This window comes from Agelaius tricolor, unplaced genomic scaffold, assembly GCF_023055355.1.
Source record: "Agelaius tricolor isolate 1412-34295 unplaced genomic scaffold, bAgeTri1.0.p SCAF_5, whole genome shotgun sequence".
Lineage (NCBI taxonomy): Eukaryota > Metazoa > Chordata > Aves > Passeriformes > Icteridae > Agelaius > Agelaius tricolor.
In genome coordinates, this window is record NW_027269265.1 from 10,512,907 (window position 1) to 10,634,802 (window position 121,896).

The following is a 121,896-nucleotide window of genomic DNA, read 5'->3' on the forward strand; positions in this document are numbered from 1 at the left end:
TGCAGCTGTCGTGCTTTGCCAACACCTCCAGAGATTAATCCCCTCCATCCTTTTTCTTTGGCTTCTGGTGGTCTGGCAACCAGTACTGTGATTATCACTATAGATTTTTCCAGTAGATTTAAAATTTTAAGTAGTAAAAACAAATCATGAGTACTTAGAGTTACCTTTTGGCTTTCTACTTTTCCTTAGGGAAATGTGGTAGCCCCTGGTATTGAGAGCCTATCTCCAAACCTCCTCCCAGTCTGGGGACACCCTGGAGAACTTGGGTGCTCTCACAGCCCTTCTTTTATGGGCCAAAATGTGACTGCTGATCTTGTTTCTAGGGGTCTGCACTGCTGGGTGCAGCAAGCTTTGCTCATTTCTTCTGCCCATTTGAGCATGGAGGAGTTTCTTTACTGTAGAACAATACAAGGCATTGCTGGGAGAGCTGAGCTTTGGAGGCAGTACTGAGGTCCATGTAGGAATTAAGTTTGTGCTTCTGCTGGCAGAAGAGGAAGAGGATAAGGCATCCCAGATGCTTGGGCTGAAAAGAAAGGAAAAACCAGTTTTGAAGGAAAAGGAAAATTTTATGTTCTCCAAAACAAACCTTTGAAGGTGCTGCTTGGCTGGTGCTGTGCATTTGGAAACTGACAGACACATCACAGAAAATATTTTTTTCTCCTAAATCTGATTTTAAATTCCTAAGAGTTGCCTCTCTTACAACGTTGAAGGTATTTTTCAGGGAACTACAGGTCCTAGAGGATAATGTTGAATTTGTACATCATGGCTGAGAATTTGCTGCTTGTTTGGTATGTTTAACCAGCAGCTTGATTACAGCTGGTGCCAGCTTCTTCATAGAAACACAGGGATTACCTTTTGTAATGAAGCAAATAATACATGACTGCCATGCAGTGCCAAAGGCTTTGAATGCTTTGGTGGTTCGCAGCTCAAATATTTATATTACTAAAATAAATTGTTTGCCAAACTACAAAACAAAGCAGGAGAGTGGTACTTAAATAGGAAAATAGAGGCAAAATCTTTGTCCTATGGTTTGCATATGCCAAGTGTTATGTATGCTTAGGGCATTACACAGGCTAGTAGCAATACTAAAACAGCTAATAACACACATGGTTTCCAAGAGTGCTGTAATAAATTAAGTCTGGTTTTGGCCAGTGGGGATTCTTTGACACCTAATAAAAGCTGACTTGAAGCACTAATAATGTCCCTACCTGTGAATGTCAGTGTGTTAGGAATTATGCAAGGGGTTCAGGAACAGGTAAATGGTGCTGAGGACACAGGCAGGTGCATACTCACACACAAACACACTCACCACCATTGCATAAATCTTGGTTGTTTAAGAAACGAGGCTAAAAATACCCTTGAATATGAATCCAGGTCAAACATGGTGTTGACTAAAAAGTCTAGCATGAATTTATTGACCTAATGTAGACTTCTGTTTTTGAGAATGACCCAGGGGACACTGAAGGGAAAACATTTTTACAAGGATTTTACTGCATTAAGTTGTTTCCAAAATCAGTTTTTCAAAAGTCTTAAGACACAGAGTTGGGCCAGTGGAGTCTCAAAGGAATAATGTAGGGTGAATTTTCCCTTGAAGCTCAAGGGCGTTATTTGAAGAAAAATCTTAGAAATCTTAAGAATCTTAGTGGTTGTTTTTGAACTTTTTACTTGGGATAGTCTTAGGATACAAGCTTTCCTGAAACAGGGCTTTTCATAGAGTTGAAGTGATCTAAAATAAATGCTAATGGTAACATGATTTGTGGCTACCACACTCATTTGGGAAACTGTGGCACCAACAACCGAATTACATTATGTGGTAGCTGTGAACATTTTGACACTGTAATTCTTTCAGAACTTGATTTTAGGATTCCAAAATCATCGTGTGCATGTAAGTGAGATCACATGTATAAAACATTATTTGGCACTTAGTCCAATTTATACTTATTTCACCAGTGTCCTTAAGATGCCTTTTTCTTAAGCCTTAGTTGCACAAGTAATTTCAAGTCCAGTAGCATTTTTGCTTCAGTGCCTGATGTAGACATGCAACATCTGAATAAGCTGCAACTTGTTGCACAGTTCTCCATGGATTTTGTATCTGCTACGTCTTCTTTGCAATAAAGGACACAAAGTAGGACTTCCTCACAACCACTCCAACCTCTAAAAGATGAGATACTCAAAAAATACTCTGGCTGTTTTCCATGTTGTTTGCTGCATCTCACCCACAGTTAGTTTGTAATCATTCTCATGAATGATTTACTGTTCCCTTTCTATCATGTTACTTTTTCATTGTTGCCTCCAACAGACAAATAGCTTTCAAAGGGTTCTTTAGGGCTTAATGTATTGTTTGTCCTAGATATTTGGCATTACTTATTCAGGAATGTGTAATAAATACATAGCTCTTCTCATTTCTGATTGTTTGCACATCTAAAACATATCCTTGTACTAGCCCTTATGAAGAAAATTAACTCTGCCCCAGCTGAAACCAGCAGAGATGTTTGACAGATTAATGCATGACCAGATGATGGATGAGTAGCCTCTCCTAGAAGAAGTTAGGAAGGATGTGTGGGTGCAGGTGGGATCTTGAGGGTCATGTGTAAATACATGTGAGCTCATTCAAGTCTCTGGGCATGCAGCATTTTATACCAGTGGATAATGTGCTGGTTTAACTCAGACTTTACTTCTGAGGCATCTTTCCTGGTGCCACCTTTGTGCACTTACCCCTGATTATGGATATAATGCTTCTGTCTTCAAAGACATATGCTTATAAAAGGTTACTTTTTGTAATTGGATATCCAGTTCTTTTGATTGGTTGAACCTAATGTGTCTAAAGAAAGCCTTTACTTTCCCTGCTTGTTTGTTTTGGTTTTTTTTCCCTGATGCACTGAGACAAGAAGTACTGGTACAAGGGGTTTTGATAGTTTAGTTTATCTGCTCTGACAGTAAGTCTCTGTGTGGGTCTGTGTGCTCTGAAGAATGTTTACTAGTAGACAGTTGCTGAAACTTCTTTTTATTTTATAGATAATGAATTGTGAATCTCAGTGCCACTGCTGCTCCTGCAGAGATTTGCAGTAAACAGCTGAGTCATACAGATGAAGCCTGAAATTTCTTCTCTCACAGCTGTGATGGAGTCCCACTGAGTTCCTTTGCAAAGAGTCCTGAGCTAGTGAGTTCTGCACCCTGAAAACCATTTGGGTGGGCAGGAGGGTGAGCAGCTTGTGCCCTGCACCTCGTGCAGCTCTGTGCTAGCTCTGGTGCTCAGGGGGCATATGCTGGGATGTGTGCAGGCAGATTGCTCACAGCTCACTCACATCCTGAAGCAGCAGGGAATCAGGAAAAGTAGTGGTGGGCTGCCAAGTCTCAGCCTGCTGGCCAGGTTGCTGGAGAGTCAGCACAGACCTGCTATAGAGTAAGCCACTCTGGACTTCTTTTACCCTAGCAGAGGTCTTAAAGGCAGCTCTGTAACTGACTTTGGGTTGTGGCAGATTCACCTGATTTTTGCCGGTTTACCTATTGTGCCACAGACCTGCAAACAGTGTTGTGTTTCCCATTTACTGATTCTAACATATCTCACAATACCTCCTGAAAGGTCTTTGGGAGACATTATGAGTGTTGGGGAGGTCTGTCAGTCCACATCTGTGGACTCTGTACAGGGCTGTTGCACAAAAGACTGTGCAATACATTCTTCCAAAGACCTGCTAATGACAACACACACATGAATCAAAGGAGAGTCAGCAGTCATGGGTTTCCCACAGTGGTCTCTTTCATAACTGATAACTGATGACTGCTTCTCAAGAAGTATATAAAAATGTCAGATAAAACAAATAGTCTTAAGCCTGTACTCAGGACCAGCTAAGCTTCAGCCATTTGCTCCGACCACTTTTGAAAGCTCATGCATTGCTTGCATGGGAGAGCTGTGCCAGAGCTGAGAAAAGCTGTATATGTCTTAACTTGTGTTCTGTGCCTTGTATCTTGCCCATTTCCCACTGGCACTGACTGCATTTAAACCTTTTTAGAGGGCCTGTCATTGTGCTGTCCATGCTGCTAAGGCATGGACGGACAGTATTCTGTTCTTAAATCCTGCTTTGAAAATCTCTTCATAATATGTCCCTAGAAGAAATTTCTGGTTTGTTTATTTTGATTTGTCCTTTGGCTGTGGCTGGATGCCCAGCCATCAGCCAGAATCAAACTGGCTGAGTACCAACACAGGGTAATTTGCAGCTCCTTGTAAGCGACTTCAGTTCATTTTGGCCGTGCCTCTGCAGCATTTCCCAGAGCCAGTCATCTGTGCTTCAGCTGATCGGGGTGCAAGCTGAACTCTGACTTGCCTGGCTGAGCCTGCCAAGAAAAGCATTAGCTAAGCAGAAACAGTGTGTGGCTAGGGGCAAAGGTGAGCATGCATTAAGTATCCACATCTTGATACTAAAAGGATGCAGCTACAATCTAAACAGGGTAAAGGGCACCCGGCAGACAGACAGCCGCCCGGGGTTACCCAGGAGTGCTGGCCACGTTGCTTGCTGAGAAAGGCCTCTTTGTCTCCCTGCATTAAGCCTGCCCATTCTGAGTGAGATGCAAAACAAATGCAAGAAACCAAACTACATGGCCTTGATGACATTCTTCTGTTTCTTGGCATTGGTTTGTTGTGCTTAGAAAGGCCTTGAATGTGTGTATCTCATCCCTGGGCAAAACAGAGATATTTGTGCAGCTGGATTGAAGTTCCCCTCTCCCTTATATACAGTCTGGGGGATGGAGAGGGTGTCTGAATGCTGGGCCACCAGGTGAGAAACAGGATTCATCTGTGTTTAGGAAGGAGTGAGGAGCAAAGGTGGGGAGGAGACCTTTAACCATCACCTACCCCTTTGTCACCAGCTGTTGTCTGCCAGTATTTGTATTGCTTCCCTCTTCCCATTTAGATTACAGTTTGACCAGTGTGACCTGGATTTTCAGACCTTATTTTAAACACAGCTAACACAAGTCTTGCTTTGGTTGAAGCTCTGCTGTGTCCATGAGTATCTCTCAAAGAGACAGGAGAGTGTTTCTTATCAGTTTTAGAGAGATAGTCTTACCAAAGTTCTTGTACTTCACCTGGATATGTGCAGTTCCTTTTTGTTGTGACAAGGCTTTACCACTTTGATAAAGTACTCCTGCCATAGGCTATAGATAACAAGATAAAATAGACTTCGAGTTACAACTGGTTTTCTTTTCAGACTGTCTTTCGTATCTATTTCTGCTCTGACAAAATGGTCAGACTGTGGACCTTGAAGTTGTAAGACTGAATGTGAAAGATACCAGTTCTGTGCTTCCCTGAGCTTTGACAGCCTTCAAAAGTTTGGATGTCCATCTTGACTTCCATAACTACCAAATGCCTGTTTGGCAAAATATTTTTCTTGAATAGCACGTGCCATTTCTGTATGCAGCTTGGCACTGTTTGATGGGGCTGTTTTGCAGGAACAAATAGCTTCCTGCTCCTGCAGTGGGTTCAGATCCAGCCAAGAGACATGTTGGGTGAGATAGCAAAGTCCTATAGCAGTCCTGGCTGCTGTTAGTGAAAGGCAATTCTAGCAAAGTAAATGTTTATTTCTTTTAGCTGCACCCTACTTTAGTGCCTGGTAGTGACAACCTCTGAGCCTGTTGGCATGACAGTAGCTTTGGTCACTTTTGGAAATTTGGGACTGTGCAGGCTCAAAACCTCTGCCTTTTCATGAGAAGGCTGAGATAAGCCCCACATCTGAATTTCCTGTGTCTTACACAGGAAAACTCCCATTTCCCATTAACTAAGGAGCTTTATAAGTTAAACAGCAAGCAGACTCTCTTCTTTCTCTGTACCTCTCATGTTCGTTCCCATTTCAGCTCCCTAAGGCAAAAACTAAATGTCATTTGCAGTTCACTGCTGTGTATTACGTTTATTGCTCCTGTCTTGCTCTCTTTCAGAGCATGAACCCAACCAACCAACTTCTTATCAGTTTGACAGGCTGTGACTGTTGTCCTGGTGACCAGAGTAGTTGCACTATCATCATGTACAGAAGGCAGAGAAAGAGATGCCTCAATGTGTGGGAGTAGCTGTGCCTGCACATGACATGCCAGGAAGTCACTGGGATACGTGAAGATAAGATCCAAGTCTTGGGCTGTGTATGTGAAAGATGAAGCAAAAACAAAACGGAGAAGCCTGAGAAGTTAATAGCTGTGAGAGAAGAAATGGGGCTGTGTGTAGGAGTAGCAAATGCTCTGCTCTTCTCAGCATCTGATCTAAGTGCCCGTAACTCAGTGCAGTTGTATTTCAGAGATACTTGCCCGCCAGCCTGCTGTCTTTTTCTACCCACTCCATTTCCCCCATTTCTTACTTAGGTTTCTGGACATGAGAAAGAAATAATGTTAGTAACACTTATGAGTCACGTTTTCCATCCAGACACACCATGCTTAACCCATTCATACACATGTCCTTGTACAGTGCTGACTCCAGTTCACTAATTACTCACATGAATCAATCAGACTGATTTTTGCAGTGCCCTGTCACAGATTATCTCCTAGGTGACAGAAAGCCCTGCTTTGAGCAGCATATGATCCAAATGGATGCCAAGGAAAAACAGATGGAAAGAGATGGGTAAGGGAGCACAAAGAAATAGTGGGACATCATTACTCAGCACATAGGCAATGGTGTCAGCACACCAGCTGCCTAATGCTTGGGACAGCTTTTGCAGGCTACATGGTGTGTTCTTGTTTTAATGTTGGCTGGTTCATGTAAATGTCATCAGCTTTCGGCCATTGAAGAAAATGTGGGATGGAGTAGCCTAGATAAAACCTAGATGAAACAGATCCTGGCTTGTACAGGCTATATGGTATTTAGAGGATAAGATTTGATTCAGGTCTTATCTTTCACCTACAGGTGAAAGGATTGTAGGAAACCTGGCAGTTTCTGTCCTGAGTAGGAACAGCTTTAAGCTACTGGGGTGAAAGTGGGGCTTGAGTTCCATATGTGGTGCTGTAGCTGTGGTTGCTATGGGGAAGGAGTGTCTGGTTAATCCTCAACCCAGCTAATCTTCCATAGCTAATTGAGAATTGAATACATTTAGTTTACTGTAAAATCTGGGCTTTCTGGACACTCGTTACCAAGCATAACCCTAGAGCCATCAACTGAGTTCTGCACTAGAAGCAAAATCATCTAGAATGAAAGGACATGTGTGATGTTCTGCCTGTCTTGTTTTGCTTGTATATCTATGCCCCCAGCATTGCCCTTGCCTGGGTTTGCTTATCTGTGACCTCCAGAGGCCTTGCAGCAGATAGGATGCTCTGCTAGACCTGCCAAATCTCTGCTCACATCTGTGTATTCCAAACAGCCTGCTTGGGGTGTGTTTCAGTGGCACACATTGCGGGCAGGAGCTGATGCAGCAGATCTGTCTCCTCCAAGGCAAGGCCTCAGGGCAGGCTGTGTTTCAGGGGTGGTCAGCAGGGAGAAGGAATAGGCCTGTGAATAACACTAGTCAGTCCCTGTGCCAGGACTCCTGGTGGGATGTGCCACATCTTCTGGCTGAAGGATCAGAGTTCCGATGACTAACGAGGAGAGGTTTAAATATACTGTAGGATGGACCTTCTGTCATGTTAAATTCATGGTGCTGGCAGGCCATTCTTAATAAATAATTACCCTCTCTGAGAAAGACATGTCTTCATTTCATGCTTGTAAAAAAGGGAAAGGAAAAAGGGCTATTTAAAGAATGAGTCTGATGTGATTTTGAACTTGCTCTCCCAGCAGCTTTTTACTGGAATGACACATGAACATTCCCATGAGGAAAAGTAGAGTGAGGGGAACATTATTTTGGTGAGAGGAGGAGACAACTGGTGTTTTCTGTTTAGCAGGAATAGAGGAGTTGCATTTCTCACCTCTGCAACACCTTCAGCTTCTGGGGTGGCTCTGTGATCTTCAGAGACATCATTCACAGTGCTGGTGGGACACAGAGCAGGTCTGCACCAGCTCTCCTGTTACAGCACAGCTGATAACCCAGCTCCCATTGCACCTTTCCTTCTGCTTTTTGTTGGCCTGTGACTATTGTCCTGCACTCATTGGTACTTCTTCTGTTACCAAGATCAGACTGTTTTCCTTTGGGCTACTCATAACTTTCATGGGTGTTTTGAATACTGAAATGTCTAAGATACTCATGAAAGTCTTGTGTACCTTGAGCTAGTAAAACACGATTATGTAGCCCTTCCTTTGTAACATGAGTTCTTCCTCTTAAGGGAAGCCAGCTAAATGAAGAAGAAGCTATTGTTTGTTTTTGTTACAAAGGGCTCTTGAGCTAAATGGGACCCTGGCACCAACCACCAACTGCGTAATTTCAGGAGTGTGACTGAAATGTCTGGAAATCTGGTTTTGCTGCTAATGAGTGCAGTGAATAATTGCTGCTTTCAGTTCTTTTTCAAGGCAAGATAATAAGACAGAGAATGCATGTGTCAGTGACTGATTAAGTATATGTGGATTAACTGATTCCCCCCAAAATATGGTTAGAGAAAATTCAGTGCAACATCACATGTGAGCTATTGCAGGTTATAGGCAGCTGAAGTCATCTGTATGTGAGTATTATATGAGGGATGGAACAAAAATTGGGAAAATTTGGGGTGTAAGAAGCTGTCATCATAATGTTTGCCCTAAACCAGTGATTTTCCTGGGAGAAACATGTGGCATATCAATGTTAGTTGATGGGGTAGTGAAGCATGGCTAAGCCTCCAGCCAGCTTGTATCACCCAGGCCATCCCATCTTTCAGAATATGCCCCATGTTCTTAAAACACCCCTGAGCATCCCTGAGTGTCATTATTCCTCTCTATGTCTTAGACTCAGAGTTGAGTTCCCATACTATGCCATGTGTAACAGGCCTGTCCTTTCCCTGTTCATTTGAGCTGCTTCTCTTTGCAGGAGAACCTGCTGGTGTCTGCCCTGCATGGAAGATGTAGTTTGTGGAACTCCATCTGCAGGCTGTACCTGGTGCACTGTGGCAGCATGGTCTTGCTGGAGGAAGAAATGTTATTTAGGGTTTGGAAGGTGAATTGGGTCTGTTCCAGTTGTCTTTGCCTGTGTTGCTTCTTTCGAAGTTCTTGTTTCCTTTTGCAGGTACCTGGATGGTGCCAGCTGTTACCTGAAGGAGGCAGGATGCTTGGGCAGGGAGCTTCAGGCTTTAGATCAATTTCCAAGGACAGACAAAAGTAACTTTAATGAATTTTAGTGTCTGCAATGTGTTGGTGGATTGCCAAAGAGGCACTTGAGACCCCCTTATTCTGGGGTAGCAGCTCTTGGGCAAGAGACAGAGACAGAAAAGGTGTCAGCAAACACCAGACTCTCCCAGCCAGCTCAACCTCTTCCCTGTTTCTGTGGCAGGAGAAGATCATCCCCATGCTTTCATCCTTTCAGCAGCACATTCTGATGTTCCTTGTGCAGCTTTGAAACCAAGAAGCAGAGGTGTTTCCCAGCTGTGCAGAAGTTCTGGGCTGGTGGTGGTGTTCTGGGGAGGTCGGCAAAGAGGATTCTATGTGGAACTTCCCTCCTGCTGAGGTGACTCACCCTAGCAAGCAACAATCTGCAGCCCATCATGGCCATGAGCCATCAGCCCTACAGCTGACCCCATGCCCTCACAGATCATATACATCTGGTTTTTTCATAAGAGTGGAAAGTCAGAAGACCCTTGGGCCTGGAGATGGGTTCCTGACATTCTTTGTTGTGGTTAATTTCTGGAAATTCAGGTAGTGGTTCATCAGTTCTGACACACGCATATCAGTGCCTGAGCTACTCATTCTGAATTCCTTCTGCTGCTGAGGAAGACAATGAGGCAGTACTGGTGTGCTGCTTGACTGGCCTATTTTAGAAATCTGCATTCATTTGAGAGGAAGGACTCTGCCTACTCCTGTGTATTTTTCTGCTTATAGAAGCAATTTGGAATATCCACAGAGGTGTACACTTCACACTGGCCATGCATTTAGTGGAAGGACTCACCTCCTCATAACTTGAACAGTCTGATGACTTAAGCATTGGGCAAAACCTCTGGCTTCCCCAGACAAGCCGAGTGAAAGCCAGGCAAGTAGAGATCTGGACACAGAAGGACCTGGCTGTAGGGGCCCTCTCCCCTGGTTTGCTTGTCTGATGGATATCTGTCAGGGTTGTGACCACTAACCTGCCAAATGAAAAGCTGGTGCAGGATTTTGCTTGTCCCAAGGAGGTAAGAAGAGTTCTCAGAAAATAAACTTGAATCTCTGGACAGGTTTTCTGTTCACTGAACTGGGCTCTCCTGCTGACTTTTGTCTGATTGCTGAGATCTTGGGTATACCCTTTCAGGAGTTGTGAAGATATGGATTTCCTATTATCCATCCAACTCTGCCTGATTCGCCATCTCCCATAACCCTCGGCATCTTTTCTGCTCCATATCCTCATCCCTTGTTACCTGTGTCACTATCTTGCTTTTTCATATTCTCTCTGTGCTCTTGTCTGGTTTCATTTGCTCATTTGTGCTTGTGCTTTGTTTCACTGATGGCCAAGGCATGCAGCCTGCAAGGTCTCTCAGAAGTCTGAATCTGCCTTTTAAAAAGAGGCCCAAGATCTCAGCAACCTACCCAAAGAACTAAAAAAACAAACCACCCCAAACAAGACAGACAGGAAAATATACAGTGGATCTTTCAGTGTGCTCATAAATAAAAGTCAGACAATCACATGCTTTTCTAAAAATAACACCCTTAGCAAGTGTTTTGGTAGGAATAATACTGACCTAGTTTGCAGGTTGCCCACGTGCAAAAGAAAAAAAAAAAAAGTTGGTGAGGAAAACCCATGCCTGACAGAGTATTTGCATTTCCTGAACCAGATCTGAATTGAGAGGTTGTCAAACAGCTCTTATAGTCTCTTCTTTGGGCAATACTCTTAGGCACATGGTGTGATTTTTGAGGATTTCCTGTGCAGGGCCAGAAGCTGGCTCCTTGGAGGATGATCCTTGTGGGTCCCTTCCAAAATTCCACGGTTCTGTGATTCTTGGTGGCCCCTCTGGAGGTTTCAGAGGAGAGGGGCTCAGGAAATGCTCACTGGCAGCATGGCCAACAGCAGCCACTTGCCTTCTGGGTGGGCTGGATGTGTAAGCTGCACCTGTGTGGTACAGTCAGCAAGGGTACACATAAGCAGAAATTCTCTTCTGCAGCCTCAGTCTGGGATGTTCATGTCTGGAGAATGGATATTCTGTAATGTGTGGACCTGAATTTGTATATGTCAGTTTAGATTTCTGTCTTTGTCTGTGGCACAGATTGAAACATTTTGGTGTTGAAAGAAATGACCCTTGACTGCCCAGCTCCTGCCTGCCCCACAGACTCAGTGTGTGCCCCTGTCCTTGTCCTTGGGGCCAGGACTGCAGCATAACCCTGGGGCAGGAACTGTACCTTGGGGCATATGAGAGAGTCATCCCTGTCTGCCAGCTCCTTCTTGTCCCTTCTGAGTGGATATTGTTCAAGTCCTGGCCTGGACCTGGAACTGCTCTCTGTGGGCAGCTCAGCAGCAGTGACAACAGTGACAGCTGCCATCAAGGGCTGGTATCAAGATAGCATCCCTCACAGTGATGGACACCCTTGGATTTCCTGGAAATCACCCTAGGAGATCACTGGTCTTTTGAGTATTATTGGTTAATAGGCAAGAATACTGAGATGGGCATGTGCAGAGGCCTGATAGGATCTCAGGGAGATGAGGACAAAGTGAATCAGCAGCAAAGGCTGGATGAAAAGGTCCTTTCCCCAGGGCTGACCCATCATTCTGCCCCCCTGAGCCTACCATTATCTTCACATTATTGAGTGCCACAGGATGTGCCTCCCCTGTGTTGGAGAACTGGCAGAAGGAGAAGTGTCCTGCATGGCTCACCAGCAGGACAGGGCATTGCCTTATTGGGGCCTCCCTGGGCTCCCAGGGGTGATGATGTGCTGAGTCTGCAGCTGGATCCCAGCACCCCCTGGCAGTGCAGGCTCAGCAGCCCTCTCTGGCCCATTTCCTCCTGCCTGGTGGGGTGTGAACCAGCAGCCCCTGATCCAGCACAGCCTCGCTGCTGGCAGGAGCTGCTCCGAGCGGCTGGGAAGCTGCAGGTGCCTCGGGAGCAGCGAGCTGGCCATGCTGCTGTGTGCTCCTTGTTACCCTGCTGTGTGCTCCTGGCCACCCTGCTGTGTGCTCCTGGCCACACTGCTGTGTTCTCCTGGTAACCCTGCTGTGTGCCTGGCCAGCCTGCTGTGTGCTCCTGTCCACCCTGCTGTGTGCTCCTGGCCACACTGCTGTGTGCTCCTGGCCACCCTGCTGTGTGCTCCTGGCCACCCTGCTGTGTGCTCCTGGCCACACTGCTGTGTGCTCCTGGCCACCCTGCTGTGTGCTCCTTGTCACCCTGCTGTGTGCTCCTTGTCACCCTGCTGTGTGCTCCTGGTCACCCTGCTGTGTGCTCCTTGTCACCCTGCTATGTGCTCCTTGTCACCCTGCTGTGTGCTCCTGGTCACCCTGCTGTGTGCTCCTGGCCACCCTGCTGTGTGCTCCTTGTCACCCTGCTGTGTGCTCCTGGTAACCCTGCTGTGTGCTCCTGTCACCCTGCTGTGTGCTCCTGGTAACCCTGCTGTGTGCTCCTGTCACCCTGCTGTGTTCTCCTGGCCACCCTGCTGTGTGCTCCTTGTCACCCTGCTGTGTGCTCCTGGTAACCCTGCTGTGTGCTCCTGGTCACCCTGCTGTGTTCTCCTGGCCACACTGCTGTGTGCTCCTGTCACCCTGCTGTGTGCTCCTGTCACCCTGCTGTGTGCTCCTGGCCACCCTGCTGTGTGCTCCTGGTAACCCTGCTGTGTGCTCCTGGCCACCCTGCTGTGTGCTCCTGGTAACCCTGCTGTGTGCTCCTGGTAACCCTGCTGTGTGCTCCTGGTCACCCTGCTGTGTGCTCCTGGCCACCCTGCTGTGTGCCTGGCCACCCTGCTGTGTGCTCCTGGCCACCCTGCTGTGTGCTCCTGGCCACCCTGCTGTGTGCTCCTTGTCACCCTGCTGTGTGCTCCTGGTCACCCGGCTGTGTGCTCCTGTCCTCCACAGCCTTGGCACATCACAACCTCTCCACGAGCCTGGCTGCCTGGCCTGTCACCTGTGCTGTCAGAAGGGCTGTAGCCCTTTCCAGACTCTGAAATGAGAGCAGAAGTGTGTCAGGGAGTGTTCAGTGGGGACATTAATAAAGTTTTTAAGGCAAACGGATGCCATCGCTGTCCCTTAAGATCATATCCTCTTCCTTATTTTTCCCATCTCTCATGATAAGTGATACATGAATTTCTGACTCTGAGCAGCCTTGATTCTGGGAAATGCTCTCATTCAAGCAGAGAATCTAGGTCAGCTGCTCATAAGAATAGATCAAGCCTTCATTGAATGCAGTGGACAGGCCTCCAGTTGGATGGGTTTTTCCCTGGCTTGTTTTGTTCACAGTGAGCTCCAGAAGTTGACAGGCATTTTGTGGACAGCAGCTGTAGCATCCTGCCAGCAGGCTCAATGCAAGCATTACTGAATCAATGCATCACAGGGGAAAATTAATAATGTGAGGTATTAATTGTGATTTTTGATTTTTTTTAAACCTAAGATAGGGCCCTCAGTAATGAAGATCTGTATCTGTGGTCAAGAGGATCTGATTTGTAAGAACATATATTATAAAATCAATATTAGAAACATATTATAAAATGAAGTTTGAACTTTTTCTCTGATTTCACACCTATAAAAAACTGCTCTTACATATGGCATCTAATTATTTAATTGTATATGCAGATTAGACAGTCGTTTACATGCTGTCATCAATGACAGTAGCACTGGCAGTTATTTCCAGGAGCATATGGTAATGCCAAAGGTCTTAAATATTAGTCAGTACCTGCCATATACATCAATATCTCTCCCCATCTCTTCCTTTCAAAAATGTTAGAATAAATTAATAATTACAAGGTGCATCTGCTTCTTCTTGGAACTAGTTGCAGAAGATCTGTTGTATTATATGTTTTAGATAAAATTGCAGTCCATCTTGGAGTTCCTGATTTATCTGGCTGTGATGGCTCCTTGAGACTGGGAAGGAAGAGGAAAGAAAATGTTAATATGTCTTTTCTCCATTGTATTTACATATGCAGAAGGAGGAGGAAGGCAGTTGCAGACATGAAGGATTGAGGTCCCACTAGTATGAAATGTGATCCATAGACATTTTTATCCAGAAGACATTTAGCAGCTATTTGGCCTTGCTTTTGTGTAGACAAAATTGTTACCCACGGTAAGGTTAATAGGAACCAGGAATAGGGAGTGCCCCGTTCATCTTCTTGTCCTCATCAACAGAATCAGTGCAGTCATCTTTTTCCTGATGTAAAACAGGTTTTGAGCATGACAGCTTATGTTTTTGTTGCCATGTTACATGTTTTGCCCACATGTGTAAGGTATGCTGAACTGTGAAGAGTGGGGTAGCAGCCAAGGAGACCTCAGTGAACATACACCCACTGCTGGGCTTGGAAACTCCACATTAAAACCTTTTGCAGAAAATACCATTTTTGACCCATTTATTCAACCAGACAAGCTCCAAGGCAGCTGCCTGAAAGTCCAGTGATTCTGTGCTGTGTCAAGATCAGCTGTGCTAACTTGGTTTGCAGTTTGTGTGATGTTCAGAGGTTATTGACCCCAAGGCATTTGTTGTCGTGTAGTCATGGAGCATACAAACACCACGCTGCACCACTCCTTCCTGCTCACTAAACAGATGTGTACACTTAAGAGGCTGAATTTGAAACAAAAGAAATTTGTCAGTTACTTATATCCTTTGTTGCAATGTGGCCTTAATGATCTTTTTTCATTCATTTTCAGGAATGGCTCTTGGCTCTTGACCACCAGTAAATAACACGTGCAGGAGATCTAAGGTCCTAACAGTGCAGATAATGTGCTTGTCCATGATGGGGAAAAAATAGCCATTCCTTTTTTAATGTGCTCAATATTTAGAAACATCCTTCCAAGTCACCTAATTTTGGTTCCTCGAGGACCACATCTTCCTCCTTTGCAGGGAGAATCTTTCTGTGAGCGATGAAGGCAGCAGAGTGGCTGTGAAGGAGGCGGCAGGGGAGCAGTGCCAGAGTGCTGGCAGTTGATGCTGTGCTGCTCTCAGGAGCTGGGAGGTGTCTCTGGATCTTTACATAGCACTGCCTCTACTCTGCTGAGACGTGGGAGGCATTGGAAAGATGGGATACATCCTGATACTGACAGCAGATGCATGCATTACAAATACTCTTCCCTTTCCTTTACCTTGTCTGTTTCTGATGCTTCCCTCCCCAGGTTTTGCCCACCTCTTGTTTTCTTGGTATTTTTTTCATTCCTGTAAGACAGGAATGGGTCTGAAAATGTTGAAAACCCTCAGGCAGCTTCCACATCATGAAACAGTGCTGAATTTTCTAGTGCCATTTCTCTTCTAAATGCTTTTCTGGTTTTGGAAGAAAACCCAGTGATGTAGTGTAAATGTTTTATCACCATGTGTTTGGGAAGCCTACTTTATTCAGCCTGAACTGATGCTAATAAAAATTTAATGCTTCTCTTTGTGCTCATGAAGAGTTCCTCCCCAGGGTATTTTTCTTCAGTAGTTTCAGAGGATGATTGGCTCTCTCCTAGGACCCTTTTGGGTGCCTCTTGCTGCAGCAAGTCCCTCACTGTAGCTAGCAAGCTCCTGTGCTAATATTGCAAAAGTCTTTCACAATAGACATTTTAACAGTGTGATTTGGCATATTGGATACACTGAGCTTTACCAGGGCTAGTGGCTAAACCAGATTGCTGCTAAGTGTGGGGTGGGAATGGAGATCTTGCTCAGGTTGTCCAGAAGTGACAATAGGAAACACTTTGTGCCAGGCATTTCTGAAGATTCAGTGTCTATACAAAAGCTGATGTCTTTTCTTCTACCTCCTCTCCTAAATAACCTCTTCAGCCATGAGGATGAGGGCCCTGAGTAGTGTTGTTAATATACTCCACTCCATACTAATAAATGTATTAATATATTGATATATGACTACATTACATATTTATATGTCAATGTGGTAATATTAGAATATATATTTATTCAAATATGTTAATATATCAATATGTCCCATACAATAGCTCCTGTGTCAGTCCAAGTGCATGGGGAATTCCTGCCTTAGTTTAGCCAGACACATTTGCAGTTGATGTTGAGGGGAGAACCAGTGGAGTTTTGATATTTTGTCAGTATTGAAATGTGCCTGGCCCCTGTCAGAGGACTCAGGGTGTCCTGGCAGCTGATCTGTAGATATGATTTTTAGCCTCCAGATGGTGTCTGGCAGATGTGCCTGTAGAGCCATGTCAGTGCACTGGGAGTGAAACACTGAAGACTGGAATTTACACAATCACTGGCCTCTTGTGGCAGCAGAAGAAGCATGTGAATGATGTAATGTGGATTTTCAGTCCCAAATCTCTGCATATGCTGCTCTGTGTAGGGCTGTGGGTACAGATGTGTGTAGGAAGTTTCCTCTGAAATTGAATTTAAAGTTTTTATTGCTGGAAAGAATTGATGTAAAAATGCATAGAGGAATCCTGTTGATCTAAGGCAGGTGAAGAGACTCAAAATTTTAGGCTTGTCTGTCCAAATGTAGATGGAATATTCATAATACAAACTTTGCAAAAAAAAAAAAAAACCTCTGGAAAAAATAATGGATCATCCTGAAATGAGACATGGTAGTGGTTGAGGTAATCACACTAGCAAACAATATCCATGATAAATTTTTTTAAAAGCTCTTTCCATTCCTAGGAGGCCAAGGAGTGTCTAAGCTGTAGATTTCCTCTGGCAAAGCTGCCCTTGGAGTTTTCCTTGGATAACTTCAGATAACTCATAAGATTAGAAACCAAGCTGTTGGCTGACAGCTCTTCAATGTGACCAGACTGGCAGACTGCAGGGCTGTGGTGTTTTATGTGGCAGAAAACTTTGCTGAGGACTAAGCTGCTACTCTGAAAAGCACTGTTTCAGTCTTCTCTTGCTATGTGGATTAAGATATTCCCAATGCAAGGATTTTTTAGGGCCACATCAAACACTTCTATTGTTTGGATCTCTACAGTTCATCTTTAAAATTTTGGGGATTGTGTGTTTTATTTATTATTACTACTATTGCCATTTTTGTCAAAAGAGGAAGCATCTTCTCTAAAGAAATGCTTGTTTCATTCTGAAAAGAAAAAACAGAATTAGGCAAAATCCCCAGGAATTAGCTAAAAATGTTCTAAAAGAACAGCAAAGTAGGTTACTAATTAAGTTAAAATTGAGGTCAGTTCATAATGGGGTCCTCACAATCAGAGGGAAAACAGAGGCAGTGCAAAATTTTATTATAACACATTCAATGAATGTTATGTTTCAGTGCTCAGAGCAGGGGAAGGAGCAGCATCCAATTCTTTGGGGAATTTATTCTTTGGACTTTAGTGTGGTTGCTGAAAGTGCTGGGACCATGCAGTGTCTCTGTCAACCCATCTGCCCGTCCTCTCCTCATAAACCAAATTCCTCCAGTTTCAGACAAATCCAGAGAAGGACAGAAGTTTCAGATTAACTCTTCCAAAATGGGATAAAAATCCGTGGCTGAGCAGAGAAAAGCTGCTCAAGCAAACACACTCAGGAAGAGAAAGGAAGAAGCTTTCTTCTTTTCCTTTTGCTCCAAAACTGGTGACATATTCGGGGTAGCACAGATCTCAGGCAGGGAGAGGTTGCAGCTTGGGGCTGGGAATGACTCTAGGGAAGGAACTCTGTTCCATCTGTTGCTACAGGAGAGGCTGCCTGTATTAAATATTTGTGCTGCTTTATTTGCACATGCACACAGGTTATCTGGAGGGTACAGGGGATTTGGTGAGCACCAGAGGCAAGGAAAGAGTGTTTGTGTACCTTCAGACTGTGCTGCCGGGTGGAGCCTCTGATATCAAATAAAGGCTGAGTTCATGCTGTGTTCCCTTCCTTAGAGGGGCACTGAAGGTCTATCCTCTCCTCAGATGTGTATGTTTATGAAGTCTGTAAGGATGAACTATTTTGTTTGAGCCACCTCCTCTCAGTTTGGTTAAAACTGGCTTTAATACTGGTTAAAACTGATTTAAAATCCACTCTTGTGCCTTAGGGCAGGGGATCACATGAATACAGAGATACATGCAACCTCTGGCTGTGTTGTCTTGTTTCCTTAGGAAGTGGAGTTATCCTTAGGAAATAAGAATTAATGTATGTTTTTCACAGATGATAAACATCTGACTGTGCACAGTAGGCAAAGTCACCTCTTGCACACAACTGTGGTGGCAACACCAGCTGCAATGTCAAATGTGAGGAGAAGGCACTTTTGTTTCTTTGTTGGTTTGTTTGTTTTGTATCTCTCCAAAAAAAACCTATCTTGCTTGGAATATAGACTTGCTCTTCTTTGATTGCTAATGAAATCAAAGGTGCTGTGTGTGAGTGGAGGTGAGTGGAGGAACGCCTTGTCTGACTGCAATACAGCTTCACAGAGTGGTTTTGCATCCTGGGAATCCAACATCTTTCTGTGCCATATTCTGCAATTTTATCATCATAATTAATATTCCTTTCTGCCATGTTTCATGCCTTTGGTTCAAAGCAGTGGAAAGTAGCATGCTCTGGAAACAAAAGAGGGAAGTGAAAAACCTCTCCAGATACTGCAATCCACCTGCCTCTTAGGACCAAGTGTATTTCATATAACAGATGCTACTGAACACAAAGTTTCCATTGTCTATGCATGACTGTGCTCATGTAATGTCCCTGCAAAGCAAGCAGGGGCATCACTGCATTGCTGGAGTTGGAATATTAATGTAATTGGACTCTTGCAAAGTCATTTAATTTGTAGTGCTAATAGTCTGACTTCATCTGATTAGCATGAAGACCAAACACCGATTGTTCAAGTCAGGCACACAATCCACTTGTTATGAAGAGATTTTATCTCTGTAGGCAGAAGAATTGGGAAATAGCAAGATAAAGAGTAAAGTCAACAGGGAAACAATATAAAAATTTCTCCAAGATATTCACTTGTTTAATGTAAAATCCCAAAGACAAAGGAGTTACAGTTTTTCTGAGATAGGAAGACAGACTCTCAGTGATGTGGGGAGGCTGTGGACTTTTCTAGGAGATCCAGGAAATGAGGGAAACTCCTGAATGCTGGGGATGTTCCTAGGAGACAAATGGCTTCTCTTTCACAGTAAGCATAGTAAAGGTCATGGCAGGGAAAATGACCCTGCTAGGAAAATCCCACTGTGGATAAATGGAGGCATTGAAACACCAGGAAGAAGGAGAGGGCTGGCTTCCAAGAAGTGGCTTTGGAGGGAGAAGAAAGTCATTTTGTACACCTGACAAAGGAGTTTGTTCAGAAGAGAACTGTCCTTGTTCTTGGCCCTGTGTTCTTCTGGTTTCCTATTGCCCTTCTTTCCTTGGTATGGCTCCCCTTGGGTGGGCAGCTCAGGAGCCCATGGAAGGAGCAGATAAAATGTGGCTGTGCACCAGTTCCTTTGCCCAAACCAATGGGTTTGGACAGCAAACAATCCCCTTTGCAATATGTAAACTCTTCGTGAAAAACCTCTGTTCTAGTTTGATCTCAACATTTTAATGTGAAGGTGCAGCTTCCCTGTGAGCTTTGCCTGTCTCAGCATAACAGCATCCATGGGAGCCCTGTGGTAGATGATTCCTAGAGACTCAAATCATCCCCATCTTCTAACTGCAGAATTTCAGCCTGAGCAGTAACACAGCATTAGAGACAGAGGGGAGAGACCTGTACACGCTGTGTGTGCTGTTAAGGCACAGAAAAGCAGGCTGCTGGTGGCCTCTGGGCAGCTCCCTTGTGCCATGTCCCCTCCTGCAGGAGTGCATTCCCCTCAGAGACAACATCCCTCAACCCAAAGCTGTGACGGTGTTCGCAGGGGTCTTTGGATGAGGGAAGAGACAAGAATGTTGACTCTATGCTTCAGAAGGCTTTAGTATTTTATGATATATATTATATTAAAACTATACTAAAAGAATAGAAGAAGGATTTCATCAGAAGGCTAGCTAAGGATAGAAAAGAAATTATAAAAAAGGCTTGTGACTGACCGAGACGGTCCAGACAGCTGGACTGTGATTGGCCATTAATTAGAAACAACCACATGAGACCAATCACAGATCCACCTGTTGCATTCCACAGCAGCAGATAATCATTGTTTACATTTTGTTCCTGAGGCCTCTCAGCTTCTCAGGAGAAAAAATCCTAAGGAAAGGATTTTTCAGACAATATCATGGCTACACAAAGCCATTGTGGGCAGGGGTGCAGAGTGGGTGACAATGGATTCTTGGGGCATCACTTCCTGCTGCTGCTTTGCTCAGCACCTCGGTCAGAGTGGCCCTCCCCACCCTGCTGTCCCTGCACAGCCCTCCTGGCTGCCTGCTGCTGGAGGCCATGGCCTGCTCTGCCTCTGCTTGCCCTGGGTTGCGGGTGAGGGAAGGCAGGACACAGAGCCATGGGGGTTGTTGGTGCTGCAGTGCTTGGGTGGACCGTGCCCTGGGGCACTCTCATCCTGGAGAGTGCCTGACATTCCCTTGATTGAGTGGGTCAAGTGGTGCATGGAATAAGAGTTGGTCCTAGCCTCAGGATGTCAGTCCATCCCTGCAGTCACTCCCTGCTTTCCACAGGCTTGTATTGTATTCCCTTGAAAGAGGCTTTCTGGGAAAACACAGCAATTCCCACACATCATGCTGCCACAGTTTAGGGCACGATCTGCAATTGTAAGTGTGTTCAAAATCTGTGTACTGCAGGGAGTCTTGCCTTCAGGACTGGCACTTTGACATCTAATTTCCTTCCACAGAGAAGTCTAGGGAAATGGTTTTTGTTAGAGATAGGCTTGGAAAAATGCTGATGAAGTGAAACATAAACATATTGTGTTGGAATTTTCATGGGAAAATATTGCTGAAGGGTTTCAGCATGCCTGGAATTCTTCTCTCAGTACTGACCCTCTTACTCCATTTTGTATTCATATACTGTGCAGCTATAACATTCCAAATGAAACATTTTAACTTCAGCCAATTAAAAATTAAGGTCAAAATGGAATGTGTATAAAGCCTCTCAGATTTCAACTTTGTTCACGAGCTGGGAAAACACTGTATTTTGCAACCTCAGTATTTCCTACTGGCAGCAGCTCAAATGTGTGACCACTGCTGGAATTTCTGTTTCTCTTTCCAAATGAAATGTATTTATTTCCTCCTCCCTATTGTTACTAATGAATCAAACAGCTTTGTGATAACATGCTGGTGGAATTCAGCACTGATAAAAGAGCCAGAACAACATAACATTCACGTGGTTTCCAAGAAGGAAACTAGTGGAATTTTACTATCATGAAAATGTAGAAAATCTTGGAAGAAACTGCAGGCATTAAACCCAGAAATATAAATTAACATATTTGAAACAGTCTAGATGACATGTGGAAAAATCACCCCTTAAATTCATACCCCTGAAATCATTGTGGCACAGTGCATGGTTTTGAATCAGTGCAGCTTGTAATGATTAATACAAACTGTCTTCAGCTGATGAAAATCCTCAAGTTTTTGATTTAATCTTTATAGTAATGGAATGGAGAATTGAGTCCAGTTTGCAATTCTCTTGCAAGAAAGGTGTGGTAAGGACAGCATTTCAACTCCTCTCCAAGCTCTCACAGCAGTGTAGGGACTTAAAAAATCTATTTTAAATGCAAGCTCCTGGATTTAAAGGATACTTTCTGTGGAGGAATTTTTTCTGTGGTTTATGGTCAGAACCTTAAGCAGCCTAATATGGACTTCATGCTAAGCAGAAAATCTCCTCCTTTTTCTTCACTTGTGGATATTGGCTGGTGAACAAATCCATATGTGTGCATACATGTATGGACACACACACACACACATATTCTGGATCACTGCAATGTTATGCCATTTATATCCATGTGTGTGTTTATAAATTTAAAATAATACATAATAGTGTACATAGTTGCTGGCATATTGCACATTCCAGAAGGCTGAGGTTGCTCTTATCTCCTCTAAATGGTGTTATTAGAACATGGAAACCAACACCCATTCTCTGGGCCTTTACATCCCTGGTGGCTCACACTAGGCTTACTGGGAGGTGAGGGAAAACTTGGCTCCAAACCCAGATGTGATCTCCCTGCCAAAGGAAAACTCAGGTGCAGCCTGGGCATGCAGGGTGGGTGGAAAAGGATGTGTGCTTCATAAAAGTTGTTACTAATCAACTCCCTTAAACTGATAGGATTGTCACCAAGATAACTGGCAGTGCAGGGATATTTTAATCGATTAGAAAATGCCAAAAATCCCCCTGGCTTTCCCCCAGTGGTTGTGGTTAGATTATGTATGAGGTTTTTGACATTATTTACCCAGAAGAGGGAAGGATTACATAAGAGGCTGGAAGCCTATAAAAGTGTCCTCACTTGGCACAGACAGGAACCAGGTTAGACTTTTTCAAAGGCAGCTGAAGCCTGTAGCGGTGCAGAAAAAAAGAAGAAGAAGAAGAGAGAACTTCTCTGGGAGATAGACACTAAGATTACTTTGCATAGAACTATTTCTCATGTTTTCTTCTGGTAGTATTCCCAGCTGGACAGAGAGCACCTGAGTCTGCTTGGATCATGCAGAAGAGAAAGCATTCCTGGGCAGCCTTTGTGGGAGGAGGCAACAAGAAGGGAGAGAAAATGGCTGGGGAAAATGCAAGAATACTGCCCAAGGCCACACATGAGGAGAGAAAGAAGCAGGAGGCAAAAAGGAAAGGGAAATTGAAAACCTTGGCAGGCAAATTGCTGAAGACTGTGGTTGGTGGGAAGGAAACAGTGGAGAAGGCTGGTGCTGAGGATGTGGCAGGGAATTTGCTGAAGAGGCCAAGCAGTAGGAAAGGAGAGGAGAGAGGGACGCCTGCAGGTAACCTTGAAGTTATCTCTGGGTCCAGGCCTGGATCTTCTCTGCCCCTCCCATCCCACAGGCTCTTGTTTTTCATCAGCTTCTGGATTAGGTGCTTTCCACTCTCCTCCTCTCCATCCTTCACCTGAATTCTTGTCCCTTCTGACACTTGCTACTCTGGGCAGTTCTGTACTTCACTTTTTATTTGCTTCACAAATGTTTCTCTTTACTGTTCTTATTTTTATCTCTGCAAATACTCCTGATGTGTCTTGTGAGAAAGATGATGTATGTGTGACTGACACCCCAGCCATGTGACTGTGCTGTTCCTCCACAGATGGGAGGGGGAGGTGGGCTGCACACAGGCTGGTTGTGCCAATTAAATATTTCCCTTGTGTTGTATCTATCGAGGCAGGATGGGTGCAGCTTGTAGGCCCCTCCTGAATAACTTGCCAATTGCTTTGCTGAACATTCTTGCATCAACCCTTCTCCATTTCATGTCATGTTCCTCCCTCCAGTCCTGTTTGATTTAATTCTTACTTCACATTTGAGACATTTCCATAGAGGAAAGCAAGGAAGGATATAGGCAAAACATAGTGGAAGCTCATACTCCTTTCATTCTTCACTCTACATCCAAAGTTGTATCCTGAATTATTTAAGTCCCGCTGCTTCTGCTTTACTTAACTTTCCCTACATTCTCATCAAGTTCGATTTGTCCTCTGGGCTCTGCTCCAGATACCTTTGGCAAACCTTAACCCTTCATTGCTCAACCTTGTAATCTGTAAAACACACAGAAAAAGCCCTGCAGCTCTGTGCATCTGTTGTGACAGTACATTTAACTCTTGTTGGTTGACTGGATGTGCTAGGTAAGATATATTGGAAACAAGCAGCACTGAAATCTTCCTTCCAGGGGAGCTTTCAGCACTTTGGTCCTGCCAGGGTTTCTGTGGAGGAGGCAGAGAATTCCTTCCAGGCTTGGCTTTCAGCTGTTGGCTTGTTCAGATGTCCTTTCTTTAATGTTTTTCTTCTGGACAGAAGGTACATTTCTTATGGAAAGATTGTATTTAATGAACCTTCATTGCTCACATGAGGAGGTCTCTGGAATGATGGCAGAAAGCTGCAGACTTCTTCAGGCTTGGTTAACCTGGAGGAGAAAGGATGAAAGAAATTTAGAAACAAAAGGTGCTTGGCCTGAGGAAACTGAGAGGTGATAGTGCTAGACCTTAAGTGGGCTGATCTTGAGTAGATCCTGAGGAATTCTGGAATCTAGATATAAACTAGATACTTCATAACTTGGATATTCAAGTGATGGTCCTATAGACCTATAGCAAGTTGTGTTCTTATTCTGTTGCAGAGGAAACCATCTGCAGATTCATTGAGCAAGGAAAATTTTTGGAAGCTTGTGATCAAATTTATAATCTGGAGCATTCTGGAAATGATGGTATGGGAAAGTCTGAATCACTTTATGCACTGCTGGCTGAACGAATGTGGACTGTGGTGGGAGAAGCACTCAGTGGAAGTGACAGGATGCTCCTGGAGCCGTTGCAGTCAGTGGGGGAATCACTGAAATGGGAGAAGCAGAAGGAAGCAGAGCAGCTTGGCAATGGCCTAGAGACAGATTCTGTTTCCACCTGGAGCCCAAACTTCTGGAGAAAAGATCTGGAGGAAAAGCTAATGCAGTACATGACAGCCCAGATTGCCCCGTTTGCTTCCTCTACTAACACAGATGAGGCTGCACTAAAGCAGCACCTGAGTCACCTGGAAGGGACGTTTCTCCCCAGCCTGGAGCACAGCAGTGATGTCTTCAGGGAAGCAGGACTGCTCGTCACCTATGCCCGCTGCTGTCATGCCTCCTTGTGTTCTCACCTTGCCACACTTACTGACAGCAACAGCTTCAGCTTCAGCCAGAGCCTTCTAATTTATGGATGGATCATTAAAATGTACAACAGGTATGTCTGAAGGGCTTTTTTTCCTGCATTTTTTTATAGCTCGATTTTTGTTTCTGAGAACAGTCACTGCTTCCTGATAACACAGTGATGATCAGGACTCTTGCTGAGTTTAGGTTTGTCCACTGTCTCTTTTATCTTCTGTGCTCTCAGAACCAGAGCCTTTTTTCATTGCAGTACTGCCTCTTTCTAAATCCTTAATACCAGATTCAGGGGTTTACCAGAGGTGGGCAGGTATTTTTCTGCTGGACTGCTGTTGGAAATGCACAGTTTTCTGCTTTATTAAACAATTTCTTTCCTCGCATCAAGCCTTTTTTAACAAGGTCCCTAATACTCTAATTACCCCAGAGTAATTTTCCCTGGCCTTTATGTCAGCATGGTGCTCTATGGATTTCTCTTGTTCTGCCCTTGGTTCTCCCACTGCTTTATCTGGCTTGTAGTTTTCCCAGTTGTTTCTGTATTTCCTTCATTAGTGCTCAGATCACAGGAAAAACGCATAACAGATCATTAAATTCCTGCCCAAGTCTGGGGAAACAGATATGGCTTTCCCTCTGAAGAGTGGCACATCTGGGGCCCTTTGGCCCAATGTGAATTCAAAGCCTATGGGTGTCATCAAAGCCTGAAATTTTCTTGTGATTTCTTTTTTCATGGTGGATGAGGTGTTTGATTCCCTGTGTCTGTGTTTAATTGCTACTCAGCAGCTCCAATCTTCTTATGCCTAATAGTTCTCAGCTTTTTGGATTATTTGATTGCTTTCATCCAAGCCCACAGCTTCTCTGGTCCTTGTATTAATTACACTTATAAACTCTTGATTAGCTCATTAGCAGTTCATCAGGTGGTCTCTTCCCCCAGCCAGCTCCTGAAGGAGGGAAGCTGTGTGGTGGGTACACACTGGCTATCATCAAGTACATGTTGGATGTGGGCAGGAGGCATCTCTTTTACTGCTTTTTTTAAAAATGGTAAAACTTTGGAGTAATGGATTTATTAAATACTGAAAAATTTATTAAAGTGGAGGTGAAAAATAATGTAATTTAATTATATAAAGAAAAGTTGAATATAGGAAAAAATGTGTTATATAAATGCAGAATCCCTTCAAGAAAAAAACCCCAAACAAATAAGACAGTGACTCAATTAGTCAGGTGGTAGTAAAAAAAAATAGAAATGAGAAGAACAGAGATGCCAGATTTCAGCATTTGATTTTTCCTCTCTCTAAATACAATTACAACCTCTGTGAAAGCTCATGCATAGATGCAGTTGTCTTGGTATATAGTTGCTTCTTATTCCATTCAGAAAGAGTAGGTGACACTTGCAAAGTGAGCATCCATGCAAGTGTGCTTGGGAGACTCTCCCAAGCTTAAGAAGGAATTGAGCAGCAGCAGTGAGGGAAGGGGAGAGGGGAACAACAAGCAAAACCCTTAACTTGGGCAGCAAATGTAGGAAGAAGGAAAAGAAACAGCACAAAAGAAAAGCTGGCAAAATACCATTGTGAAGATCATCTACTGTGCTGTGGCTGCCCAAGCTTGGCAAACGCTGCTGGGTTCTTGCAGGGCAGCCTGTTAGCTTGGTGAGAGGCTGTGGTGCCAGGCAGGCGATGCCGTGCGCCCGCGGGAAGCTCGGGGAGCTGCCCCTCTGGCTGAGCTCTTGTTTCTGTACACAGAGGCAGCCAGGCCTGTGAGAGACCCGGGCACAGCCTTTCCCTTGGTGCACAGTGCCTCGTGTGGATCCTTTTGAAGACTGAGGAAAAGTTACTTGCAATTGCAAGGGTAAGAACTCCGTTTTACCCCCATCTGCCGGTTTTATGCCCGTGGTGATAAATTAAGGGGTGCCCATGTTAAACAGCCAGCCCTGCTCAGGCATGTGTGGGTCCCAAGGTCTCCATCTTGACCGAGTTTCATTGCAGAGCCCAGGTGTGAAGATCCATGATTGCCTGCTGCCAAAGGGAGGCTGCCTTGTCCTTGTTCCTTAGCAAGGAAATGCTTGGGACATTTGCAAATCTCTCTTCATCCCATTTCTGTATATTCTGAGAGCTGCAATCTGCTCTGCTCAGAAGCCCTTTTATCTGGAAGAAAGGGAGACCAGGGGTGAAACCCACTTCCTTATTGAAGGCCATTTCAAAATGTTATTCATCTTCTCTCCAGCTGTTAATGATCCCATCGTGTGCAAAGCTGGGGTTTTTTTACAGCCCCTTTGCCTCAGCTGTGCAGGATATTGAGGCTGCTCAGTTTGCCTCTGTGTGGACCCCTCACAGTCCTCTCCAGCCTGTTGGACTGACACTGCTGGTGTTAGAGCAAAGATTATTTCCAGAGCTCAGCGCAAGAAAATGTGCAGCTGGTGCCCACCCAGCAGCCCTCCACAGAGAATCCTGTCTTGTGATCCCACAGGTGACCCCAGCCCTGAGGCTGCAGCATCCCTTTCTTTTCTCAGCAAAGTTCCCTCTTTGAAGAATTCTGTTGAGACATGTGGAATACAAATGAAGCAGGGAAGATGTGTTGTGGCAATGGGGAGTTCCAGAGGAAACCACGTTATTTGGAAAACTCAGCAGGGCCTCTTTTATTCAGCTAAAGCTGAAACGCAACAGCAGGAGTTACCACACTCAGCTCTCCTGCTTTCCATTTCCACCAGCCCCTGGGGAGCAGAGGAGGGGAAATTCCACAGCAAACTGCTGAATCATCCCTGGGAAAGTACTCTAAATTGCACAGATTTTCCTCAAGAATTATTCCCTGAAGAACAAGAAGGTAGTCACAAACATGCAAGTAGAAGTGCCAGCTGGTGACAATATGCTTAAAGCCTACTGCTTTCAGTGTTTAAGTATCTTTATGGGCTGTTTTTAATCATTACATTACCCTGGGGAAGACCATGTGTTCTCAAGCTCTCTTTTAGCATTTGTTTCAATGAAGGAAGTGACTTAACTCAGGGTAGTGCCACTGAGGTTATCCTAGAGCAAGTCCCTGAGTCATTGACAAGCCCTCAAAGATGCTGAGTAACAGTGATGGGAAATTTAACTTTTTTTTTTTAGTTCCCTCTAATGAAATAGCTGAAGAATGCTTTTGCTTAAATGTGGGCTTTCTGTTTTCCTGATACACCATGTGCTAAGCAGGCTCACCTCAATCTGGTTATGAGCTTTTGTGCCATGCTGCCCTGAGTTTTCATGCCACCTTGGATCCTGAAGCATCCCAGCTCTATGTGGTGCTGAGTTGTACAGAAAGACAGAGCTGGAAGTGCTGGACAGTGCAGCACAGCATTGCCCCAGCTCACTTCAAACCTGGCCAGCTTGGGAACAGCTCCAGATTCAAGCTAATGAGCTTAAGTGGTCATAAGCTGACTCCATATGGAAAAATTATGGATGTCTCTTCAGCTCAGTGGCACAGCTTATAAAACCTGCTTTATCCCTCTATTTCTGCTTTTAGGGTAATTCAGCCCTTCATTATGCTAATATACAGGCAGTTGTTATTGAACAAATATCCTGCTGTTATCTCTTAACAATTGTCATATGTTATTGTGCCTAAATCACATGGTGTGTACTTTGCCACTTCAATGGATGACTAAAATTTCAGAATGAGAAATCCTGACCAGAATAAGCTGTGGTCTGCTTTGCTTGGGAATACCTGGCTTATCATTGGGTGTGGCAGCCTGATACCTGTGCAAACTAAAAGCACTTTAAACAGAAATGAGTGCTGAGAACTGGGAGCACATCTGAAGGTGCTGAACCCCAGAGGCCATGTGGGGTTCAGAATCACTTTGAAACTCTAGTGTGGGGAACTTGGTCAGCTCTGCATGCAGGCAGCACTCCTGTCAATCTGGACACACCTGGGGCAGGGGAGCTTTGTGCCTTTGAGGTTACAAAGCTGGTGAACTGAAAATGCTGTTGCCATCAATTGGGTTGCCAGTCTGTCACCTCTGCCCTTGCTGTACTGGGGAATTTGACAAGGGTGCAAGGCAGACCTTCAAGCATGGGGCCAGGGCTCATTCTCATGCTCATTCACACTGACCTGCAAAGGATCACTTGGCTCTGTGTCTACTCCCCACCATCCCTCTATTTTTTCAAATGGACAGAAGGAGGACTGAGAAGTTCGTGTTCTGCAGTCAGCACAGGTGTACTGACCATCCATGGATATGAAGCCTTGTAAGATTTTGGTCAGACAGGAGGAAACAAGAGGTAAACAGGGCCTGTTTATTACAGTAGGAGTTTTGATCCCCTCCACACTGGAGCTTTGGTGCCTGATGTGCTGGTATCACTACAAGAGCTACAGACAAGCAGGCTGTTTCTAATGCAGACACATAATCTGATCCAAAACAACTAAGTGCTGTCCTCAACAAGTTATTAACTGCCTTGCAGTTCCTCACTAAGCCATGCTTTGTCCCATTGTGGGGGGCAGGCTTGAAGTGTTTGTGCAGCTCAGCAGGGATGTGCTATCTCAGCACATAGTGTTCACACATTTGCTCACAGTCAGGTGATGGCACTTGTGAGGAAAGAAATTTTTCTGGGTTGTTTACAACTGCTTGTTTGTCTTTGATTAACACTTTTCAGTGAATATGGGAGAGCAGTTGTTTGGAATATACTTTCGATGAAATTCTTCAGCTGACAGCCACAAATTTCCTAATTCATCAGGCAGAAAAGAACAAAGACCAAAATGGGAGACCAGACTTTATATTCCTTGGAGGAAGATTCAGAAATGAAAGAATAAATAAGCAAGCCAAACTTTTGAGTTTAAAGCTTCTATAAAGGTCAGATCATGTTTTAAGCAACAAGCCCTTTCTCTGCAGTGCTAGTTTTGTTTTTACAGCCATTCAAACTAGCACAAGCCAGCCAAGTCTTGGGAAATTTCCCATCGTGCAGCCTCATGGGGCCCATCTCACCATGACAGTAGCTCTAAACACTAAGCCTGCTCCTCTTTGCACTCACAAGTCCCTGGCTCAAGGAAGGGAATGGTTTTAATTAATGCTGGCTGGTTTCTCTGGATGCTGGTTGGAGAGAGGAAGGGTGGAAAATCTCAGCTACAGTAGCTGGCAGCATGGAGATGTCTCTAAGCGTTGTTTTGCTGTGTGGGCGCCTTCATTTGAGCTAAGCTAACTAGGGAAGACTGTAGATAACCCAAGCTGACACTGGGATGAAAGAAAGCTGCAAATCGTTTAAACTCAAACAAACAATGTAGAACAAAACAGAAAAATGTTATTAGGTCAGCTGGAAAATAGCCAGGCTTTGGGTTAAAAGAGACAGCCAAAAAAAATGGAGGCAGAAATTCATCTACTCCAAATGGATAATGAGAGGCTGGGAAACCTAACACAGTATGAATGCCATTGTATCTTAACTGAACTTTTTAATTTCCTTTTATCATTTAGAAGGAAGTGAGGAAAGCACTGAAAGAAGCCTTTGATATTGGGAAACCCCCTTGGGCAGATGCTGCAGTCATTGAGGTAAACTGGGGGGAACTGAAAAGCTCCCAGTCTTTGGGGCAGCCTTGTTTTTGCACACAAGCATGTGGGTATTTGGCAAGACCCAGTTTTGCATGTCTCAGTCTAAGCTCAGTGTGTTAAAAGCCTGCAAGCTGGCTGCCATACTTAAGCTGTGTCTGTTTGCTCCCAAACCTGTTTTTGCCCTGGACATACATAAAGAAAAAATACCTCCTTACTAAACTAAGGATCAGCCTGAGCTGATTCAAGCTGAAGCTGCATTTTCATACATGCTCCTGGATCTTTATGTAACCTTTGAAAGTGGTGGTGTGTGTTACCCAGCCTGCACAGTGTGAGCTCTGCAGAGCACTTTTATAAAAGCAGGGAGAGCTGCTGAGCCATGGCAGGGCCCCTTGGCTGGCAGTGCAAACTGCAGGCAGGCTGCTCCTGCTCATCCCTGCTGGGACTGCTGCCCTGGCAGGTCAGGCAGTGCAGGGGGGCTGCAGAGCACAGCACAGGGCTCCAAGGGCACTGCAGGAGCACACCTGAGGAGCACACATAAAATAAGCCACCCCAAAGTGTCAGAAAACCTGCTGACACACTGCAGGAGCACACCCTGCTGACTTGTGAGCAGCAGTACTGTGGGCAGAGGGGGTGTGGATCACGACCTGCAGAAGGATTAAGTAAATCCTGGAGTTTATATGTGGGTTTAAGTGATGCTGGAGATCAGGGGCATGGCTGTGGGTTCTCATGACTGTATCTTTATTCTCTGCTTCCACCACCCCAGTGGCAGCCCTGTTTCAGGCCATGAGAGAGGGAAGTAGCTCCATGGTCCTTTGGGGTGGCAGACAACCTCAAGCACTGGAAACACTGCAGATCAGCAGCAGCTGGTTTTTGTTTCAGCTGGCAAGCACTGGCTTTTCTGGCCCATCTCAGACCCAGGCACCAAATGCAGAGCTCATATCAGGGGCTGTTTCCTCCTTGCCTTGCCCTGTACCTGCTGGAGCCATGGAGCAGTGATGTGCCCAGTGATGTACCTGTGCTAGGGGGATGTTTAGCTATCAAGATGTTTTTTTTCCTGCTCCTGGCTCACAGTGGAAAGTTTTCTAACAAGAACTAGGACAAAGCATGGTTTGAATCCCGTAGTCCTCATATTTGTAACATCTGGCCATGCTTCAGCATGACTGGATTCACTCTGTTGTGTATGCAACTGACAGGTTTGAATGCTCTGGGGTGGGTGATGGAAAAGCCTGGATTAATAGGAAAGCCTTATGAAATTACCACCTCCTCAATTTTCTCAGGCTGACACTTAAACTTCAGATAGAAAATGATCAAGGTGTCATGGAAACTTATCATCTGTGGTTTTCTGACACTTTGGGGTGGCTTATTTTATCCAGCCCCTTTGGGTGAGCTTTTGCATCTGTTATGAGCAGTGGAAAAACCCATTCATGATGTGAGTCACCCTTTGTCTCTGGCTGACGAGCACTGTGAGGGCACAGCATATGGGTCCATCTGTCTCCTTTTATCCATCTGGCTCTCCTCCCCTTGCAAGCTTTTGTTCCCACAGAACAACTAATGGGCAGCATTAAGTTGCCACCTGCTCAAGCCTGCCCGATGTGGGGTGAATTTTGAGCTGCCTGGCACAGCCCACCTCCTGCAGACACCTGGGCCACCCAGCTGGGCTCAGTGGGGTGTGCTGTGGGGTTTAACACACAGAGCGGGGTCAGGTGGGAGGGGTGGTGGCTGGGAAGGTGACACCTGCCCTCTGCAGGCATGCCATGCAGAGACCATGGCAGAGGTGCAGGGCACACAGACACATCTGCATAACCTTCTTTTTAGTGGCTGCATCCAAATTTATCTGTGAGGGTGAGTCAGGTAGAAGCACAGATGCTCCTGCAGATGGCAGGTGTGTGTATGAGCTGAGCTGCCAGGCTGGATGTGGCCAGCAAAGAACATCTGCAGGGACAGGCTTTTACCCAAGCTGACCACAACAAAACCAGTGGTAGCAAAGGTGTAGGGTTAGGCATTACAATAAGGCTGATAAAAAATGCATTTATTTCCATGAGGACTCTCAAAACTGAGGCAGAAGTTGGTTCCTAGGGCAGAGGGATTTGCTGCAGGGTGAGCAGTGGGATGTTTTCCTGTTCACTGCATAGGGAACAAATGACTTTGGCCAGTTCTCCTCTCACACATTGAAATCCACAGATAATAACAGAGAAGACAGAGGCTGCCAGGCGAGTCAGCGAGAGCCTGGGTGAGAAGGTGGAAGCTGAGTGCCTGGAGGAGTGCCTGAGGTTCCTGGAGAGGTAGGAAGGATGCTGTTTTCCTCCTTGGTATCATTCTTATGCTCAAAAGAAAGAGATCTTGATGAAGCAGCTGGTGATGCTGTGTTCAGCTGGATCTTGATGGCTGTTTCCCATGAAGCTGTTACTGGAGAGACAGCACTTCACTGCTGTTTGTGTGCTCAGTATTTGTTGTTGGACTAAAGCTGAGGGAACAAAGTGCATCTGGAGTAGCTGGGACAGGACAAAGCCTTTGGGGGAGATCTGGAGAGGCTCAGACCTTAAACACACCTGGGAAGAGGGGCAGCCAAGTGTCCAGTGCTCAGGCCTGGCCCTTCCTGACCTGGCTGTGCATCCCAGGCACAGTGCTTTCTGCTGGCTCTGTGGCAGGGTGGGGAGCTCTGCTCTGTCCTAGTTCTCATAGCAGAATGAATGTCTTCTCATCTGGCCTCTCACCACTTCCTCTGGCTCCCTTCATCTGCTTTCTGTTCTTGGGTATTTCTCTCCCCCTGTATCCCCTGCAGCAGAAAATGCCAGGACTCCTGGTTTAGGTAGTATTTCAGATGGAGATTTGATTTAAGATCCTTGGCCCTCCCCATGACGAGAGGAGAGAAATTCCTATAAAATGGGGTTGTGCAGAAGCCCTTTGTGAGACTGACAAAGCAGTTCAGAGACCTTGTGGGTTATTCATACACACTGAGACTTTGTTCTGCAGCTTTATCAGCAAAGCCTGAGCTGCTTCCCAGAAGGAAATGTTGCAAATCAACCTCTCAACCTCCTGGTCCCTGGCAAAGGTACCCAGGCAGCTCCAGGGCTCTCCCTTCTGTTTTTGTGTTTGTCTTCCCCATCAGCTGGGTAGGACAGAGACTTTGTCTCTGTTGTAGATCCCACTTGGGGGACTGAAAATGTGAGATGAAAAGACAAATAATCACACAGTATTTCCTCAGTGTGCTGTTGATGTTAGATGTGTTGTGGAGCACAACAGATTAAAGGTACTTCTTCCTGTTTTAATTTAGCTATGAAGATGAAGTAAGAAGTTTTATCCAGCTTGACGGCTGCTCACAGATCTACAGCAGCTTACGAATCCTGGAGAGTTGCTGCCTTCTCAGGTTAGAGAACAGGGCCTCATGACATGGGGAGCAAAACGAGTTTTCTGCTGGTCTGATCTCCTTCTGACTCTGGTATGAGGCTAACCTTGCCTCCAGCTGGGTATGGACATCCAACCCTGTGCACACCAGCCTTTAAACATGAAGGAAGCCAGCTGCTGTCAGCAACACTCCTGCAGAGCTGCCCTGGCTGCCCAGCAAGAGGGAGGCTGAGATGGGGGCTGTGGCTGTGGCCAGGGTTACAGGGCTGTACTGCCACTTTCTGCCTGCTCCCAGGCCCTGCAGGTGCAGGGGTTGCAGCCATCTCCCCCTTCCTGCACTGAGCAGGAGGCAGCAGTGCTGTGTCATGTGTGGGGACACTATCCTGGCTAACCCCACGGTGGGTTGTGATATCCTTCCTTTCCCTGGCCTGATTGTCCTCCAGGAGGAAAGCTGCATAAAGGTTATGCTGAGATGTGTGTGCTACTGCACTTGGTAGGTGCAATCCTAAGTGCCTTGCTGAATGAAACCCCAAGGAACATGCCAGGCTCTCCCTGGGGTTGCTAGGAAGGAGGGAAGCAGTAAAGCACAGAAGGGTGGGGGAGGATGTTTGCACCTACAAGCTAATTTCAGAAGCACTTGCAGCAGCGGAGAAAACAAGGTTGCTTCTCTTCTTCCTGTGTAAAGTTATCCAGGGATCTCTGGAGTCAGCAAAATGCCAAAATCCAACATATGCACAGTGATTACTTGACATCAGAGCCTTGTGTTGAGCCTAGGTAACTGCTTTGTTTGTTGTATTTGCATGTTGCTGATGCTGGATCCTAGACTGAATACTTATGAGTCTCTTTTATGTAATCCTTCACAGCTTTACTGAGAATGAAGTTGTGCACTGAGCCTTTCCAGAACGTAGGATGTCTGGTTTCAAGCTGGTGATAATTTTAACCAGGATTTGCTGACTGGAAGACTGTTCTGATGGAAGATAATTGTTTGTCTTGTATTTGTAGATTGTCAAAGGCACATGGGATGCTCACCCAGACTCTGTTTGTCAAGGATGTTTCATGCTTGCTCATTTTTGAAAATACTAGAATTTTTATTGACCTGATCTCACTAGTGATGGGTACAAGTGGCATTTGCACGTTGCGCCCTTGTGTCAGTGTCTTAATGAGCACACAAATTCAGATCACTGAGCTAGCTTTGGACCTGAGCATGTGTCCATTCAATGACCCAGGCAGCTGTGTTGGTTACAGTAGAAAGAGCTTTGATCTGAGAGAATAGCATGATTTGATCTGATCAATACTTTCCATATTTATTTTTTTAAACAGAACTGTCTGGCATAAGCTAACGTACATTTGCAGTGTCAGCACTGAGCAGAATGGTAAGGTGAATGGATTCCTACACAGGATGGAAGATGACATTATGGAGCATTTTCTGCAGACCATCACTTCTAAAGTCAAGGTATGGAAGACCCATTTTAATTCTGACTATTTACAGACCATATGGCTGGCGTGCACTTCCCTCTCATGTCCTGATTTGGAAAAGGTGAAGCCATAGTTTGGCCTTCAAGCCTGGTATTCTCCTCTGCCTTGTCAGAATCTGTATGTGGACAGCTTCACATTTTCCAGTTTTGGGACCCCAGTTTCACTGTTTGTAGTGTTTGCTGTTGTGCTGCCCAGAGCCCAAAAAGCTGAATTTCATCTGGTAACCATTAATTCCCAGCAGCTGGGCATCTTCCCAGGACAGTGATAACTCACAGAGCCCAGGGCTTTGTTGGGCAATCAGGATGTAGAGAAGGCTGACCAGAAATGTGTCCCTCCCTTGAGATAAAGTCCCCTCCCTTCACACTTTCTATTATCAGTCTGTTAGCTCAGGCACTGTTCAGCCTTGTGTCTGGAAAACACAGAATTCCAGGCTCCTGACAGTGTGTGATCCTGTGCATTTCCCTGGGAAGCTCCCCTGAGCATCTCCAGCCTCATTGCACAGGCTCCCTCGGGCACGCTGGAGGCAGCAAAAGGAAAATGACAGGAGAGACTCTGGCTACACCGCACAGTTTTGGTCTCAGAGCTCATTGCCAGCCTGTCCCATGGGCCCACACATCTGTGTGGGAACTGGGGATGATCCTGACAGAGCACCAGCAACCCTGGGTGGGGGACAGGAGGCCAAGGGCCCAGGTTTTCAGTCTTCCAGGTTTGGGCTTAAGAACTTAGTACATCCTTCCTGAGTTGGAATTGTTTCTTTCTTTCATGTTTTGATTTTCTTTGAAATAAAAACACAGGATGCTGCAGTTGGTGGGGAAGTCTGTTTCCAAGAGCAGAAAGAGCAAAGACACAATAATCTGTGTCTGTTGTTTGTTTGGTGTCTCTACATGTTCACCCTTTGACTCTGTCTCTTTCTTTTCCTCAGGGAACACTGAAGGACCACTTCAAAAAGTGTGACAGTGGTTTTGACCACATCCTTGAATCCTTAAAGCAAAACTTTTTGACCTTTGGGAAGAAAAAAACAGATATATATGAGGTAAGAAATAAGTAAGAAAGTGAGAACAATATGTTACTCAGGAAATCATCCTACAAGAAAGATGGAGAGGGATTTTTTCCAAGGGCATGTAGTAAAAGGACAAGGGGGAATGGAACTAAAAGAGAATAGGTTTAGATTAGATTTTAGGAGGAAGTTCTTTGCTGTGGGAGTGTGGAGGTGCTGGCAGAAGTTGCCCAGAGAAGCTGAGGATGCCCCATTTCTGGAAGTGTTGAAGGCCGTGTTGGATGGAGTCCTGAACAACCTGTTCTGGTGGAAGGTGTCCCTGCCCATGGCAGGGGATTTTGAACTAGATTATCTTTAAGGTATCTTCCAACCCAAACCATTCTGCTTTGTGAAATCACTAAAACTAGTAATTGAACCTTTGGATGGCATAGTACTAGAAAATTAATCTAAACTGCAGTTTTCTCTGTTGTCAAATGGGCTTTTAAGTATCTGGTGGTCTCAGTCCAGTACCTCTATCCACCAGGGTTGGGTAGTGACAGCTGGAACCTTCCTGTAATTTCAGCAGAAAAACCAACAAGTGAAGAAATGTGGAAACTGAATGTACCTCCCAAATACAGAGGGGAATCTTGGGTTCCCTCCTCTCCTACCATTGCCCCAGTATCATAATATTGGAAATTTTCTCAGCTTCTAATGTGTTTCAACCTTATTTGTAAGGACTATTGATCCCTTTGATGTAGAGTGGCTACAGAGGGGTGAAAAGTCCAAATTCTTAAAGGGCACAGTGTCTCATGCAGAGTAATTGGCAAACAACCTCACAAAGTACCCAAGTTTTTTCACCTTTACAGTGGCCTAAACAACTTTTATAGGATCTTACAGCACCCTTGAGTCTATCTCTTCAGCAATGAGGTTGGTACCTGGGGAATCCTCTCTTTTGTGCAGGCTGGATTTGCTGCTGCTACATGTGCCATGTGTCCTCCTAAGCATGGGACTCCCAGGTCTGCAGTCTCTTTGTCAGTGATGATTTTAATTAACATTTTGCAATATGGAAAAAGTAATGGAAGAGAAAAAAGTAGGATCTATTCTGCTGTTGTTCAAAGCCTGTCACTGGACATTATGTCACATTAGTGCTGGGGCAAGCAGCAGCTCAGTGGTGAAACTCTGTGCCAGAGCTCTCTGTCTCTTGCTTTGTCTGTTTTGGACAGAGCTGGGGATTTCCTGTACCTTTGGACTGCAGCCTAACCCTGCTCTGATTTCAATTGCTAACAAAATGTGGTTTCTGTGCAGCAACCCCCAGCAGAAACACTCCCTGTCCCTGTCAGGCACTGCATGGCCTCTGCTCTGGGGTTCCTCAGCTGGTACTGGGAGCTAAGAAGGGGTTGCCCAGGTGACTTCTCTGTGCCCAGCCACAACTGTGTGCCCAAGGGCCCTGTGTCAGGTGTAGATGCTCGAGGGAGGCTGCATCTGGCTTTGTCTGCAGCCCAAGCTCTCCCCAGGTGATAATTTGTTAGCCAAGCCAAGTGTTGCTGCAGCTCTGGAGTGTGAGTGACCTCTGGCTCAGCTAACTGGTCCCATTGCTTTTGATTTGATGTCTCCACACTTGCCATCAAGCTTTGTGATCCACATGCAGCTTGGAGATAGTTCAAGTGTTGGATCAAGCATTTTAAATGAATATTTAAGCAAAGAAATGGGCCAGCCATCTGCATGGGCAGAATATCTGCCTTCTACCCTGGTACAGGTGTGGCTGAGCCTTGCTCAGTGCAGGGAAGTTAATCTGGGTATCTTTGCTCTGGAACAGGCCCTGGTCAAGGCTGTCATTGCCATCATTATTACAGAATACATGCAGGCCCTCCTGACCACTCCCAGGAAAACATCTGCTATGCAGAGGAGGAGGATTGTCAACAAGATAGAAGAAGATCATAGGATGATGCAAACCATCTTTAAAGAGTGCTTAGTAAGTCTTTGATATGGTTACAGTTTTGCTCTTTGTCATCAAGAACAATACCAGCAGAGGAAGAGACTCTGAAGACTGCAAAAAAGCTTAAGAATTTTTACCACAGGGGTATCAAGCTTCACTGAAATGACATTCAGATATGCTGACAGCTCTTCTGATCTGTCAGAAGCTGTTAGCTCATGGTTTTGAAATGTATGACTGGAAGATGCAAGTTTTGCACTGCTGCCACTGACACAAGAATGAGGTGTGCTTCTCTGAGCTGCTGAGACAGCTCCAAAGCTGCCAGCTCCCCCCATCAGGCCTCTGGTACCTGGCATGGGGTGGCAGTGCTTACCCTGGAGCCTCTGGAGTGATGAAGCAAACAGGCTGCTCCACACCTCCACCTGCTCTGTGCATTGCCCTGTAAGGCTGCTCCTCCCTGGGCATGGGGTGTGCACTGCCACCCCTCCATCCAGCCTCCTCCCTCCCCACAGGCCCTTCCCAGCCCCTCAGAGCTGGGATGATGGCTGCCTCAGCCTTTTCCCTGTGCTCTGGCATTTCCTCATGGCAAAAACATGCTGATGCTGTTGTGGTTGCTGATGGCTGTGGGAAGGAACGAGTCTTCCTGCAGGGCTAAACACCTCACACCATTAGGAGGTGAAGGCACATTGCAGAATATTGGGTGTAAAAACAGAGCCACACCTCTGAAGAAAACTTGTGCAGAAGTGCTGGTTCTGATTTGCAGAAACAGCTTCAGAAGCTTTAGAAAGTCTCACCTCATAATCTGGTGTAATTGGCAGTGCTGCACACAGCATCTGTGGGTGCCACCAGGCTGTCACATGAGTCCCTGGGTTACCCAAGGGCCAGGACTGCCCTGGCAGCAGTGTCCCCTCCTTCAGCTGGTGCAGTTGGAGAATCACTGCCATGCAATGTCCCTGGCATGGCTCATTAGCAGATGCAGGCTGAGAGTGCCCAGGCATGGTGCTCCACAAGGGGCTGGGCTGAGCAGCACAGCAGTGGTTGCAAAGTCAGTCTGGTAACAGGACTCAGATGTGACAGCATATAAACCCCCTTGGCTGCACTGGTTTTAATGATTTCACAAATGCTGAGTCATTCTCACAACTTGTCTATTTAAGTGCTAGGGACTGAAAATCTATTTTCTCACAGATGAGTCCCTGCAAGCCATATGTCAGCAATCCTTACCTTGTCCAATGAATAAAATTAAATAGAAATGATCGTCTGTAGGCTTCTCTAAAATCCTCTCAGACCCATTATAATTAATGCATTAGATTCATGGCAGAAAGCTGGGAGCTGCCAGTGCTTTTAGCTGAAGACCCACCTCTCTTGGAGTGATCGATCACAGATGAATAAATGCTTTCAGCAGTTGAGACATGGGGAATAGCAGGAAGGATCTCTAATCTTAACTTTGAAGTTTACCAGAATTGCTGTGCTCAGCATCAGCTTTGGATGTAACGTGCATGGAACAGTGCAAAGGAAATAGAGTAAATCTAATTATCTGTTAAAACCCTACAGCTTGGGTGAAAAAGAGCTGCATCTGGTTAGAACGTTTTTCCCAGTGTCCTCAGTGTGTGCACTTTCTGACTTGATGTGAGAGCACTGAAAGCCTTGGAGGTGAAATGCACAGGAGATTTGCAGGGGACAGCCTGCTCCTCAGTCATGAGGCTCACGGTTCTGCATGCCAAATATCAACTCTGCTGCAGACTGAATTTATCATGCAGTTGTTGCACAGGCTGCACCTGCTCCCTGCCCTGCTCTGCCCTCTCTCTGGGCTCTTCCTTTCCCTCTGCTCTCAAAACACATTAGGAAATACCTTGCTTCTCTCCTAAGAGCAGTACGTGTCAAAGGCACTTAAACACTGCTGACAAAGCACCTCTTTTTTTTTCCTTTAGACTGCAGGCTGTTTACCTCTGACCTTGCCTGCCTATGCAGTGCTTAACTAAATCTGACGCCTTCAAATTAATTAGCATTTTGTAATAGTGAGCTTGCCAAGTATGAAGCTGTACAGTACCAGTGCCTCAGGAGCTGAGTACAGCTTGTGCACTGAGCAGAGCTAGACATGCTGTGTGCCTGCACTGCAGGGAGAGAGGGGGAAGGCTGTCTTCAAATATTATTATTATTTTTAATTTATGTTCATTGCAGAGGAGCTGCATGGAGAATGTGACCAGCTGTTTCTAATGCCCCCTGCAGATCAGGGGAACCTGGGCTTCTCCTGCCCCAGTTTGGCAGCCTGTTCTCCAGGTTTGCTTTGTCACAGTCTCTGTTGACGTGGTGGCATCAATAATTCAGGGAAGCAATTAAATTGCATTACTGCACTGATGAAAAATGTGAGCAAGACCTGAAGCTCTCTTCCTGGTGGTTCATCTGCATTCTGTTTCTCCAGCTCTGCTAAAAATGCTGTATGTTTTTTGATGAGACTTTTTTCTCCTGCATGCTCCAGATTAGAGGGAGATCATTGTGTGCAACACCTACCAACCATGTCATGTTTTCTACACTGTCCAGCCCTGTTTCCCACTTTTTTCTATTAGAGGATCTGTGTTCTCTCATCCTCTCCCTAAGGTTGCTTTTCTGTCCCTGGGCTTGCTTTATGGGGGCAGAAATGCCAGCAGGTTTGGCCAACAAGGCTTGTTTTCACACAGATCAAGCACAGGGCTGTGCTTACCTCCAGAGGCAAACCACATCCCACGAGGTGAAATGGCCCTGAAAGGAAAGGCAGTTTAGGGACAAATGAGATACATTTGCCAGCTTTGCCAAAGGAAGTGCAGGAGGGGGTTCTGCACTGCTGAAGAAGCCACCCTGGAAGCAGTCTGTGGCTACTCCCCAGGTCCTTTTCTGTTATCCTGGGGTAAAATCAGATTTCTATACATGCACAGACACTCCTGCAAAGCTCCTAACCCACACAGAGAGATCCCCAGTCTGACATGAGTCCAGCTCTTAATGTGCTGTGCTGTTTCTCCTGCCCTGAACACAACATTGCTTTTCTCCCCAGGGTCCTGCAGCTGGTTCTCTGAAGGATCCCATAAAAGCAATTTTAGAGCTTGTTCAAACTTCTGATCCTGAAGGGATGAAGATAGCACTTCTGCCCATTCTAAAAGAATTTCCTGACCTCAGGTAATGTCTTTGATTGCTTTGACTTGTGTATTTTCTTACATGGTTACTTGAAACCAGAAGACCTACAGCAATATTAGTCCTGTGATACTTTTGCAGTGTGTTGGGCCAGGCACAGTGACCCTTTGAATGTACTCAGTGGTGTCTGGTTTATATCCTTGTCAGACATGAACTGCTGAAGTTGAGATGTCCTCCTGTAAAGGTGGAGGATGGATGAAATTGCTGTCAACAAAGCAGAAATGCTGTGGAAAAGTACTACCTTAATGCAGAATTTACAGGAACATATGTGTCAAATGTAGGTTTCAAGAACATCCTTAATTTGGGCATTTCATAACTTCCAAACACTTGGCTTTTGGCTTCAACACTTCACCACACCTTATATAACTATTTTCAGAAGTTTCTAGGTGTATTCAGCAGGAATATACACTTGTATTTCTTACAGAAAATTTAACAGAATTGAAACACAGGTTTTACTAGGAAGGAGAGATCTTGGATAACTGCATTTTTCCCAAAGGCTGTGGTTTACTGCATCTATGTTTGGTTCTGATGTGCTGTGCCTGTGTTTTTCCTACTAAACATGATTGCAGTGTAAAACTCTCTGTCACAGGATGCTCTGAAGGCCAAAAGTGTGAATACCTTCAAATGTGGGGCAGACAATTTGTGGCAGATAATTACTTCAGTGCTTATTCAACATGACAATCATCATATAAACCTGCAGCAAGGGAAGTCTCTAGACTTTTCTAGGAAGGACTGCTATAGGCAAAGAAAAAAAAAATAAAAAGAAAGACAAAGAGATTATGTTATGCTTCATCTGGTTTCTTACTTCTTTTTTACTTTACTACTTTTGAAGATGCTGTTGAGCTAAAAAGCTGCTTATCTGATACAGCATAGCAATGATATATATATATATGTATATACATAGTATAGGAAGTGGGCATAGAAAGTTCTGAGAGGACCCAGATCTCAGAGGAGGTCATCCTGGCGTGAGTGGATGCACTGTTGCTGACTAAAACAGATTTCTCTGTTTCAAACTGTTTGGCTCGCATAAGTTTGCCTTATATCCAATACAGTATTTCCCTGCTGAGGGGAACAGTGCTCTGTAGAACACAAATCCTGTAACCTTCCAGATGAACAAGAATTGGCTCCATTTGAAGGGAGAAAAGATATAAAAAATGCCTCCAAATGGTCAAATGTAGAGTTATCTGAATCCTATTATGATAGATACAGGTCTTTTTCTAGGAATAACCTAAACTGAACATTTTCAATACTTCAAAGGGATGCTGTGGGCTCTGGGCTTGGGACCCATGAGCTAAGCCCTGTCCCACACAGCTCTTGGGATACGGCCTCCCTGTTAGATAGCCAGAGGGTGTCAAAAAGCAGCTTCCAATCTTTGGTCTGGTCCAGCAAAACTCAGGGATAGGAAACAAATGTTTGGGTTTTTTTTTCTTGGTTCATTCACTTACTGTCCTCTTGTCCTTTTGGAAAGGAAGGAACATCTGAGTGCAGTGCTGGACATCAAAGATTCGCTCAGCCGAGAAGACAGAGCTGCTCTCTTGAAGGCATTTCATGATAATTGCAGGGAATCGGAAACAGAAGCAAATTTGCTTTTTGCAGATATAGAAGTAAAACCTAGAAAATGTGGACTCTGTGGCTGCCTCTGCTGTTAGCAAAGGTGGGTGTGTGTGAGTGTGTTTGTGTGTAAGGTGTACCTGCCCAGGCACACTTCTTACAGGGAGGTGGAGCTGTAGCCTCACCTCCCCAGGGCCCTCATTGCTCCATGCACTGGCTCTACTTCCCTTTCTCTCCTGCAGGCTTCCACACCCTGCAGGATCGTGTTGGAGGCAGTGCAGGGTGCTGAATTCTTAGATGAGTGATTCAGGTTACAGCAGGGACAAAGGAGAAGACAGGGCTGGCTCTTCCTCCCCATCTTTCACTCCTGTCTGTGTGTCCCTGCAGCAAGGTCTCTCTGCAGCATCCCCTCCCTCCCAGCTCTTACCCTCAGCCTGGGCACAGTCTCCCTGGCAGGTGCTGTTGCCTCCTAGCAGGACAAGCCAAGGAGGAGCCTCTCTGTGATCCTCCTGCTTCTCTGGTGCCAAGGGGAGGGATATGTGAGCCCCACCACTGCCCCCTCCATGACAGCTACATTAATTAAACCAGGCTTGGCCCCATTTAGCTGAGTGTGCTGTGCTGTGAGAGCCAGAGGCAAGTGTACCCACTGTGTACTGGCAGAAGCAGCAGCTGATGGCAGAAGGGAGGAGGGTTAAAAACAGAGGGATGACTGGCACTGCAAAGAGTTAAATCCAATGGTGAGAATTGCCAAGACTCATTTGGGGTACTTGCAGTCACCTTTCAGTCTCCCAAGAGAATCCTTCATAATCACAAATGGGTGGGGTTTTTTTTTTTTTTTTCTTTTTTTGTTTGTTTTTTTTTTTTTTTTTTTTTTTTGTGAGGGGAAGGGGGCCAAGTTGCAGCAGATTTCAAAGTTAAGCAGTTCCTCATGGATTTAAAATACTGCTTAGTGGAGAACATGCAGCTATTTTCTTTACTTTAAATAATTGATAACTTCTTGCTAGTCCAAAGTTATCCAGCTCCAGCTCAGAGGTAGAGAATTTTGCTTTATGTTGGCCAGGTCAGAGCCCTCAGCTATCAGAAATTATCCTGCTCAGTCAATAACTACAGATTGTCAGCAGTTACCTTCTGTTGCATAAGCTGACTAGACTGAGGTTGAGAAGCACAGTCCCTTTCCTCCTCCCCTCTCAGGTGTCACTATTTATTTATAGTTACCCATGTTAGCAGATCAGGGATGAGGTATGCAGGACTCTGCCCTCCAGGCACAGGCAGACAGCAGGCTGCCCTGGTAACAGGGAGAGAAAGCAATTAGAGAAACAATTAATAAGCAAAAAAGCTTCCCCTCCTAATGAAAACTGATTCTGATATAATAAACTGGCTGTCAGGCACCCATGTTTATACTCTGCTTTAAAGAAATTACCCATAGTGTCACTTTTGCTTTAGTAAAGGTATCAAGGAACAAGTTTTTAAAGCCTTGTAAGTCCCTGAATCTCCTGTTTGCTGAAAGTCCTTGGGTAAATAGGCTCCCAAATCCCAGCTGACCCAGCTGACTCTGCAGTGTGGTGGACACACATGCCTAGCACAGTTTGGTGGCCTCACCCCAGTCCAGGGATATCAGTAAAGGTGAAATCAGTTATGGGATGTGCCTCTCCTTCTTCCTTCCATGCCAGCCCTGTGATTTTGCTGCTATGCTCTGGGGTGTGACCTGTAGGCTCTTTGAGAACCAGCTGCTTCCTCCTAGCCAGAAACACATTTCTCCCTCCTGTATATGGAGGTGGCAGGACTTTGGAAAAGCACCGGTTTTGGTTGTTTCATGTTAGCACGAAATGTCCTTCCAGAAGAGGAGTGAGAAGGTTTGGCTGGGGAAAGCAGGCAGCAGTGGGGGTGCTGCCCATGGATTGCTTAGCCCAGGAAGTGAGGATTTCAGCAGATAAGTGTGGATACAGCTTCATGCAAGAGTGTGCACAGGAGGGATGGTTCTGCTGTTTGACTCGTGCACATGTTCTGACGAGTGCTATTTAATTACCCAGCTTTTTTCTTGCCTTCCCTCAGGCCTGCTGGGAGAAACATGAGGCCTTGCTCTGCTGTGCCGGTGTCTGCAAACACAGCTCCTTGAAAGCTTCACATGCAGCTGGATGCATGGAGAAGCCTGTCAGCCATGGAAGACAAAATTTCTGCACTTTTGCAGGAAAACCATGAGGTTCAAATCCCAATCTTATATGTAAAGTCCAGGAGGAAGAGGAATGGGATATGGTTGAAAGACATTTCTTCAAGATTTCCTAGAGACTGCCATTCAGCTGAGTCCTGGTGGTTATTCCCAGGATGTGGCAAGTGTGGAGGAGGGTTTCCCCTCACTGAATTCCTCTCTGTTTCCACCCCTTGTTCCATGAAATCTCCAATGGAACCAGGGACTGCTGCACCACATGCTGTCCCAGCATTGCAACCTCCTGATGGATCCAAGGCCTCTGTTAGGGAATATTGCCTGGCTGATTGTGCTGGCAATGCCTGCAGGTCTGGGCACCTCAGTTTACCCCCCAAAGCCTGACCTGCACCAGGAGGGTGCAGAGAGAGCTGCCTCTTCCCTCCCTCATGAAGGCTGTGACCTGCTTTGGGGGCAGCCTGCCATGGTGAGGTGTGGGATGGGGAGCTCTTCCTGTGTGAGTTTTACAGCTGGCTCAGGAGCATAGTCTTGCATTAATTTTTATACTTCCGTTACTGGAAATTTCCTCTTGGAGACAGAGGAGAAAAGCTCATGGGAAGCAGGCTGTTTGTCCCAGCCTCTGGGCAAGGTCTCTGCTAGTTTTCAGATGTAAATAGGCAGTTCTGAAGGAAAAACACTGATTTTTCTTCCTGGTTATCTATGGACTGGTCACAGACCCCAAGTGGGATGTGCTTCAAGGCCCTCCTTTGCCACTGTGTGAATATAGGCCATTACTGCTCCTCTTTGAGACCATAACCAAGCAAAAAACTCTACCTCAGATGTGCCAGTGCTTTTCTGAGCAGCCATCCCCCCTCGAGTCTGCCACCCTTGCAAGGAGAAGGAAAATTTGAGCATAACCTGTCATTGTGTGTAGCAGGGGACATGTCATGCCCTGGTACCCTGAGAAGTGCAGACCCAGCTGGGTGCTGCCATATTCTGCAGTGCTGTGCCATCACCCCAGGGACACAGGTGCCCCATCCCAGAGCCCTCAGTGCAGATGGGGTCCTGGAAATGAACCAGGGCAGGTTTGTAATTGTCATTAGCTTTGTTCCTGGTGCAGTGCTGAGTGTGGGGTGAGTGTCAGAGGAGAAGGAAGAAACAGGTTACTCCATCTCCAGGGAGTACTCTGTGTGCTTTCAGGGCACCAGGAGACCTTGGCTCTGTTACACTTCATCCCTCATGTCACTGAAGGGCAGTGAGAGCATCCCATGGCCTGCCTGCCCTTCCTGACTGCCTGGCTGCTCAAAAGGCCAGTGCTGGTGTCTCTAACATTTCATAGCTGTCCATTGTGGCTGCAGTGAGAGCTCCCCTTGGGATGTGGGAAGGCTGGGGAATCTGGGGGAGCTGCAGCCTGGCTGGGTGGGCATGGGTTGGGCTGCAGGGCTGGATAAGCACCTGCCTTCTGAAGGCTGTCAGCCCTGCCAGGCACTGTGGGCCAGTCACCCTCCCCTCCTGCTGAACTGCACATTTTTTCAGGGAAGGGATGTCAGACCTGGATGACAGACCCTATTGTGATGGCAGGGTCAGGGTCAGCCTCTGCCAATGGGAATTTCAACCAACAAGCCTTCCAGAGAAAATAAATAAAACTCTCTCTGACATTTCCATCACTGTTGGGCTAAAAATAATCCTTCAGCATGTGGACAGCTCTGGCCATGCACATGTCGATGTCGATGTGTGTCTGTGCTGTTTGACATCTGCAGCCACACAAGGGTGTGTTCTGCTTGGAATCAGCAGCTGGGAGCCCTGAGGGGCACCAGGCTTGCCATTGCTGTGTGCAGATCAATGAGGTTTTGTGGCAGCAAGTTTTTGCACCATGTGTGAAAACATCCACTCATTGAGAGACCAAATAAAGACTTGAGTTTGTCCATGAGGTTTAATGAAGTTTTTCAGAGCCAGAGGGCCCAGGGGTGTTGGCTGGGGATGATGGGGAAAGGCAGGCTGGTGTGGAGGAAGATGGTGTGGGAGGGATGTCCTTGGGTACCCACAAGTCACCTGTGGAGAGCAGATGGTGTGTGGGGAGGCTCCCTGGAGGGGAGGTGGTGGCAAGGGGATGCTGGGTCACTCCCTAGGACTGTCTGAGGTGATCAGGGAGGGGAGGAGAGGCTGCAGGGAAGGAGGATGAGAGATTTGCCTTGTTTGATGGAATGGATGAGGGATTTTAACCCACTTGATTGTGTGACCTGAACTTCCCAAGTGATCCAGCCTCCTCCTTTCTAGCTTTCACCCTAAGCTGGGGTTAAAGCGCTTGTGTGGGATTTGTGCCACTCTCTGAAGAGGGCTGGGAAGCAGGGTCACACTCAGGATTCTCCTGTAGGATTATCTTGTGGCCTTGGGATGTGGGCAGGGACAGCCCTGCCATTGCTGCCTGCCTGCCAGCACCACCATGGAGCTGTGCTATGCATCTCCCACTTGGCCTTTCTTCCAGTGACTCCACCTCTGTGAGCAGGGTAGTATCACTCAGAGGCTCCCTGCACAAAGTCTCTCTCCCACTCCCTTTTCATTTAAGGTTTCACTGGGATCCCCTTGGCACAAGGGCTGTACCACTGCCATGCTCACCCATCACCCAGACACAGCAAGCTTGGGATGTGGGCAGGAAGGAGTGACAAGCTGCTCTGGCTCTTTTGGAAGCTGTGCTCCATCACCTCTCCAGCCCTGCTCTGGGCAGAAGGGCTCTGTGATGAGCAATGATTTGTCACCTGAGTGCCCCAAGCTGCTGGGGGCCAGGGCTTGCCTGGCTGCTTTGAAGTGTTGCTACAGAGCCTCACCAGTATTCCCCTCATTTGAGCTGCCATTTCTGAGGGTCACCTTCAGGCTTGATGCTGAGGACAGTGGAAAGCAGATGCTAATTATGCTGCAAGGTCTGAGGAAAGACCTGACATTTGCTGAGGTGCTGCCTGTTCTTCCCTGGTTTGTTTAGTGGCTTTGCCAAGGATGTGACAGGGAATGGAGGGCTTGATAGCGAAAACCACAGGTAACACTCTGGGGCATGCTGAGCTCTGTTGGATATCAAATGTGCATGAGGAGAATCAATCTCTAAAACTGTGAGGCCTTAGAGAAGGCAAACCTTCTGATTGCAAAATTATATAGTAAATTGTGTTTTATTCCTGTTCCTCCCAAAAGGAGCCTGTCAATGATGGGAAACTCATACACTAATCCCAATATTAATCAAAATAACTTGCACCCACCTTTGAGGCTTTCCTCTCCAGTGCCCAGCTGGGAGTGATGCCTGGTCCACAGGTGGGGAAAGGGGTGTGTGTGTGACAGGCAACATGGCAAAAGCCACCACAGGCTATTCCCCCCAGCACATCACTAAAGGTTGATTTTAAGGCTGAAATGCCTGCCTTTACTGTAGCACCCCACGGTCCCTGGAGAAAAGACGAGCAGGAGGCGAGTGCTGAGGTCTCTGACTCTGTAGAATGGAAGGGCTGGGCTGGATTCCCCAGTTTCCCCCGGCGGCTCTGGGAACACCCGGGCTGGGAAGGGTACACTCCTGGTGCCATCTAGTGGCACTGGGACACGGAAAGGGGCCGTGGCTCTCATGTTTATTTGCCTTATTATTATGGGGCATTACAGGGAAATATTCCTACATGATGTATCATTTGTGTGGGCTGTGAGGGGCCCCTTAGCAGAGTGTGAGACTTGCAGGACAACAAAACACTGGGAGCTCAACTCTGCTGTAAAGTAGGATGCACAGAGCACTTAGATGTGTCTGCCCGCCAGATAACCAGCAGGTTTATGGGAAGATTGTGAAAGACAGTGATGAGCAGGATAGGTGGGATGTGTCCTGTGCTTTACAGAAAGAGCTGGAGCTTGTGAGTGTGGAGAGGAGAGGTTGAGAGGCAGTGCTGCAGAGCCAGGACCCAAGAACCTGATTTCTTCTCACTCCACAGCAGCTGGGCTTCCTGCTGCAGTAAAGGGCTTTAGGATAAGGTTTAACTGGCTTAATCTGACCTAAGGCCATATGGGCACCTGAAGATGGGTTTCTGCCCTCACCCCTGGGTGACTCCCCACCACCTCATCATATGGCTCCACTGACAGCAAATTAGCAGCCAAAAGAAATAATCTTGCATGGGTTTGCCTTTCCTGTTTGCTTTTCAGGAGCCCTGGTTCCATCTCTCTGAGCTCCAGCTGCCAGCTTCACACCTTCTAACTCTCCTGTCTCCTGCTGCTATCCTGGTTTTCAGCCTGGTCCCAGCTGCCATCCCCGAGCTGCCCCTTTCTCCAGGGGCTGTGGTTGCCTGTGCTGTCCAGCTTGGCTCACACAGCCTGTGTGGGACCATTGCCTATTGCCCCAATGGGCTGTTCTAAAAGTGGTGCCAGTCTGCCAGCAGTTTAAAAAAATGGACTGAGTTTAAAGCAGCTGTTGGGAAAACCCCTGTGTTTCAGGGCTGGGACAAAGTACTTGCAACAGCAGACTGTCTGGAGCTGTTTGTTATATTGTATACCCTTGCAGGGTTTTGGAAAAATTATAAAGCCTATCTTGGTTCACACATGAGTATTAGTTTTTGGTTTTTTTTTTTTTTCTTCACTGTATTCTACCCTCTGAACTTCTCCACACTGGTCTTTTGTGCCCAACAAAATGGGCTTGTGCTATGAGGAATGATGTAATTTTATTTCCTTCCAGGCTGCTCAGTGCTGAGAAAGATCCAGATTTTCATTCCCAGACACTTGCTGCGGCTCCTGCTGATGGTGCCACATGGTCCACGGCCCATTGTGCCCATGTCTGCTGGGGTCTCATCCAGCATGGTCCAAACTTTGGAGGGAGAGGAGGGTCCGGGAAAGGGGAGGAGGATAAGCCCAGGTGTTGCAGCTCGGGCAGAACCTGGGGTAGATGTTAAAGATGAGTTTCCACTGTGGGAGAGGGGGGAGAACCCTTCAGGGCGCAGGCTGAGGGATGACCCCGTAGCCGTGCGGGTCCCCTGGCACAGGGCCCACGCTCAGGGCAGCCCCAGCCCCGGCCCTGCCTGTGCCCGCTCGGCACCGAGGGGCTCTGACTGCCGCGGCCCGAGCCGAGCTGCGGACCCCGGGCTGCCTCCTCCGGGCTCCGAGCGCCGTGTGGAGCCGGAATCCGCCGCTAGATGGGAGCAAAACCTGCGGGAACGGCCGAGCCCACGCGTGGGGCCGCGGAGCGGGGCACGGCCCTCAGGGCTGGCACGGCAGCGTTTCTCCTTCCGAACGCGGCCCTGCGCCAGGGCCGACCAGCGCCCTTTGGCAGCTGGTAGCTGATGTTCCTGAGCCCTGTCCCACCGACTTTCAGCTTAAAAACTCAGCACAGCGGAGCTGGACTCCTTGTGGAGAGAAATTTGCCTCCTCTTCGGACCATCGTGAGTCCTGTCCTAACAACCAGCTGGGCCCTGGGGTGGCTCCCTGGTCCCTCAGCCAGGGAGGAGCTTCCTTCTCCTGTCGTGTTTACACTTCGGTCTTCCACAAATTCCCGCCCATTCACTTGTCTTTCTTCCCTGAGATGTCAGCCCTGCCAAAAGTGCTGTGCCCATCCTTGCTTTGCCTCCATCCCTGCCATGGGGAAAGCCCTGCAGCCAAGGTCCCCTGCCTCGATGGGCTCTGGTCATGCCAGGGCTGCTGCAGCTGTCCTGGCTGTCCCTGGCTGTCCCTGGCTCAGCCTGTGCCCAGAGCACAGCAGGTGTCCCAGAGAGTCCTGGGGCAGGAGTTTGTGCTGCAAGGGGAGAATGCCATGAGGAACAGGGTGTACTGTGTCATAGCTCAGACCTGTGGTGGTTTCTTTATAGAGGTTGTCCTGGGCTAGTGGAGATGAGCCTTCTGCTGTTTCATGTCCTGCATGGTGGTTGGTAACTGCCCTGTCAGCAGCACTTTCTTGGCTCCTTCTTAAACCAAACAAGCCCAGGCTGGGGGAGCTCAGGCCACAGGATCATAATCAAAAATAGTCATGCCTGAAATGTTTTCCCCAAGAGTGCCTGATAGCCACATGGACTGGGATTACTGTGGGCACAGTGGGAAATGTCTCTGCATACCCAACACTTGGTTCAGGGAGGGATGAGAAGTGGCAGTCACTGCCAAGTGCCCATGCCCTCTGAGGCAGACCGAGGCTCAAGGAGCAGAGCTCTGGCACCATCTTCCCTACAGCTTACCTAAAAAACAGGACCCTGGAGGAATGTGGAGTTGCCAGCAAACCTTGGGCATTCCTAACATATGAGGAAGAGTTGAGTGAGTGGTTTCTGAGACTGATCAGGAAAAACTGCAATCACAGGACAGGGCCTGGTATCAAAGCCATTGTGGAGCTGAATTTTCCTGAAGACTGCTTTGCCTGCCCTGCTTTGCCTGCCCTGCTTTGCCTGCCCTGCTTTGCCTTGCCTTCCCTTCCCTTCCTTTCCCACTTCCCATTTCTTTCTGGAAGCAATTTTTAGTTCTTTGAAGGCCAACATTGTAGTAGTCTAGGCTAAAGTAGTCTAGGCCTACTTTCTTTTCTAAATTGATGTGGTTCTAAATTTTCTGTGTTGGTTCCTTCAGTGCTTTCTTAGACATCACATTTCTGGTCTGTCAATCATTCTGCCTTTTGCCTTTTGGACTCGAAAGCCAAGAGTAGACATTGCACAGTAGCCAAGCTCTGGCAATAACAGCTGAAGCAGGGGAGTTTCTTTCTGTGTTGTCCTGGTGTCCCTCCTTTTTGCATTTCCCAGTTGGAGGCTTCCTTTTTCACAGCAGTGTGCTGACACAGCCCGTTCATGACCTGTCATTACTGCAGAATGTGTTTGAATTTTTGCAGAGTTATTACTGAATGGGCAATTTCCTCCCTGTGTTTGTACAGTTGTTTACTTCTGTTGCATTGCCATATGCTGTTCTTGTTGTGTTTGAGCTGCATCCTATTGGTTTTTTAATTTTCCTGGATAATTCTGAGATCAGATTTTGTCTCCTATTCCTGGTCACCATGCTTGCAGTTCCTGGATCTCTCGTAAGCATTCTCTGCATTTCAGCATTCAAATCATTAATGAGTCTGGCTCAGACAAGGCTTCTGTGGACCTGCACTCAATACCCCCTGCAGTTTTGCTCTGATCATGGATCTCTATCCAGTTTTGTGTCTGCTCCCCAGGAGCTTTGCAAGAGCAGACCCCCAGCCCAAGGTCTCTATGCCCAGAGGTGTGGTGCTTCCCAGACCTGTGCCAAGCCACAGTCAGCCCTCACATTTTGACATGAATCGTACTTGTGACAGTGTAAAAAACCTTGTTAAAGTCAACAGTCCCAACCATCCCACCTGACCATGAACAAGAACTTCCTTACTGTGAGGGTGACTAAGCACTGGTTTTTAAAAGGAGCCTGGACCCAATCCAGGTACCATGAGTGACGTGGTCCAGGTCCTGCTTGAGCAGGCAGATTGGACTGGATGACCCTCATGGTGCCTTCCAACATTACCCATTCCATGATTCTGCAATCCACAGCTGCTCTGCTTTCAGGGAAGTGAAACTTCTGCCCTGGAGGGAAAGCAAATAGATTTAGGCAGAACAAATTTAATTTAAAACAGTCTTGGTGTATTGTCTTGGTATCATTCTCGTGCTGAAAACTCTATAATTCTACTGGTATTTTTCTAGGAAACATCTTTGAACATCAGCACTGCTTGCTCTTGCCTAGGGGAGCTGCCTCCCTCTTGGCCATTGAGGTGGATGGCTGCAGGAGGGCTTTTCCAAATACACTGTGCTGGGACAAGTTGGGTAGATGAAATCCACCTCTGGAAGCCTCTGGTTTATTTAGGCTGCAATGGGGACACAATTTGTTAGTATTATCCTATTTAATTTACTTTTTGGCAGCATCATTGGCATAAGCAGCCCCCTTTGCATGTGTGACCTCCCCTGGGCTAGTGCAGCTTCTGGGGGCTGGGCAAGTGCTGAGGGGGATGGCAGAGGTTGCTTAAGCCAAGGCTGCTGCTGGAGCAGATGCACCTCTGAGCACTTAAAATTGTGTTCCCATGGTGTTGCTCATGCCTCAGTACCAACATCTGTGCTTCAGCTTTCCAGTTGCTCCCCAGATGCCTGTGCCACGGTTTTACATTCATCTGCTGGAATCTGAATAGCTTGTTTTTCTTCATGTAATTCCTTCTTGAACTTCAAGGGATTAAGGAATTTATGATTCAGCTGAATTCCCAACATGCTGCACATCCTCCTCCCGCACTGGGAGGTTTCTTCATGCCTTTAATATTATGTTCTGAGGAGCTGCCTGCTCATCTAAATTCCTCTTTCCTCTTAGACCAACGTGCCCCAGGGTCTTCCCTGTTTTATCTGTGTCTGTAATCTGCCCTCACTTCATTTTTCCTGTTCCTTCTGTCCTGAGAATTGACATTTCTCTGGTCTTCCTGTACCTGGTCCTGTTCTCCTCTGCCCAGAGCTGGATCCTTTCTCCCACCCTTGAGGAGGGGGGATCAGAAAACCAGCACTGAGCCCTGTGTACTCAGTGCAGGGGTGAGGAGTACTTCCCAGGGTAACTGTGGAGGCTCAGGCTCAGAAGGGGCATCCTTAGAGCTGAAGCAGGGCAGCCCCAATGTACACCTAAATTGAGCTTCTCTGGAAGGAGTGAGGGGGACAACAGCAGAGCAGAGGACACTGGAAGGAAAGTGTGGTCTCTCCAAAATGTCACCCTGGGGGATATAAGAGATCTGAGGAGGAGGGTAGCACAGAGGCTGAGGGCAGCCATGCCTCACCCATATGGGTACCTCCAATGCTGACAGGTTCTGCCCAGCACAGGGCTCTTTTGGGAATGGGAACTATCCTGAATGGGTGAACTCCAGATAAACCACTCCTGCAGCTGAGCTTCAGGCTGAAAAGTCTGCAGGATCCCTGGGGACAGTAAGGCACATGGCCCTGGGCATAGCTGTGACACACCAATGCTGTGCCTCAGTTTCCATTCTAAAGCTGCAGTGCTGGTGCTGCATGTCCTGCCGTGTTCTGTCAGGTGTGTCCCGGCTGTGGGAAGGTGCAGGGGTTTGTCTGTCCTGTCTCACTGCAAGGCCCTGCAGGCAAACCTAAGCTGGTTTCTGGCTCATTTGTGTCCTGGTCTTCAGCAGGCTCTGAGCTGCCAAACCCCTGGGGTTAAGCTGTTTGTTTCGGGCTGTCCTTCTCCAATGCCAGCAGAATTCTGGGGCTTTATTGAAGGGCTGTGAGGATGCAGGAAAAGAAGCGATTCTGGTAAATCATGTGTCTCAAGGATTTTGAAACTGTCCAGGCTGCCAGACATGACACAAGCTCAGATTTCAGCATGCTTTAAGCACCGTGTCAAAAGCAAGGCTGCAGCTACCAACAAAGGCAGAGCGTGGCCTGAGTCATATGCTTGGAAAATCCAGATCCCAGTTCTTCCATTGGTGGACAAATGACAGAACACTGCCCTGGAGAAACAGCACCAGTGTTTATGACACTGTTCTGGAGGAACAGCACTCTGGGTTTATTTAGATGCCATCTGATTTATATTTTCATAAAAGCAGAGATGTTTATGTTAGCCTCAAATGATTTGCACAATGCTGGGCTGCTATGTTTTCAGCACTGATGAAACTTCCCTTTCACCTCAGAGAGGATGCAGATGGGTGCCTCTCTCCTGGCCATAAGTAAGGGCTGGGGACAATTCCTGTGCTGGCCAGGTTCTCCTGGGACTGCCAGGCTGTGCCAGCACAGGCAGGGCAGCATTGCTGTGCCTCTGATGTGTTGAGGCTTCAATACCAAGAGCAAAGGCTGTTCTCAGCCTGGGCTGGCACCTCCAGCATCTCCCCCGGGGCTGTGCTTGGAGATGATGCCAGGGGGCTTGGACACAAGGCCAGTAGCCTGTCCTCTCACAGCCACTGGCCTGGGGAAGGCACTGTTGTTGGGCAGAAGGATCTCCACTGAAGCCTCCACTCCATGCCTGTGTGCAGGAGAGACATGTCCCAGTAATGTCCCAGTAATGAATGTGTGGTCAGTAAAGGGTGCAGGATGGGTCTAGACCCTGAACAGAGGTTGCAGAAGTTGGGCTTACTTAACTTGGCAAAAGGGAAGATAAAGGCCAATTTGACAGCAACCCACATGAAAGGTGGTTATGATGGTGACAGTCAAAGTTTTCTCAGTATCAGCAGGTGACACACCAGGGCAAAATGGGCACAGGCAGTTCAGAAAGTTCAGGTTAAACATCAAGGAAAAACTTCTTCCCAAGGAGAAGATTCAGCCCAGAGAGGTGGCAGACTTGCTGTCGAAAGGTTGTTCAAGCCTTGTCTAGGCAAAGACACAGGATGACCTGAGCTAGGGTTGGCAGTGGTCCTGTTTTGAATGAGAAGGTGGAGTGGAGCCTGCAGAGCCCCCTTCCAGCAGTGGTGTCATCCTGTGAGCCCCCCAGCCAGGCCAGACTGACTTACAGCTTGTGTGAGTATTTATGTGGAATGGAGCATCACTTCACTGACTGGAAATAAACACGAGGTGAGGGCTCTGTGGGCTTTTTGGCAAGTTTCTTCCCAAGCACGGTGCAACAGGGAGGTGGATGGAGCAGAGGGCTGGGGTGAAGGACACATCTGTAATTTTGTAACATTGACCTGTTGTACTAAGAGAAAGGGCAAACAAAGAGAAGGAAAACATAATAGACTAGAGGGGTTTGCATCTCCTCAAAGGCAGGAGTCTTTTTCCTCATGCCACACCATGTGGGACAGATAAAGTTCCTACCAGGGACCAGATAAGAGCAGAATAGAAGGACAGGAATTTCCTTGTGTCACTGAATGGTCCTTCCCAGTCTGAGACATGCTGGCATCAAGGACCTACATTTTTGTATTGCTTCCTGGGAAGCAAGGCCTCCCAAGAGGCTGTGGCAAGGCTGGAATTTCCCACAAGGCCCTGCTTTCTAAGTCATTGAACCAAGAAGTGGTGCTTGCTTGGAATGTTTGTTCTTGTTGACATGACTGAGGAATAAACACATGTCCCAGCTGCACACAAGGACATGAGGCAGAGCTCCAGGCTCCCATTAAGTCCAGAGCAAAAGATTTGGGAATTTTTTATGAGGTAAAGTTGACTGGAATTCATAAATGCAATTTATGGGATTTATAAAGGGTCTCTTGTAAAGACATTTTCTATATTTAACATAGCATCATCTTTGTTTTGTTTTTCTACTGGGTGACAAAAAGAAAGAGAACAGAAGACAATTTTTGTGAAGAAATATGGCAAGACCGATTTACCAATGTGACTTACACTGCTTTTGGAATTGAAAATGAGGTTTGGCAATGTCTGAGGGTGACCTTTCACAGCGTCACTCCCTGCTTCTCTTGAATCTCTGGGCACTACACCAAAATTATTAAAATAAACACAAATTTCAGATAGCATGGAGCCAAATGACCTAATCTGCAAATCTGAAACATTTTGGGCATCTGGGAGCGGGTGCAGGATGGCAGTGTGGCTCAAGCCAGGGAGCCCAGCATCCTCTCCATGCCAGTGTCAAGAATGGGTGCCCAGAGATAGCTGGAGTGGTGGGAGAGGCACAATCCACCCTCTTACACTCTCCCATACCCCAACACTTTTCAGCTTACACATTTCCTGAGCCAGAGCAGTGTCTGTATTTGAGAACCCTCAATGTTGTTTTGTTCCTTCTGTCCCTTCTCCATCCCTGTTTGTTTCCTGCTTTCAGCTGAGCTTTTAGTAACCACAGCATCCTGCAGCAGGAGATGCTGCAGCCTAATTACACCTTGTGCAAAAAAAGCTTCAGTTTTCTGGTTTTGGGTTATGCACCTACTGTCTTCATCTGAAACCTCTTGTGTGGGAAGAGATAGTTTTCCTCTTTTCATCTTATTTAGTCTTCCAGTATTTCACAGCCTCCCATCCTCAGCTGGCCCCTTTCCAGCCTGAGGAGTCCTGTCCTGCTCATGCACAAGCTCTGCCGTGTCTCTGGACTTTCTCCTCTGCTATCACATCTTCAAAGCAAAGGGACCCAAATGGCACAATTTCCAAGCTGAGGCTGCCATGAGATTTTGTTATGACATGATTTTCTGCTCCAGATTTGTTCACTTTTCCCCCCCTCTCTTAGTAACTCCTCACATTTAATTTGAGGTTTCTTCTCTCTTCCTTGCATTAGGTAACATTTCTACTGAGCTAGAAATGTTACCTAATGTCCAGGGTCTCATTTGGCTCCCCTGTGTTGTATGTAAAACAAGAATTTGTTTCCCTTTACATAATCTCTGCCACTTGAACACCTGTTTGCTAAGCATCATAAGGTCACCTTTACTGCTATGAGCCATTTGTATCATCTGCAACAGCTGTCACTTGCCTGTCCACCTTACCCAGGTTTCAGCAGACATCCCAGCACAACCCTGCATAGGAGAGCAGCTCTCCAATATGAAAATTGCACTGTATTTCCCATCTTTGCTCTGTTACTTGTCCTTATGAGAACCTCTCACTCCCCAGTTTCTCTCTAAGCTCCCCAGTTTCTCTCTAAGCCTATGGCAAGAACTTTCCAAATGCCTTTTGGAAACCTCAGCAGGCTACAGCCTCTCCCCTGTGCTCCCTTGCTCTCCCCACAGAACCCCTGGGGGTGGCTGAGGTGCCAAGCTGGGCTGGTTCTTCCCTGGTGAATCACCATGAGACAGGCCAGCAAGGTGCCTGCCAGGTGCTGGTGACACCTGACACAGGGGCCCAGACTCTGTGAGTGTCTTCCAGGTCATTTGAAGGCATCCAAGAGCTGCCCTTGCTGCAGGGTCTGTGCCTGTCAACCTGCAGACCCTGCTCTGGAGGGAGCTGGTTGGTCCCTGCCCCAGTGGAGGACACTTCCTGGGCATGGAGCCACACTGCAATGGGGATACTGATGCTTTGTGCTCCTCTAAGGCTCACCAACAGATTTAGGCCCTTCCCACTTGAATCTGCTCCAAAAGGAGACAGATCTGCCAGGTTTTCTAAGTCTTTGACACCTGTCTGTCCAAGCATATCACAGTCCGTCTCTGTGTCCTTCCACACATTACATTTGAGTTTTGCATCTCAGGACAGATGGTTACCTCCTTGCCATGCCCAGTGTTTTCAATTTTGTTTCATGAGAATCACAGAGCAGCAGATGGGGACTTGCTGGTGAGGCTGCTGCCTTCCACCAGGGATGTCCCAGATGTGGTCTGGAGGACAGCTCATGGGGAGAACCCACAGCACCCATGACAATGGCATTCCTCCTTCCTTCTTAGATGATCCTGGAGGTTGTTCACTCAGTTTCAAGAAGACAGACTTTGAAGCTAAAGCTGTGAGTACAGAGAGGGTCCCCAGCTTTAGATTCTGTAAATGCTTTTTTTCAAATTCAGAAATCAATATGTGAGGGGAACATTGTGGCAGAGAGTAAGCATGTCTGTGGAAATGACACACAGATTATTTTCTGGGGTTACTTAATGGTAAGACCAGTATTTTTTGTTGTGGTGGGGAAATGACCCATTTGTGAGTGGGAGAGAGTGCACATGTTTGGGGCTGCTGTTCATGTGACAGTCACCCTCTCTTGGTGTGTCCCATGTGGGGCTGGCCCCTGCTGTTGGCTTACAGCAGTGCAAAGCCCAGGGGTCCCAGGGAGGCCTTCCAGAGTGAGATGCAGACAACTTTGAATATAAGAAAGTGATTTAAATTGCCAGATTTCCAGGAGCTGCCAGAAACAAAATAGTTCCAAAGCTGTAGAGTTTCTTTATATGGGTCCTGAGGCCCTGAGCAGGAGTGGAGGTGGACAGCTGCCCTGGGGCATGGGATGAAATTTCGTTGTTTCCTCCAGGCTGGCTTGGCTGTGATGTTCTCCTTGGCCAAGGACACAATGACCTTTCTACATCCCTTCTTTCTGTAAGGTAGTTAAAAACTTGCTTGTTCCAGCCTGCAACAGCTAATTTACAAATGAAGTAAAAATCTCTAGGGCTGTGATATCCAGCCTTCAGCAAGACCAACACCTTTCTGGAATACACCAAGGAGTTCCAGGAAGAAAATTCTGCCTCAAAGCATTGACTTGCCAGAGCTAGCCCTCTGTAGGAAAATACAGTGTCCAGACTAATAGCCTTCCATATCCTGGTCTTTTCCCAGCACAAATAGTTGCCCTGTATTTTCTGGCCAATTAACCTGTGTTGATTGAGATGCAGCTTGGCAGCATGAACAGACATGGTGAGGGAGAATGGAAAATTTTATGTTAAATCCTGTGGTAAGAATTCACTGACTTTATTCGAGGCTGGAAACTTTCAGATGGAAAAGTGAAACTGAAACGTGTGAAACGAGAAAAATTGGAGTTATTCACTGAGCAACAGGGAAAGTAGGGGGGAAGTGATCTGTTGTGGCAGAGCTGTGGTCTTGCTGCACCAACAAGATATTGCAGGATCTTTACATCCTCTCTGATTCCTGTGTCCATCATTTCTGTTATTCCCTGAATATGACTGTTTTTAAAGGTGAAGACTGGCACCAGAGGCATGTGGGCCAGCAAGAGCAGAAGGCAAATATTATCTCTAGGTCCTTCTGCAAGGGTGGTGAGGTGTGTTTCATCATGCTGGAGCAGGAATGGCTCTTCCAGGTTGACTCTTCATTTTTCACACAGATCCCATCATGCATCTGGTCAGGGATGATGATAGAGGTGCTGGGAGGAGAGGGGATGAACAGGAATGGTGGCAGTGTATGGTAACAGCATAGTCTGCTGAGAGTCCTGGAAGGGCTATGCTCCAGAACAACTGAAACCATCCATGAAGTGTGATTACAGTGCTTGGCACTATTCATGAGCTGTCTGTTCCTCATTTACACTGCTGTCCCTGCCACATCAGTTTTGCAACAGTTGAAGAAAAAAGCAAACAAAACCCAGCCATTCATGGTGGTCAGGGAAGGAATGTGAGACTCAGAATTCCTGCAGGGATGCTCCCTGCCCTGTCCAGGCCCCAGCAACATGCAGTGCTGGGACTTTCCAAGTCACATCTTACGTCTCCTTGCTGGTGCCTTTTATATCTCAATGCCCCAGGTGTTGCACAGTAGATATCAGAAGGGAGGGTGGTGGGAGAGTGTGCTCCATTTCCAAACTTGTTGCCTTAGCCTGATTGAAAATCTAAGCTGGTCTGGTGGCCAAAGAGTGCCCAGGGACCTTTGGGCAGGGCTCAAAAACCAGCTGTGAGACCATGACTGGTCCTAAGGCAGCCCACATGTGTTTCATTCCTGCTCTGTGAAATGCAGAACAGCTCCTTTTCCCAGTGCACAGACAGAATAAGCACTTTTCACTGAGCTCTGATCCTGGGCACAAGGGACCATTGAAACAGATAGTTGGTCCAAGGAGGGATGAGGACAAGAACCTCTTCTCCCACTGAAACAGCAGTGGGGTTTGAGTTGGTGGGAGCAGAGTGTAATTTCTGCAGGCCTATTGCTGTGCATCTGGTCTGCAAAAAAGTGTGGTCCACTTCTTGAAGAATTTTTTGGCTTGGCTTGATTCCATTTATATTGGCAGTTGAAGCATGTTTCAGTGGTACCAGGCAAATGCTTTGCCCTGGAGATATAAAGCAGGCAGCATTTTGTAGCAAAGATTTTTAAGGCTAGTCCTGTCCAGATTATCTATGTGCTAAATCTATGCAGAAAAAAATTACTCAAAATCACTTGTGTAGCTAAAACCAAGTATAGATATAGAAATATGGATTGTATTATATTGAGCCAACTTGCAAGTTTTAGACTGAACTATACGGGCTGTTTGCATCTGGTTTCCCCAGCCACTGGTAAGGAGACTTGAGATTGCTTGAAGTTCTTTTGCCAGTGTTTTCTTGAAATGAGGGATAAGTTAAAACAAACAAACTCAAAGTGAAGCAAACACAATTCAACTGTGTGGAGAAAAGCCAATAAAAATAATGCTGATGTCCTTACTTTTGGCTTGATGTGGGCTGACCTAGTGGACACACATTGTGATGTCAGCTGGACCAGGACATGATGATATATGTGTGTACTGCTCAGAGACACTGGACAGCTCTGCTTGGCTGGGGACCAAAATGGCCTCTTCCCCACAGAGATACAGGCTGGGGAGTGTGTTGGGCAGGAAAGTGAGAGAGCAGAGGAAACATGAGACAGGGGCTGAGAGGGCATGTGCATTCCTGGGCTGATGAAACTGCCATCTGTCCTGGTTCTCTGCAGGGTAAACACAGCGCCCACAGTGCCAAGGAGGCTGAGGACAGCAATTGTACAGCTGCTGGTCTAACGGATGTTCAGCTGCCATGGGCTCCCTATGCACCTCTGAGCTTTCTTTGTCCATCATGATCTCTCTAAGGTAGCTCTTAGGAGGAGATTTTTGGCCAAATGTGCAATTGCTACCTGGGCTCTGACTGCAGAGGTTTCCTCCTCCTCACAGCTGAGCAGCCATATTGGGGATTTCAAAAGGTCACACCACTGATGAATTAGCTGTGTCCTCCACGTGATAAATTAGAAAGTTCAGTTGCTTTCCAGAGCTATCAGGTCCCCTCTGGGACCAACACTGCATGTCCCTGACACTGGCTTCAAGAGGCAACTTGGCGCTCACTTCTTCTTGCAGTGAGCTCCAGACCAAAACAGGGCACTCTCCAAGCTCCTCATGCTGCACAAACACAGTTCATTCCTCTGTTTCCCTTTTCTTCTTGGCTTAGGTGGGCTGTTGTCAGAAGTAAGCGAGGTAGAAACATCCATCAGGACCCCATGGGGAGATGGAGGCTGCTGACCCCATGATCTCCAGTCCATCAGCTGATCCTGTGCCAGCAGGATCAATGCCCACTGGGAGGGGTTCCTTGGGACCCCAGCAGACACAGCTCAGCATATTTCTGGTTTGGTGTAAGTCAGGGACATTTCTGCCCCAGCATTGTGCAGTGCACGTGAACACTCTCTGGTTCTGTGGTCATCTCCTTCCTGCTCCCCCCTCAACTGATCTTCATCATGTGCAGCGTTTAGAGCTTGGTCTGGCTATAAGAGCTGATAAGTGATGCTTGATTGTTGTCATCTTATTGCAGGGGGTCCATACTGTTGTCTCCTTATTGCCAAAATTTCACACCTTCTTGGTGTTTCTTGTGGGCATCTCCTCAGAGCACTGACTCTTTCTTCTTCAGAAAGCAGCCAAGTGACTCCAGTGCCCTTCTCACCCAGCCACCCCACTCTTACGTAACATTCTTCTTCTCATTGGTTACAGCTGTGGCCTGTTAAAGTCAGGCCTGTTCCTCATCTTTGATAATTGGCCCAGCTGCAACTCCTTAGGGGTAAGATTACTTTCTACACTATCTTTATTTTCTTATTTTGTATCCCCCTACACTTGATGACCTTCATTAGTGGCATTATTTTAATTCAACTGCATGAAGGACAGATGGGAGAGCAGCCCTATGCTGAGAAACACATGCCTCTGCTTTAAGGAAAATGCTCTGATCTGGGTAGATGGCAGCTAAAATTAGGGCTAGGAAAGAGCTCTGGCCAAGCAGCTCAAGAAGGGCCTCTGTTTTCTGGATGCTGTGACTGAAGGCAGGGCTGAGTTTAGGATGAGATGCTGTTTGTGGGACTGATCACTTACAGATTGGTGAAGCTGCATCTGCCGGGCTGTGGTTCCTGTGGCAGAGGGGCAGTGGAGGGCTGGGTAGGGCATTCCTTGCTCCATGCTCTCCTCCTATGTAGCTCAGTTTTGGCTTGTCACACACTGTTACCTGAATCTTCACCCTCAATAGAATTCTGGCCTCAGACTGGCTTCTGTGTGCAGCACAGCTGTGGCTCACAGCACTGGAGCTTTGCAGGTTGATGAAGAAATCTTTTTTGGAAAAAGAAACCTCTGCCTCACATTGTGGATACACAACACCATTTCTTGCCATGCTTGGTACTATACAGGGGAGGGAAATAACCCATTATCCACTTGTGTTTTTCCAAGAGAAATGAAAATGCATTAAAGAGAACAGAAACACAGGAGGGTCAGATGGTCTGAGCATTGACAACATATCATCTGTCACTGCTGGTGCTCATGTGAGCTCTGGCAGCCATTGCCTTGCCTACGGTTCAAGGGAAAGAGTGAACGCTTCCAGCTGATTGCATCGCTGCCAAATATAGATATACCCACACATCCTGGCTGCTCAGCATCTGACCTTGCACACTGTGTCTCCCTGGCTTTCCCTCACTGTTCTGATGTCCCTCCTGTGCCTCTGCCTGTGCTCTCCTGGACACTTTCCCCAGCTCGTGTACTGGAGACCCACACCCAGACACCCAGGAGATATCTTTGCTGACCTCATGTGTCATGCCCTTGGCTAGGAGTATCTGGGGGAGCTGGGTCTCTGTGTTACAGTGCTTCAGCCCCTGGGTGTGGTTTTTTGTGTCTTTGGAGATGGCATGCCATGGTCTGTTTGGGATGGCCCATTGCTACCCAGTCACCTCATGCTGCAGTCACCCAAACCAGGTGAAAGTCAGCACAAGCACAGCCAGGTGTTCATAATCTGTTCTTGCACCTGAGAGCTCCATGGCTTGTACTCAATGAGAGATGGAAATGAAGGTACAAAAGGCTCACCTGAGTCACAACCTGCATGAATGTTCTACCAGAGAGGCTTCCTGCCTCTTCCTGCTCCTATGCTGTAGTTTGTGCCCATCAGGAACCTCTGACAGAGGCAGTATTTAAAGAGCTTTGCTCAGAGACCAGCTCTGAGTTCCCTTCCTGGTGCTGATGCCGGGTCACCCTTCCCTTCCTCAGCACAGCCATCCTCCTGGGACATCCTCCCAGGATGTCCAGACATGTATCACCTTTCTCCTGGGAACTCTTCCAGTTCCCTCCTTAGTAAGGAGATGGACAACCACTTGATTGCAGTGCTGGTTGTTTCCCATCTTACACACTTAGGCAGAGACTTCCCTCCTGCAGCAGCTGTCTGACAAACAGCTCTGCTGATAGGAAAGGTGACATTGCCCCTGGCCCTGGTGACTTCTCTGCCTGTCCTAAAGAACACCTCTTGCACCAGACCTCACAGGCTGCCCCAATGACACACAGGTGAAACACCTAAAAGACCAACCACGTAGCTCATCACTGGCTCAAGAGAGCAGCCACCTCAGCTTCTGAGTGACTGACATCCACCTTGTCCTTTTGGGCATACCCTGCATGCATTTGTACAGCAAAAGCTTCAGAATGCAGAGAATTCAGAATTTCAGGACTGCCCATTCCAGTCCTGAATACTGCAAGTAGTGATAGTAGAGATTGGAAGATGATAGCATGTTTTCTGGGTTTTGAGTAATTTTTTACATTAGGCATGAGCTGCACATCAGGACCACTGAGGTTCTTGATGGCTCATGGACCTAGCCAGGACAGAAAAGTCTTCTGTATGTTGTTTGCATTTCTGTCATAATATGTTAAAGCTCCTGCAACACTCTGAGCTGTGAGCTCTTATGGCCTGAATTTTCTGATATTTTCCTTGCAGAGAAAGTTAGCAGAAGGAATCCTACCAAAACCCATGCTGGGACTCAGATATCTAAGGCCACACTGTGGCAGAGCATGGGAACAGAAAGGGGATTTCACACATCAGCACAAACAGCTCTTGGGTCTCAGACTTCACAGTTTGAGTTGCCAAACAAAATATCCTGATTAGCCCACTTTCTGTGCAGGAAAAGTGCTGAATTTCCAGAAAGCTGTTATTTGAAGGGCTGAAACTGGGCAAAAGGTTGGATACAGAGTGTCTGTAAGAAAGACAGTTGTATGGCAGTAGCATGTGTGGGGGCGCTGTGTGCATGAGTGATGCACGAGCCTTTGACTAAGAACTTATCTATGTTTTTCACAACTCCAGTTTTCTGCTCTCAAAAATCAATAGATTGTATTGCCTCCATTTCTAACAGGAGAGCATCCCTACAGAGGATATTTCTGTGTATAGAGAGGTAAACAGATTGCCAAAATCTGCTGTGTGTTGATTCTCTTCATGATAATTTGCACATTAACATGGAAGCATTGCTCATGTACTATTGAAAGCAAGAATTTGCTTTTCAATTCAAGCGATATTGAACTGTATGAAAATGGGCAATTCATAATTTTGAATAATAAGCTGAAGTTTGCAGTACAGAGTTGTTCATACGAGATAGTGGAAAGAATAACATCATATCTGGATAGACACAGTGTTATTTTGTACAGAAATAGGCTTTTATACAAAGATAATGTTACATGAAGAGATGGGGTTCTGCCTGTGGTCTACAGGGAACATTGAAGGGAGGGTTTTGAGGGAGGTGGAAGGTAGAACTTGTCCTTTTCTTAAGTGTGGTTTCCACCCAAGAAAAGTTGGCTGAAGAGGTTGTTCTGGACAATGCATGAATCTGGTCTTTCTTCAAAAGCTGCTATTGATTTCATGCTGTACGTGCTGATCTGACAAAATGTTCCCCAAGTAAATGCAATCTGAGCCCTTTGAGAGAAGCTTCATAGAGAAATCAAATCAAACAAAAATGGGAGCTTGGGCAGTTCATGCATTCCACAGTAATACTTTAGTCTTAGTGATATTTTTAATGGACCTGAATGGGATGCTGAGCTGGACAGTTAAACAAAGACTTACAGAAGATTTTTGAACATGGCCAGAGGCATGGCAGACACTTGAAGGCTGCACTCCCACCTCAGTCTCTGCTTCTGCAGCCTCCTCTGTTTCCCTTACTGACATACAGCTAAGGTGATTTGGATTACTCCTCATGCTGGGGTTTTTTTGCCAGCTCCTGGACTAACGTGAGGATCTCACCTGTGATATCTTCTCAAGCTGCCAAGGCTGCTCCAGCAGCAGGTCTAGCTCACACAGCATGTGCAAGAGTTTCCTCTCCTTTTTCAGTAACTCTTTTCCAGTAAATCTTAGGAGGGGTCTTTTTGCATCCTGGTGGAGGGACACAATGCTGCTCAGAGCTGCTTTTTGCAAACCACCCATGTCCAGGCAGGACAGCAATGACACCCCTGAATGCAGTGTGACCTCTTCAGGTGACATTCCCTTCACACCCACTTACCTCAAAGCTGGTGTGGTCCATGATTGTGGTCTAGCACAACGTTGTCACAAGCAGGTGGCTGCCAGGATCCTGCTGGGCTGAATGCCTCTCTTGGGGCATTGGAAATACCTCTGGCAGGGGGAGTGGGTAGCTTCAGACGAGGTTTTTGGTTCTGTGTAGTCCCTTGCAGATTGTGAAGGGGCTATGTCAAAATGATTGAAGTTGGGGATGGGACCTGGGCTGAGACAAGGGATCTGCTGTGCGGCAGCATGAAGATGACAGTCCCTGTTCCACAGATCAGGTGGTTTTCACCACTTCTTACAGCCTTGGTGTAGAGTAAAGGGGGCTGCAATGAAACCAAGGAGCAGAAACAGCCCTCTGTTAACTAGGACATAGCACTGTTAACTTCATCCTAAACTGTGCACTTGATTGAGCTCTCAGTTACACTGCTCTTGCCATTGGGACTTGGGGGTTGGCCTCATGCCTTTGGGATAGGGCTCAAAATCTCTTGAAGACTCCAGGACCAATATTGTTCTACCTAAGGACTTGTTATAATCACCTCCCATTTGAGAGGAGTGCTTTTGAGAGCTCAGCTTTTCTGCTAAATAATGAGATTTCCTCTTTTATTAGTCCATTATGAGAGTTATTACAGCTCAAGTGCTCTGTCCTATTTGGATAAAAACTACTTGGATAAATAGCACTGAATTCCTTGACCTCAAATGATGGTTTTTCTGGGCGCTGGTACATAATTTCCCCTGGTGTGTCCCATCTGCTGGAAGGTTGAGAGAACTGGGAAAATGTGGTCCCAGGACCTCATTGGGTAGTGCTGGGAGACATCAGGAGACTTGTGGAGAGCTGAAAGAAGGAGCTGAATACCTGAGGAGAAGACCCAGAGAAGAGATGAAAAATGTCTCTGTAGGGAAGCCCCCAAGCTTGTCTGTTCAAGAAGGTTTTAAAAACCTCATTTCAGGAGGATAAAGCCCCTGGTAGCAAGGAGAAATGGTGCCCAGCAGATGTGAACATTCAGTTCACAGTAACCTTAAAAACTTCATACTGCTTTAAAAAAACACAGTTAACTTTTCCTCTGTAACATGCCCCTGAACAGCCTAATGGGTGTGTCTGCTCCATTGCATTTCCTCTTTCCCCCTAGGAAGTGGGATTCACCTCTCTTCCCATTACTAGGGATTTGTTTCTTTGCTAGGGTGGAAATCCATGTTTCCTGCATTGATGAGTAATTCTTTAAATCCCCTGACATTAGCTGCCATCTATTATTGTGGCCACAGGAAAGCTATTTTGTGTTTCAAGTATATCAGCGTGCTGGGGTGGCCACATCCTCTTCTAAGTCATGCCGGAAGGCAGCAATTACTCTTGTGGATTTCAATCTACAGCATGGGAGAGCGTGATTTTGCTAGAGCCACGCTCAAACCCACTTACCTCTGTTCTTCCCTATTCCCAAAACATCCTTCCTTCCTGGTGCTCCTGCCTGTTTGGTCCCCAGTACTGGCTTTTGACCCAAGCAGGAGGCAGGTGATGGAGCAGCAAGTGAAACCTTCCTGGGAGATGCCAGACTTGCAGCCCATGTGCCCCAGTTCCTTTTGGGAAGGAGGTTCTGCCATCCCACTCCTCACTGCAGCTGTGCCTTTCCTCTGGGATGCTCCATGCATTGCCAGGCTTCAGGTCTCTTCCCACTGGATTGGGGTTTCCAGGTTTTCTTCTATTAAAGTTCATATTAGCTATGCTAAAGGCAGGATTTGAAAATGGATGTTGGCAAATTGTTGCCACATCCTTGGTGAAGATGTAATTGCACATACATTTCCTGCTTTACAGAAATTAGCAGGTGAGGAATGTGTCACTGAAGCCAGCACTGTCCACCTGGAAAAGCCCACCTACCAAACCACTTTGCTCTAGTGCCTCTCAAAATCATCACACTAGTAAATCCTGTGGCCTTTAGTCCAGTGCTGTCATTTTTTAGTGGGTTTTAGAAAGAGGATCCAGGCTCAAAGGGAAGGAATTGCAGGCATTGTGGCTTCTTAACCCTTTATTTCCAGGTCAGCAGTTCCCACAGTTTCTCATCAGGCCCTAACAAAGCATTCCTACAGTTTTTTTTTTCTTCCCATCACACTCACACTTGAGTCTGTGATCTCTCTGGAGATTTTGGCTTCCCCAGAGGTTCCCCAGGTGTCCCTGAGGACTGAGCACACCACAGGTGGCTCCTGCAGGAGCAGAGGAGGGAGTAATGCCTCAGACCACCCTCTGATATGCTGTGGTTTGTGTCCTTTGCACTGCAGATTGCAAGTCTTCTGTCAAATGATGGAAGTGCCAGGTGGGAGGGATGGGTAGGGAGCCAGGAGTGTTGTGAGTGTATGTCTGAGCTCAGCCTGTGCCCAGTGTGATGGCTGTTGTGCGCTGATGTGCTGGGGACGCTGATGACAGCAAACAGGGAAAGCTGGTAATGCCACAGCAGCTGTGCTCAGGAACCAGCTTTCTTAACTGTTCTGTAAGATTGATCCTATTTTTTTTCATCTTCCCAATCTGCTCTGCCTCCAAGGAGGGGCAGGCATCAGCATCAGCAGAGGTTGCGTGATAAAGAAAGTTGAGCCACGCTGACCTCAGAAAATTTTATTTACTTAGTTTTAGAAGTGCTATTTATCATATTGAACTAACACTGTTATCAGAAGACATTTGTGCAACCTCCTGAAACTACCTGGCTGTGTGTAATATGCCACCTATAAATAAATGCCATTTTAAATGTCGAGTCATGCAGGAAGATAAATAAATTAGTTTCCTGGGCTCATTAGAGATGAAAGCTGGGGTTTTATAGCAGGATGAAGAGATTGCACAATGCACTTCCATATGGCTTATGAAATGTGTATGAAAACCATTTTCTCCTACCCATGCTAATTATGATATATAAATAGATACTGTTTCCCTTTGGGCACTTACTTAGCTGGATTTTTTTTTTAAAGATCAGTGTAATCACTTGCATGATGCATTTCTGTAGGCCTTTAACAGATCTCTAAATCAAAATATGTATTTTATAGCAATAAAGTGACCTTTCACTAATTGGGAAAGAAAATGTTACCCAATAGGTGACAGTTGTCATGAGTGCTCAGCACAGTCAGAAGTCATTTTGGCATTTGCCTTTAAACTGTAGCTGAGATGAGTGTTTAAATAATAATTTTTTTAACCCATGTGTCTATATGAGTTTTGTGTGAGTGTGCTTAAGGAAGGAGAGGGTGATTTGTGCTGCCTGTGGCCAGGCTGCAAACTAAAATCAAAACACTGTTTTCCACTCATGGCACAATTTTGCTACAGGACCTGTTGGCAGAAGACTCCTCTGAGAATGTGCCACTGGCCACTGCTAGTGAGCAGCCCACCCTGCTCAGAGAATGTCTTACAGGGGCAGCAGCAATGCTTTTCCAGCCTGTCTATAGTCCAGCAACAACCCCTACTTGGAACCAGTGGGTGATAGTCACCAGAGCAGGCTGGGAGAAATGGCCCTTTGAAAGACAACACAGCAGTGGCAACACAGTAAACTGTCACTTTTCTAGCATATTTGAATGCTGTTTATTATAAACATTGCAAATTAGTATCTCTAACTGAGAAAAAAAATAAAATTGGATGCAAAAATACACTGGTGGTATATTGCATATACATATAAATATACATTATATAGTTTGCACAGTCATTAGGCATCTTCCTTCCGGACTGACTTTCCACAGACTGATGCAAAAGTTGAAACAGAGGAGAACAGAAGGGAAAGGTCTCCAAATATACACAGTGCTGTTTTGGTGAGTGATTAAGTTCCCAAAAAAACTGTGCTGTAAGAAACAAAACACAGTTTCACAAGAGACCCATTTGTATTTTCACATCATATCTACCTCACAGCACAAGGGGAAAGAGTGAGCAAGAGAATGGTGACACATACAGGGTGCTCAGTATGTATTGATGATATTTGAGACCAGTTCCACACCCCATCAAAGCCTGCATTGTTAATGGGGTCTGGAAGTCCTCTCCTTGGTAAGGAGGACTTCAGTAATATCCAAAGTGTTTTATCAGCTGCTGCTTAACCCAGACAATCCATTTCAATAGGCAGCTTGCTCCCAGCCTCTGTTTGAGGGGTCCCTCCATGCAGATGCACTGGATGGGGTCACTGGAGAGGGGCCCAGGATCTCCCACCTCCCAGAAGTGGAGGAAGCACATGATTCCCCAGGGCCAGTTCTCCACTGGAAACCCCAAGGCCCTGGGCAGTGCTGCTGCCCTGGGTCAGAGCCTGCAGCTGCTCCAAGGGGGCTGGCAGGAGCCCTGCCACAGCCGAGCTGCAGCTCCTCCTCCCCAGGAACCTCTCCCACCAGCCTAACACAGTGCCCTGCCCAGCTCTGAGGAAGGCAGATGGATTGCAAACATGCTCACATGGGACTCTCCCAACATCTCAAGAGCCCATGGGATGCTACACATCTCTAAATGTTGGTTTCAGTTTTTGTTTCCCTTAATTTCCTTAGAAGATAAAAAGCTACATAGGTGGTGCCTGCTTGGTCTGTGATGTGGCCTTTGTGGCACCCTGAGAGGTAGATGGACTTCAGAGCTCCAGGGCAGTGTCCAGGCAGAGAATGTGGTGGCACAAGGAGATCTCAGAGGGAATCCATGACAGGTGGGAGGAGCAGCCCTGGTCTGTGTGGGCACTGCACCTCCCATGGGTGCACCCTGTGCCCAGCCCCACAGGATGATGATGATTCCCACAGAGATGCTGAGCACCAGACTGGGACAAAGCACTTTCCATAGGAAAAGGTGGCAGTGTGTGCCATGCATTGCTCCAGGAGATGGTCTCCATCCCCAGCTCACCCCACAGTTCAGCACAGGGCAGTGCCAAGGCATGCCTTGGTCTAGGACACGTTGATGCTGGAGAAGAGCGGGGCCCTGGGCTGTGTGGATGCTGTGCTGTCTGCCAAGTAGCCCAGGATGCTCTTGAGTTCGCTGCGTGACAAATTGGCTTTGATGTGCAGGAACGCTTCCAGGTGCCTTTTGCTGTGGAAGAGAGATGGGCAGGTGTTATTTCCTCCCACACACCTCCACCTGTCAGGGCCACTGCACCAGGATGTGGTTCCCACCCTGTGGCGTGGGCTGACGTCCCTGTGGGTGCCAGCTCAGTACCTGGCAGTCCTACACAAGACCCTGCACTGTCCTGGGATGTTTGGGGTAGGGAAAGGAATCTCCAAGGTAAAGGAGAAAATTAGGCCAGAATTTGGAATATATCAACAGGCTTTTATTCATATCTTCCTTTGCTTTCTGATAGGACTGGGATTGCCACAGCCTGGAAGGCAGCCCCCACCCAGGTTTATAGGCTCAGGCTGTATGAACCTCACCTATATTCATATTTGACTGCTTTCTGGCACAATTAAAAAATTCCTTATGAGTACTAGCAAATCTGTTTCAGCATCTCTTACCGGATGTCTGGGTACGTTGTGGCGAGTGTTGCAACTTCAATTTTAATAGCACCTAAATCCTGAAGTCGGATTATTTCAGCCAGTTTGGGGAGTGCTGAATTCAGCCACGTGGCTTGAGATCCCTGCAAGCAGAAAAAGTGGTTAGCAGGACATCATGGGGGTGCAAAGTGCCCCCCACTCCAGGAGCTGCCCCCTGAGGCTGTTTCTTGGCAAGTGGATAGGACACATGAATGATTTTAGGTGCTTCTCTGTTTTCAGTGCTGTTTCTGCCTCAGGTAGCCTTGGCAAAACTGGATTAACTTTTTGATGGTTTTTAATCCTCTCACACAAATGGTGTGTGGTTTGCCATAAGACTGAGACTTCCACATCCACCTCAGCAGATTCTATCTGCTCATTTCCTTTTCCTTGGGTTTCTGCACTGCCTGGTGTGTGTACCAAGGTCTGTAATCAGATGGGCCAGGTGACTCACTGCCATGTGCTGCTCTGCTCCAGCTCCAAACACAACCCTGCCTTTGGTAACTCCAGGTATCACCAAAATCAGGTAGAAGCCCCAGCTAGAGCTTTTTCCTGATCATTGGAATTTCCAAGGTGCAGCTCTCCTACCCACTCTGTGTGAAACTCAGACTTGTTCCTTCTCCAGTCAAACATGCATGGAGTGATGGAGGACAGGTTTTGGTCTAGCTGTTAGCTTTTTTTGCGGGCAAAATTAGAGGCATGGAAGGAGGGAAATGATCCCAAAGGACAGAGAGGGGTGTTCCAGCTGTGGCTCTTGTGGAAAAATTCCTTGCATACCACAGACCCCCACACTGCCTGCTTTAGCCCTTGGCTTACCTAAAAGCTGCAGCATCAGGGAAATCAAGGGTTAGAGGAAACCCAGACTCATGGAAGCTGTACCGAAACCGGAAAAGATTATCTAAGTCTTTTGACCCTATTAGTATAAATCTTCGAAAGGAAACTGCCTGTGGGACAAAGGAAGATGAAATCATGTCTCTCCAAGCAGGGAGGGGCAGGCTGCTTACAGTGTGGGGGACCCTTTCTGCCTACAGGCATGTAGAGACCACTTTCTGCCTAAGGTCCTGCCTTCCAGGAAATTAGACTGAGTTGAAAAGGTTAACAAAAGTTCCCAGAATTACTTTCCTGTTTTTCAGTGTGTCTGTGCCCTGTGCTGACGGGTTCATGGCAAGCACTCACGTACATTGCTGGTGCAGAAGGCTTCCAGGTCAGCAGCATTCTTGGAGATGTGTTGGGCCAGAGTTTGCTGCTGTGCTGGAGTTTTCAGGCTGACCTTCCTCTTCAGCAGCCTCACAATGTACTCTTTAACCAATCGAGCATGGATCTTCTCAACAATAGCCTGTTGGGAAGGAGAGGAGGGAATCATCATCCATCCCTCTTTTGCTTGGGGACATAACAAACCATGTGTGTGGATGGAGGGCAAAACCACCCTGGGTGCTGTGAGCCATGCCCCACCAATGCCTGCTGCAGATTACACAGCAGGAACAGCCCTGGTTGCCAGCCTCCAAAGACCGGTTACAGCACATCCTAGATGCTGAGAATTTCTTTGTGCTCTAATAAGAATGGGAATTTCCAAATGTTTATTTCCTTCTGGGAAGAGTTTAAAGTGCAGAAAAGTTCTTCATGTGGTAGAGGAGTAACAGTATTCCAGAGAAACAGGAATTCATGCTGTTCTTCCTGTTCTTCTCTCTAACACATAAAACATCATTATTTGTCCCAGCTACTAAAAAGACAAAGGCAGGAAATCAAATATTGTCTTATATTATGATATTTCATATTTAGTCCAGCACCAGTGAGGATGTGGTTCTGGCTCAGTTCTCTGGGATTTGTCCCATTTGCATCCACCTCCTCCAGCCCTTAGGGCAATCAAAGGAGCAATGAGACTGAACCATGCAACTGCATATCTGTGTTTCAAGATTGCTAAACCAAATCTGTAATTAAGGCCACGTGTTGGGTGGTCTCTAAAGCACTTTCTCTGCAGGAGCAGTGGTTTGCTCTGCAAACACTGCAGCAGAGCTGTAGAAGTCTGCTTCTGTCAGAGGAGAGTGAGATTTATGTGCCTTATCTGGGTAAACTGCATGCTGATGGAAACCCTTCCTGATACCAGGCCAGCTCACCAGAGGTCAAGGCAGCTCAAGCCACAGAGGATCAGAGCTGAAAATGCAGCCCCAGCACCCCAGAATCCCTCCAATATTTCTCTTGGACTTACATGGTAAAACGGGTCCTTTAAGGTCTTGAAGTCTGAAATATGTTTGCTGGTGGTTTTAATGATCTCATTCATAATTTCACTGCTGGAATCCCACTTATTCTCTGTAAACTTCTTGTACATTGGCTGAAAAAAAGGAAAATCTGCTAAGTTACCTCAAACAAATTCTATGCAAATGTGTATTTGTCATTCCTACATGTGGAGTATCCCATGTAGGGAGAGTGTGGTGTGTAGTCCTGTGCACAGGTGTGTGGTGATGCCTTACAGGGACAGGGGAACAAGGGGCTGTCCCCTTCTTGACTCCTCATGGCTAGCAAGACCAAGGGCTTGAAAGGTTAATATTGGAGGTGTTTTTATTATTTCTGCCTTTTTTTTTTCCCTCACCATCTTGTCTGATTGAAGACTTATGGAACCATCACGGGAACAAAAATGAATCCTTATGAGATGTTCATAATTTTTCTCAGCCACAGTAAATAAATATGCAAATGAAAAAACTTGTACCCCTGTTCTCTCGTGCATTCCAAAAGGCTCTACAGAGAAAGCAGGAGAGATTGTGGCTGAACTTTCCTGACTCCTACGCTTCCTTTTCCTCCACCAAAATTGCTTAACTCGAAAACATTGTGTTATATATATATAAACAAAAAAAAAAAAAAAAAAAAAAAAAAAAAAAAAAAAAAAAAAAAAAAAAAAAAATGGAAGCCAGAAGTACAGAAATGCCCTTCAGGTCACCTTTATGGGGAAGCCAAAAGCTGCATAATTGCAGTTTATGCCATTAGTGATGTGTTTCTGCAGTGTGGAGAGCAAATAGCTGCAGGTTGAGACTCTCCCTGCTGTAGCTGTTGTCTCAGATGCCATCAGCAGGTTTTATGTTCACCTGCACAGTCATGCCTATGTCATTGCACCCATTTTGCCTGCAGGCTTGAGGACCAGCTCAAGGAGAGCTTAGTGGGAGTTTTCCTGCAGCAGTGTGGGTTAGGACCAATCCTGTCCCTTCTGAACTTGGCTGATTTGAATCAGAGATTTGAACAACAGATAGCACAGCAGGAGAACATGCCCTGCCCTGGTATCAGCTGAGCCATGGGGCAGGAGGATGTGGAGCACAGATATTGTACCTTCAGCTGGGCAAAGAGCTGTTGAAGCAGCACATCAAAGCCACTGTTTTCAATATCAGCGAGAGTGCTGAGGATATCGGCTTTACTGTCCTCCTTTTCTGCCACGTATTTCTCTGTGTAGTCTCTGAAAGAAAATACCAGTCAGATCAGAACAGTCTGTCCTCAGAGGAAAGAGAGAGAAATTCAGAGGTCTCCAAACCTTTTGCAGGCAGATGGACCTACCTCTGCTCACTCTGGAGTACCTCCCCTCTATACACTGCCTGCAGAGGAAGGAGCAAAACCTTTTCTTTTGGACCCTTACCTAAAATTGCAGCAGTTGTTAATATTTGCAATCAGTATAGGCTTGTAGTATGTGTGCTTCTTGCTTTTTTCCTTGAAGTCTTCAAAGGCATCCCTGTAGCTGGAGGGGAGATGGGAAGAGGAGAGGTGGGTGAGTGGCTGCCCAGGTGCTGTGCCAGCCCCAGTGCCCACAGCCCCTCCCCAGCTCACCTCCTCAGGAAGGCTGGCAGCTCCTTCAGCAGCCGACGGGACAGCTCCTCACCCACAGCTTTGCTGATGTCCTCAGCTCGCTTCTGGCTGCTGTAGATACTCTAACAGACAAGTGAGATCAATTTTAAATGTTGCCTGCTCCAAAAAGGCCAGGTTTGCTGGGCAAAAGAAGCTGCAGATCCTTTGCTGAGAGCTGCACCCAGCTCTCCTGCATCCCCCCCTGCAACTGATCCAGGGACCACAAAGAGCAGCCATACTTAGATGAAAGGTTCAAAAGGAGCATGAAGAAAATCTAGGAAACAGCTGAGAAAGTAGGCAATTTCACACTTGGTTTTGTTTCTTTTTTTTTCTTTTAGCTTTTTTTTTAATGTTGTTAGATTGCATTTAAATGAACAATTTGATCACAACAACCTCAACACATGAGAGGTTTGTTTTTTAAAAATAAACTCAACTAATCCTCTGCAGCCAGAGGATGGAAAGGGGCAGCTCTGCCTGTGGCACTTCCCCTGGGAGGAAGAAAGAGACTCCCCATTTCTCAATTAACCGAGCCTCTCTCCTGTCTCTCTGCTGCTGGGGATGCAGAAGAAATTGCACAGGAGAATGAAAGCAGTTTTTCTTCTTGTTTTGCTTATAGAGGCATTTGCCTCTGTCCCATGGTACACCAGGCCCAAGACAGACCATGGTTTTGAGCTTCCCTCTACCACCCACCTCTGCTACCACTCTACACAAGTGACTTGGCCTTTTCCTTTTCTGCATTGACCATAGTTGGTCTCAAATCCTAAGCAGGTAAAAGATGCAATTGCTTATTTTTAATATAGCTTTGTATTACCTGGATAACAAATATTCCTAGCAGTTCACTCTGAAAATGTCCATTTAGCTTCTCTGGTTCCTTGTCTTCTTTCCATCTTTGGATTTCTTTATCTAAACATCTGCTCAGTGAATTTTTGACAGTAACCTTTAGGGAAGGAAGAACAACGGCATTTACTACAACATGGATGCAACAGCTCCTGCCTTACGCAGGTTTTACCCACCCACCCACCCATGTTTTGCCTGGCTCAGCAGACTTTTTCCTCAGCCCTGGCTGGGATATAAAGGTTCCTTGGAGATGCTTGACCCATGACTTCACAGCAACAAGGACAGCCCCCTCACGATACCTACACAATAGTGAGTTGAGTATTTTAAGGTGGGAGTGAAGATCCCATCACACCTCCACATCCGGGGGATCAGGAGGGCAGGGAGAGGAGCAGTGGGTAGGAAGGTTGCAGGAGCTACATGTGCCAGAGTCCAAATTCCCCCAACCACACACTGTGTGTGTGTCACTCTCAGAGCCACCTGCTTTTGCAATCCTTTTTCATGAGCTCTTCTGACGCCACACAAGTGTTGGAGAGGGAAACAAAGTGCTCTCAGGTTTTCTCTGCTCTGACCCCTCTGTGCTGCAGTGAGGCTTTGGAAATGGTCTGTGCAGTGTCTGCTGATCCCCCTGTGTCCCATTCATGCACTTTGCAGACCTCACACCACCTCTCCCATATGCAAACCATCACAGACTACAGTTAAACTTGGAACTCATCTTCTCATTTTCCGGGAATTCCAGCCCCAAATGCCAAAAGCACTAAGCTATGGGAATACTCTAGAAGTGGCTTCTTGTTTCTATTAAGGGAAGGGTGATACAAAAACCAGAGCAACTTTTATTTTCTGCAGAGCAGGCAATTCTCCATCAAAGAAAGAGATTTGTCAAAACCAGAACTCCATGCTTTGCGCTCACCCAAGGTCTGGCACCTCTGCAAATACCAGGAGTAATCCAAGATCCTTCAGAGACTCCTGTGAGAGGGACCATAAATCCCTCTGGAGATTTATCAGACAATGAGAAAGTTGCCTGTAAAGATCTGTTGTTGGATTTTCCCCGTTGCTACCACATGATTTACAAGAACAGAGCAGTTCTTTTCTCCTGGCTGCCAGGGCTAAGCAGAAGTTTGCTCTGCAGGTCTCATCTAGCAGAAAGGTGACCTGCTCCCCAAAAACAAACAAAAGCTTTTGCTTCTCCCTGTAAGGGTGTGTGGTTCACTGGTGAAGAAGTGTGTGTGCAGGACAAGTCACAGCTTCTCTGAGGAGTCATATGGGAGCAGTGAAGGGAAGAAGAGGAGTGACTGAACTTTTCTTACCTCTTCACTGTCAAGGTATTTATTTTCAAGCTCTTTGCTCAGACTTGAAGGCAAAAGGCTTCCAAGCTTAACTTTATCCAACTCCATGGCTAAAGCATGATCTTTCCTCATGTCCCTGGAATGAAAAAAGTCAAACAATTGTATTTTCCAAGGGCAGTGTAATTCAAGACAGTTGTTGATGCAAATCACTAACACTTTTTGAGGGTATCAGTGAAAAAACAGATGGAAATGTACATTGTCTTCAGTCCAGGCAGGACTTGGAGAAGCTGAATGGATATGTGCCAGGGGTGAGATCTGTGAGGGTGGGACCACAAGCAACCCTGTGAATGGAGTCATGGTCTGTCAAACTCCTGAGTAGCAGCCACTGTGCTCTGGTGGGGATGGGAGATCTGAAGCAAGCAGGGGAGTCTAGCCCCTTGTCATGACCTCTCTCCATCCATACAGAGAGGTGAGCAGATGAAAAGCTGGTGTTTGATGGCTGGGAGGTGGTTCCTCAGCAGACACCTGGATGTGGCTTCTGGGAACAATCCCAAAGCAGCTGCTACCCTGGCCAACACTGTCCCCAGTGCTGGGCTGAGCCCTGCTCCTCACAGCTGCTCACTCCTAAACACAGGCTGGTTCAGGCCTGAACATCCTGACCTAGAGCACAACACTGGCTGTGGAAAACTTCCGGGATCAACAATGAATCATTACACTCATCAGTGGAGCACAAAAAGGAAAAAGTGGAGCTGAATGACTTTGGAACAGAAGAAACATTGCTGGTGTCTTTACGGGTTTCCACCTAAGAAGTGAAAGCCCTCAATTCTCCACTCAGTACTATTAGCCACAACAAGCAACGTTTTCAGTTCAGTAGCATACAGAGTTTATGGGGACCCTTGGATTGTGTCCTCTCACAGGGGCGCACCCCTGGCTCTCCTAAAGGTGAAGAAAACATAGACTGTGAGTAACACCTAAGCAACATCCTCCATGCCCAGGATAATTGCATCTCAAGTTGTTCTTTTTATTGTCTGCCCTCTGGTACAAAGGGCTGAAATTTCAAAATTTTTCAAGAGTGAGCCCAGGTCTGCAACTGGAATTGATATCAAGGCAATGAACCTGACCAATTTACCCCACAGATGAAGCCCTAAACCTTTGTGTGTCTGTTGCCCAGAAGCCAGAATAGTGAAACAGCCCTTCATTTACAGACTAGCAGCCTTGAGAGTGTCCCTTCTGGCTGTTCTGGCCAGGACTGTAAATCAGCACATCATCAGTAACACCAGTAACTTAGCCAGGTGCTGGACTGCACTGCAGTAATACTAACTCATAAATCAAGCAAATGCCTGGATTTGCAGCCAGTGAGCCTATTTTGATTTCCAGGGGTAAACATGTATAAAAGCCCACTTACTTTGGATAAAAATTGTGCACCCATGAGAGAAGAAGGTAAATATCCTTGTCTTCCAGATGAGACTCAGCATTTTTCTTTGCCTGGGAAGCAAAATAATTGTGGTAGAGTTCTGCATATGTGCTGAACACATTAAACTCAGGAGGATAAAGCTTATTAATATACTTGGCAACCACTGTCAAATCTTCTTTCATTGTCTTTCCCATGTGCAGGAGGTTCTGGCCAACTGCAGAGAGGTTCTCAGTTCTAGGAGTACGGCTTGTGTCTTTCATTCGAGCCTCTACCGACTCCTTTACTGTAGCCATCCAGAGCTCTTTCCATTTTCTAGGTCTAAATTGCATATTTTGGTCCAGTGGATTCTCTGACATGTAGTTCTGATCTTCTTTCTCCTGTTCTTTCAGAGCCTCCACTGCCTGCTGTAGCAGATCTGGGTTTGTTTTTGCAAGCAGCACAGAATCCTTCAAGGTGCTGAAGACTTTGTGCTTCAGAACTTCATAGACAGACTCAATGTCTTTTTGACTGGTGTTCAGTCCCTCCTCACTTTTGCTAGACAGGCTCTTCTCCAGGGCAAACAGATGTTGAATGGCATCACAAAGCTTTTGCTCTCCAAGGAGATCCATGACTTGTTTGACTGGTGAAAACAGAACAGCCTTTCTTTAACCAAGAGTGAAGATTTAGACTTATGTTTTATAAAAAATGATGGCTCTGGAATATTTTTTAAAAATGCTTATACTTCCAAAATGCTAGCTCTTGGGCTCCTACACCATATAGAAAGTCTATTTAATTAAAGATCAGATTGTTTCTAGATTGCCTTTAACTGGGGCAATGGATACCCATCACCAATGTGTTGCATATGGACAGCTATTCATGAGCCACCTATAATTGTTTCCAAAATTTATTCTTGTGGAGTTAGTTAGTTATGGCTCATTCCCCTTCCATTAATATGACCTCAAGTCAGAAACATGGCACTAGAAATAATGTAGATGGAAAGATGTAACTAAAGATGTGCTGAAGGAAATACCACATGGGTTTTCCAGAAATAGATTTGGCACAACCTGACCTGTGAAATTGTTTGGGAGGACACATTTAGCAAGCAAGACAAATACAATTGAACTATCTTATCTGAACTACAGCGAGTTACTTGAGACAGAGAAACCTGGGAAATTATTCGTTGAAATGGCAAGGTTATATCCCAAAATAAGATTTTTTAGCTGTGTAATGTTTGCATGGAGGACCCTGGGTGGAGAAAGCTTACATTATTCATGAAACTCATCTTACTTCATTTATCCTTAAAGATTGTGGCACAAAAGCTGGGAGTGCCCTTTTGGCATCTGCTGATTGCACAAAGTTCAGAGACATTATCGAAACTGAGGGCTTGGTGTATTTTACAGGAACAATGGGGTAACTTGAATAGTAAATGGGCTGAAATTTAATGGCATAAAACCCAAGATCCAAATGCAATAGAACAAAAGTTACTTAGCAACAAACAGGATTTTCTGCTGCAAGTTGGATGTGAATCAGCTTGAGATGGAGGAGGAAGAGAGACGCCTGGAGAATTAGTAAATCCTTACTGGGAGGTGGTAGTGAACATATCAGTTATGACCCCAGGATGTACTCAGTGAGAAATATCCAGCTGAGATGGGAAAATAGGAATATATTGCACCACACATTGGTGGTGTCTCATCTGGAATATTTTCTGCAATTCTGGTTGCTTAAAAAAAAACAAAAAAAACCCCCCAAAAAAGTATTGGGGATAGGGCAATGCAGCAGTAAGAACAAAAGTACAAAAGGCCTGTTTTCAGCAGCAAATTCAAGGCCAAGAAGGAAAACCACCAGTTAGGGAAAGCATTTAAGATATGGTGAGAGAGATGCCAATTAGACAGGTCAAGGCTTGTCTGGAAATGAAATAATTTGTACTAAAACAACAAGACTTTGTAGGAGGAGGTGGAGGAACAGAGCTGAGAGTTACACCTTGGTTTCTCACCCACCCACCCACAGTTCTCTGTGCCCCCAGTAGAAATAAGTTTTATTTTGGACAGAAAACCTGCAAATGGACAGCTCCTCAAGGACTGTACCCTTTGTACTAAAAGACCAGGACTTGAGGTCATGTCTCCCTCAGCCCAATTTTCCCCAGACTTCTTGGAAAAGTCACTTCAATCTATCAGTACCTTTGTTTCCCTAGGGGACAATTCCCTGCCTCATACAGCCCCTCTAGAGGAAACTATGGCCCATGAAGTGCTGCAAGGAGGATGGAGAAGCACTTACCACTGGGTGGCTTGGTCTTTTTAACTATTTTAAATGCACTTTTAAGCATTCCCTTTATTCCTTTGTTCCCCTTCTCAGGGCTGTCCCCGGCAGAGATGCAGCTCTCATTGCTCGTGATGGAAGAGGCACGTGAAGCTCTGCAGGCTGCCTCTGGCCTTTCTCTCATCTTCTCCTGGTCCCTGGACCAGATCTCATCTGCAGAAGGTTCAGGACAGGCAGGGACTTGGTCAGCTACTGATGGTGAAGTGTTTTCAAATGGCCTGTTTGCATCAATGCAACCCTCTGATCCACTACGTATTCCAAAAGGACTTTGGAAAAAAGGTAACATTTTCATCATTTTCCTTCTAGCCTGTAAATTTAAGGGGAAAAAAAATCAGATTATAACAGTTAGGAAGAAAAATACCAAGGAGAAAGTGTGGCAAGGCATATGTTTGGGCAACATGGAGAATGTTACACATCTGGTGTGAGCACAGGAGAATTCCTAAGCAACACCATCCCAGCTAATGTCCAGTCTAAATTAGAGAAAAATCAAAGAGCCATTTTGAGGGTGATTCAGATATCCTGATTTGAGACCTTGAGCTTGTCAGGCTCTCCCATGGGATGCTGTGTGACTATGGACATGAGCATGGGTGGGCACATGAATGATGTGGGTGGGATAAGTGTCCTGTGACTTCAAAACAACCACAAAGCTCTCATACTCTTACATGGCATCAGAATCAATTCCCACCTTACTCAGGGCCTTTTTTTCCTGATCTGTGCTCAAGGTAAGTGGGAACAAGGCACGAGGATCATGGTAATTTAGCCTTGTTTAAACAAACATGATCCTGCCAGAGTCCTGCATTACCACCAACACTCTTACACTGCAAATAATTAACAACAGAAATTTGTTATTGTTATGACTTCTTCTCAGAATTCATGTTTAGAATTATGTTCCTCTGTAATTCAATAGATTGCAAAATATTTATTTACATAAGTAAAATTATTTGTATAATGATTATAATGATGCAATTATTGTAAATAAATAAAATTACTCATAGTTTCCAATCCTTATTCTAATAATGCTTTATTTAAAGTGACATTCTAGGAGACTGAAGCACATCTGTATGAAGAACTCTCAGACAAGTTTTGGTTTGCTTGTACTGAGTAATGGCAGAAAAATTAGACTTCAAACAAATTAAGAATTTGGCTTCAGTTATACAGCCACAATGTGGGGATCCTCAAATACCTTTGTGAAGTTTATAATGTTGATATGTGTCATGCTGGTAGAAAGTTTGATACTTATTTCTGCGAAAACTGGTTGGAAGACTGTGGCTTTTCATTCTAAGTTATACAGAGGGCAGTGAGAGCCTGGCTTTGCTGACAGCTTTCCTTCTCCCTGCTTTGGATGCCAGGCCATGTTCAGGATTAGTAATGCTATTACCCTCTAAACACAACAAATATGAAAACTCATTTGGGAAGGAGTTCTGTTTGCATGAGCAAGCAAAGGGTGCCTGAGCACCAGAGCTCAGCTGATAGGAGTTACAGAATAGTCTGAGCTGGAAAGGACCTACAAGGATCACCAATTCCAACTCTGAAGTGAATGCCCCATACAGGGATTGAACCCACAACCAAAGGCATTATTAGCACCATACTCTTAAGTAACTGAGCTAATCCCAGGTTAGCAGCAGCTGTGCCATGGCTGAATCTGTGCACATACATCTCCCTAGCACAGGTACTGAGGAGGGGAGGGGGAAGGAAACCCCCTGCAGCTCACTCCAGCTATGCTAGTCAGGATGCCCCACTAGAATCCTGAAAGCAGTGGAAAACTGTTCCTTTTTGTTACATTTCCACTACAGAAATACCCAGAAAAACAACCAACCAACCCAAAAAAATCATGGCAACAGGCATGTTCTGCAAGTGACTTGGACTTGCCTAATTTTTGCAGGGCTCTTTTCGTAACCTGCATTTCCCAACACAACACTGTGCTTAGATTAATTCTGCCAAATCCCTTCCTTCCTGTTTGTTCAAGCACAGACTCATCTGAGTCCTTTCTCTCTCTCCTATTATTTCAAACAAAGCATTATTGGGTTTTTTTTGTTTGTTTGTTTTCTAACCAAAGAAAGTATCTCATCCCTTCTAAAAGGCTATGGTCTTTCATTTTGATGAATGGTGATCACAGAGGTGGACTTTGAAGTTTTGGTTCTTCTTCAATGCCAAGATAAATGCAATAGACCTTTGAAAAGCATTCAAGTGACACTACACACGCAAGACTCCGTAAGGGAATGATTAAGCTGGTTAGAAGCTGAGTTTTTAACATCTGTCAGAACTTTGTCATGGTAGTGCTCAAAAAAAGCCAGCCTCAAGCACCCATGCAAGGCTGTCGATGCAAAAGCTGACAGTCTCTAACATTTGGCCAGCTTGAACTCTTGCCCAGGGATTATCATGTGCCACTGCTGGTTGACCTGTGTTTGTATCTGCAGCAGGAAAAACCATTAAACCTCAGCTCCCACTTCTGCCTTGAAATGCAGCCCCAGTCTTAATGTCAATGGGTACCAAACACTCCCTGTCCATGTCATTATTGTTAGAAAACCAAGACTTTACTGTAAGAAATGCTTTTAAGAAACTTACAGAAAAAAAATGCCAACACTTTCTACAAGAAATACTCAGCTAAAAGGAGGTGTTCTTGGTTACATTTGGGGTGAACAGGCAGGAGATGCTGTGCTAGCAGTGCACCTCCTGCCTCTGTCAGGACATGCTCCTGCCCAACGTAGCTTGGCTTTGGCTTGGATGGCTGCAGGCTGCTCCTCTATGCCTGTGCTCTTCTCACAAATCAAAGCCTGCTAAAACTCCAGCAGGCTTCTAATTTGTTTAGCAGGAGAAATGCTAAATCATTTCCCAGAACTGAAATTCAGGTCTTAGGAAATGTAATGATTTGAGGTCAAGAGTTGACATTGTTCCCAACTCAGTATTATTACTAATTTACTGTTATCATTGTCATCCTCATTATTGTTATGTGGCAACATGGTTTGTGCCAGGGGAGCCTTTAGCTCCAATTATTTCTGACACAGCATATTCAGCTTCTGGTTTCAAACCAGATGAGCAGCACAGCTCAGAGAGCACCCTCTGCCACCCTGTTCAGATGCCCTGCAGCACTGGGACTGTGGTGCTGGGACTGCTGGTGTAGCTGTGGTGGGATACAGCAAGTTCTCTGCTGATCACAGAGATCAGATCACTACCTCTGAGCTGGAGCTTTTCTGGGGTGGGCAGCAAGGGCAAGGGAAACACTTGGAGCAGAGTCAAGACACAGAACGACCCAGCCTGGACTCTAGGCACAGTGGCTTCCCATTTTCTCCTTTTCCTCCTCAAAGGAAACAGCTTTCATGCAGAATGATCTCATTGGTCAGGGGTAGCTCATGCTGTGCCAGAGAGCACTCAGGGGAAGAGATTTATTAATTATCCCTATTCTGAATTTTTTTGCTGAACTTTTTCTTGACTTCTTTTTCCTGAGCTGCTGCCAGTGTTAACAAGCATTTGTTTGGATTTTTGGTCCTCTCCAGCCTGCTGGCATACTAGGTCATGAGGATTTATATCTCATTTCAGTGAATATCTCCCATTCTCCCACAGCCTCTCAGAAATCCAGAGTTATCTAGCAAAGTTTTCTATCTGCCCACACAAAAGAATTGCACTGGTCCAAGCCATCTTTGAAGCAATAGAACAGTGTAGGCAGTTTGAGTTTGGTATACCTCAGACCATGTGCTGACACCTAAACAAACTGCTAATTCATCAAAGCAAAGAGTCCAAAAAGATGCCAGACTTTATTCTCTCCAAGCTGGGAGCCCTCCTAGGAGGTGAGGGGTTTTTCCTACTATTTTTGTTATCTGGGTTAAGTACTGAATGGAGACACCACAAATCTGGGGGCTCCCACTTGGCTCTGCCTGGGAAATCACAGTCTATAGAAGACTTGGGCCACCCAGTGCCCCACCTTGACCCTCTACTGTGCTGCTCACATCCAGAGTCCTATCTGCAGACCCCTGTGAGATACCCACCACTCAATATGTGCTCCAGCAGCATCCTGATGGTGGCCAAGTTCTGCTCCTAATGGGGAGCTGAGGGAAAACAAAACTTTTCTCCAGTAAAGAAGCCAAGGCAGGAGCAGAAACTCCCCAGAGGACTCAATCCATGTGCCTCAGCATCACCAGGCAGCCCTACAGGGCTGGGGATGATGGGGAGCCCAAGGGATTCAGGGGAATGGCAGTAATAGAGCAGGGAAAGGACCCCAGGGCATCTCACCTGGCATGAGAGAGATGCTTTAAGCCAGCATAAAACCATGTGTAGATACAGTTGTGCAGTGCAACAATCACTTCCAAATGAGACTCTGATTTCCCTAAATTACTGACACACACCTGGAAACCATCCAGTAAACCATCATTTCCTGTTGTTAGTGAGAATATTTCAAACAGAGAAAGAGAAAATTCTATATGTACCCTGTTATTGGGAAAAAACAGAGAGAATGCACTGTAATACACTCATTTTTTCTTCTTGCTTCAAGTCTATTATGAGCAGCATAATTTTGAACTGTTGCTGCTGAAAGAGCAACCAGCTGCTGCTGTCTAGAGTTTTGTTTTCATAATAAAAAAGTTTTCAGTTCCAAAGCCAAATCCTTCTTTAAGGCCTGGAGTTTGCAAAGTTTTCTGCTAGAGCTAACAGCGACTGAGAAGATAAACAAATTCCCTGGGAGCTTCTTTCGGCACTTTCAAATTCTTTGGCTTTCCAGGCATCTTTTATAGAGAGGGTGAATGAAGCAAACCCAAACCTGAGCTCTCTGCTCCCTTGTGATTTGCTTTATCAGAGCTGAAAAGCCTCAAAATCCCTTGGTGGGGGACAGGCAGCTGACACTTTGGACAGTGTTTCTTCAGGTTTTCTGTCCTGAACTTGGGTGTCAAAGTGAGGCACCACAGCTTCCAGATTAGCCATATGCTCCAGTCACAGAAAGTCTCTTCTTCACTTTGCAGCAGCAAAGTGAAGGATTTCAAAAAGAAATTCTGCTTTGAACACACCAAGGATCCTAACCCTGGGGCTGAATTTTTCAATTTGTGCTGAAGAGCTGATGCAATGGATATGGGGCTGCTGCACAAAGACAGAAGGGTGTTTCTATAGGCTTTTCAGTGCTCTAGGAAAAGGCAGGTCCTAGGAGCTGTGGGACATCCCTGACAAAGAAAAAGCAATCACAAAAGGGCAAGCAAGCATGGCAATGCAGAAATGTGCCAGCTTGGCACAGTGACCCTGGCAGGGTCCAAGTCCCAGGGGCTGCCCAGGGTCATCGAGGGTCCAGGCTCTGAAATGGTGTTTTTTCAGCACAGCCAAACTGAATGAATCACAATCCAATTACTTTCCTGTGGTTTGGGGGAAAACCACTTCCTTTAAATAGAGACAAAGAAGGGAGGGCAGAAGTGCCACACTGGATCTGGAATCCAGCACCAGATCTGGGTTTAGGACACTTTGGTGCTCAATACCTTCATATGGATTTTGGGAAAGGTGTTGGAAGACAGAAGGGTAGGAAGGAGGTGAATGGTTTACAGTAGTCACTGCTTTAGCCTGTGCCCTGAAATTTAGGGGAAAAGCCGCACAAATCAGACTCAGCTGTCACAATGGAATTACCAGGCATATATCCTTGTGGTACCCAGCCCTGGGATATGCCTGGAGCTGCTGTCCTGCCAGCGATCCGATTTATTCCCCATTCTGATAATCACAAGGTGGGGCTGAAACCCGTCCCTGTGCCCGGCAACCCACCCTCCGTGGGTGCCCCTCGTTCCCCACTCTCGGACCCAGCAGGGAGCCCCCGAGCTCCCCAGCAAGTGAGCCCGGAGCGGGGCAGCGGCTCGGGAGAAGCGGGAGACGCCGGCCCGAGGGGAAGGGAAAGACCCGAGACTCACGGACTTACTCTGCGGCGGCTCCCGGGCGGCGGGGCTGGAGGCGGGCCAGCAGCGCTGTCACGGTCACCGGCACTGTCACAGCCTCTGTGCCCGGGGCGGGGGCAGCCCGACTAAAAGGGGAGGAAAGCGGGGGCGGGACCAGCTGCTGGGAAACTCCAGTTGCACCTCCCCCCGGGAGAAGGGAACCGAGAAATCCCCTCCGCGGGGAAGCGGCCGGCAGCGGAGTGCCTGGTGCCGGGGGTCGGTCCGTGCGGAGGGGCTGAGCCCTGTCCCGACAGAGCGCTGGATGCCGAGCCGTGCGCTCACTGCCCGAGGGCTTGGCTGAGTGGTGTGTCCCATTGCGGGCTTGGAAATGCGCCGTCAGGGATAGAGCAGGTGCCTCCAAAAATGCCGTGTTCTGCACCTGAGGTGGTAATCTCTGGGTGTGCAAACAGCCCGGGGAATGAGGAAAGGGACCTGGGACGGCAAGTTGAACATAAGCCAACAGTGCCCTGGAAGCCAGGAGGGCCAGCCGTGTCCTGGGGGGGATCAGGCACAGCATCGCCAGTCAGGCAACGGGGGGGATTGCCCTGCTCTGCTCTGCACTGGGGCCGCCTCACCTCGAGTGCTGGGGGCAGTTTTGGGTGCCACAATATAGGAAAGTCATAAAACTATTAGAGAGTGTCCGAAGGAGGGCAACAAAGATGGTGAAGGGTCTGTAGGGGAAGCCATCTGTGGAGCAATTGAGGTCACTAGACTTGTTCAGCCTGGAGAAGACAAGACTTAGGGAGGCCTCATCACAGCCTACAGCCTCCTCACAAAGGGAAAGAGATGAGGCAGGCACTGATCTCTTCCCGATGGCCACCAGAGACAGGACCCAAGGGAATGGCTGAAGCTGTGTCAGGGGAGGTTTAGGTTGGATATCAGGAACGGGTTCTTCACTCAGAGGGTGGTTGGACACTGGAACAGGATCCCCAGGGAAATAGTCATGGTATCAAGAGTTCAAGAAGCATTTGGGCAATGCTCTCAGACACACAGTGTGAATTTTGAGGTTGTCCGGTGCAGAAATGGGTGTTGGACTTCATATAGGTCCTCTCCAATCAGGATATTCCATGATCCTTGAAAGCTGTGCTTTCTGAGCAGGGCACTGCCACCAGCAGGCTGTTGGGGATGAGGAGCATGACTGAAAGCACAGCTGTCTGTATCTGGGTCCTGCATTGTGCCTTCCCCAGAGCAGGGCTCATGGCACTTTCCATGGAAATGTGAATGGAGAGATGAATACCCTCCTGCACCTTCAGAGTGGGGATTGACTCCCTGCCTAGAGACTGAAAAGGACAGGCTGCCTTCCTTACCCCAAAGACTCTGAAAATCTGTGTTCCACTTGTGGATGGGAGACCTTCTTCAGCCTTTCAGTACTTGAAGGGGGCCTATAAGAAAGACGGGGACAAAGGTTTTAGCAGGGCCTGTTGCAATAGGACAAGGGGTAATGGTTTGGAGCTGAAGAAAAGTCGATTTAGATGATAGAAAAGGAAGACATATTTTATGATGAGGGTGATAAAACGCTGGAACGGGTTGCCCAGAGAGGTGAGAGTTGCTCTCTCTCTGGATACATTCAAGGTCAAGTTGGACAGGAATCTGAGCAACCTGATGTAGCTGAAGATGTCCCTGCTCATTGCAGGGAGGTTGGACTAGACGACCTTTAAAGATCTCTTGTAACCCAAACTGTTCCATGATCCTGTGACTTATTTTCCTTATTTCTGTTCCTGATTTCTAGCCACCAGCATCCCTGGCCATGGCGTGTGGTTCCCCTGTTACCTGGAGAAGCATGCTGCCACAGCAGGGGCTGGCTGGAAGGCATGGGTGACAGCAATGGCTGTGGGGGGCCTTTGCAGAGGGTTTGAAGGCTCTGAGGTCTGTGCTGTCCCTAGATAGCTTCAATGGGAAGCATCTTCTGCACACATCTGGATGAGATCTGGGTTGAAGCAGTTGCTCTACAGGCAGAAAATCAAAATATTGTGGTCCTGCAGAGCCTACCTCTTCCCCCTTTCCTGGGAAGCTGCTGTGGGGCAGGGAGTGGGGCAGGTAGAAAGTCCAAGTGCCTGGTTACTGTGCTTGGGAGAATTTCTGGTTTACATCTGATAGCTTTGGTCTGATGCAAAATGTAAAAAATGGTCCAGGGATTTAAAGGTGAGTGTGAACGATAAGCTTACCTGGTGCTTCTGATGCCCACACTCAGCACCTGTGTGGCCACAAAACTTTTGGAGAGGCTACTCAGGTCCTGTGTGGGGACATCCCCAGCAGCAGACATGCTCTGGGACCATGGTTTGTGCTGGAAGGAGGTGCCCAGTCGAGCTGGCACAGTGCTGGAGAGCAGATGCCTCTCCTGGTCTATGCTTTTTGGCAGGCATCCTATCTGCTGGCACAGCCCCTTTCCTCTCTGGCACTCTTTCCAAGAAGTCCATGGTAGCAGGGAAAAACCTCACCCTCAGCAATGTCTGCCAAGACAGGAAGCAGAAGCAGAGGGGCCGCCCTGATGGGCAAACCCATGATCTTGAAAACACTGATTCATGTCATGACAGCTTTTGGCTGTGCTGGGTAGAGGGTTTCCCTCTGGGATTACCCCAGGGTTGGGTCCCCTTACTCCTTGACAACCAGTGACCAGGAATAACCATGGTCACAGGATGGAAATGCTGGGTGCCACATGAGCCTGAAAATCATTGGAAACAGTGCAAGATTTGGCCCTGGAGTGCTGAAACTTCCTCTGCATTTCATCACCTCCTCCACTGCCAGTGAGAAAGGGAGAGGAAGCAAGGTTTGAAATCTGCCATTAGAGCTGGTTTGGGGACAGCTGGAGGTGAGCTTGATGCTGCATCCAAAGACCTTTTCATGAAGGAGGTGAAGGAATATGGCTTGTGGGAGGAACCAGGGTGTCTGGTGTGGTCCAAGGGTTACACACACACACACACACACACACACAGAGCTCTGGGCATGGCTGGGAAGGCAGTGTTTGTGACTGTCTGAAAGCAGATCATGCTGTTCTGGATGCAGGAGGGAGCCTGGGGCAGGTTCCTCACATCCTCAATTATGTGATCCCTGAAGGATGCAGGGATGTCTATCACAGATGTGCTGGGAATCTGCATTGGGAAGTGGCTCAGTGACACATCTCAGACCCAATGAAACCTCTTTTTAAATATTCAGAGGATCTTTGCACTTGGCTCAGACAAATGTCTCATCCCCAGATTACCCACTGGGGGCCCTGACTGTAGGAGACTCTTGCAGTTAGGAATGGGGGAAGTCAAGAGAGTCTGATACTCAGCTGGTATATATCTGCACCAAATGTAGCTGCAGATTTGTGAGCATCCTGGGTTGTTTTCTTGAATAAATGTTTGTATAGAATGATTTATGTGGGATCCAAATTAGATTCACGTAATGGGATCTGTTGCTGGGCCTCATCTCCATCTGTTTTAAGTTAATTTCAGTGGGGTCAGGGGAAGAAGCAGCATCTTGTAATTAGGTTTTAAATTGAAAATGTAGAGTTTGTGTGTCATCCCCTGGCTGCCCTTGTTTGCCCAAACCAAATGTATCACAGCACTTGGACCTCCTGCTGTTCAGCAGCATGACATTGCTTTTCTGTGTAACCTGATTCCTGACACAGGTATCTTGTACCTACTTAAATAATATTGGGTAGTGGGTAACCAAGTTAAACCAGGCTGCACATCTTCCAGTGCTGCACAGGAACTTTTCTGTGCTCTGTAACTACTCAGTGTATTGGACAGGGCTACACTGATATCTGTGTTTATAGTTCTTAGAAGTTAGTTAACTGAAGTCTGGAATCCCTGGAATCCAGGGGTTTATGCCTCACTTCTCTAATACACAGGATATATTTCTCACCTGAAACTTACACTTAAAAGCAAGATGTGCTTCAGAGATTTCTAACTTTATTTTGCAGCTGCTTCCTTACATTTGAACAGTGACTTGCATAGGATTGTTTCCCCCTTCTTGGTTGAGCATCAAAGTCAATTTTACTGCCAGTCCTAATATCCAAATTTAGCTGAGCAAGAGCCTGCAAATGGGGTGTGTCTCTACTAGAAAAAGTTGTGAATCCTTTGCATTAGACGATGAAAGATCTACCTGTACAAATGAAGATACTATCAACAAGAAGCATTTATAAGGAGATTATTTTTGAAGTGCAGTTATAATTTCCTCTTTCAGGGTCCTGAAAAGCTGTTATCCTCATTGTTAGCTAAGGGTGTGTCAAGAAGCAGATTGTCATGAGGGTAAAGATGTTCTTCCTGGAGTCCAATAATTCAATATGGTTATTCATTGAATGGTATTTGAGATTTTTGTTCAAACTTGTTTTTATTACCTTTATTGTCAGACAGGGAAGATAGTAACATTCCTGTGGGATTTTCTATGAATTCAACTCATTTGCACTGAGCAATTCCAGCTGTGCATGTTTCAGAGTAGAAAAGCAGCAAGTCTGGCTGGCAGCAGCTTTCTGAGTAAGCAGGCACTCCTTGCCACCTTCTGCTGGGAATATGTGGCTATTTCCTGGAGCTGGTGGGGCACACAAAGCCCAAGTAGGGGGGCCTGAGTTGGTGCTTGGAAGAGTCAGTAAATACTCTGTGTGGGGTTGGACTGAAAAATCAGGGTCAGGTAATATCCAGCAGCTTTTCTATGTGGGATGGGGTGTGCAGCATGTTGGGGAGGGAAATAGGGAAGGATGTTCCTAGGGTGGCTGACCTTCCTGCAGTGCTGGGGGAGGCATGTGAGGCAGCATGGGGTGAGGGTTGCATGTGCTATGACACGAGCTGCTTGTAGCTCATTGCTTTTCATCCTCCTGTGCTGGGAAATAGCTCTTTTATTTCTGTGCACTGTGGGATAGTTTTATAGAAGTGGGGTCACGTGCAGAAAGGGGTAGCAGAAGAGGATTTGGGGTCCTCATTAGAATGTGAGGTAAAAGACCAAGAAATCACACCTGCCACATTTCTCTGTCTCTTTTCAAAACTTTATTAAGTTATAGGTCAGCAAAAGAATGAAAGTTTGAGTTCTGAAGGCTGGTTCAGCTCTGCAGACCAGAGCCATGTCAGCTAGGTTATGAAGGGGCCTAGGTCTTCTCCATGAGTACAGGGACATGACAGGTCAGTAAGCTGTGGAGGAACTTGCTGGCTCCAAAGGCACTGTCACTGCTCAGCAGCTGGGGCAGAGCAGCCAGCAAGTGGTTGGAGGTCTGGAAGAGGTGGGTCCAGCTTTCAAGACTTTTGTGCATTTTAACTCTGATCACTTGGGTCAGCTTGCAACAATATTATTTCCAGCTGATTGAGGTGTCTTCCTCTCCCCTGTTTGTGATGACTACAAGTAATAAAAAGGATTTCTTTTTCTCCATCAGCAACCAGGCTGAGAAGAGCTATGTGTATATACCAAATGCTGGCCTTACATAGCATAGGGACAGGAGCAGAGTCTGGGCAATGGGGCTCTGAGTTCACCAGCAGATTGCATCACACAGTGTTTACCACTGAGGGGAAAGTTCCCATGACAGGCCATGCTTTGTGTAAGAGACATAGCCAAGGAGTGGTGGGCAAAGACTGGATACCCAGGACTTCCCAGACAATAGAAGAAATCACTAGGATGAAGTTTCACTCTCTGTTCCAGTTTCAGTATGTGTCAGTGAAGTGAGAACCTCCTAGCCTGCAGCTAACTGGACTTCCTCTAGGTGCCCTAGACAAAGGCAAGTGAGTGGAGAGCACCTCCTGGGGTCCAAGTCTGAAACCTTTCAGTCTGAGGGGACTGTTGTTTCTAGCCAGTCTAAGACACCTGTGAGACCACAGGATACAACCTCTCATTTTTCCTCTTATTTAGTGAACTACTTCCTGGCCCTAACTTTGTTTTCATTTGTGCTTCACAACCCTTGATAATTATGCACGTCCTAAGGTATATGCTTTTAAGTACAACATCCTTTGGCTTTCAAAATTATTACAGAAGCACACCAAGAGATGGATGTCTGCTGTCTTTGAAGCCTGCTTTTTGGCCTTCTCCAAAGAATTCCATGTGCAGGCTATGTTTTGTGGTAGGTGGGGAGCAGACTTTTCACTCGCACCTATGGAAGCTCACTCTGAGGTTAAAGGGAACAACCAAGTTGGCCAATTCTAGTATTATCTTACTACTTGAAAGCAACATGTAAGCCCAAGATTTTGAAGTCAACCAATATGAAATATTTAAGTACTAAAGCACTTACCTAACCTAATGTTCTCAGATCCAAAAAGTTTCCTTCCTCCTGCAAAATACTTTGTCCTTTCCAACATGGACCCTATTGCCACAGGAAGAATCCTGACCTTGTGCTGAGAAGATTGATCCGCTCAAGATATTTTTTAATTCAGATGTGAAAGCCAAGCAGAACCATGTTCAGCAGAAACATCCTTGGCAGCAGTTTATCTTCATCCTCTTGTCATAGTTCTGCCTCTGTTTTCTTCCTCTTTAAGTGATGAAAACCTGTTTCTTCCCTAGGTCTGTTTGAAGGAGGTTGGTGTTGGAGGTCTGACCTGCAGCAAAACTGTGATTTGATAACTTCAGCTGTGTGAACTCCTCTGGGGAACTTTTCTACCAGGGGTACCAGCCTCACATGATGATACTTTTGTCTCCTCTGGTCATATCTGGACCAAGATAACCCCAGAAAACTTTCCTGATTTTGGTTTCTTCTGGCATTAGAGATACTACATGCTAGAGTAATGAACCAGGAGTTCAAATCTGACAGGAATGTCCTAAACCTTCATCAAAGAAAGGGCTTGTATTCAAGCATGGTCTGCATCCCTATCCTGGTATTTCTGCTTGAGGAGTGGTCATAGCTGAGGCTGCTGACACCTTGCTGTGATATTCTGGTGGAGGAGGCATCTGTCCCTGGGGCTGCCCTGGCACCTTCCCCTGGCATTTGAGCAAGGGAGGTGTGCATTTCTGTGGTTGCTCTGACATGGAGAGGGAGGAGGGATTCATGTCAGACATTGCTGGCTGGGGGCAGCTGTCCCTGACATGCTCACAACGGGCAGGAGACATCACGTGCTGGAAGGGAAATCCCCTTGACCTGGCAGCCCTGGCAGCCAACTGTTCCCAGTTTGCTATCCCTGGACCTTCAGCCAGGCATCTTCATAGCCTGGCAAAAGTCACCCTCCCCCATGGGCCAGAGGGAGTGATATTGTCCCTGTGTTTGGTGCTGCTTGCAGTCTGATGGACATCCTGAACATCTGGCACGTGATGACGTGGGGAGGAGCAACAGGTGCTGAGGGAAGGGTGTAGCTTTTTCCTTTTCACCTGAAAGAAACCAGAAGTGTTCTTCCTGTGTGGAAGTTCAGTGTTCTAAGCACAATTCACCCCAGTGGAGTGGGAACTCCTTCCTTCTATCCTGCTCCTGTTGGGAAATAAAGGGCAAATTGTGGGGTCACAGCACCAGGCTTGGGGTTTGGAGCAGATCTGGAAGAGCTCTTGGGTGAGGCTATTGTGGGGGATTCACAACTGTCTGTAGCACAGATGTTCTGAAAAACATGGCTGCTTTGGAGATGGTTCAAGGATCTGTGACTGAAAAGCAGCATTATGTTTAGCATCCCATTTTAAAGGTACTCCAGCATCCCATAGTCCTTCTTCATACCAGCTTACTCTTGTTTCTTTCTATAAACACTGCTTCTCTGTTTACAGCTTCTTAATGCCTTTGAGTTTAAGCATGAAGACACAAGGGGCAGCTCTCTGTGAAGCCAGAAAAATTTCTGTGTGTGCTTCCAAGATGCAAGTTGCTTTTCTTACAGTACCCCTGCATTAAATAGAGCTCTCTAAGTTGGGGACACTTGTGCTGTCTGCAGTGTGGCTCAGTGCTCCAGATGTGATAGCACAGCTGGGCTGCCCAGCACGGGGCTGGGTGTCCTGACAGAGCTGCTCTGTCAGCTGGGCCCAGGAGCTGCCAAAACCACCCTGTGTGCTTCCTGACACCCAGGAGTTCCCGTGGTGTGAGAGGAATGTGCTCATCCATATTTAAGAGCTGGGGCTGGGCCATGCCTGTCCTCACCAATGCTCAGCTGGTAGATCCTATCCGGTCACCCACGGCTGTATCCAGGCTGGCACAGGGCTTGTGTGCAAGGGATGAGAGGGCTAATTTTAGATCAGGGAATGCAACACTGGAAAGGTCACTGGATGGGACTAAATCCCAACTGGTCCTCATGATGGCAGCAGCATCGTGTTTAGGCCTGGTGGAACTAATCATGACCTCTTTTCACTGCTGTTGTTTTACCCCAACCCAGGTACCTCCCTTGGGGCCTCTCTTTTTGCCCAGCAGGAAAGGCTGTCCATGAACTCCCCATTACAGGATGGTGGAAAGTACTGGGGGAAAGCACCCAGGAAACTGCAAAAACAGTACTTCTTTTTGAGGTCTTGGCAGTGAAACACCAAGAAGTTCTTCTGTTTTGAACTTCCCTGTGGGTCCTCAAGGTTTTCCCCTTCCTGTTCCTGGCCTCTGTCCTGTGGCATTATGCTCATGTGCCCAGGCAAACTTGGACTTGATAAGTGGTGCAGAGGGAAGTTTCCAGGGGAAATCCAAGTAGCCATGAGGACAGCCTGTGTTTCAAGCCCTCTGACTCAGCAAGGAGCTTATTGCTTATATTTCACTGTTGAAATCAATAGAGTTATTGCTGCCAAGTTTACTGACAGTAAAAAACAGTCCTTAATTTCTTTGTAAATAGGGACATATTTCTGAAGGAGATTTACAGTTCTCCTGATGACTGAAATTCCCACTGATCAGGCAATGAAATACTCCTTTTCTCAAAAAAACATCTGAGGATTCTTGTTGGATCTTCAGGATAATAACCTTTTCTTTTGCCTTCCCTGCCTTGGCACAACCTGCACCATAGGGGGGTGCTTTGCTCCTAGGATTTTTCCCAATAACACAGTGGCCAGACATGGATTCATCCTAAACCACTACCTAAAGAGATGGGGTTGTCACAATTATTTTGAACATCACCTTCAGAGAAGAGAGGAAAATATCTAAGGTAAATAAATGTGAGTGCTGGATATGAAATCCAGTGCTGGGATGTAAATTCAATAATTTGTATGCAGTATGTACAGATAAGCAGCCCTGTGTGTGTGTTTTTAACTCCTCCAGGCTTCTCTCTACCTGCGTCAGAAAGAAGCTGCTTGACTCATCAAGGGTTGAAAGGGCAAGATATATATATATATATTATTTTTTTAACTGAGGAAAATAATATTCCTTTGAGGCTTCTGTTTGGTACACCCCATGCAAGCATTTTCCCAGAAATACAGCTGGAACAGCAACAATGCAATTCATTTTTCTTGCTGTGACTAAAACAATGGCATCTAAATCCACACACCAAGGCTGAAGGTCAACTGATTGTGGGGACATAGCAGTTCTTGTTTTCAATGGATTGTGAATAACTTTAGGAAATGGAATAATATTGCTGTGAGTTGTTATGCCTGCCTACAGGCAGTTTTTTTAACTCGAGATTTTCTTCTGCTTTGGATGTTTAATAGAACAAAATTAGACATTCATCCAAGTATTCCCACCCTGTTGCAAGGCAAAGAAATCCTCTTTTTTAAAAAATTAATTCACTTAGGAGACACAACCTTGAGCTGTCTTAGTATTTAATCACTTGCAAAAGGCATTTTGGTGGAACTGAGAAATCCCAGACCCAAGGGTCAGGGCCAAAAGCAGAGGAAATTGTGTGTTCAGGTTCAGCCCCCTCCCTGCAGGCAGTGCTGAAATGTCACATGTGGAATTCCATGTGGTGCTTCCAAATAACAGCTCCTTCCTGAGCTTGCTGGGAGAACATCTTACCACAGGCAAATCCAGCTGTTGAGCTGTTTGGGCTGTTGTTTCTCTCCATGTCTGCTCACAGACAGCACTCCCGTCGTCATCCCAGGAATGGTCTTTGTTTCAGAGAGTGACTAACAGCTGCTTAGCAAGGCACGGGGTGGATTCAGCCTTGAGATCACTGAGGGAAAGAGGCACTATGGGCTTTTGCTGGTGCTTTGGAGGCTCAAGGCCCTTTTGTTTGAAGAGCTCTCAAGATGAAAGCATGAGCAATTCATTCCTGAGCTCCAGCTGGGACTATGAGGGGAAGATGACGGTCCACGAGTGCATGACGTGCTTTTGGAGATGAAAGCCACCAGACTTTTGGCCTTGTGCTGCCTCACGAATCCCTGATGATTAATTCCATGATTGCCTCTTACCCATTCAATGAGTTTCTATTCATAGCACAGTTCTTTCCAGAAATATTTTTCCCCCAAGTTTTGGAAAAAAGTATTGAGAAGTTGTGAGCTCCTTCACTTAGGAAATGATCCCCAGCACTTTGTGCCTTGCTCAAGGTGCCAGACTTGTGTGATTAGTTTGATTTTCCCTTCATTTCAGTTCTGGGATTACCCATGATGTGCTTCACCAGGAAGTACTGTTGGATAGGAGCCACCTGGTCTCATGGAAGGTGTCCCTGTTCATGGCAGGTGGGTTGGAATGAGTTGATCTTTGGCATCCCTTCCAATTCTAACCATTCTATGATTCTGTAAAAGCCCCTGGTGGTAGGGATGACATGCTGTCCTCAGCAGTCCAGCCCTGCCAGCAGTAGTGGTGGTTTTGCTGCTAACTTGGATCTACTTACTTCAGTAGAAGCTTCTCTATGCCTGACCCCCACAGAAAATGGAGAGGAGCACATTCTTTCCCTTTTGCAGCCATTTTTTAACCAACTGGAAGACATTTATCACATCTGTATTCTGTGCCTCCCCTAGAAGTACTGCCTTAGTCCATAAACAGAAAAAAGTTGAAGGCCACTGCTCTGCACTAACAAATATTAAGCAAAGCTCTCATTCTCTGTGAATGCAGCTTGTGTAATCATTCTTGTTTTCTGGACTTTCTTCTGATTCTCAGCCCCTCTTTCCCAGCTGCAGTTTGCCATCCCCTTCCCTGGGGCTGAGTGCAGCCCCCTTTCTGCCTTGTGGCTTGGTTTGCTTTTTCTGCACTTCTGCACTGTTCACACAAAAGCAGTTCTGTCTTGCCTGGCGCCAGTCTCCCCACAGTCCTGGGAACCAAGGCATAATCCTGCACCCCCTAGCAAAGCCATGGCATGGCCCCAGTGCCATTATGGAGGTCAGGCAATGGGCCTACTTGTGCTGCCAAGCACAATTTGATGCCTGCCCAAACATAAACTATACCTGGTCAAATGTCTTGGGACTTAGATGCTCACCTTTAATCTGCCATTTACCATTTCTGCCTCATTTAGAAACAGCTGCAATCTCTGTGCAGCTTGCAGGAAAGCCTTACACTGACAATTCAAGACTTTACAAGTAGTATGAAGATGGCAGAAATACTACAACTGCCTTTTTCCAGAGTTTTCTGTGCCTTACATATTCTTTTCTGGGAAAATGTATTCTAATGGTGTTGTATGAATTTACAAATACAAATTGAGAGCACTGCACCAGAAGAGTATTTGCAGTGCTCTGTGTGACAGGGATCAAGGCGGGCAAAGTTCATGTGCTCAGTGTCCTCAAGCTGGGACTAGAGAAAGGTCTAGTAGTTTTTTAAAAGTTAATCCACTTTTGTTACCCATTAATGTACAACACCTTTCACTTTTTTCCAGTACTGTCTTTTTGCTGTAACAGTGTTAGCAAATAGTTTAAATCAATGCTCCAGCAACCTGAATGCTCTCTTGCTCAGGTTTTATGGGGGAGGTGGGCCAATCCCAGTAGTAATGTCATGGTGTCTTTAGCAGTATTACATAAAATTGTCCTCAAGGAATGGAAATGCACAGTGATGCTGAGCAGAGCACTCCTGTATCTGCCCAGTATCAAAGAACCAAAATGACTGCCTTTGGGGCAGTAAATCCAACCAAAACAAGATTTCACGGAGAAAGATGCAAAATACAGAAGATAAATGTTTGCTGACCACTGGTGCTTGGGAGAAGAGTGATATATAACTACTAAAGCAGTGAAGCCTAAAACTAATATAACTTTACTTTTCAGTCATCCCTAAGATAAAAATGCCCTGGCACCTCTTGTCATCCCAGCTGTGTATGCTGGAGTAGTGTCAGGCCACATCACCCAGCCTGTAAAGTGGGTGCAATACATCAGTCCTCTTCTTACTGATCATCCTTAATATTTTAACTGAGAGATAATTTCTGAAAGATACCACATGACAAGGAGCTAAACATTATAGTGGTGCTGCACTAAAAGGCTCTTTTCAGGAATATTTTGACTGATTGATTGTGATCCCCAGCTGAGGGACAGCCTCCTGGGCATTCACTGCAGTGTCTTGGTACTCTTCCTTTCTTGTTTCAAGTGGATCTCTTTCCCATACCTTTCTTCCAGGGAAGAACAACTTCACAGAGCAAAATTGGTGAAATGGTGGCATCTGATGGCTGGTCTCAGATGGCAAATGCCAGCTCATGCACCCTGACTTCTGTCACTGACCTTTGCTTTTCACTCCAAACCAGAAAAAACAGTATTGTGAAACATCAGAGACCTCTGAAACAAAAAACCATCTTTCACCACCCACACAGCACTGTCAGCTGTGCCAGATCTACCACCCCCCTCCCCCAAATGCAACATCAACATTCACTCCTGAGAAGCTAAGTCTGGAGAGAGTTTGGCTTTTTCATTTAGTTTGATGCTTTTGAGACAGCATTATACCCCAGAGATGCATCTGCACATAGTAGCTTGGGCCATTTGGGGTAAAAGTGAGAAGAGTGTCATGGAGGGAATGTAACTCTGTGCTGGGATAGGAATAGGGATGGTGGTGTTTTTCTTCACAGAGAAACAACAAGCAGAAGGAATTAACAGGGTAATAATTGAGCTTCTTGGCACTTTCCTACAAGAGACACATATTCCACATTTAAAAGCCTTGGGAGGTCTTTCTTCTTTTTTTTTTTTTTTTGGAATGTGAAATATGGCTGTAATGAACACTGGGTCTTCCACAGAAGACAGCTGGACAGCAGCAGCTCATTTTGGAAAGCACATCCCTTCCTTTTTCCTTGCTCAGCTGGCTCCAGGGTCTGCTCTGCAGCCCAGACCAAGCATCCCCCTGCCCAGAGGTACCCCTGCTCCTCACCTATCCTGGAGCCCCCTCTCCACTTGCACAGCTGTCGGGGCAGGGCTGAACCATGGCCTTGCCATAATGGGATTAACCTTAAACTGGTTTGCTCAAGATCAAGCAGCCAGAGAGCAGCAGCTCCCAGAGGAAGCTGGCTGTGTGTCTGGCACTCACAGGATGCCAGGCTGCAGGATCTGAGTGTCTCAGGAGAGGCTGTGACAAAAGGCAAACCATTGTGCCCAGCTTTCCTCCATGACTTCAGGGGAGCAACTTGCTTTTATTAGGAAACGGAAACCGAGCACCTTATCTAATCCCAGGGACAGGCAGCTGGGGCCTGAGGAAAGACAGTTGCTTTGTGAAGGTCTGCCAGTAAAATCATGAGATTGAAAACCCCAGTATACATTTAAATAATGCACTTGGGAAAATGCCACAGCTGCCTTGTGTGAGGTGCTTGGATGAGAGATGCATATGTGGTAGAGGGAAATTTCGGATGCACAAAATCTGTCACTGAGGCTTTAGTGCCTCAAATCCAGCACTCCAGGAGTGCAGCTTTAGAAGTCTCAGGCCTAGCTTGCAAAAGTCGAAATCCTCTTTGTATCTCTCCCACTCAGTCAATCCTTCTAACAATAAATGTAAGTCTCTCAGCACTGATGCCCTTCCCTGCTGCTGGGAGGGGGAATGTAGCTCACAGACCCATGGGGGGTGTAATCACAGGGCTCCCTGCTTGCACCATGTCCCCAGGACAGGGGAGGGGAGCTCCAAAGTGTTCATGTGTTCTGCACACCTAAAGGAGAATCAGATGATATTTTACTTCTCCTTCTCCATAGCAAATACAGAGAGTCACCAAGCTGAGAGTTTGTGGGAATTGTCATGAGATGTGTTGAAGAGTGATACAGGATAGAAATTCCACCCAGGATTTTCTGCTTCGGGCTCTCAACTTATACCTGATATTTCAAAGCCATCTTTAGAAAAACCCCTTATCTTGACTGTGGAGGTAACAAGTCTTCCTTAGAAAAATTTTCATATGATGATTGTGAATTAAAGGTGCACTCTGTGCTTCTTTATCCATCAGAACTTTTTCCTTGGCCTGTTGCCAGCGCCTGCTGCTCACCCAGGCTGAAATTTATACTCGTGCAACCCAAAGCAAAGAAAACAAAAGAGACTCACTGCTGATGCTGTAAGCTCTGCTGACAGAAAAATAGTGTTCAAGGCTATGCCATGTCCACATTTATCAGTTTAGTAGGTCATAAACTCATCTCTGTAAAGTCTTAGATTAAATCCTGTGGAGGGCAACCTTAAGGATAAATTGAATTAAATAAAATCAGATTTATACAGCTTTAGGCTACTGAATGCTTCTTTCAGTCTTCCCTGCAGATGCTGGATGTATTGCCTTTGGATCCTTCATGGAGTTAACACTGTAGTGATCCATGCCCATCAATGGATGATACTGGTTTACACCAGATGAGGATCTCATCTGTAGCACTGTCTGTCCATCTCACATTTGGTTTTGTACTGCAGTCAGACTGTAACAGATTTCTTAAAATGCATTTAAACACTGAAGAAAACAGACTGGAGGCATGGTGGCACTTCCCCTAAGTCAAGGAGAACTTGGAGCCTCTCTCCACATGGCATATCTGATCGAGACGTGTCTGTACACACAGAGATGTGATGGCATGAACAGATCTTCAGTCCAACAGGAGTTTTGCAAGGCAGCCCTTGACTGAGGAGAATCTGATGAAAGGCCAGAGGGGCCATGGGGGCCACCCTGGAGGGGAGAGCGTTCCACGTGCTGCATGTCCTGGCCATGGGGTTTGCTTACCCAGTGTTTTTCTCCCCAAGCAGGTTGTGGTTTCTGGCCTCAGGTCACAACGTCATGACCTTGTGTCATGCCAGCTCAGCCAGCTGGTTTGTGAGGGAGGAAATAAAACTTGGCTTCTACCACATCCCTGCCCAAGCTCTGCCCCTTGGTTGCTCATGGGCACTAATTATGAGGGAGGCTCTTGCTCTGCTGCTGTATAATTATGCAGAGCACAGTCCAAGTCTTAATATAGGGCTGAGGCCTTAATATAGCTCTGAGTGAACTGCTTTGAGTTTTCTCCTGTTCTTTGAAATTATATTTAATCTTGTACCAAACAGTGGAGCAGCATCCTAGCAATAGAAGCCATATGGAACATGAGGTGGACACCGTGCCTGGGCTGGAGCTGCTGCCCAGGAGCTCTTACAGGAGGTTGATGTCTTGGTGCCTTTTGTTGTCTTTGGGTTCTGAACTCAGCGTAGCGAGTTCAGGAAACTGCTCCTTTCTCCACAGCAGTCACAAATTTGGGTTTGCAGAGGAGCAAGGTGGGTATGCAGATTTTGGATCATGTGTAGAGGCAGTGTAGGAGGAGGCAGGATGCTGACTTTGTCCTGTGTTAGAAGCAGCTGCAGATTACTGGAACATCAATTTCAGCGAAGAGTGTGCCGCCCTTCCCTCCGTCGGAGCTCTCCTGAGCTTGGCACACTTGACGCAAAATCGCCGCTTTCCTGGTGCGCCCCAGCCCCCGGAGTGCCAGGATAGCCAGGATGTGCTCCTTCCTGCAGAAACCAAACAAGACCTGGCTCAGATCTGGCCAGCAAAACCAGCACAGAGCAAGTTGGTTGTTGTGAGCAACAAACAGCTGTGCTGGAGACAGAGCAAGGCTATAGCAAAGTGCCAGGGACTGACCCCCCACCACACTGGAGGAGCCACCAGGATGGGAGTCTGCAGCCTCTGGAGGTGCCAAACCAGCGAGCAGCAGCTCCTGCCACACCACACTGGTGGGACAGCCTCCTGCTGCTGGTGCTGCAGGGAATTTCCTCCTCTGTCTCCACATCCGTGATGCCCTTTGCTTGTTTCCCAGAGTGGCTGAGGACCTTTTGTGTAATGATTATTTTGAGATGAGTAATGGAAGGGCTAATATTTAGGAAGCTGATAGACACTAATTAGATTAGAGCTGGAAAGCCAACTTGGAAACATACCCTGTTCCAGTAATCTCTGTGTATACAAATTCAGCAATGTCTCTGAGAGCTCAGGGGAAAAATTAACAGGGACCTTAACAGGAAGCAATGCAGGTCCAGCAGGTTCTGCCTCATTTTCCGAACTTCATTGTTAAAATAATGTTACTCAATAATGGAAAAGCAGAAATTAAATAAACCAAGAGGACAAGCCTTAAAACCTGGCTTGGGTGTGAAGCTAATGATGAAAAAGTAGCACAAATCACAGCCCTGTAAATGGCTTTTCTGACTGGAAATTTGTTTTCAAATAACTGTCATTGATGACTAGCCATTATTTACCTTCCCCATCCTTCCCAGAACAGGCACTGCCTTCTTTCAGCTTAGACTGGCCACTGGGATTAAACCCTTATTGGGGTTTATTTATTTGTTTGGTTTTGTTTGTTTTTTTGTTTGTACCTATCATTTTTGTAAGATAGGTATGATCACCTAGGAAATTGCTCAGGAACAATTATTCCTTTACATGTCCGTGTCTTGAATTCCCCCACACAGATAAGTCTGAAGAATATCTGAACCACCCAAGTTAAATCTAGTTATGAAAAATTTTGAGCCTCAGTTTTGGGGAGAGGTGAATATATTTAATGTGATATTTTTCCTCAATATTTGAGGGTCCACTACAATATCCTGGCAATTAGTTAAATCTTATGGAGTATTTTGATTATTTTGATTTTCAGTGCTGAAACTTTTGGCGCTTTTTGTTGTGGTTGTTTTTTTCCTGAAATTACTCTGATGAAATGGAATTTATTGCAGTCTGTACTACTGATATTCATTCTCAGTGGTTGAAAGAAGAGCTGCAGAAGAGAAGGTAACTTCTGATTTGCAGCTGCTTAGCCATGCACAGAGTTAGTCACTTTCTTTACTTTTCCAGGAGTTTTAAATTTTCCAGATGCAGCCTTGGAACAGAAAATGGAAAGTACAAAAGAAAGAATTTGTAATTTATTCCAAAATTTTATGGTTGTGTTGAGGCTGTTTCAGAAATTGCAGCTGAACTGTGTCAATGGCTGCCACACTTTGAGGTCTGGGCCTGGCAACAGGAGACAAACTGTTTGCTCCAAATCTGGAGCCTGCAAATTGGCAAACAGGGCTGATACTGGTGATGCAGGAGAAAGCAAACTGGAGCTTCACTGTGAAATAAGGTTCATTTAGAGCAATAAAATGGAATTCAGTGATAGAATGCATGGGGATGGTTCAAAACTGTTTCAGGGGAGTTCTAGACTTGACATTATGAAGCATTTTCTAAATGAGGTGCTGGAGCGGGCTTCCTAGAGAGGTAGTTGATGTCCCAGGCCTGTCAGTGCTCAAGAGGCATTTGGATAATTTACATTAACAGGCCTTTAATAATGCAATACATTAACTTTTGGTCAGGCCTGAAGTGATCAGGAAGTTGGACTGGATTATCACTGCAAGTCTGCGATGGTGTTCACAGGGCTTTTCAGATGAGGGAAGAGATGAGGATTTGACTTCATGTTTCAGAAGGCTTGATTTATTATTTTATGATATATATTACATTATACTAAAAGAATAGAAGAAAAATTTCTCATCAGAAGGCTAGCTAAGAATAGAAAAGAATGAATAACAAAGGTTTGTGGCTCGGACAGAGAGAGAGAGAGCCAGCTGTGCCATGATCGGCCATTAATTACAAACAAGCACGTGAGACCAATCACAGATGCACCTGTTGCATTCCACAGCAGCAGATAACCATTATTTACATTTTGTCCCTGAGGCCTCACAGCTTCTGTGAAAATCCCAAGGAAAGGATTTTCATGAAAAGATGTCTGCGACACAAGTCCCTTCCTAATAGACTGAAATAGTTCTATTCTATTCTATTCCATTCCATTCCATTCTAAAATGAAAAGGCTTTGAAGGAAATTTGTGTGCATTATATGATACAGCACACAGGGGAAAAAATAAAAAGTATGCAGCCATAAAGAGAGAAAACTAAGTTGGGATTCTCACTGTTGCTGGCATCCTGATCTCTAATGTGTGGCTACCCACAGAGAGAAGCTGAAGAGCTGGTAGTGTTTGGGATGGAGCCCAACAGTTCTGGGATCTGCCACTTCACATACCTGATATCTGGATAGTCCTGGCACAGCTCCTTGACATATGCCTTGATCTTGTCTTTTTTCTTCTCCCCAGTGATACTGGCAATGTGATATATGACAGGGAGGAGCCAGTCAGCTTTGGAGCCCTGTGAGCAAAGAATCACATGGGGACATCAGGGACAGCAGCACCTGCTAAATGCCTTTTTCCCTGCGGGGAGAGCGCGGCAGTGGGATGTACTGGAGTGACCAGGACTGGTGCAGGCAGGACAGGCTGCCTCAGGCAGGCAGCAGGGGGCTGAGTGGCAATGGCAGGGCACCCCTGGGGGCTCTCCCAGACCTGACCCTGCACTTCCCGATTCCCATGAGCACCCAAGCGAGCCAGACCCTGAGCAGGGCATTGTGGCTGTGGTCCAGCATAGCAGTGGTTGCCAGAGACTTCACCTCCTGCTGCCTGATAGTTTCATGTGCCTCATTTCTGAGATGGGATTTAGTGCCCTGGATGCCTGACTTTCCACAAAATCCAATTAATTCAACTTTGATTTCCCTGAAAATCCCAGACTGTGGCTGTGAGAGATGGAGATTTTAAAGGTTAATGACTCAACCAACTGCAATCATTGTTTTGACCAACAGACCCCTAAACTGCAACAATCAAGTCTTGTTGCTAGATCTACAGGTGGTGATACCTTTCTCTCTGCTATCTGCTTTTATCCTTTCTTTCTTTTCCTTATATATTTTTAGTGATATTTTTATACTTTTATAATGTTATATTACTATGGGTAATAACCAAAATGGCTACATACCTCCTTTCCATTGTAATCAAATTGTTTTAAAATAAACCAACCATATACACACACACACACACACACATCTATCTATCTATCTATCTATCTATCTATCTATCTATCTATCTATCTCTATATATCTCACACCAGTCATTCGGTGTTGTGCTACTCTAATCTGGGATTTATTAATGGGAACCTCAGTTACTCCACCTTCATGGTTGGGTTGTAACAGTTGTCCAGTCACAAAACACTCAGACTGCCACCATTTTCTCCCCACACCCTGCTGTACAGGGACTGTGTACCCAGGTGGAACTTCTCATGGGACTCAACTCCATGAGCTGTATCCAGGGCAGGGATCCTTAGGTGACAAAGTGCATCCCATGGTCTGAGGGAACAGGCCCAGGAAGAAGCTGCCATAGGGTGAGTGTGATGAACCATGAGCACATGAACCACCCTATGCAGAACTCCCTGGGAACTCATTAAAACACCTGGTGCTGCCATCAGAGAGCTGCTGGCTGAACATGCACAAGCTGCCAATGCAGAGAAGCTGCCAGGCTGGAAACCCACACCATGAACCTGCAGTAACCATCCTGCTCACTCTTTTCAGCACTTCTATGTTTCTTGTGGCTTGTCCTCCTCAAGAGGTGGTCTCTGCCTGGTTTCTGTGAAGCAAAGTGGGAAAATTGCACCTCTGGGAGTGGGGCACCCAGGGGATGCCAGGAGACAGTTCCCATACCTGATCAATGAGTGCATTGTGAATGATTGCAGCTTCCTGGCTCATCTTTCTGCTCACTTGCTGACGTGTGTCCGTGTTCATTTTCCATCTGGGTTTGATGATCTGTGTGACATATTCCTTGACCACGTATTTATGAACTTCATGTAGAAGGTCCTGGTTAAAAAGAAGCAAACCTCATGGGGTTTTTTGTCCATTCAAGACCAAGGCAGTGAGAGAGGGCAGGGAAAGCCCTCAGGTCTTTGGCAGCACCTGAGGGCACGGAGGAGGTACAGGAAGGCAGCACAGCATCAGCACACACTCACTCATACCTGCAGCCCCCAGAGTTATAAAGAGCAACCACTGTTGCAGAGGAGTCTGCAGGTCTCACCACAGCCTGAAAATGATGGTGTGGCCCCTCAGCATTCCTGTGCCCAGGTGTGGGACTGGCTGCCTACCTGCCCCAGGGGATCCCTCATGTGCTGCAGGTGCTCGGAGAACTGCGAGACTGCCGACGCCAGAGAGTCCGGCCTTTCCGTCGCCAAAATCCAGTTCTTGGTCAGGATTTTCTTAAGGAGTGGCTGAAAAAAGACCAACTCACTGATGGCACAGGTATGTTCAGAGTAGCTGATGATGCCCTAGCTGAAGGCACCCAGCTATAGACCTGATCTAGGCTTGAACTGAAAGCACAGAGCACCCCCTCTGCATGAAGGCACACGAGGAGCAGGCTGGGTTTCTCTCTCCACCCCAGGCAATTCACACCCATGTCTCCCCTTCCTGGGTAGGCATCCCAGTGCAGAGAGGAGAAGCATCACACCCTGAGCAAGAGATGTTTTGGCATTAAAGGCTTATTTAGGATACCTTATTTTCTTGCTCTGTGCCACCTTCTGATCCACCAACTTTATTTCTTTAGGTAAATAAGTTTTGTTTCTTTAATGTATTGGGGAAGAAAGAGATGAGAATGTTAATCACAAGCAACTCAGGCATGACTAGAACAGGCTGTGGTGGGCAACCATATATGCCAGTGTTACATGGAAATAAAAATTCAGTTAGTAGTGAATCTCTTGGAAATTAGCTCAGTAACCCATCACATCTACAGCATTTTCCATAAGGAAATCAAGCTCTTTGTGTTCACAGTCCTTCCAGGAGGCTCTCTGTACTCCTGCAGACCTGCATGAAGTCTTGCTGGGATTTTCCTTCTGCTCCTTGCTCAGATGTGGTGGTGGGGGGAATGGCAGCTGGGAGCATCTCCAGCTTTATGCCTCATGGTTAGGGATGACATGGGACTGATGTCACTGTTTCCCACCTGTCCTGGGTACAAGGTACTCTGACCAAGTGTCCTTAGCAGGTTATTTTCTTTTGTTGGGTCCCTAGAGCTAATGTATCTTCATATAGAAACAGCAATATCTGCTAAAGACTTCTGGCACCTGGAAGACCCTTCCCTAAAGGCCAAATGCAAAATATCCTTTCTCTGGCACGTCCCTTTTTCTCTTCCCAACTCTCATGATCTCTGTCTTTAGACTCCTGGCAGTCTCCTTCCCAATTATCTCCCCCCTTGCTGTGCTCCCAGCCTGCCTGAGAGCTGTTTAGAAATGCTTTGATTCAGTCTCTCTCAGTTCTCACGACATTTCAGCTCTCTTGCTCAATGCCTTGGCTTGGGGCCTTTCCTCCTCTGCTGCTTAGGCTCCAAAACAAGATCTGCAGTCACTGGAAAGTCCCCTTGGCCAGGAGGGCTTGGCTTAGGTTGGAGAAATTCCATGACTGTCCTAGTTTCTGGAAGTTATGTTTGGGGATTTAGAAAGTGAATTAGAATAAGTGAAAAGGGGTGGGACCAAAGGCTTGATTTCCCCCATCTCTTCTATAATACCAGCTGGAGCTAGCAGACCCCAAGTGGCTGAGAGCAGAAAGGTTCATCTACAGCACCTGAGAAGCACAAACTTCACTGCAGAACATTGCCTTTTAGACCTCCTAATACAAGTAAAATTTTATCAGAGTTTTATCACTTGATACAAGACCTTTAGCATTCTCATTCTGGAACAATCAGTCTTTTGTCACCATGGGAACAGCCTGGAAAAATCACCCCTACCGGAATGAATTCTGTCCTATCTGAAGAGGTTTCTGACAGACTGTGATGGTAGATCCATGAATCAGTAAGTCAAAGTCCTGAAAAATCCAAATTATTTGATAGAAGGAAAAGTGTCCCAATGGTGGTGTTCAGCTGGCCTCTCCCGTGCTTCACTTCATATAAAATTTTCCCCACTGCTTTGCCTGAGACTGGAAGCTGCTAAATATCCTTTTCTTTTGCTTGCTATTAACAGCTTGAAAAATGTATCATTGTTCCTAGAAAAAAAATCCCAGGATGCTGGAAGTGTTGCTTTTTAAGGGGGATTTCCACAGGTGTTAAATACAATTTGGAGGGACCATATATGTCATGGGCTGCAAAATGAGGAGGTTTAGCTGGTGAGACAAGGGAAGGGCAATGACCCTCAGCTGCTGCACATAGCCCTTATAATGAGGAAATAATGTGGCCAAGATCCTCTTACCTGTGTTTTTGTTCTTAATTTTGTTAAAAAAATATTTGTGAAGTTCCTTGTCAGAGCTGCCAAAATCTTCTGCAGTTCTTCAGTATCGACTTTAAACGCTGTTTCCAACCCTGACCTACAGAGAGACAGAGAGTGCCAATGAGTTAAGGTTAAAATGTAAACTATTACATGGCCCTAAGCATGTTATCTGGATTGGCATGTTGGATATTATTTTAAAATAAACTTGTGTTTCTATTACTTCCTCTTGGAAACACTTACTGAGTCAAAGTAATGGCTCTTTTTGCACAATCCTGTTCACTGAAAATTAATCATAGATGAGTAACTGTGGTGAAAAATCCCCTCAGATTTCCTCATCAGGTGCAGTGACAGTGCAGCCATGCAGAGCAGTTGCATAGGCCAGTTGCTTTTTCACTTGAGCAACATCTCTGCAAAATGATTTCCAGGTACCTGGGAGAGAACTGAGGGCTGTGGGCAAAAAGTAAATAATAAAGCCAGAGAAGGGAAATCTGCTGGCCCTGTGTCCCCCAGAGCCTGATTCACTCCACACGATGTCTATCAGCATCAGCAGGGATGGTAACTACAGGGATGGAAACCTGTGGAATTTCCTAAGGACAGTGCATACTTCTGCAACGTTTCACCTTATGAGAAAGAAAATTCTGAGAGGTTAATGAAATTCTTTGTGTGTGTGTGTGTATGTGTGTGCTTTAGGGGCATTGTGACCTCCTGGCTTTCTTCTCACTTTCCATCCCTGTCCCACTGTAACATGCTCGGTGTTGGTGAGGAGGGGAACTGAGGCAGCACCACCACAAAAAAAAAGGCATCACCTGTGATGCCTGAGCATCCCTGGATGTGCCACATCCACTGCTGTAACCACAGAGAACAGCAGGTTCCTGTCACTGCCCAGATTTATGTCTGAGGCTGCCCTGGCAGGACTACAAGGCATCCAACACCATCCCTGTCATCCCAGGCTGGAGTTCAGGACTGTAACTCCGGTTAAACACCTGGAGTCTGGGTCCAGCATCCAAAAAAATCGTGCTGTTAGGACACCTACCTCTGCCCCACAAGTCATCACCCCAGGCTGATGAATGTTTAATTGACTCGGGAATAAACCCATCCCCCAAACACTGCCAGCTCCCTGCCCGGGGCTGGCGTCTCCCTTCAGCCGCTCTGCATTGCCCAGCAGGGAAGGGGCAGCACTGTCCCGCCGGGGCAGCAGGAGGCAGGGAAAGCCATTTCCCTGTGGAGGTGAGCATTGCTGGAGAGACCGTGCCATCTAGAGACGAGCTGGCGGTAGTGCTGCTGCGGCTGGAGCCGTCGGCTCCTGCGAGACACAGCACGAAATCCCCTCCATCCCCCGAGTAATTCTTGGCATATGCATCCCTGCCGGAGCGGTGCAGCAACAGGGGCTGGAAATCACACCCCGATCTTTCAGGTGGCCAGAGCCCACGCACTAATTCTGTGGTGTTTTACCGGGCTGACAAACAAAAGTATCACATCTGCATGGCAAAGATGTCCCCAGATGCTGATGAGCACCCGGACCTCAGCACGGGGCTGATGGACCAGATCTTGGGACATGCAATCACTGCACCATGCTACTTATGGGGTGAGTGCTGGATCTTTGACAGTCAGCCTGAGGATACCTGTTCTTCAGAGGCACTTTCCAACATGTGGCTTGAAGTAACTAATTCATGCAAAGCCCTGGAAGTTCCAGATGCCAGCAGCAATGGCAGGCATTTATTTTTGGGTTGAATGCTTTCATGGAATCTCCTCCAGCCCAGTGCCAAAGGCAGCCCTGAGGCCATGTTTCTGAGTTTATTCTGCTAACCTCCAGAATAAAACATAAAGGAAAAAAAACCTCCCCTGAGAATAAAAAAGATGCTCAGAAAATGAGTTCAAAACTCTCTTGCAAGCACTGCATCCATCCATATTTCTGTCTCTTCACCCTTGTGGCTTTTATTTGCATCCCTTGGGGGAAATCCTCCTGTGAGATTAGAAGGGCTGGAGACTGAGCACTCACCAGGGCACCTCAAGGAGAGCTTGGTCTTTCCAGATCCTGCCATCCCCCAGACCCCAGAAACCCCAGTGGCTTGGGGGGAGCAGACTTACACCAGGTCATGGAAGCTGTTGATGTAGGCAACAAGGTGGGGCACAAAGCTGGGGCTGTCCTGGGCAGTGCTCCACGCCATGAACTCCTGCTCAAACCTGTAGGAAAATACAGCCAGGCATCACTAACAGTGGGGCACTGAGAATGCCCCATCTTCTGTGTACATGGTGGTGTCAGGAGACACCTGTGGCTGGCCCAACCTGTCCCCTCTGTATGCAGACAAGTTTTTTCCAGCTGTCATAACAAGTGTGTGCAGTGGAGGGAATAGAAGGCAGATAATTGTTGGTTTAGGATGTGCTCGCTTGAACAGGTACGCAGCACTTTTGGAGAGATGCCAGGGATGTTGGGAGGCCAAATCTCTGACTTTTCCTCATGCTGAGGGTTTAATTGCAGGTGTGGTACACAGGCTTATAAGTCTGAGCTTTCATTTTCCTGGCTTTTGGGGCAATATATTATGTGCCTTTTGAGAACACAGGGCTGATTTTATAACAGAAGATGTATTAGGAATAAGGCAGCACACCTACCTTCCCTCCCCCCAAAACCTCACTATGGTTTTTAGGTAGTTGGATTTTTTTTGTAGCACCAATTTCATGGGGTTGACAGCTGTTTCACAGCAGATCCATGCTGAAGGCAGGAGGCTCTGTGCTCAGGCAGGCTTTGCCTGGTGGTCCCATTCTTTGTCAGGGTAAAGGAACCTGCTTGAGCTGGCCCCAGCCACTTGCAACTCAGGTTTGTTTAAGTAAAAGCTTAAGTTCCAGTGTTCCCTTAATTCCCTGGCTGCTCCAGCTTGCATTTTACACAGTTTTTTGTTTAAAATAAAAAAAATTAAAAATAAAGGAAAGGAAAAAAATTAAGGAAAAAAATTAAAAAGAGAAGAAAGAAAAGGGAAAAGAAGAACAAAGAAAGAAAAAAAAGAAAAAAATCTAACTACTGAAAATTATTTCAGCAATTTCCTTTGGACACTGGTTAGATTTTAAGGGACTTGGGAGGCAGCCCAGCTGTGTGTTTTGCCAGGGTATACAGAGAGTGTCTCATCAGCCCTTTTTTATGCCCACAGCCACAGAAAACCACTCAGCAGGACTCATCCCAGGATACCCTTTTGGGCAAACAGGCTTTTGGTCTGAGGGGTCCATAAACACTGCTTGCTCATGACTGAAGCTGCAAGTGATCAATGTCCAATGTCACAAAAGTCCTGGGTGGATGGGACTGCAGTGATCCCATCCCTTTCTAGGTAGCAGCTATTTCCCAGACCTTTGACATTAGATTTTTGGACTCACAGAGTCCCATCTGGGTCTGTTTATGACTCCCTCCAAGTTGTTTTGCAGCTTGCTTTTTACTGGGTTCACTGTGATCTCTAATTCTCCCAGGAGCAGCCTTGTACCTGCTCAGTGCCAGTGTCTGGTCCAGTGCCTGGACCTCTTCCCTGTTTTTTTACCAGTGTGGGACTCATTTAGAAAGAAAGTACTGCCCAGAGCAGTGATGACCTTGGTATGAATTCAAGCAGCTCTGCCATGCACAACTCAAGCATTTTTGTTTCCAGGCCTCCACTGATAGCTCCAGATGACTTCACGTGCTCCCCAATGATCTAGAAAAGGGAATGAAGAAACTCCAGTGAGTGGGACAAGCATTGGTGAAACATCCTTCCCAAGAATCTCAAGGAGCCTTAGTCAGTAAGAATGGCTCACCTAGCAAAGGGGCAAACAGCCAACTTGTTGCCAGGAGGTTTTCATTAATCTCTGGCAGTTTTAAAAATTATCATACAGAATGGGCCAAGAAGCACCAAATGATTTGTGATGTCATCATTCACCCCTAATGGCTTCATGCCCTTCTGCTGTCTGAGTGTGAGTTAGAGGCAATGTTGGCTGTAGCCCTGGGGGGTCCTGGTGTCATCCTCCTCTTTTGGGGGAAATTGCTGGAATTCCCCCACCCCTAAGCCCAAGGGGAGCTGAGCTGTCCCCGTGTATGACCCCATGATAAGGGTGACTATAAGCCCCATCCCTGAGGGCCCACAGGAGCCCCCTTCTCAGGAATGATCCCAGGGCAGTACAGAGGGTCAGGCATCACCCCGAACTCTTGTTTGCACTGGAACTCCTCCCAGATTCCCATTCCCAGAACCTCAGCTGCACTTCTGGACTGAGGTGTGTTGCAGTCCTACTCTGGTACTTCCCATGGCCTCCTATCCACCTGCTAAATCATTTCAGACCTGCCTTCCCTGTGATCACATAATGTGTCATATTCCTCTATGGAAAAAGAATCACATCAACGGGCAAAACTCTTTGATTTTCTTTCTTTCTCTCTCCCTCTCTTTTTCTGTTAGTATTATTTAATTGAAGTGACTCAACCAATTGAGTGATGAGAATTAATCCAAACCCCTCCTGCCTTTATTACCCTGTAGTCCCTAAGCTAGTAGGGGCTTTTGTTTTTTGTACTGTTTAAATTGGAGTGGCTGTCACTGCCTACAGTCTTTCCCCAGCTTCCACAGCCCTGGGACAAAGTTGCCCTTTAAGCCAAAGGTTTTTTCAAAGAAACCTTTTCTTTCCACCTTTTTTCCAATTCTCTTTCTTCTTCCTAATCAAAGAGGTTTAGGGACTTTAAAATCAGTAGCCTATTATGTTGCTGACACAATTGACAGCAGGTTTAATTTGCAGCTAGAAGGCAAGCGGGAGAGCTAAAAGTTGTAATAAACGGCATTTTCTGCTCTAATGTATTCTGCCAGTGTGTGACTTACATAAATTATCGCAGGAGGCGGTACCTCCTCCCCAGAAGGAAACGATCCGGTTTCCCTGGAGCCACAGAGACACCTCCCCCCCACCCTCCCGCTTTCCCCCAGCTAATTCAATACCGTTTGAATATCAAAAGAGACTGAGGCGTGGTAGAGGTTTTCCTTCTCTTCTAAATGAACTTCCTTCTCCCACTTCTCCGTGACCTCTAGTCTCAGGATGTTTCCAAAACAACTTTTGATTTTCTCCTAAATGTTAAACATAGGAAGGAAACATGCAGCTCAGGACAATGAAGCAAACACAAGTGCAGCACCTCGCTGCATTTTGCTCCATCAGCACGCAGGGCATGGAAAAGTGAGCAGAGTCACAGGCCTTGCTCCAGACCTCAGGAGAAATCAGGAACTGTGCTCTGTGTGTGCAAGGTACTCCCAAATCCAGGGAGAGTCGTTCTCCTGGCAGGGAAACAGTGGATCAGCTGTTTGTTTGATTGCCAAGTCCTCCAGCCCATGGAATGCACCAGGTCAGAATTAAAGGTCAAACCAGTCCTTTCCAGGGTACAGCCACTCAGGTAAGCAGCAGCACTGTTCAGTCCTGGCTGATAAATCAATCTTGTTGCTGGTGAAACAAAAGTGATCTTTCACCAGCACGGTGGAGCAATACTGATTTTATTCAGCTGGGTACATTGAGCTCACCTTGAGCTGTGCCCTGATTCAGAAATGATTTGCAACAAAATGTCTGAGCCCAGCAAAGACCCAGAAAAGTCTTACACAGGATGCCGGACAAGGACTGCAGAAAGACAGAGGGGGAAGAGGCTTCATCAGAGGACACAAAGCATGAGTGTGTTCTCTGGTGGGGATGCCAAAGTCTGCCAATAGCACACCTCAGCTGGGCTGGAGGAGATCCCACACAGGGGCAGTAGCTGCTAGAATGCCTTAGCCCCTGACTTTGCAATGCAAAGTACAATCTGCTGAAGCCCAGCAATGACCTTTCATAAGTGTCTGCCATACTGAGTGGGTCTGGTCCAGTCCTGTTGGCTCTGCTTGGGTCCCCAAGGGGGTATTCAGGAGTTTTTTGCTGTAGAGTACAGGCCACTCTGTGTGGGGCCAGTAGGACTCAGCACTGGTGGGGCTGGAAATCACAATGTAGTCATCCAAGACCTCTGTCTGGGAGGTTGGGACTCCTGTACCTTCCCTGGGGGGTACGTGGGGACTAGGTCAAAACTCTCACCTTTGCAGAAGCAATGTAGTCATTTTTCAGTTTATCCCAATCAGCTGGTGTTAACAGCAAGGACAGGTTTTCTGTCTTAACCTCTGGTTTGAGCTCAGGATGACCCAGAAAGAATTCACTGGAAAAAATCAAATGAAAAATTGTAATGCCTCAGAGTGTGAATAAACTGATAGAATATTCATGCAGCATGAGCTACATAATTACTAAGACATGAGAAATATACTTAAAGCTTAAATTGTGCCACTTGTTTTCAAGGTTTAACAAGAAAATCTTTCCTTTCTATTCAAAATCCTAATTATTCAAACCCAAAATGATCTAAGGTTCCAGCCCACTTCAGAAATCATGAGACTTCTGAATTGTTTGGACATGAAAAGTGCTATGAGAATTTACTTTTTAAAATAAACAACGTGAAGCTGACTCATTTGACTAGAAGCTTGCAAAATGCCTTTCAGGGTAATTCCTGTAGTAGTGCATTGCTCTGGAGTTAGCCCATCTCCTGCCTCCCCTGCAGTGTCATGTCACAGCTCATGGCAGCCTGTGTTTGTCCCTGTGCACTATCCTGATCCAGGGGAGGTGGCAGAGCAGGACCTGGAGGGCACTGCCATGCCTGGGACACGAGCCATGTTCCCCTGCAGATGGAAGTGGTGGGTGGACGTGCAGCTACAGAGTCTGACTCCAAAGAGGGCTCAGCTGACACCAGACTTTGCTGCTCACTTTCCTCCGAACTGACATGTAATCAGGCCAGCTGATTAGCACAGAAGCAGGGGAAGGGAGGGAGTGCCTGTGTTCCTCTCTCTGGGGCAGGAAAAATGTTATTAGCCTGCACAATTGAATGTGCTGCTCCTGCAACCTGCCACAGACTGTGGAGGCACCGCATCTTGCAAGGCAGTGAAGGTGGAAATGAGAAAGAAGAAAATATTCATGCCCTTGATGAAGGTGGGGCTTAAGTTTTGAGCTGTCATCTTGTTAATTGAGGAACACATCTGCAGTGTCCTTCACACAGCCTGCACATTTGCTCAGCCACCAGAAAGGGTTCCCATTGCCACACCAGCACTGTGCCCACAGCTGGGTTCAGACACTAGTGAGGACTGCAATGTACAAGGTCAGGCTGCTGCAGAGTGACTGCTCAGCAGAAAATAAGTTCAGCCTGCTGGTAGTGTCCTGGAGTCAATGGTTCCATGGTCATGGTTCAGATTTCCCAGAGAGGAACATCTCCACACATGGAGCATTGCACAGCCCAGCTGCTGCCAGAGCCTGCTTTTCCTTTTAAAGGAGAACACAGATTTAAATATGGACTCTCCACCACAACTGAAAGGACAAATATGTACTCAAGGGGCCTATTCCTACTTCTTCCACCCCCTTTTTTTTGTTTTTTTTCATCATTTATTTGAATTGGAGTTTGAATTGAGTTTGGGTCAGTCAATCTCTTCCTTTTTGATTATTTATTCCAAGAGACAATGAAGTTTTCTTTGAATGGGAAAATCATATGGAAATAGCCCAGAACAGCCAGGTGATTGCAAACAGTGCCCCAAACAACTGCAAACTCTCAATAAACCCTTTCACAGCAATTTAGAGAAATATGGCAGGGGCACTTTTCTTTGGTACAGAACCTGGCTGCTGAAGCTCATTTTTTCCCTTTCTCTCCTGCAATGCCAGGGTGAGGCCATGCAGGAATTTCCCTTCAGATGAGATCTGCAGAGATTTGTGATGCTGAGGGGGTAACATTATGGTCACCATACTCTAGGTGGGCTTTTAAGAGCAACTGGGTTAAGTTCACAGAAGAAACCTCTTGAGGGCTGTTCAAAACAAAGACCACCTGCAAATGAAATGTTTCTTACCCAAAAGCTACCCCAGGCTAGGGGTGTTCTGGGCAACAGTGTGCTGCTGCTTGCCCTGCTCTGTCACTGCCTCCTTTCTGACCATTCTGACCCACTGTTTGGCTCAGTGCTGATACTCCTGCCTTCACTCCTTTGTTTTATTTGAGGGCTGCCAATGGGTTTGTGTTTCTCCTTTCCTTGAACATCTGGTTCAGACCATACCTGGAGGCCAGCTACCAGGACAGACACAACTTTGCTTTGACAGAACTGTTTTCCCATGCTTATTTTCTAGACCCCTGAACTGCAAGGAGCTAGGTCTTAAACCCCTCCCGTTCAACCAACAGACACATATGAGACAGAGCCTTTGTTTTCATGCGTCTAATTACCTCAATGATGTCTTGACTCCTCTTTTAGAGGACTCTGACCCCATGCATGAGGGTTAATGTGGCCCGTTTCCAAATGTATCACAATTTAATTAAACAGGAAGAAGACGTCCCCCACAGGCCCCTGGCTGTGCCTGGAAAAGTCACTGAACAGCTGTTGGATCTTGAAAATATATGCAGAAAGGAGCACGTTTATCAGACCAGGTTTATCAAATGCAGGGAGGAGCTTCCTGGTACATGGGAGCAGCAAGTGGGAGAGGGAGAGGAAAATGGGGTGATGTAGATCTGTAAAAAGCAGTAAGTGCTTTATCCACAGACCTTTATCCCCACCTATTAACAGATTTGTTATCTGGCTCTACTATAGTCACTGCATCTCTCTTGCTTTCTTGGAAAACTGAAAATGGCCTGGTGCTTTTGGAGTACCCCACAGCCCCATGGCTCCCTGGAGGAGGCAGAGGCATTGTGGCAAACACAGCAGCTCACCTGTGGTAGGTGTTGGCCACCCAGTTAAGCAAGGTGTAGAGCTCGTGGAAGTCCAGTGGTCCCTGGGAGAGTTCTTGCAAATGTGAGGCAATGGCATTGTGAAAAGCTTCCACATATGTGTCACACACCTGGTACTCCTCTGGATAGCATTTTTTTACTGATGACTTGATTTTCAGTAAATCTTCCTTCAGGTGTTCCTGGAGGAAATGTAAGTGGAGATCAAGCCAAGAAGTTTCTTCTTCCCTTGATGCCATGGGTACCTTCAGGACTCTTTTTCTTGCACTCTCGTTGACAGCTTCCCTCCATTGCTCCCTCCACTTTCTGGGCCTGCCCAGCAAATCTGAGCCAGGATGAGCAGCATTGTCTGTGCTGGAATGAGCTGCTTCTTCAAGGGGAATTAAAGTCACCATGGAGGTCAGCATGCTATGCTGTAAAGTGGGATCCTCCAGTGTTTCCTCCACTATGGACTTGATTGCATTTGTGATGGAGTTATAAAGCAAATCCACATCCCTGGATTTCCGTACAAGCTCCTGGGGGTTATCTGTGTATTTCTCAGAATCCCGTTCAGAGATGGTCTCATCTTCCATTAGCTTGATACTTGCAAATGCTTCCAAAAGTTGTCTTTTCTGAATAAGTTCATTGATTTCCATTACTGTAGAAACAAGGGGAAGGGGTTGAGACAAAGCAGGCATTAGGCTATTGACAGGTTGGTAGCAGGACAAGATGCCCGACAGGGAGAGTAGTCAGGTCCCAGCAGTGCCTCTGAGACTGCCCCTGGGCCTCCCTGATCCCCCCAGCTCCTCTTGGACACAGGAGGGGAAAACAGTGGGAAAGCAATCACTGCAAATTGAGCCACATCCCTAAACAGCTGGTTGCAGGAATATCAAAAAACCTGCTGATAGCTCTGCAGGAAGGCCTCAAGCAATGGCTGGTGAGGCTGTACAGAGGGACACTGGAGGCTCAGGATGCATCAAACTCTGCCTCTCTGGCTCTGTCCCTCTGCTGGTGTGGAGATGAAGTGGAACTGGCAGCAGGAATGGTTTGGGATATGCCTTACCAGCAGGATTTCCTTTAGCATAAATGTCCTTGTTTCCCTGCATCCCACTGTGCTCAGCATAGCTCTGCTGCTGTGTTGGCCATTGTTGGGTAGCCCAGCTCAGGCACCTCTGGCTAAAAGGACATTTCAGTGTGCTGCCCAAGAGAGCAGAAGTGCCCAGGGTTCTGGCTGGGGCAGTGGGAGGGAGCACAGCAGGACAGACCCCTTTGGATGTCCTGAACTCTTGGGTCAGGTCTCTCTCTCCATGGTTATGTGTGTCCCAGCCTACCCACAAGCATGTCCTCAGAGATACCAGGGCCCTGAGAGAGCTCCTGTCTGTAAGCCCCACAGTCAGGTGCCAAGCACTGCCTCATACCAGTGATGTTTTTTTCCCTAGTGCTGAGCACTGCTGTCCCTCAGTGGTTTGGGGAGGTGTGGGCATTGTAGGGGCATCTAAACCTGTGGATCCATGGTGCTCCTGGTACTCAGGTCTCACTTGGGTTTCTCCGCCTCCTTCGCTTTTGGCACTTGCTGCCACAACGGGCTGGTGTTGGCTGGGGAGAAGTCACCCAATACTGCTCCTCCCAAAGTGGCCGACGTCTACTGAGTTTCCCACCTGTTTTGTAAAGTCTTGCTCATGCAAGAACCCCTGCCTATTTGCCAGTAAGATAAGAAGTATTTGCCATGTGTTGAGGAGATCCAAGAGCGCTGTTAGCTTTTGAGAGACCCCTCGGGAAGCTCTCCCCCTCTCCATCTCCCTAACAGATGCTTTGAACAGGAGATCCCACTCTGACACTGGGCATAAGAAAAATACTAAAGAGAAGGGAGAAAGGGTGTCCCTTAGGCATGTGTAACCACTGCTTCTGGGACATACACATAAAAAATGATACAGAAAAATTGGAGAGCGCTCCAAGAAGGACTGGTTCATAGCACATCATTTCTGTCCTTAGGCTTGCCTGCACACAGGTTTTATGCCATATGTACCAAGTAATCTTTGTAGCATAAGAGTATTTTTATGAAGACAGAAATATGCCAAATAACCAAACTACTGATGCATTACAGAACACATAGATCTTTGAGTGCCTACATCGTGCTACAGTTGCTTCTGCACTCAGAAAAGAGGGAAATTCTACCAATTAACTTAGTCTCTTCTAGATAAATTAATATAAAACCTGTGTTTACACAAATGCTTGCAGTGAGAGACTAGAGAAATACATTCTGTTCTGTTTATCAAAGTGAGAAAACACCATTTAATCACCATCTAGGATAATTATTCAGGGAGGTGATGTTGGGTGCTAAATGGATCTTTAATTCAGCAATACAAGATCAGCCAGCTGGTGGTTGAAGGAAGACAATTGAAAGGCAATTAGCTATTATGCAGCTTAATGGTGCACGTGGTGGAATCTCCATCACTTGCCATATTATCTCAGGATGGGATGTGTTTTTGACAGAGCTGCTCTAGCCCAGGCCAAACACAAGCTATTGGGCAGAGAATGGGCCTTATTCATGCAATTTCTCAGCTCGTTTATTTCAGGAGATCAGAAAGCTTGTGATAACATTTTCTGCCACTCCTCATCTCTGACCCTTGGAGATCAGACTAGCCAAGTTTATGAGATGGGCTCCAGCTTACCAAGCTCACAATGTATCAATGTAAAGCAGTAGATCACTTCCCAGCACAGCAGAGCATATTACAGCAGTGGGGCAGTGTCAGCCCACGCATCTGATCCCTGTGGCACCCCATGCAGTACACCAAGAATTTCTTTCTAGAAATTTAGGCTGAGGAAAGGCCAAATCATGTTTCACCTCAGTCTATCTCCACGTGAATGCATTGTAGCAACGCTGCCTTGAGAAAGTGGAGGACAGCAGTGCTCACACCATTATCAAAGTCATTGCAGTCTGCTCACACCTGGGGAAAGGTGAAAGCTGTGCTAAAGGGAATTGTTATAATTTGTCTGAGACCTATCTATAAAATTCTGACAAAACACATGAGATTAACCAGCCTGAGGAAGACCAAAATCAAATACTTGCAACACTGCTGTTGTGAGGACAGGTGGAAAGTCAATGCAAGAGTGCAAAATATCTGTGGAACTCTCTTTGCAAGGCAGTCTCTAAGATTAGGAACCAAAGTGCCAAACCAAATCAGAGCCAAACCATCTTTCTTCCCCTCTAGGCCTTGCAGCACCCTACAGAGCACAGTTGGAGGACCATGAGTCTGAGAGCTGAAGAGCAGAAATTGTCCAGGACAGCAATGCAGGCAAAGCACACTGCACTTGTAGGTATTGTCAGACCAGCAGTTCCCAAACTGTGCTCAGCAGCTTGGGGACTGATCCGTGTGATGGGCAATATCACACTGACAGGCTGAGAGCTTGGCTGCTGATATGGCTGAACTAGTGCAGGGGAGGCACAGAGCAGCATGTTCAGTGACAGAGCCTTGCCTGGGCTGGGCTGGGTGACACACCAACATGCAAGGGGTGCCCAGTTCTTTAGCACCTCTGTTGGGCCCAAGCCTTGCACACTGTAAATTAATGTTACATTTATCCTCCCAGGAAAATGGCACTGGTGGTTTTGTGTCTTACCTGAAAGAGGTTTTGCTTCAATGGGCTCACATATTTCACCAACCTTCTCCATGCTATTACAGATTGTAGGTTTGTTCTCCTCATAGCTCCTGAGTGTTTGCAGAAGCCTTTTTGCATTCCAAGTGCCAGTATCTTCCTTCCCTCTCTCTTTCTTCATTCGTTTTGATTTCCGGATGCTTAACATTGTTTTAATGCCTCTTTCAAAGAACCCACTGTCCCTGCTCTGCCAGTCTGAGCTGCTCAGTTCAGAAGAGACCTCCATCTTTTCTTCCCCTGGACGCTTCAGTGGAGAGGCTGGTTCTGAAGCCACACTCCTTGTGTCTAACTCCATATTTCCATTTATCTGGTCCTTCAACACGGGGGTTTACCAAACAGGTTGATGGCAATCACTGAAATGCATAAAACAGCAGAATTAGAGATGTCCTTAACAGGGTATTACTGTGTCTCCAAAGTCAGTCCTGGACTAAAAATCAGACCTCATTCCTTTCCTGTGCCTAAATACAAGGACAGAGCAAGATGTTGTAGCCTGTAGCTGCTGAAACAATTTCTCTACCCACAGACAGCAGATGCTGGCCTGCACTTGGTGCTCTGGAAAGCTTCACTTAACTCCATAAAAAAGGCAAGTGGCAACTATTTCTCCAGCACCAAGGAATCATGAGATATCAGAGATGTTGAAATTTGTGTAAACATACCATTTCAG

General features: G+C 46.4%; 3 protein-coding genes and 1 long non-coding RNA gene across 4 annotated transcripts; 2 read left to right on the forward strand and 2 right to left on the reverse strand.

The window, feature by feature from the left end:
• The first annotated feature begins 8,892 nt into the window (after positions 1 to 8,892).
• Positions 8,893 to 15,546, forward strand: LOC139590659 (uncharacterized). Its single transcript, XR_011679389.1, has 2 exons — positions 8,893 to 9,023; positions 14,829 to 15,546. It is a non-coding gene; the product is annotated as an uncharacterized lncRNA (long non-coding RNA).
• A 6,904-nt stretch (positions 15,547 to 22,450) lies between these two features.
• Positions 22,451 to 48,968, forward strand: LOC139589745 (exocyst complex component 3-like protein 2). The gene is made up of 12 exons (XM_071426388.1): positions 22,451 to 22,899; positions 24,230 to 24,824; positions 26,479 to 26,584; positions 30,162 to 30,236; positions 32,418 to 32,518; positions 33,511 to 33,603; positions 34,902 to 35,034; positions 35,980 to 36,090; positions 37,850 to 38,005; positions 40,992 to 41,113; positions 42,597 to 42,782; positions 44,732 to 48,968. Exons 1-11 carry the CDS (start codon positions 22,614 to 22,616, stop codon positions 42,775 to 42,777), a joined length of 1,959 nt encoding a protein of 652 aa, XP_071282489.1. The 5' UTR covers positions 22,451 to 22,613; the 3' UTR covers positions 42,778 to 42,782; positions 44,732 to 48,968.
• Positions 48,969 to 69,255: 20,287 nt separating this feature from the next.
• On the reverse strand, positions 69,256 to 86,791 carry LOC139589746 (tumor necrosis factor alpha-induced protein 2-like). The gene is made up of 12 exons (XM_071426389.1): positions 86,705 to 86,791; positions 80,785 to 81,133; positions 78,523 to 79,150; positions 77,139 to 77,253; positions 75,809 to 75,934; positions 74,980 to 75,080; positions 74,792 to 74,890; positions 74,491 to 74,614; positions 73,382 to 73,504; positions 72,356 to 72,511; positions 71,161 to 71,282; positions 69,256 to 70,741 (listed from the first exon to the last, which is right to left on the reverse strand). Exons 2-12 carry the CDS (start codon positions 81,119 to 81,121, stop codon positions 70,600 to 70,602), a joined length of 2,073 nt encoding a protein of 690 aa, XP_071282490.1. The 5' UTR covers positions 81,122 to 81,133; positions 86,705 to 86,791; the 3' UTR covers positions 69,256 to 70,599.
• Positions 86,792 to 102,152: 15,361 nt separating this feature from the next.
• On the reverse strand, positions 102,153 to 121,527 carry EXOC3L4 (exocyst complex component 3 like 4). The gene is made up of 11 exons (XM_071428400.1): positions 121,197 to 121,527; positions 117,585 to 118,236; positions 114,902 to 115,019; positions 113,797 to 113,922; positions 112,439 to 112,539; positions 110,957 to 111,052; positions 108,851 to 108,965; positions 106,766 to 106,888; positions 106,332 to 106,484; positions 104,838 to 104,959; positions 102,153 to 102,315 (listed from the first exon to the last, which is right to left on the reverse strand). Exons 1-11 carry the CDS (start codon positions 121,525 to 121,527, stop codon positions 102,153 to 102,155), a joined length of 2,100 nt encoding a protein of 699 aa, XP_071284501.1.
• Positions 121,528 to 121,896: the final 369 nt, after the last annotated feature.

Coding starts and splice junctions, on each gene's coding strand:
- EXOC3L4 (XM_071428400.1), bottom strand. CDS start 121,527: ATGGAGTTAGACACAAGGAGTGTGGCTTCAGAACCAGCCTCTCCACTG. Junction 108,966..110,956: donor AACAGCTTCCATGACCTGGT/GTAAGTCTGCTC, acceptor GTCTCTCTGTAG/GTCAGGGTTGGAAACAGCGT. Junction 102,316..104,837: donor CAGGACTATCCAGATATCAG/GTATGTGAAGTG, acceptor TGGTTTCTGCAG/GAAGGAGCACATCCTGGCTA.
- LOC139589746 (XM_071426389.1), bottom strand. CDS start 81,121: ATGATGAAAATGTTACCTTTTTTCCAAAGTCCTTTTGGAATACGTAGT. Junction 77,254..78,522: donor GTGCACAATTTTTATCCAAA/GTAAGTGGGCTT, acceptor TTTTCATTCCAG/GGACATGAGGAAAGATCATG. Junction 75,081..75,808: donor TAGGAATATTTGTTATCCAG/GTAATACAAAGC, acceptor CTTGTCTGTTAG/AGTATCTACAGCAGCCAGAA.
- LOC139589745 (XM_071426388.1), top strand. CDS start 22,614: ATGCAGAAGAGAAAGCATTCCTGGGCAGCCTTTGTGGGAGGAGGCAAC. Junction 32,519..33,510: donor TGCCTGAGGTTCCTGGAGAG/GTAGGAAGGATG, acceptor GTTTTAATTTAG/CTATGAAGATGAAGTAAGAA. Junction 38,006..40,991: donor CCATCTTTAAAGAGTGCTTA/GTAAGTCTTTGA, acceptor TTTTCTCCCCAG/GGTCCTGCAGCTGGTTCTCT.